Raw genomic sequence first — 113,120 nt, forward strand, 5'->3', positions numbered from 1 at the left:
GGCAGGCAGTGCTCTGCTGGCTTGGTGGATTTCTGTGGCTGCAAAAAGCTCTGAGATAAAGGCATTGTGTAAAAATGAAATTAATTTCTTTACATCAGTATCTGCCATCGAGGACGTTGGAAAATTCACATACTGTGCCCTTTCCTATGGCAGATAAATCTGAAGAACTCTCTCAAACTGAAATGTCAAAGGAGATTTTTTGGAAATGCTGATGAAATTGAGAGCAAGAGATTGCCAGAATGAGGCAGGATTTCCCTAAGGGCTCTGGAGGAATCGCAGCATGGAGCTATGAAGCTACCAACAGGGCCAGGTGCCCTTCTGCTGAGATGAGCGCTGGTATCATACAAATGGGAGCCAGCAAGTGTGACTGCGATTTTTACAAAAGCTTAGAGCCAGGAGACTATATAGAAGTCCAGCTTCTGTATAGAGCAATTTACTTGCTTGAAGCTCTGATAAAGAATAGAACAGGGAGATTTGGAAAATGATATACTGGAAGCCAGTCAGATTTTCAAAGGAGGAATTTATGGCTTGCAAATCTATTAACATTCTTCTTGAGGCTGTAACCAGCTAATAGTGTATTTGAATTCCCCAAACCCATGGTAACCTCCTTTCCAGCCCTGGTTTCCAAATCTTTCCATAAGAAATGCACACAAACCTCCTTTTACGCATTGATAATGTAGTTTCCTTAAGAGCTTTTGTTGATTTTTTTTCAGATCGGGAGGAAGGTTACCATGGAGTTACCTATGGATGGGCAAGCAGACAATCCCATGCATTTGGAAAAGAGGATGAAGAGTAAAGTGTCAGTGCTTGCGCATCATGCATAATGTCTAAAGGTAATTTAAAAACACACACGCACACAAAACTAATGAAGCGCTGCAGAAGGGTAGCATGATGTTGAGCGAGTGGATGACAAAATGGCAAGGTGGCATTCAAGGAAAAGTGCCACAGGCTTGCAGGGAGAGCAGGGCAGGCACAGCGGTGGCCCCGGAACGGGCTGGTGCTCGGAGAAGGAGCCCCCGCCGCTGCAGACGGGTGCCCGGGCAGGCTGGCTCCGCACCCAGCAGAGGCGGAAAGGGCACCCGAACTGCTCAGAAGGGGAGAGGGAACAGCGGAGGTTGGAGGTGACAGCCGGCTGGAGCGGGGACACCCAGCAGGAGGGACCGGAGAGATGCGTCGGCTGGGGTCGGAGCTGGCGGGGGGCCGTGAGGAGGTGGGTGACGGGCTCGTCCGGCGGGTCCTGCTCCTCCGGTACCCACCGAAGGTAACAGTCCAGGGGCAAGGGGCGTAAGATCCGCCGGGTGCCCAGGCGGGGCAGGCGGAGGCGGGCGGACCCCGTAGCCCAGCAAAAGGGGGACTGCGGGGTCCGCCCCCCGGTGCCCCGCCCCGCAGAGCCGCCCGCCCTCGCCCCGCAGAGCCGCGCACAGCGCCCGCCGCCGTCGGCCGGCCGGGGGACACCGGGAGCAGCGGGCCGGGCCGGCATGGCGGGGGCGGGCGCTGCGGGACGGACGCAGCAGCAGCAGCAGCAGCAGCAGCGGCGGCGGGCCCTGGCTGAGCGCTGAGGGCGGCGGCGGCAGCGGCGGGCCATGGGGGCGGCGGCGGGGGGCTGCGGGTACCCTGCCCTGCCCGCCCGCCGCGCCGCGCCGCCCGCCGCGCCTCCAGCCTGAGGCTCCGGGTGGGAAGCGGCGGCGGCGGAACCCAGGTGAGCGCTTGTCCCGCGGGTCGAGGGCTGCTGCTGGGGTGCTGCGGGCACGGCGGCGGGGAGACCCGTCGGTCTTGTGCTCCGTCTGGGGTGCTGCCGGTTGGCGGGAGTTAGCTGGCTTCCCCCGGGGATGCGCCGGCTGATTGCGAGGAGGCAGGAGGCCCGCCGTCTCCTCCCCAGCACCTTCTAAACACCCCTAATGCCAAGCGGGTCCGTGTTTCTCATGGTGTGTCGAGAGGGATGCCCGGCTCCCCGGGCTCTGGGTGCCCAGAAGCTGTCGGTAGCTGGAGGCACTGGAGCAGGATTCTGCCTCGTCCTTCTGCAAGAGCCTTGGCCACAGGGTCAGCTGGAGACATGCGTGTGGCTTTCTGCAGGCACCAGGGCAGTGATAGGATGTCCCCCTCCCAGCCATCCTGCTGCCCCATCTCCCTGTCGCAGCCTCAGTGGCTCCTGGACCATGGATCTACAGGAGGTGCATGGTGCACGGAAGGAGGAATCTGGTTTGAAGGGCTTGCATGGTCTGAATCGGATCAGTGCTGCTGAGCACCACTCTCACCTGAGATGGCTTTTGCCATGCCAGGGCCCCTGGGCAATGCAAGACTGCACAGAGAAGGTGGGGTGCAGGGCAGGGAGCTCCGCCGCTGCCCCCCAGGTCACCTTGGCATGCCCCTGGGTGGAGATGTTCTCAGCGTTAGTTCGGTATCGTGGCAGTTGCTGTGACGGATTGTGGCTGGTTGAGCTGCAAGAGCAGAGATTAATGCACTTGGCTCCTAGCTGAGGCTTGTTTGGGTTTTTTTCCTCATTTCCCTGTTCTAGAGCAATTTGGATGGGATGAGTTTTTCTCCTTGTCGGCAGCAGGACTGGTAGAGAGACGTGGCTTGCTTTCGGGGAAGAGCAATTTGGAAACATTCACATCTCTCTCTTCTCTCATGACAACCGGAAAGCTGTGTGCCACCTTCTACCTTTTCGTGCCTCAGTTTCCCCCATGTCTGCAAGGGAAGGGTGGAGGAGAGAAAAGCTGATTTACACCAGGGTGGGCTGGAATGTGCATTCTTGTGAGGAAGAGACTCCCCTGCACAAGGCTGCCTCGAGGGTAAGAGCAGTTCTTAACCAGGCCCAAGGGAGGCTGAGCCTGTGGCCCGTCTGGGTGGAGGCCGGTGCTAGGGGCAGGGGAGAGCTAGTGCTGCCTCTCTTTTGGGTGCTTCCCTTTCCTTAGCAGCCCTCCATACTCATCCATGCCCCTGCATGAGCTGCTGGCAACTGTGTCGCCCTGCAGCGAGGAGTTCACACAGCACATGAGCAGCAAACAAAACATTTTTTCCTTTTTCTTTTTTCTTTTTTTGTAATATTTTTTTTTAAGAAGGGACTGCTCCAACATTCTCCATCACTGCCACCCAGACAGCGCTCTCTCTGTGCCTTTGAGCGCCAGCGTGCGGCTGAGCCTGCAGCCTCTGGCTGCGCGCTGAGGACCTGCTGCCGCGCTCACCCCCCCACAATGCTGAACTTTCCCTTGCATTTGCTGACATGCCGTCTGCCTCCTTCCAGCACTGCTATCACCACCTAGCCGCCAGAGCAGCAGGAACGAGCCAGTGCTTGTGTCTGTAAACAGCTGCCGGCTGGAGCTGGGGTGCAATGGTGCAGGGCTGCAGTGGGGAGTGGGCTCCGGGGGCCATGCTGGGGTGGGGAGTGGGCTCTGGGGGCTGCATGCATCGAGGAGCACCTGGTGCTTGGTGCAGGCATCGGCCAAGAGCAGCTCAGCTCCTTGGGCTGTGCGATGCTGCTGCAGGAGCCCAGGGGTAAAACAGCCCCGCAGGGCACGCTGCTGTGGGTCCATCTCCATGAGCGTGGCTGCTCTCCTGGTTTGGCATTTCAATGTGCTGGCTGCCTGCTTGATTGGCATGGCAACAGCCACCATTGTGTTGCAGCACTGCTTCGAAGCCCCAACTTCAGCATCATTGCAGGCGATTGCTGCAGGTGCCACCTTTGAGGAGGGCAGGGGGTGCTGCTGGCTGGGTGCTCCAGTGCGGGTAGCACCAAGCCGCTGGCACCCCGTGGTTGGAACGTGTCTGGCTCTTCCCAGAGCTTCAGCACAGCTGGTGCCACGGGCTGTCCCTGCAGCAGCCCCAGCTGCTGTGGCTCGTCCCGGTGTGACGTCCCCGATCCTGTCCCAGGGGCCGATGCTGCTGGCTGCCAGCAGCTGACTCGGCTCGTCAAGAGGCTTCCCCAGTGCAGGGGGATCGGGATCTCTTGTTAAGGAAGCGCCTGTGGAGTAGATGCAAAACCACATCCTCTTTGTACAGTGGTGGATGGGGGGAGCACACTGGGGATGAAACCTAAACGGGCTCAGGCTTTGTCCCTCTCTGTAAGCCAAGGAACAGGGTGCTGGAGACAAGGCTGGGGAAGGGGAGAAGTGCCACCCAACGAGTTAGGGTGGACAGGGACCCCAAGCTTCCTGAGGCAGGAGGGTGGCCTGATGCTCGCACAGGTGTGCATGTGGCAAACTTTGGAGCTCATTTCTGTCTTGAAGTAAGCTACTTCGAGCTTCGAACTGAAGCCTAAAAGCATAAATCCCAGTCTAGCACAGGAGAAGCCCCCAAGTGTGAAGCGGTTGGGAGATAAGGCACTGTTTGCACCAGCCGCCTTCGTGTTTTGCCTCACCGCCTGAGCTCGTGGGAGCCAACCTGCGTATTGGGGGCGAGCGGGAAGATAGGCTCTAGGACTTGCCAGCGGGTCTGCAGAGCTGGGATTTTGCCTCCAGTTGCAGCCCTGAGATACCAGGAAGATGCTTTCATGGTTTGCTTGGTGGCTCCTCCCTGGCACTGAAGGACAAAGCTTCAAGTCCTCAGCTATGCCTTAGCATCGGTCCTTCCCTGCTCCCGCTGAAGTCAGCAGCGAGCTTCTGTCCCGATCGTACCCATGAGTTCAGTGTTATTTGCCAGGGCAGCTCCAGCCCACAGGCACCACGCTTCTGTAGTGAAGAAAGCATTTACATAATGATCAAGTCGGCTGCTGCCTTGAGGAGCCTCCAGCCTGCCTGGAAGAAGGCTCAGATCATCTGGGGGTCTTCCACCGAATGAGCCCCCCACCTTCTCTGGGGCCTGGCGCAGCAGGACTGCTCTCGTCTCTTCCACCATAGGGCAGAAAGCAGCCCCCATCTCCTGAGGCTGGGATGCTTTTCGATGCCCCTGTTCCCTACCAGGGCTCAGCCATGGCATCGCTGAGTGATGTCTCGGAGCCAGCGATGGGAGGAGGGAGACGAGCTGAAGTAATGGAGCCTTTTGCTCCCTGACAGTGCAGGGCTTGTTTGGACATGCTCCTTCCCCTCCAGCACCCATCCGCAGCACTGGTGCTGTTGGCTTGCTCCAGCTTTGAAAGTGGGGGACAGTGATACAGATTCACATCAGCCAGGGAGGAACACTTGGGAACGTGGAAGGAGATGTGGCGCCATCCACCCTTCAGTCCTGCAGCTCGGGAAGGTGGTGGCCTCGGGCCCCGAAAGCTGGGAGATACCACTGGGTTGTTGAAGGACACATCTTTTTCCAGTTGATCCAGCCTACCTAAAATAGGGTCTTTTTTCTTCTGTGACTCCTGCTGGGAATCTCTTCAGTGGAGGGTTGGAAGTGGGTTGGGGAAGGCCCTACATGCACCACAGCAGAGACTTCTGCAGCCAGGACAAAGACATGGTGGCCAGGAGCCACCTTTGAGGACTTGGCAGCCAACAAGCCCCTTCAACCCACTGGAAGTAATGACTGAAACACCAAGGCTGGGTCTGGGATGTAGAGGAGCCTCAAATCTGGCATAGCCACAGCTGGACTCAGAAAACACAATATCCAGTTTTAATTTGTGCACGGCACAGCGAGTGCTCGCACAGGTTCACGGGTGGGTGTTCTTTCCCCCAAGGGTGCATGGATCCTCAGCTGTGCAAAAATCACTGTGTCTCCGCCTTATGGTCCCAGCTGGGTTTAGAAAGACCTAAGGCTTTGGTCTCAGGTCATGGAGGTGTTTGGTGGTAGAGCAGCACCCCACTTAGACGACAGATCCCTGCACAGCCTTGTGATGTTGTAATCTAGAGACAAACAGCCCCATCTATCCCTGGCCCAATCCACCCCCGCCTGCACAGCCTGAGCACGCAGGATGGATACCAGGACTGATGTTGGGAACACTTCTGAGCTCCCTCGCCATTCTCTTGTGCTTTTAAATTAATCAGGAGCTGGCCTCAGCAGCCAGTCAATAGTGAGATTTATCTCTTAAATAGCATTATTGATTGCCTAGGAAGCCTGGTTTTGTATTGATAGATACGTACACATGCAGACAAGCCCCGTGCCAGGTCCTGGTGGTGAAAGGCACAGTGCAACGTGCAGAGATGGCTGGTTGCAGGTGGGGACATGCATGTGTCCACGTGAGGGAGAGCATCGGAGAGCAAGGTGAGGCACCCCAGGGTCTTTGGGTACGAACCCTTTCACATCTGTCCAGCATTATTGTGCTCCCTTGACCATTCTTGAGCTTTTGCCACTTTTTTCCTAATACATAACATTGTGATGCAAACCTCTGCCAGCTTGCATTACCTCTTCATTTGCAGGTAGGATGCTGTATCTTTCCTTAGGAGAAGACATGCAGGTGTCTGCCCATGAATTGCCTGGTTTCCTTAAACGTCACTGACCCTGTGGGGATTCTTTACATGGGAGACTTGGGATAGGTGTGCAAAACAAAGTCTGCTGTAGCATGGCCCAGAGGCGCTGGTTGGAGAGGAGAATGGATGAGATGGGCCGGACCCATCCTGCCAGGGAGGGTTTTTCTTTGTGCACTCCCGGGGCCGGCGGTGCAGGCTGCGAGCCGACGCGTGCGGGAAGCGCGGTGGGACCTGGCTCAGCTCCGAGCAGGTGGAGCTGTGGGAGTGTGACAGGGGAGACGCTCGCTGCCGTGTCTGCTCGGGGAAAGGCAACGTGCGCTGCCGCTCGCCAGCCGTCTCCCTCCAGGTAACGGGGAGCGGGTGGAGAAGGGTTCCCGTGGGCTGGGGGGGCTTCGCCAGCTTCATCTCCTCGGGGCTCAGGGTGGCTCTTGTCCCATGGAGGTGGCAGAGTGTTGTGCTTTGGCACTCTGCTCAGGGTCCCCATTGCCTGGGTGCCTGCACCACACACACCTCTGTAGCATGGGCAGCATGGTGTGCAGGCAGCCCCTAATGCCGGGGGGAGCAGGTGCTGGTGGCACCGTAGGAGAAGGGTCGGGGACTGGGGCTGAGTGTTGACCCAAGCTCTTGTCCTTTTAGTTTTGAGGCAGTGCCGCTCGACTCCCCTGAAGCAGTGCCGTGTGCTGGAACCTGGCTGCTCTGTCCTCCAGGGTCGTGGAGCACAGCCAAGGTGCAGTGATGCTCGTGAGAGGAATTGCAAAAGCTCTTCCCAGGTTTGCCGTAGCAAAGTTCAGGCTGTGGCTGTTTTGCATTGGTGCTGCAGAGCCCCGCTCCCCAGCCGTGCCCGGGGCTGGGAGCCCTGCGGCTGCCGCGGCAGCCAACCTCGCTCACCACGCCACGGGCGCTAACTCACGCTCGCTCCGTGAGGCACGACAGAGCGTGGCCCTGTGTCCCGTACCTTGTATCCAGCCTCGCTTTGGACCGTGCTGCCTGATGCTCTGCTGTCATCTGGGATTAGTTAAGGCTGAGGAAAGCGTCAGCTGTGTTGGCACAAGCAGCCGAAATGGCACAGATGATCTGTAGGGTCAGGGCTTGGAAGACTCATGTGTGTGTGTCACTGTTCAGCTAATCAATGGGCTTGGAAAGTTCTTGGGTGCTGTCATGCCTATGTGTACGTGCATATATATGTGTGTATATGTATATATATATATATATATATATATATGGAGTGCTATAGCATCTTGCTACTGTTTGGACCCCGTAAGTGTTTTTCTAGACAATGCCTGCCCACACCGAGCGCCCGGTCGCCTGATCTTAGCAAGCCAATCTATGCAGGGATCTCGGGAAAGAACAGTTGGGGTTTTATGAAGCTGGCATAATTTACAGCTAAAATAGCACACCAGAAATATGTCCAAGACAATCTCCTTTGTAATCTTGTTTTCCTTTAAGCCTCCAGGGTAGTGATGGGGGGAGTAAGCAAAGCAAACTGCAAATGGACTTCATTACCCATGCCGGGGAGAGTTGCGTGATGTTCGGTACCAAATGACCTCAGTTTGTGGAGGTTAAAGCTGGCTGTGGTGTCCCCCAGTTTGAAGGAGTGTCCCCTGCCTGTTCTGGGGGCCTTGGCTGCAAATCCTTTTGCAGATGGATGTGTGGTGTGCTCAGGACCATCCACACTGTGCAGCCATCCCAGTGCCTGCTCCCGCAGCTGGGCAGAAAGAATGATGCTGATGCACCAGTGACCATTGTGTTTGTATTGGCCTGGTCTGCTCACCGGGAAGAGCAATGAAATTATCTCACTGCTGCTGCCTTTACGGGCTGCGTTTCTCTTTAGTTTTCAAAACACATATTGTCCCAGATCTTCTGCCAATAGCAGGGAGTGAACTGATAATGCAGCTGCTATTAATAAAGCAGCGTTGTTACATATTCATATCAATCAGACTTCTAATTCCACATTTATTTTTTTTAAAAAATAAAGACTGTTCCACCAAGGCGATGCAGGAAGGTGTCAGGTGGGATGGTGTTGGAGATGCATTTCACCAACGTTGGCAGAACCTGCTCCCCTCACATTTCTTCTCTTGGGGAGTCCCACGCTGACCTGGCCCCAGGGTCCTTGCCCACCTCCCCCTTCCTTCTCCCCGGCAGTGCCAAGGTAAAAGGTGGGATCCCAAAGGTGGTTGCGGGATCCCCAAAGCACTGTCATCATGGGGAAATGGGAGTGGTGCGAGACAGGAGAGCATTGAATTCAGGCAGGTGGGTTGGCGGGAATGGCTCAGTGCTCTTCTCCATTTTATACAGAAAATTTCACATATTATGTAAATCAAAAAGCAAAGTATGGAAAATCTGGGTATAAATCTGGGATGTATATATGTTTGTACAGCCATTAGAGAGGAAAGTATACCACAGAATCCTAGCCAATGGATAAATGTACTTATGCTGCCATTCCTGCAATAAAATATGCTTTTTGTCATTGCTACAGTATAAAAAAAAAGTACTGTCTCCAAAACTGTAGCAGCATTTTATGGTGAGCCATAAATTGGAAGAGATAACTAATTATTCATAAAGTATTACGAAGGTGTCGGTAAATGACTTCACCATTAAAGCTGCACTGAGACTTGCCCGTGAAGCAAAACCCTCTTTCTCACTTTGTAATGATTGAATTTGACGTCCAGATTTGGCCAAATACATCTTGCGATGCTGAGCACGTTTTCCATGCACATTGGTCTGGAAACTCTGGTCTAGCCGGGAACATTTTGAAACGCAGCTCTGGGCTCTCCGAGTCCTCTGACGAGCCCCGTGGTCCTGGCTCCATCATCCCTGGTGCTTTCGGAGCTGCTCCCACCTCATCTCTGCTTCCTCAGGCTCCCAGCACATGCCAGGGGAAGGAGCACGGTTGTTTGGGCGGGAAGCGCGCTGGCATCGAGCCCTCCTGACAGCAGCTTTCGGTCACTGCAGCAAACAGTTTCCAAGCAACTCAGAAGCTGCTGGTCTAAAAGGACTCTTGGTAGAAGCATGTAATATTAGCTGGAGTTATTAAAAGGAGCAACGCTAAAAAGGGTGCGGGAAGGGCAGCCGATGTGTTGGAGCCAATATCCTTCTGCCATCACTCATATCTTAAGTGCTTTAATAAATCTGTGGGCATGTCTCAGCTGAAATGCCCGTAGAGCCCGGCAAGGCTGCAGCAGCTCTGGTTCCCAGCCTGCTGGTACGAGTGCTGGGGACAGGGCACTGCTGTCCCGCCAGCTCTTCAGCTGGGCGCTGGGACAGATGCAGACAATGCAAAAGTTGTGGTCCCTGACCCAAAGAACTTGTGTCTCAGGCTTCCATCCAGATTTGGGACCTTTTCTGAGCAGGTGTGTTCCCCAGTGTCACCCAGCTATGGCATAGCCTACCGTGAGTGCTCTGCTCAGCTGGGAACGGGTGGGAGATGGCCACAGGTGGGTCAGAAGGGTCCGTCTCACTGTGCAAATATCCAGCCTTGATCCATGCCCTGCTGTGTGTTTCCTCTCTGGAGGCTTAACTGCTTCTTTCAGGTCGTTATTTCCCTGCCCTGCCTCTTTATTTCCACTGTTGTGGTATTAATGCTGTCACGGGGGATCTGCAAAGTGCCTGCACTGTTTTGCTCCGGTTATACATAGCAGGAGACATCTGGCTTTTCTCACCTTGTCCACAAATCTAACTTTCTGTCTCTCCTAAGGTAGTGTGAGCTCAAGACAGCGGGGAGAGAAGGAGCCAGTGTTTTTTTGTTGACCAAAAGCAAATCCAACACGTATGTTGTTGTGAGCAGACACTGGCACTGCAGGAGCACTGAGAGGCCAAGTATGGCTTTCTGTGGTGGAGGAGACCTGCCCAAGGGCAAGACAGGGTTGGGAAGGGGCTGAGCACCCAGGCAGGGGCTTGCAGAGCAGCTGAGGGTGAGATCCATCTCTCCCTGGTCATGAGAAGAAACTCCTGGATTCTGGAAATATCATTGGGGCACTCAAATCCAGAGATGGATTTGAAGAGGCAGCTGCTGACATAGTCCAAGCCGGCAAAGTCCTGGTCCTCAGGCAGGCATTTCTCCCTGGAAATAGAAGAGGCTCAGCTGACTTTGCAGCTCTTCCCGATGCTGGTTTGGGTTGGGCTCTGTCCTGCTGCCTGAGCCCCTGGGACAGCCACCTGCACCAAGGCAGCAGCTGGACAAGCCACATAACTCCTGGGCAAATGACGCCACCAGTCTACATGTTGCACCACATGTGTGTGCGATGGCTGCACCAGGCTGCTCGCGAACAGGTTGTGCTGGAAAGGTGCCCAAAGAGGGGCTGCAACAAGAGGAGGGATGGAAGGGTCTTCCTGCAGGTCTGGGAGCATGAAGGGTCCCGTGTGCCGGGACAGCTGGGCCATCTGGAGCAGCTGAGCAGGGCACTATCTGTCTGCTGTGGTCCAACATCTCCTCCAGTGCACCAGGGCAGGCGGGGAACCAAATTTTGCAAAGTCCATAAAGTGCCCTGGGGCACTGGAGGAGACGCTTCACTATCTCTGTCCAGGCAGTGCTGGCAGTGGGAGGGGGTCAATGGTGCTGCCCTTGGAGACACTCGCTCTGGGGACTTGCTCCTGCCACTGGCTGCGGGGAGGGAATGCTGGGCTGCCGGACCAGCCTGTCAGTGCCTGCGTTCCTACCATAAATCTGTCTGGCATCGATGCGTGGGGATGATGCAAAGAGAATTCCTGCTGACTTATGGCTTCTCTGCTCCACGGGGATAGGAAATAGCATAACACGGCTGGCTCTGCTGGCATTTACTGCATCATGAGTTGTCCTTCCTCCCCGTGCAACGTCAGTGGGACTCGGCAAGTGACTATGGCCAGGCAGGTGAGTGTAGGCAGGGCAAGGACTGGTGTGCTGGGAGCTCAAACCCACGTGAGGGTCTGGTGGCTCCAGTGATGCTGTGAGAAGCGGTTGTTCCCACTCAGGGATGCTGTGTGGCCATGGCACAGCAGTGTCGTATCAGCTGTCCCTGTTAGACCCACCTTGCACCAGAGAAAATGTGGTGGCCAGGCGTGAAATGGTGCCACCGCTGCTATGCTGCCCGATGGCCCTTATCTCATGTGCATCACTCTCCATCCTTCCAAATCAGCGCTTGCTTGCAAGGCTGGAATGGTTGTCAGGCCATGGCAGAGAATGGCACCACGCTTGTGGCCCGCTCTGCTCTCAGCAGCGGTGCTCACCCTTGTGCCTCTGGCAATGGCTGTGTAGCCCACTGGAGGGCTTGAGCTTGCAAAACTGACCCACCATGGCAGTGGATGAAGCTGGAAGAAACCCAGAGCAGAGGAGCAGGGCCAGGGCTGTGCAGCGGCAGGCGGCACGCTCAGCCCGCTCCTCTCGAGTCGGTAACATCAGGCTTTGGGAACACCATTGCCTCTGTGCCGGGACCATGTGCCGAGGCAGGACAGTCCCTGCCTGTTGAATCAAGACTCACATTTGTCCCCTTAGCCCTCTCCTAACCTGCCTTCTGCCTGCCATGGTGGCTGCTGCTGTCCCAGCCCATCTCAGATAGCCCACAAAGGTGGTTTTTTTCCCCAGCCTTGCTCTTGTTGCCGCTCTCGACGCTTCTGCTCCACATGAAGCCAACTCCAGCATGTCTGACCCATCACGTCACAGCAGCAAATGCCGGGTGCCTGGGAGCGCTCGGGGGGGATGGGAGGCAGTGGGGTGCCCCACTCTGTGCCCAGCTTGGCGCACGCTGACAGCAGCACCTCCACCTCTTCTCTGTCTCCACACACTGGGGCTCAGTGGCCAAGTACTTTCTCCTTCTTTGCCTCGGTTTCCTCATTCTTCCAAGGGGAGCGATAGTAATGGCTCTGAAGGGCTTTGGGAGGAAGCACCAAGTGCCATCTCTGTCCCTGGCATGGCAGTCCAGGGGCTGCGGTGGCCTCCTAAAGCCCCTCTGCCCAAGGAGGCCCCTCTGCGCACCTCGGTGCTTTGAAGAGATGTGATGCAGCTCTTGGCTAAACAAATTTTTGTTCTCTGTGGCTCTTTCCGATTCAGCAAGGAGGGAGCATCATTTTGGTAACCAAGGTATTTGCATAATCTCTATTTTGTGGTAATTGCTCCCTTTCAGAAGAGGTGCTTATCATCCCATCGGGTTTTGGGCAGCTTGTGCTGTCTTTGAGGCCAGGTGTGGAGGTGGTCCCTAAAAGGGGGTGGCTGGGCTGCTACCCTGTGGCTCGGGGGATGTCTCCCCCAGGGCGAGGAGGCTCAGGGGAGCCTTTTGCACACAGGTTTCTGCACCATCAGTGATCTCTTGCTGCAAGTCCCTTCTTCCCCATGTGCCTCAGTTTCCACTTATCCCCAGAGCCTCTGAGCTGGTGGGGAGGATTTTCTTATGCCATGTGCCTCCGCACAGGGGGACACGGGGTCTCCATCTCTGCAGGAGCTGCCTTCCCAGGGCTGCTCCCTCTCTCCCTGATGCTGTAGCGTAGAAAAGTAGCTGCTGAGAAATGCTTCGTGGTGCTTCAACAGCTGCTGGAGCTGCAGAGCGTGGTGGAGGCATGGGGCTGTGACCCAGCTGTGACAGATGCCACTCCGTGGGGACACCCTGGCTTTCTGCCCTGTGCCACCATAGCACAGGCTGCAGGGGGCCTGGGGGGGTGAGCGGTGGCCGGTGCCACGTGCCCACGTGCCGCCCTCGCCTGCCCAGCAGCGTGACTCACTCCCCGAGTGCCAACTCCCACACGGCAGCGTTTCCAAGAGACCGAGGAGGTGTCTCTGAATGGCGACAGCCAAACGGGGAGCCCGAGTCCTCGTCCCTGGGGCCTGGGTAGGGTGTGTGTGTCTGTCCCTGCCACCAAGGGGAGCCAGAAAGCACCCAGCTGGGGGGCAGGACCCCCATGCCAGGGGTAGCAAACTGGGCAGCCTGCATTGGAGTGGAAAGCAGCAGCAAAGCTTGGTCTTGCCCAGCAAAGGTTGGGAAGGCCATGAGGAGGTGGCTGCTTGCCGGCTGAGGGAAGGCAATGCCCGGCTCCCGGGACCCAGCTGTCCCCAGCCCTGGAGAAGCAGAGGCAGCCAGCCAGCTCTCTGCAGGCTTGCAGGCTGGCTCTTGGGTGTGCTGGCCATTAAACGTGGGCAAGCAGAGCCTGTTCTGTCTTGAATTATTTCCGTGCCTTGCTCTCACAAAGCCCATGTGTGCTGCCTGCAGGTCCTGGATGCCTGTGGGTCAGAGACCGAGAGCAATGCAGAAACCAGCCTGGCCAGCGGTGCAGAAGTTAAACCATCCCTGTGCTCTCTGACTGCAAAAGAAAAAACAGCACATCCTTTTCCAGGCGCCCGGGCGGCGTTGGTGCTGCCTGACCTGACTGCTAAGCAGGGGCTGAGGTTTCTCGCAGCTCCGATCTCGGTGCCGAGCCGCGCTGTCTCCCCATCCGCGCTGCGTCTGTCCCTGCTCCCCTGCGCGGGGCTCTGCCCTGCTAACTCAGCTCCTCTGTTGCCTGCTCTACCCTCCAGGCCTTGCTTCTGCCATCAGCCAGATAGCTGAGGCTGCTCCTGCCCCAACACCAATCGTCTCCCTGGTTGTATTAAGACTCAGTTTATCGGTATAAAATCTCATGTCATTTGTCTTCCTAAAGGCTGGAAGGTAATTCTGCAATCAATGTCCCTCCTCCAGTGCTGGCCTCTCCTCTCTCCCTCCTAGTTCGATATCCTCTTGAGGTTTAATCCCCCAGGAGTTTACCTTGTCTTTGCAGTCCCCAAGGAAGTGCCAGTCTCTCTGGGAAGACCTTGATTCCTGTTCCCATGAGCAGGATGCCCAGTTAACAGCCCTTCGCGGCTCCTCTCCTGTTGTCCGGCCGCAGAGGCTGGCTGTGTGGGAGCTCTGCTGTGGTGGGGTGCACAACCTGGCAGCTCTCACCTGACCCTAATGCCCCCCATCCCCAGGCAGTCAAACCCAGCGCTGGGTGAGCCTGCGGCACTGAGGTGCTGCAGCAGACCCCACTGCAGATCGCCCCCTGAATCCTTCCAGGGGGAGGCGAGTGATCCCTCTGGCACGCGGTAAGGCTTCAAAGCACTTTGCACCCAACGCCTTGCCTCAGAGACCACATGAACCCCACAGATCCCATGAAGGTTTTTCTCCACAGCCCCATGGAATAAAGCTCAGTGCCATCCCAGGAGCAGAGCTGGGGACACGGGGCAGGGGGAGGCTGCACTGGGAGCACCTCCCAGGATGGGGGTTCCCACTGGCAAAATATGCTTTCTTCAGCTTAGACAGAGGACTTTTTGAAGTGGTTTGGTGCTCGGTTGTTTTTTGTGCTTTTCTTTTTTATTTGTCTTCCCTTTAATGGGAATTGTATTCTGTTTGTGGAGCAGCTGGTGATTCTCCTTCTGGCTGCTGACACATCTCCTCCAAGCAGCTCTCATGAGACTCTTCACTGTCTGTACAGAAAACTTGAGCAGAAGAACCTTAGGTCTGCTTCTGCTGTAACTCTACTGATCAGAGAGATGTTTCTGAGAAGGTGTTAGATACCTGGTCCTGCCTGGGGTGGGACACAGGGAAGGGACCTTGCGAGCAGCATCCCCACCCTGTTAGCTGCGGTCATCAACCTGGGCTCTGTACGATCGCAGCCAACGCACAGCATGTGCCTCACTGATGTTTAACAGGGATAAAGCACATTTTTGGTTTTGTTTTAAAGTGCTTTCCTCGGTCAAAATCCTCTAGTCCCATTGGGGACCCAGGCCTGAGCTGGGAGAGAAAAGGGAGTTTTCCCTGGAGACCGGGGGCCATCCTGGAGCTGTGGGTTCCTCCAGGGACAGAGAAGGACCTTGTGGCTGTGGGAGAGAAGCTGGATGCTCTGGTCTCAGCTCCCATCGCTTGGGTCTGTAAGAGGAAAGTGCCAGGGTTTGCTTTGTCTCAGCCCTTCGGAGATCTCTTTGCGTCAATGCCTTCCCTTGCTGCCAGTTCACACAGGATGAGATCCAAGTTAGGCAGTCTCCACTAACACTGATACTAATAACTTGCCTGTGTTTACCTGCCCCTGGCAATATTCTTGCAAATGAGGTGTCAGCAGGGATGCTGGCACATGCGAGCTGCTGCGTGTGTGTTTTACAGGACCGATAAAGCAAGGCTGTGGCGTGCGGTCAGGAGGAATCATTCTGGCATCCAGTCGGAGAGCCAGTGGCATGTGGGGAAGGTCTGTCTCCCAGGCCAATTTGAGATGACAGTGTCTGATCACTTGCACCTTCACCTGGTGCTTGTTCAACAGATGGTCCTTGTGGCAATAGCTTGAATTTCGTGTGTGCTAACCACAGTTCTGCAGCCTCCTCTGCTGAGAAGGTGGCAGTTTGTTACCCCAGCTTCAGCACGGGCTGCTTCCCCAGGAGTCGCTGTGCTTGGCGTGAGGAGCAAAGGCCAGAGATGATACCCGTGGGTCTCCCAGTCTCTGTGTGCTTTGGCCGTGGAGCCCTGCTCCTGTCTGTCCATCGAGGAGCTGGGACAGATGAGTCTCTGCTTTCCCAGTCTTGCACAGGGTGTAAGCGATGCCCCCACCACAGCTCCAACGATACTGGGAAACACCTCTCAGTCCATAACTGTGTCTGCCTTGGTGGCCCTCAGCGATATTTGGGAGCTGTCACTAGACCCTGAGCCTCTTATAGCCTGTAGCCTCCAAAATACTTCAACCACTATGTCTGCAGTATCAGGACTGGTGGGGCTGTAAGAAGGTGACCAATGACTTCAGAACATCTCATCTCTGTGCTGGTACCACCTGTCATTACCAAAAGCGCTGCTTTGTAACCCATCCCCAATGGGAAAATGGGCCAACAGGGAGCCGTGCCTCCGGATCTGCTCCTCCTTCCTCTGCCGTGGGCTTTCCATCTATCATGCTTCACTTTGTAGGGCTATTACGGAAAACATTCCCCTCCCGTGAGGCTTGGCCACTGCTGCAGTCATCACTGAACCCAGGACTGGAGCTGAACCCCCAACCTATGTCTTCCTTCTCCTTGCCCCAGGAGCCCCCCAGAACTCCCAGCTGAATGTCCACCCTGTCCCCAGGACAGAGCCTGTAGCTCTCATCTCCCTGTGACACTGAGCTGCTGGCAGCCAGGAGGTATTAAGGACCAACTAGCTCATCTGCTGAGCGTGTTTGATCGTTGTTGTTAACATTTTATTACCATTTTTATAGGCTAGCAGAAGGATTTTAATCTGGACAGTGAAGTAGGAAATGGGAGAAGCTGTGCCCGGAGCTCAACAAGGAGGTGGTGGGGGCTGGTTGCTCCTTGTCCGTGTCTCTGGGAGGTGATTTTGATGCTCTCAGCCAAATTAGGAGTGTCAGGGAGAGGCGTTCCTGGCCCAGCCTTGTGGCACTGCAGACCTTTCGTTATCTACAGCCCAGCTGGTGCCCAAACAGCCAGTGATGCTTAACCCTGGCCTCACAGCTGCCCAGAGCCAGTCGCTGCCTCCAAGCATAGATCTGAGCCAGCAGAGGAAGGGGCAGCGAGCTCCCAGGGCCAAGCTCCAGCTCTCCCTCCTGCTTCTTGTGACTCAGGACAGCCAAAGTCATCTGATGTGTTCCCGCCAGTGGCTACGAATTGTCATTCACCAAAAGTGCCAAGGTGACAGCTGTGGAGACCACAGGCAGTGGTTTCGCTTGCAGATGAGGAGAAGTGTAGATCCTGGCTCTGCAATGCTCTCTGGATGGTACCGCAGCTGGTGGTCATGGGCATGGTGATTTTGGGAACTGCCTCTCACAGAATCACAGAATGGCTGGGGTTGGAAGGGACCTCTGGAGAACACCTGGTCCAACCCCCTGCAATGAGCAGGAACGTCTTCAACCAGATCAGGTTGCTCAGAAGGGATGAAGGGGCCAGGTGACAAAAGCGGTGGCCGGCAGCTCTTGGCTAGGGGGCTGCCCAGAGAAGTAGTGGGGGGAGGCAGCGGTCCCACGTGCTGGGGTCTCCGGGTGCTGCGGCACAGCAGGGGAGGTGTGCGGTGCAGGTTGCAGGACGCCGGGAGGTAACGTGTTGCAGCTAATGCTGTGTGACAGTTTGACAGGTCCTCCCGGGACAGCCGGAGCTGACATGCCATCTTCAGAGCTGTCACTCTTTGGATTCTGCACTACAGCATTTAGCATAAACAAGCAGCGTGGGGAACTTTTCCCCCCAGTGTTTAAGGAGTGAGAAGGGCTGTGGTTTTATTTGCATGTCTTCAGGAAGATGCTCAGCCCTGCGTTAATCAGCACTGGGCTGTGTCCTCCAGAGATGAAGCTGGCTGGGGGGTGGGTGGGGAGGAGGGGGGTCTAACATTCCCCTGGTCCAAGTAGGTGATGCCGACCACCTCCTGAGGGCTCTGTCAGGAGGCAAGCACAGCCGTGCCCTACACCAGGGCTCACCACAGCCCCAGTGCAGGGTTTTGGACCCGCCTGGACGCAGCAGACAGTGCTCATGGTGCCCTGGGGAGCGGGTGGGGGTATCATCGGCTCCTTGGGGCTGGGGTGGCCCTGCCAGGTTCAGGGAGCTGCTTTAGGAAGGAAGAGGCTGGAGGTGCTCATGTGGGACTCACCCAGAGAAGGTGCTTGAGCAGCTCCTGCCCAGCCCCACAGTTAACCCTGGAGGTGGGTTTGGAGTTTCACCTGTAAAACACAGGAGCAGAAGGACATGTTGCTGCCTTCTCCAGCCCCCTGAACCTGACCCAGGACGTGAGCAGCATCCTGTATGGACCACTGTCCCCCTGGCACGAGCTCTGGGGCATAAGATGCCATCATGGACCACCCCAGGGGAATGCCTGTGGTCCCCTGCCTTCCATTTCTTTGCTCCACTGACTGCTTGTGATGCTTTCCAAGAGCAGTGAGGCTCCCAGTGCTCACATCCTTTCACTCTCAGAGAGAAACAAACTGGGAACACGCACGGTGAAGCAGAATTACCGGTGTGTCTGGAGAGGCAGGGAGCTGGAACAAGGCAGGCTCTGACAGCTGCTTTCAGGTCTGCGAGAGACCAAGCAAAGATGTCAGCTACACGCAGCTCGTCCTGCAGAGCATCAGCCCCCATTTTTGCCCAGCTGCCTTTCGGCACGCACAGCCTGTCCACGCCTCAGGAGCTGCCTGGCTCTATCTGTCCTGGCTGTGAAATGCGTTCGGGGTGGGTGCTGGGGTGGCAGCCATGGGATGCTCCCTCGTGGGACAGTGGCTGAGCAACAGGGATGTGCCAGTCCCGGCAGTGGGGCTGTGAACAGCATGTGTTTCCAAGCTGAGTCACGCTGAGGATTGTGTTTTGTTCCTTGTTAAGAGCCCAGATATGATATTCACTCCGCAGAAATCAGCTCATCATCTACCTCTCTCCACCTGTCTGTCTGTCTGTCTGTCTGTCCATCCCTCCCAGCTCCTTCATGTGGCAGCAAAGTAGCGTCTGTAGGTAAAAAAAAAAAATCTCTGGAAGATTTGGGTTGCCGGGCAGGGCTGTAGGGTCAGGAAAGCAAAATCTGGTGTTTGCTATGCAGAGCACGGAGCCGGCGTGCTGGGCAAGCAGGTACTTACTCAGCTGCAGCTGCCAGGTCTGGCTTTGCACTGGGGTGGGGGCTTGCATCCATGGGAGGGGGGAAATGATGCTACCAGGGCCAGAAGGGGATGGTGGACGAGCAGGGGAGATCAAGACATGCTGAGCTTCTGGGACTCAGTGGGACTCGGTGTCCCCCATGCTGGCCAGACAGGCGGTTGGAGCTGCGGGGGGCACAGGGTACCCACGCTGCTCTGTCCCCCCTCGCCGAGTTGTCTTTGCTCAGCTGCTCTATGCCTAGGTTATTTCAGCTTTGATTCAGCTCCGAAATTGCCTTGGCTGAAACTCTGTCTCTATTGTTTTCAGTCTGCAGAAGCATCATTGAATGTGTCAAAAAGATAAATTGGAGAAAAGGAGAGGAGAAAACAAAAAGAGGCCAGCAGTGCGGTTGGTGGGAGAGCCGTGCCGGCTGTGCTCTCCCAGAGGCAGCTCCTCGCGCTGCTGCGCGGCTCCCCACCCCGCAGCCCTGTCCCCTTCTCTGCAGGGCTGGGACACTCTTCCAGACACCCCCTTCCCTTCTGCCGGAGGGGCTTTCCCTTCGGCAAAGCTTATTTAGGCTTATTTTAGTGTCTGTCCTGCCCTGGCTGGGGCTGAGACGCCGAGTCCAGCCTGGTGGGTGATGAGCTAAAGCCTGTGCAGATGAGCCAGAAGCACCATGGCAGGGCTCTAGAGAAAAGAGGTAGGAGGGAGCAAGACAAACCCAAGCAGGACTGACAGCAGGAGGGGTTGTGGGCTCCGAGCAGACCTGTGTGCATCTCCAGGGGTTGGTGGGCTTGTGCATGTTTCAGGCTCATCAAAACACCTGGTCTGGGGTCCATGGAGCTGGGGAGGGTGTGTGCAGCGCAGACCCAGTCTGCATGGGCTGGCTTGGGCTCCAGCCCAGGCTCTGTAAGGAATTCAGGGGTCCCCTGTCCCAGCTGTTCAAAGAGGTTTCAGGCTTCTGCATCCCTGGCAGGATCAGGCCTGAGGGATGAGGTGTGAGGATTATCTGTCCATTTTGGCTTATCAGTGGGTGCTGGAAGACTGTCCAAGGGTTCCTGGAGCCTGCACTGGGGATGCGGCATTGAGTAGCTCAGGTCAGGCTGCTGTCGTGATGTCTTCAGCACTGTTACTGCCATCAAGTTCCTCTAGGACACAGCTACCAGGGGAACCCCTGCCCCGACAGCTCCTTCAGTGCCAGGCAGAGATCAATTGTGCTCCCAGGGGGATCGGTAGGTTAAATCCTGCCAAGGCACCAGGGACCCCTGGTTTGGCTCCCAGGAAAGTTGCTTACGGTGAGTTACGGGAGGTTGAAGAGGTGGAGGTTACTGCTGCTCGGGGCAAATGAATAGCCTATTAAATAAAATGTCAGCCAGAAACAGATGAGAATGGGCACTGCTTTTTTAGTTTGCACTTTACAAAATGAATTTCCTTGTGTGCGTTTGATTTGCATATTCAAAATAGGCTGTAGCAGAGGGTCTCTCCTTCTGAACCTGCTGACACCAAGGGCTAAATTGTGTAAATTCTGTTATCCAAACGCTCTTTTAAATGACTGGAATGATCTAACGACAAAATCCATTGCCAGAGGAGATGGGTTTTCAGAGCCTAAGCCGTTTGTTTCTGGAAACTACATCAACTCATGTGTGAGAAGTGAAGCTGAGAAATTGCCTGCAAGTGCCAAGCTGGGTCCCATGCCAGGGCAGGTGAAACCGTTCCCTGTCCCAGGTGCCTTTCACACCTGAAATGGGGAAGATTGATCCGTGTGAAAACTTCAAGAGGCAAATACTGAGTGGATCTCATTAAATAAGGCTGGTTTCAAATAAAAACTGATTTGCATGGGATGATCAAGCTAATTGCTACAGCAGGAACTGGGAAAATCATCAGATTCTTATGCAGTAGGAGTGCCGAGGTCTGCTGCTGTGACACTCGGTGTGTAGATGCGTGCCAGTACTGTGATGCCTTCAGCGGCAGCCACACCAGCATCTCCATCGGGAGCTGTGCTCAGGACGTGGCTGACATGCTGGCTCTGTTTGAGATGGTCACTGCTCGCCTGTCAACAGCAGCCTGAGCTGTGGCTCCCTCTCATCTGACAGAGGAGGCAAACTCATGACATGGATAATTTATAAATCTTTTAGTCTGGTTTAGAAACTTCCCGGGGTGCTCCTCTGTGATACCGATGCTTTCCAAACACCGTGGTGCCTGTGGAATGCAATGGCCCCGCGGTGCAGTGCCTGCCGGCACGAGCAGAGCCAAACCACCAGCAGCAGGGGACACCCACACAGCACGTGCATAATGAGCATCTCTTGCTGGTAATTTGGTCCCATCTGGTACACTGGGGACTGAAAGGCTGCGCTGGCACCTGTGCTGCTTCTGCCACAGCCAGGCAAGTGCCACTTTGGGTGCTGCCTGGGAGCCCTGGCAGAGCACGGGGGCCGTGTGGGCAGCCTGGTGGGTGACCAGCAGGGATTCGTGCCGTGGGCAGGTGGCGGCTCTTGGGTGGCATTTGGCCTGGTGTAAGGGAGGTCCCTTGGGTGTTCCCACCACCCCTACCTGTGTCCCACATGGGACTGTGTGCACATGCATCCCACAGGGACGCCAGATGCCTGTGTCCCATGGGGTACCATATGTGTGCACATCCCATGGGAGACCATGCATGCTGGCATCCCACAGGGATCCCAGGTGCCAGCATCATGCTGGGGACCACGTGTCCCTGCATCCCGTGAGATGCCTGCATCCCACAGGGCAGCGTGCCTGTGTGCAATCCACGGGAGCCCTGGGGCACGCGTGTCAGGTCGTGCCGCTGCAGGAGCAGCTCCATGTCCCCGTGCCCGCACTGTTTCCCCGGTCGAGCACCTTCAGGTGACTTGTGGGTGGGGAGGCGTGTGGCTGGTGAGACACGCGCGTCTTCTGTCGACAAACAGAGAGACACCGTCTCCCGAGGCTGCTGGTTTGGTGCAACGTTTGTACACACATGTGTAGAAAACAGAGTATGTGTGGGTGACTGTGCCTCTAAATATAGGCCTGGCTACCTGGGGAGCGCTGCACTCGCAAGCCCACTCGCTGCAGCTCGCCGAGTCCCCCCTCGCCCTGCACCCGGCAGCGCGCTGGCACGGGCAGCGGAGCTCAGAGCAGGTTACAGAGGGATTATAAAGAAGTATAAATTAAGCATCTCAGATAGAAATGCTGGCAGCCCCAGGCTGAAAGCATTGTGCTCAAAGGCTCCCCATTCTCCTTTGTTGTTATCTCTTTTTAATGGTTTTTGCCTTTATCCGGCATCAGCTCAAGAGCTTTACTGAGCTTCAGAGCATGGAAAGGGCTCCCAGAAAAGGCAGGGGTGGAGGGAGACCCAGTGATGCTGTGTTTGTCACCTCCCGTAAGCAGTTTCCTCTATAGCTCTGGTCATGGCTGGTGACTGGACCACACTGGGAGGTGCTGGGTGAGTTCATTGGGTTAGACCCACACTCCCTCTCCACCCTGGGGACTGTCACACAGCTGTCTGGGCTGGGGTTGTTGCTGTCACTTCTATGGTCCTGCCTCCTCCATTGGCACCTCTCCCCCAGGCCCCTGCTCTGCTCTGGGATGGAGACAGCAGTCCTGAAAACCTCCAGCAAGTCATCAGCTGAGCAAATTGCTCTCTGTAAATCCAGACTGAAAGTCCTGGGGTTTGTGAGGGCCCAAAGGAAAGTACTTGATTGGATTTTCAAGCCTCTTTCTGTGGTGCCGGGAGTGAGGGGCTGACAGCCTCCCTGAATCTTCCTCGTGGCCGCATGGGAGAGGATGCAGACTGTGCCCTCTCGTAATGGGATGTAAAGGATCTGTAACTCTCCTCATTTATTTAACTCCCTTCTGGACTTTGTATGCAGCAATAAATTTCTTCTCCTGCAAATCTTTCAGAGCAAGGCGGCTACATGATCCCTCTCCTGGCGGCTGGGCAGCCGTGCTCCTGCTGCCTTGCTGATGGAGAGGAGCTGCCGTGCAGCAGCTACAGCCTGTCCCCAAGGAGCACAAGGCTCTGGGGACACACTGTGTGCATTTGGGCTCTCGCAGGAAAGGCTCCGTTTGGGTTCAAGCTACCCATGCCAGCGTGAGAGGGGTGGGAGCACCAGGGGCTGGCGCCAATTGCCATGTGTAAGCCCCCTCCTCCCCATGGGGCTGAGAGTTTTTGTCTCCAGTACCACCAGAAAGCAAAGTTAATACAACACAAGGGTGTCCGGGGTTAAAATCAGGGAACGCAGGAGCTGAGTGGTTCAATCAGCAGCAGTAACTGAGCAGCAGAGGCTGTGCTGGGGAACTGGTGTCACTCCAAGCCCCCATCACGCAGCTGAAGTGTCACGCAAACAAGCGAGAAGAGTGCTGTGATTTTTGTTCCATCACTCCTTATCTGTGATTAATCCTCTTATGTGTTCATCTCATTTTAGCCCGGTGTTGACTGTCTGTTTACTGTATTCCTATAGTCCTCACAGAAATAAAAATCCCTCCGAGTCCGTAACGTCTTCCCCAGCCCTGGCTGGGCGAGGGGGCTCCTGCCTGCTGACACCACTGGAGCACCGCGGAGGGCAGGACCAAGGTAACGTGCCTGTAGCCACCGCAGCAGATGGTAGCAGAGGAGGGGCTGCAAACCAGTTTCTCCCAGGCCCTAAATTAGTGCCACTTGGGCATCCCTGAAGGGAAAGAAAAATACCCTAAAAAAATTTGTCCCATGGTGTGGCTTTGCAGCCCATGCTCAGGGCACATGCTCAACACACTAGAGAGGAGACAGGCTTTCCTCTCGCCATCCCCCTGTTATTGCGTGCAGATTTGTTAGAGCCCTGCGAGGGAAGCCCTGCCTGTCCTGAGTCCCTCTCCTCTGCTGGGGCTCTGCAGCTCAGCTCGGTTTTGCCAGCAGCAGCTCCCCTGCCTGCTGCTGGCTGAGGCAGCAGCACGAGCCTTCAGGGCTTGACCCTCTTGCTACAGGATTTTTGCTTTGATCCTCTGCTCAGCGAGGTGCTTCTCCAGCTGGGGAGAACAAAATTCCTTTAAACAGCCAAAAATCATAGGGAAAATTGGAGGGGAGAATCGTGGGAGCCTCCAGGTAAAAACAGTTCACATTTATAGGAGAACAGTGTCCATAGCAGCAGGGAAAGCTGCACAAATGAGGCAGCCGGCCGTCTTTGAGGGGCATTCAGACAGGTTGCACAGCACCCTGGCCTGTCCCTAATTCATATGGGCATGGCCAGGCTGTGTGTGCAGATACCCTGGAGATCTTCATCAGGGGCCTGGAGCACAAGTGTGATGGGAGCAGCTGAGGGAACTGGGGCTGTTCAGCCCGGAGAACAGGAGGCTGAGGGGAGACCTTATCACTGTCTACAACTGCCTGAAGAAGGCTGGAGCATGGAGGGTGTTGGTCTCTTCTCTCAAGTAGCAAGTGACAGAACAAGAGGAAATGGCCTCAAGTTGCACCAGGAGAGCTTTAGATTGGTTATTAGGAAAAAATTATTCACGGAAAGGGCTGTCAGGCATTGGAACAGGCTGCTCAGTGGAGTCACCATTCGTGGACAGGTTTAAAAGGCATTTAGACGAGGTTCTCAGGGACATGGTTTAGTGCTAGAGATAATCAGGTTATGGTTGGACTCGATGATCCTAAGGGTCTTTTCCAACCGAAACGATTCTGTGATTCTATCTCACGCTCGGCGTCCTTCACTCCGCAGGTACCCGATGCCCGGCGGCACCGCTGCCCAGCGCCTGCCCGGGGGCGCTGCCGACTCCTGAGCGCAGCCAGCGGCGCGCTGGGGCTCGTGCGAGCCGCGTCCCGCTCTGCCACGCTCACACGCGCCTCGGGGAGCCCACGCCGGTGGCCTGACACGTGCAGGTGGGTACGCACCCCATCGCTGTGCCCGAAAGGTGGGCTCAGGTCCTCTCTCCTGCTGCATATTGAGGGAGAAGGCTCATCCCCATCAGGTTCTTATCAGTGTAAATTCTCCCAGGTTTTGGCAAGCTATAGCATGGGAATTGTGGAGGCCTCTGGCTTTTAGCTGGAAATTGCTTTTCAAACACAGTTGAATTTACAGGCTCCCCAGCATCCGGTGGCAGTGAGCTCCAGGAATTAATTGGCTTTTGGGTAGCAAAGCCCTGCCTTTTCCATGTGTTAAACCTCCTTCCACTGATGCCCTCCAGTTTTCACATGGTGCCAGCTCCCTGCCCCATATCAAGCTGGGGCCCCATCATGGTCCCTCTTCCTCTTCTCCTTTCCAGGCTGGAGAGTCCAAGTCTTAGATGGGGAAGACAATGTTTGTGTTTGCATGTGGGAAGTGCAATCCAGGCTGGGCTTCAGATTCTTGGCGGTGCTTCTGGCCATGTCTCACAGGACTTGTTTCAGGACAAGTATCTCTCTGCACAGAGGCTGTTTCATCTGTTGACCTGAGTGTGTCTGAAGGTTGGGGTGCAGGATGATGGTTAGTTATGCTTACACTGTATTTTATGTTAATAAGCAGTAATACTTAGGGAATGGACCCTCTCACCCTCCAAGATGCAGCTCTGAGTGCCAGGTTGGGCCGGCGCCACCCCCAGTGCGGGGCTGAGCCCCTCTCCATCTCTCTCTGCCAACCCCTGGGGTATCACAGGTCCTGGGATTTCCACCTGGCCTGTATCCCTCCCTGCCCGTCTGCCTGTTTATCTCTAGCTGAGATGCCAGGACCATTTAAAAACCTTCAGGCTGAGCAGCAGAGAGCCGCGGCTGCTGCCCGGAGCCAGGCTGCGGCTGCTGCTTCATTATTTACAGCTGCCTTTAGCCGCTCGCTGGCTTCTCCAGCACCTCAGCTCTGGCTGTGCTGGGGGACTCTGCTCGCCATCTGTTTGTTCCTGTGCTGAAAGCCCAGAGTATTTTTGTCCTCCAACAGTTGCCATCTGGCACCCGACCTCTGTACCGGCAGCGTACCTGGTGTACCCGCCAGCTCAGGACAGACCCAGCGCCAACGGTAAAGATAACCCTTGCTGACCCTCTTGAAGAGCTCTACTGATTTTAAATTGCTTCCTAATATTGACAGCGAATCTGAGCTGGAGCACAGGGGGTGAAGTCCTGAGCCATATGGCAGAGCTGTACACAGGCTGCAGTTCTCCAGGCTGAGTCCATGAAGGACTTTGGCTGTGAAGGCCTGGGTCATTCTGCTGCCTTTAATGCTGGTCTCAGCCAGGCTGGCACCCCTCAATCCAGCCCTCCTCACTCAGCCAGCCGTTAACTGCTGCCAAAGCCATTGCCAGGCCATCAAACACCATCTCCGTGTGCTGTGTGCTTCTGAGCAGCTTGGCGGTGGTCTGGAAGCACAGCATCTGTTTGTCTTTGCCGGGGATGACCGACATGTTAATGTGGTCCAAACGGCACCTTCCAAGGTGACCAGATGCTTGCTGGGTGCACATGTACAGGGCTGATGGAGCAGAGATGCATGTTTGCGGTGGGTCCCGTGCTGGCCAGCCCTGCCTGCTCTGCTCTTGTCCCCACCGTTGGTCCCTCATGCCCTGGCAGCCCTGCAGGCTCTGTCTGAGATGGAGACCGGTGTGTGAGGCTGAAGCTGCCATATGCTCCCCATAAAAACACTTCTTGGCCCATTCCCCAGCGTTTCCTGCCACTGCCACACGTGCTCAGGATCCCACACGCCTCACAAGCCGTTAACCAACTGCAGCCTGGCAGATGGAGGAGCTGGGCTCGGTTTTGCAGCAGGAGGGACAGGAATCCACAGGCTCTGTTTGTTCTCGGGATGTTCACGGCAGCAGGAGAATGCGGAGAAGAGCTGGCACCCATCACTGCAGCACCATCTGTGCAAAATGCACCCCTACAAAAGGCTCAAGACCCTTCCATAACCATTCCCAGTCCTGGGGCTCAGCTGTAAACCTTTAGCTGCAGAAAGTGTTTTCACCTGGTGCCATCCTGTTTAAAGGTGGTTGGTAATAGTGTGAATGTCCTGGGTAGGTAGAGACCATTGCTCCTCTCAGGTGGGTGGTACTGGTTTGTTCTGGTGGCTTTTTGCACTAGCAGAGGTGGCCAGTCAGCACTAAAAGCGAAGGGAGAAAACCAGTCCTCAGAGGGAGCAGAGATTTATTGTGATAGGAAATTAAAACTGTACATGTCAGTTTTGGGAGTAACTCTTGCTCTGCCTTTATCTGTCTGTGGGGGAATGAGGGCTCTGGATTCAGCTCTGCTCTGTAGCACAGGGGCCTGAAGGTGCTCAGGAAGCCAAAAGCACATTCCTTGGTGGCATATCATGGCAGGGAGTGACCAGGCGGAGCTGATGTCTCTCTTATCTTGGGTGGCAGAGCATGACTGTATTGGTGTCGGAGCTCTGAGCACAGAAGATAAGTGCCCAAGCCCCAGGAGAAGGAATATCTTCATATTGTGTCGGTCAAGACACCGTAAAGAGCTGGGTGAGGAGCAGACATCCTCCCACGCAGGAGCTCATCCATGGTGGGCTCCTGCTGCTCACAGGTGACATGATGCAGCCTCTCAGGCTGGGGGTGGTAGCACACAGGGACACAGGCAGAGTGGGGACACAGGCATGAACAGCCCTCTGGTTGCTGCAGTGGGATGGTGTGGGCACTGAGCTGGGATGGTCCTGGGTTTGGCTGCTGCTGATGGGGCAGAGCTGCTGAGCTCCAGGTGTTGTTTTATAGCCCCACTTCCCTGCTGCCAGAGCAAGGCCAAGAGATTTGCAGCCCAGCACACTTCTCTGCCCAGGAATTAGAAGAAGAAACACAAAATCCAGGCTTCAGGGGAGCGATGGCTCCTGGGGTACAGCCAAGCTGTAATTAGCAGTGTTAGGGAAAACATTACCTGCTGCTGGTTTTCTCCGACCTCTTGCTCTGGTCCAGGGCAAGCACATGTGGTGCCCCAAGCCCAGCGTGGGAGATCTGCCACGAGCAGGATGTTCAGAGCTGCAGCCCTGGGGAGGTCATGTCATACCTGCTGCTGAGCACATCACTGCTTCTCCGGGAATGGATGAGTCCCGCTTACGAGGATACTGGTTCTCTTTTATTTAATTTCCTGGGAATGCTTCTTGAGCATCCGAGTCTTATCAGGAGAGGAGAACCTTAAGAACCTGGTAAAGGAGTTCTATTGTCAGTATCCACCTCTTCCTTGTAACGCTGGACGGTGGTCTGCTCGTGGCTGAAATGAGGTGTGCTTTCTTTTTCTTTTGTCCATTTAAGCTGCAAAGATTTCCGTGCTATGCTTTCCTGATGGTAATTTAGCAGCATGAGAGGCTGCTGTTCTTGGGTGGTTATCAGAGGGTTGTGGCTTGGCCATAGACTCATGGAGAGGTGTAGGGGTGAGACCCACTCCCAGATTGCATACAAAAGGACAGATCTGGGGGTCACAACAGCATTAACTGGGCAACTGTAGTCCAGGACTCATCATCCATTTGACTGCGACTTGGTGAGCAAACCCCTGCCTCCGTTTCCCTGGAGCAATTGTGCTGAGCTCAATCACATCTCTGAAGCATCCCAGAGCTTTAAGCCATGCAGTTCATCCTCACATTCACGTGCTGCAGGTGCTTGTTGGATAGAGGGACTGGAGTTGCTGTGGGCAGCAAGGGGGGGGGCCAAAAAGTGGGGAGGGTCTCCCCTGGAAAGCCAACAGCTCAGTGGCTCTGCTGTCTCTTGGCAGCCAGCTCCATCTCTGCAAACAGTAGGCGTTCTCCCCAGGCACACCAGGCGTGTAGAGACACAGCGCTACATTCAGTCCCCTTTTCAGCCACAGGCAATGGCTGTGGATAATGTTCATGTGAGAAAATTGGGTTGAATTGTGTGATTTTTGTTGTCGCTGTTGTTCTTTTAAATGCTCATGGGAGTAGCAGAGCAGCTAATGAGGCGGCGTGTAGCCAGTCGCAGGGGAGACGGTCTCGCCTGCGCTTCCCTGCAGCTGCGCTCTCCTGGCGATGGAGCCGGTGCTGCACCCCACCAGGACCGCTGACGTGTGTGGGACCCCCCTGTCCCCCAGGGGATGCCTTCACCCTTCTGCTTCTCAGCAGTTCCCTTCCCCAGGTCTTGTTTTGCTTCTCCAGCCATGTGCTGCTGAATGAGGGAGGGGAAAGCCACGGGTAGCCACAGGGATGGGGCAGGGTGGACCTGGCAGTGGTGGCATCCCATCCTAACAGAGCGCAGGTCACCCACAGCCAGCCCTGCATCCCTGTTGCTGAACGGAGGCGTCCAGTGCTCAGAGTCCTCCTGATTCCTGTAGGAGACAAGGCAGCGAGGGCAGGGCCAGACCCTGCACCCTTGGAGGATGTCAGGATGGGTCACCTGCGGATCAGGGCTGGCTTTCCTGGCAGCAAGGTGCTCAAACCCAAAGCTGCACGTGTGCTGGTGAGGAGCTGCAAGAAGCTCCTGTCCTCTTTCAGCCCCATGTGCCATCCCTCTTCGCTCTGCAGCGGTGACAACATGCGGCGCGGGGAGCGGGCGGGGGGTGTCAGAAATGCAGACAGAGCGCATTAGACCGATGATGCATCAAATCCTTAACTGATAAGAGACGGGCAATTGATGTGTTGCCAAAAAGTTGGGAAGGATCTCTTTTAAGCAGGCTAAATAGTCTGGACAGGAACAGGCAATGAGCAGCACAGAAACAACAGCACGTTCATTTCTTTGGTGTTTTTTTTCTGTTTGTGGCCATGCACGTTGCCATCTGTCCGTGCTGCACTCTGACGCCATCCCAATGGTGCTGGGCGTGCTCCCCGGCTGGCAGCCCTGCCGAGCAGCCCGCAGCCATGGCTGGTGTCGCTCTGGGGTGACCAGGGCAGGTTTGACATGACCTTGCCCTGGGGTGGGACTTCCCGCCTCTGGCTGTCACTGCTTTGAAGAGTCCCGTGGCCAGCAGTGGAGACTCAGCTGTAGTGCCAGCAGCCATGGCCAGGCCTGCCTTAATCCCAGGTTTTAGACCAGCTGAACTTGTTTCCACTTATCTCTGATATTGTGCAATGTATTACATGACATGAAAAAGCCAACCCTTGAGTTTCCTCTTGAACCTCTGCAGAGAGATGGCTCTCCAGCCATGCCAGGGCTGCCATCTCCTCTGAACCTCGTGGCAGTGGCATCCCTTGGGTAATGGCCAGAGACACACCACCTGGACTTTATCTCGCCCAGGTCTCCCATCTAATTGAGGTGCTGGGAGAGAATGGCACGATTTACCTATGGGGGCTATCTCTCTGAGCTTCTGGGGCTCTGGCAAGGACAGGCACTGAGCAGCACCACTCTGCAAGGGAGGATGGTTTGGGGCTGTGGGTGTCCCAGCAGCGATGCAGGTGGAGTGGGGCTGCCCTCCAGGCCACAGAATTACAGAATAGTTGGGGTTGGAAGGGACTTCTAAAGATCATCCAGTCCAACCCACCTACAGGTTCACCCAGAGCAGATCACACAGGAATGTGTCCAGGCAGGTTTTGGGTATCTCCAGAGAAGGAGACTCCACCACCTCTCTGGCAGCCTGTTCCAGTGCTCTGGCACCCTCAGAGTAAAGAAGTTTCTCATATTCAGAGAATATGTTTCAATCTGTACCCATTGCCCCTCATCCTATCATTGGGCACCACTGAAAAGAGTCTGGTCCATCCTCTTGACGCCCACCCTCGAGATATTTATAAGCACATCTAAGATCCCCATGGGAGGCATAAGGTCACAGAGGGCTTAGGGCAAGCGGGGAGGGCTGCCGTGGTGGGTGCATCACAGCCTGCCCCTCCGCTCCGCAGCGCAGCCATGTGATGCCGGAGGAGCGCAGCGGCGATGATATGGAATGTGGGCAGCTGCCTTCGGACACGCTCCGACAGGTGACGGTCCAGCGCCACCCCTGCTACGGATTCGGCTTCGTGGCCGGCAGTGAGAGGCCAGTGGTGGTGCGCTCGGTGGCAGCAGGTAGGGCAGGTGGTGGGGGGTCCCTGGACACGACCACAGGGTGCCAGGAAGCACAGCGGCACCTTCCCCTGGTGGGACCCATCCCTGGGCTCCTGTCCTCTCCTGTCCCCTCCGGTGGGTCTGCAGGGCACCCTCCACAGCCACATACACAGGCAAGCACTTTGGGGGTGCTCGGGACCCTCCTGCTTCCCCTCCACTCCACAGACCTGAGGTGCCTGGGCTGGCCCTGACCCTCTGTCCTGGCAGGTGGCCCCTCTGAGGATAAACTCCTGCCAGGAGACCAGATCTTGGCCATCAATGATGAGGATGTGAGTGAAGCCCCCAGAGAGAGATTCATCGAGCTCATCAGGTGAGGACAACACTCGTCCCTCATCACCTCTTGGGGGCAGGGGGGTCATGCCAGGCTCCCCTATGCCCCAATGAGAGCCTTTTGGTGTTGATGAAGATCCCTCAGGCTCCACTGTCACCAGTGGTCACTGGTGGTATGGTGAAGCCTCAACCTGAGCAGGAGTGCCTTGGAGCAAGTGCCATACCTGTTCCTGGCTGGCCAAGGGGTGGGCAGCACTGGGAGAGCACCCACAGCTATATTACCAACCACCCCAAGGAGGCCACCAAGGTCCCAGCCACCATCAGGCTGGGGAGGGTGGGGTGCACTCTCTCAATAGCCAAACGCAAACGCACGTGTTGAGGTGCACCACCATGCAGTCCTGTCCACCTGAATTTCTCCTTTCTGTCACAGGAAGGCCAAGGACTTCATCATCCTCACCGTCCTACACACCCACCAGGTGAGACCAGCGGGGCCATGGCCACCCCTGCAGGAACCAGGATGAGGGTTAAGAGCACTTTGGGAGACTGAGGTGTGGCCCTGGGGGACCACTCAGGCAGCTCAACTGAGGTGGTGCTGGTGTCCCACCACCCCAAGGCTCTTCCAAGCTGTTGAGAGCTGCCACAGCCCTGCAGGGTCAGTGTGGGCACACAGCCATCTCCATGTCCTTGTCACAACCTTCACACAGGAGGGAGGAAGGGAGGAAAAATATCCCCAGACCCTACGGTTTGCTGAGGGTGTGTCTGATTAAACGCCCCATCATGCCAGAGGTGGCAGAGAGGGACATGCTGTTGCTGTCCTGGGACGCTTGGCTAGGGAGTCCCTGGGGGGATGGAGTGCCAGGAGTGCCCCAACCAGCGCAGCTGGAGGTGGTGCTGGCACCAGGGGTTGACGGTGCACTGGGGCTTGGTGACGGTGCACTAAGTCTTGGCACCTGTGGCACTGGAGCAGACTGAACCGTCAATGCCAGGCACAGCATCATTTCTGCTTTACTGAACCTTTTGATGTTGGTGAAGGAGATAAGTGTGAGAGCTCCCCTGTGCTCCCCTCCTCTCTGGGAAGGAGGTGCCACCACCTAGCACTGCTCTATCACACTTAGGGTGTTGCTGTGACTTCAGGAGCTGCTGCTCATCATTCTGGCCGTGCCTTCAACACTGTATAACCACAACAAAGTGGACTCACTTTCCAACACCCCATTTCATGGTTTGCTGCCCGCTCCCCATCATCCTGCTGGCTTTGGAGAAGCTTTCTCTGGGCCCTGTGTCTGGCTTTCCCTGTGCCATGGCTGCGGGGGCAGGCAGGTGATTTACCCAGTGCTCTCTTTCCAGTCTCCCAAATCTGCTTTCATCAGCGCAGCCAAGAAGGCGAAGCTCAGGTCCAACCCAGTGAAGGTCCGATTTTCAGAGCAGGTGACAGTCGGCGAGACGGACCCAGTAAGTCCTGCCCTGCCTTCCTCTGTGATTCACCCCCTTGAGGCATCCCCGGGGCTGTGGGGTGGGAGGTGACCAGGGGCTGAAGGGCTCCTCTACCCTGATTTGGGGTCCACAGTGGGGAGCAGCCCCCTGGCCCAGAGCACCCCATAAGGCAGATGCCCCTGGGTCAGTGCTGGGGGGACATGCCATGGTCCTCCCATGTCCTTCTGTGTGGATGGGGCCCCAGAAACTGTCCTTGGAGACTGATCCCACCCGAGTCCCGTGGGTACCCAAGGTTGACACCCAGGCAGTGCCAGTGCCTGCCCTAAGGAAGGGCTGTGGGCTCCAAGCCGGTGCCAAAGACTTCTCAGGAGCACCTGTGCATGGGGCAGGGTGACCAGAGCACTGCTGTGTGGCAGTGGAAGCTGTTTTGCTGCAGTAACTTTCCAGCCCAGTGCTATTATCTCTTAATTCCAGAAAGGTTTTATTAAGCAGCGTTAAAAAAAAAAAAAAAAAAAAAGTAAAATAAGGCCTATAAAGTGCTTTTAGCAAATTCTATTTTTAAGCAAAATCAATTAAGTAATTATCTGATCGAAACGCTTCTTGCTAAATAAAATCAGCCTTCACCCAACTTCTTGCATGGGGCATGTGAAGGTTGAGGTGAGCTTGGGTTATGGGTTAGGAAAGGGGCATCGGCTCTGAGCCACCCCGGCCATGGCGTCCCCTCTGGAACACCCGCTGGGCAGCAGGACAGGCTGCCAGGCACGGGCACGGCTCTGGGACGTGCTGGATGGAGTGGGATGTTCCGTTCCAGCTGCTGGGGGCTGGGGAGGTGAATCTGTCAGGAGCTCTGAACCGCTCCATCTCTGCGCTTCTCGATGGCTCAGCAGAAACGCTGGATTTTCAGGGGAGATATTCCTCTTAGCGTATAAGCCCTGAGAGGTGGAAGATACCGTAACTGCTCCATCACTGACACTCATTCTCTCTCTCCACCCTCCCTCCGTCTCTCCGTGCCCCTCATCCTCCTCGCTTCCCCTGTTGCTGGCCCCATGTGCCAGGACATGTTGAAGAAAGAAGCTCTCCTCCTCATTCCCAATGTGCTGAAGGTTTTCCTGGAGAACGGGCAGATCAAATCCTTCACGTTCGACGGCCGAACCACTGTGAAGGTGAGCCCCTCCGCAACCCCCACGGCACCATGACGGTTCTCGCCTCCCACCTACCCGCTCCATTTTTCCTTGTCTCCTGCTTCCTTGCACAAACGCCGCAGCAGCACTGGCTGGCTGCAAACTGCCACCGCATGATGGATATCCCCTTTGCCTTCCCGCGACACACTTTGCAGCTGGTAGGGGTGGGTTTTTGCCGTCTTTCTCCCACTCTGAACTTTTCTCCTTGCCGTGAGCCTGACCTCCAGGCAGAATGGATGCTCCTGCCAGGGGCCAGCTCCCTGCAGCCCCCTCTGAACACCGCAGTGTTACCCAGGTGCTAGGGGTCTGGCTGCCCGTCCCCTCCTGCTGGGAGGTCACTTCACCCGGTCACTTCAACCCACGGCCCCTCTCAGTGCTGTGAGGCCTCATCCTGTGCTGGTGCCAGAGGAGTGGGGTCTCAGGGGGTGCCAGCTCCCACCCTGGGAGGGAGCCAGTGCGTCTCACCCAAGCCTGTCCATGGCATTTGCAGGACGTGATGGTGACGTTGCAGGACCGCCTGTCCCTGAGGCACATCGAGCACTTTGCCCTCGTCCTGGAGTATTCCAGCCCGGAGCAGAGCCACCGGTTCCTGCTGCTCCAGGACAAGCAGCCGCTGGCCCACGTAAGCTGCTGGGTGCGGGAGGGCACTGGGATGGCCACCGCCAGTGGCTGGGGCACAAGGAGGCTCTTCTGCCACCAGTGTGGGGCTGGGCTGGGGTTGTGCCGTGGTGTGGCGTGGCCTCTCCTTGCTTCTGGCATGGTCTCCAGGTTCAGGGGTGCAAAGGGTGGCCAAAGAGGGAGATGAGCAGGGTTGTACCCATCCCTCCCTGACAGCACTGTGAAGATGCTCTGTGCTCCAGCCTGGGCAGCTGCAGGCAGCGTTCCCAAACATCCTTGGCCTTTCCTGGAGAGCCAGGGAGCTGGCCCTGTGTGGAAACAGGGATAAAACAGGGATCGTAGAGGAAGCATTAGCCTTGGTGGCATAAACCCCTGCAGCACCAGGCAAAGCTGAGGAAGGCTGGGCTGTTCCCAGGATGAAAGGATCGGGTGGTGTATGGAGGAGAGAAATCAAATCCCAGCCCAGGGGAGAAAAGAGGGGGTCTCCTGCCCTGCAGGCAATCATATGCAGCTCCTGGGCTCACTGCTCCCCTCTGGTCCTGCCATAGGTTGTGCAGAGGACACACTACCATGGCATGAGATGCCTCTTTCGTGTGAGCTTCTTCCCCAAGGACCCAGTGGAGCTGCTGCGCCGGGATCCCGCAGCGTTCGAGTACCTGTACATCCAGGTAGGGGACTCACCCCTAGGAACTGGGAGCTGATGGTGTTCATGGCCCACAATGGGCCCCCCATGCTGGGCCCTGTGGACGCACACCTCAGTGGGGGCCCTGTTCCCGTGGCTGCCTGAGGACACCTCTCCTCCCTTCTGCAGAGCCGCAACGATGTGATCAGAGAGCGCTTTGGCACGGACCCCAAGCCAGAGATGCTGCTGGGACTGGCTGCCCTCCACATCTACATCACTGTCTCAGCCACCCGCCCCAGCCAGAAGGTCTCCCTCAAGAACGTGGAGTGAGTCATCCCTCTCCCCATGCTGCTGTGCTGTCCTCCTCTGTGTCCCCTCCCTGCGCTCCTGCTCACAGCCCCTGCGTAACTGGGCTGCTCCCAGTACTGTTTCAGGATGCTGAGCATGAGATGCCCTGGGACCTCCCTTGGAGCTGGCTGGTGGCTCATGGGTTTGGCAGCAGTGACACACAGCCCCTGGCCCTGCTACAGGGCTGTGCAAGACCCCTGCACACGACATCCAGACACTTGCGGAGCCTTGCCAGGGCTGGCGAGGATATTTGCTGCAAGCCCAGGATCATTTCCATGGGAACCCGGGCTGATTTTCCTCCTGGCATCCAAGGCGAGAAGGCGGCACTGTGGCTGTGTAATCTCAGCCCGTCCCCAAGCCGCGCAGCTCTGGGTCAGCCCTCCTGCGGCTCTTAAATCCATACGGAGTCCATCTGTGCAGGCTGGCCTTGCCAGAAGGGTGGAGATGGCACCCCAGGAGGACCCCAAAAGAAGTTTGGTGGTTTGCCCAGCATCCTTTAACCTTACACGAAGGCAAGCGGCAGCTGGGCTCAGCTGCAGAGCCAGGCACTGTTGCGTTCCCCAGCCCGGTGCTGGTGGCTGTGACACCAACGGGGGTCCCATCCCCTTGGGGACCCAGGCTGGGGGCTGCCGCTGCTCCTGCTGTGCCACCAAGGCGGTGCTGGTGCGGCTCTGGCTCCCTCTGATGGCAAGAGGACACTCCCGGGCAGCATCCCTGGTTTCTGGTCCTCTCCTCCCATCGGCGGGGCCTCTGGCCTGGGGCTCAGACAGGCTTCCCCCCTCCCCGTAGGAAGGAATGGGGCCTGGAGCCCTTCCTGCCCCCGTCGCTCCTGCAGCTCGTCAAAGAGAAGAGCCTTCGGAAATCCCTCTCGCTGCAGCTCAAAGCCCACCAGAACCAGCCCGGCGGCACCAAGGTGAGCCCAACCTGCACAGCCACAGCTCAGGGCTGGTGGGGTGGCAGCGTGCTCCCTGCCCCGGCTGTCCTGTCGTCCCCAGCTGCTCAGGGAGTCCTGTTACTGATGCTTAAGTCCCCTTGGATGGGAGATAAATCCCGGAGTGACAGCCAGGCAGCTGCTCTCTCTCCTGAATCCACTTCTGAGAGCTGATCTGGATTTTGGGGACTGCAGTGATGATCAGTGGGGTGAGATCAGCCGAGAGCCAGCTCTTGGCTTGGCTGAAGCGGCACACATCAGTTAAGCCTGTGTTTATCATTATCTCTGCTTCTGGGCTTGGAAAGCTCTGGAGGAGGCTGCTGAGCAATCAGAGCTCCCCAAGGCCAGGGGGAGGTTTATATATCCCCTGGAGGGTTAAACATCTCTGGGGGGATTATGCATCCTCTGGTAGGGTTATACATCAAGCAGATGGGTTTCTCTGTCTGTACATCTGCTTTGAGTCACCTCCTAGCATCTGCCCAGGACAGCAGAGGAGCAGAGATGCCCTCCATTCCATGTCAAGCCCCCGGGCTCACTGCCAGCACAGCCCATGCTCCAAGCTGCTCGCCAACACACTGCATACCCTTACTTGGGAGCTCCCGAGTTTGTGCCGTCCTCTGGTGTTTATCCCCCGTTGTGCTGGTGGTGATCACCCATGTGATGTATTTTGTCAGGTCTCCACGGCCCAGGCAAAGCTGCAATACCTGAGGATCCTGAACGAGCTGCCCACCTTTGCTGGGGTCCTCTTCAACACAGTGGGACTGGTACAGTAATTCAGGGTGGGCTGGGAGGTGCTTGGTGGTGGTCCTGAGCATGTGCTGGAGCGGGAGAGCCAAGGGAGATGTGGCTCCCACAGAAATGACTTCCCTCAGTCTCCTGTTCTGCCCTGCTGGGGTCCAAGCTCACCCAGAAAAGCCTTCAGAGCCTCTGCTGACAGTGGGTCCAATCTGCTCTGCAGGGCTAGGCTTGCTTGGTTCTTGACAGCCTTTTGGGCAAGGAAGCGATCTGTTCAATGAAGTAGGAGTAGTTTCAGACATGTGCTTATAGCTGAGTCCTGCCCTGGCAGCGTCCTGCCATCCTTCTCAGAGGAAGGTCACCATTGGCAAAGGCCACCGCTTTCCCTGTTTGTCCACACAGAATAGCCCGTCTGGCCTTACCATCTCCATCAGCAGTGGTCCAGCTCAACCACTGCTTGGCAGCTCTCGGGAAGCTGCCACTGTCACGGTCTGCTCCTACCTCATCTGCATCAGAAGAGGCATCTCTACCCCTCACCCAAGCCACCTCACTTTCTCCATGGCAGGAGGAAAACCACCAAGCCAAACAGGAGAACAGTGAAGCCACTAAGGCTCCCCACTCCCTGGCTCACCTCCCTGTCCCTCTTGCTCTACTCTCCCATCCAGGGATCTCCATGCAAGTGTCACGTCTCTGCCACCCTTCCCTGTACCCCCACCCAAGGTCTCAGCACTCCCCTGATTCCCTAACTCACTCTGGTGTGGGTGCTCTGCTTTTTTTTTCATCTCTGACCCCAAAGCAATGACTCTGAGCCAGGAGTTGAACCATGTGTAACTGGTGAAAAGTATTCCCTTATTCTCTTCTGCACTGGTCTGCCCAGCTCCTCTTCCCCTCCAAATCTGGCTGGAAGCATCGGTGATGGGCAGACCAGAGCAAGAAAGATCTCGATTTTCAGTCAAGGGTTTAGTGTGTCTTCTTTTCTAAAATGCATTCACTTCCTCTTCTGCTACCTCCTCTCAGAGGCAATGTCAGATCAGAGAGATTTGTAACATGCTCTTACTTCTCTGTACTGACACTAACAGGCTTGAATATTTCATGTGGACAGTCAGTTCAGAGCTTTATTTTAAATAGACTTTGCAGCCTGCACACCGTTCCCAGCTCTGCAGAGAGGCTCAGGGAGGGGGGCTCATGGCACCAGCTTCACCTGCTGCTCTGCAAAACTCATCTGGGACCTGGTGGAGACTTGGCTCCATGGAGAGAGCCAGGTACAGCCCCAGGGTGCTTTTATTCACCTCTCTCCATGTGTTCGTGCTACCAGGATGAGAAGCAGCCGGCCACCACACTTCTGGTGGGACCCCGGCACGGCATCAGCCACGTCATCGACCTGAAGACCAACCTCACCACGGTGCTGTCAGAGTTCAGCAAGGTCAGCAAGATCCAGCTGTTCAGGGAGAACCAGGGGGTGGCCCGGGTGGAGACGAGCATCCTGGATGCCAAGGTAGGCACTGAGGACAGGGGCTGCTGTGGAAGCTGTGGATGAGGGTTCAGTGCTTGCCTTTAAGGGGTTCAGGACACAAGTTTGCGTGTTGGAGCATCTGCTTGGAGACTTCCAGGGATTCAAAAGCCCCTTTCACATTGCGGTCACAGGGCACCTGGTCTGTGGTGTCTCCCCTGCCTGTCTGGGTCCTTGTACCATGGAGGCAGGGACTGACACCAAGGGTGCGTGGTGGCATTCTGGCCATGGCCCAAACACCTGCTCAACAGTTGGAGCAGGGTCCTTGGGGCAGATGGGGGTGACACAGGAGGCAGGACAGTGCCTCTGCTTGGGGCTGGAGAGGAGCAGTCTGTGGCCACACCTGGGATGGATGCAGGTACCGGTGGGGTTTTGTGCATTAGCAGCACTTGTGGAACTTGTCAAGGCATGCAGGATGGTGGAATGAACTGAAAATGACGGGACGAGGAGCGCCAGGCTCAGAGTGAGAGAAGAGATCGCTGAGCATCCCTGGGCATGAGTGTCACTGGCTCCAGTAACACACCCCCCGGGTGTCTTGCCAGCTGCCACTGTTATTCTCCCCTTCAGCCCACGGAGCAGTGTTACCACTCCTTGGCGTACGTGCCCTTCTGGGCCCTGTGCTTTTACCATCCTGCCATCCCCTGCTAGTTGTTGCGTGGTACAATGCTAGTTCTGGCAGTGGATCCCCATGGTCTGGCCCCACCACCCCACCTCACCCCTCGCAGTCTCCTGTCTCTCTTGTGTCCCAAACCCTTCAGAAGCACTGTCAGTGATACAGTAAGAGGTTTACTGACTTCTTTAATGTCTGGTCCAGCAGCCACAAGATCCTAAGGAGATCTTCCGCTGGGCTTTGCTCAGGTTTTTAATAAGCTAGGACATGTCTCTGTCAGAGTCACTGGCAGATAGCTGTGTGCCTGCCCCATGGCATCCTCAGTTTCACTGCCTCCCCATGCCCAGCTCTTCCCTGCCCCACGGGGAAGGACAGAGCTGAGAGGCCGCAAATCTGACAGATAAATGCCAAGCCTCATCCTCTCCTCCCACCTTGAATTCAACAGACCAGAGTTAGGATTGAGTTTGGGCTAAATTAGACAGGAGCTGTGCTTGGCACAGGCTGCCTCATGCCATGAGATCCGGCACAGTGGATCTGTGACCACTGTGGGCCACAGAAATGCTGCAGAAGATACAGGGTGTATCTGCACAAGCCCTCTGAGCCTTTGGCTGTAGCTTAGTTTTGCTGACCCCACATTCATCCCCTTTCCCCTGAGGCTGATAAAGTTGAGCTGCTTTGCTGGCTGCCTCCACATTTCCTCATCTCCTGCAAGGTATCTAAGCCTCAGCCCTCTCTGCAGCCCTTTCCTTGTGCTATTTCAGCCGTAGCTTCGCAGATGTAATCATGGTGGATTTGTTTAGGATTCTCCTGCTGCCTCCCCTCCTGGTGGATTTTAGCACTTCCTCCCACCAGGCTCATTAATTCCCCCACGTCTGTTTTCCTGCTGCCTCTGTGCCTGGTCCAGTAGCTCTGCTGAACTGCAGTTACACCCCAGTAGCCCCTGCCAGAGCCACCCTGTTGCCTCCAACAGCCTCAGCAGTGAAGCCCTTTTCTTGCATTTGTAATTCAGTGGTTATTAGGTCATCTGTAATATCCCCTCTTCTGCATCTCACTGAGGTCAGTTGTTGCCCAGGTGAAGTTCTGCTATCCTGCTGTGCCTGTCCCTACCCTTCAAAACCCTCAAACCTCCCCTCCTGCAGCTGGGGCAGGTGGAAGCCCTCCCTGCCCAGCCCCTCTGGCTGCCTAGAGACCCACCAGGTCTCTTCCTTGCTGCTTACAGAGCCGGTATAACCAAGGGTTGTTGTCCGCACCATGAGCGCGTGGTTCTCTTGGTGCCCACGCCCCTTTGGGTATGTGTGTATAAATCACAATATTAATGGATTAATAATAGGCTGGTTAGAACCCCATGACTGACTGCTCATTGCTCACTGCGGGCGCTCAGAGCGTGTTCTTGCTGCCACATTGCTCCGTGGCCATCTCACCGGTTGCAAGCACCACGCAGGGGGATGTGCAGCATCAGGTCTGCTCCCCACGACCCCGCTCGGCCCTGGCAGCACATCGAGCTCACAGTGGGGTGCACAGGCCCCTCTGGTGCCGCGTCCCTGTCCCTGGCACAGGGAGAGCAGCCGTCCCCCTGATGCGTGGCTGAGACTGGCCACAGGAGTGGCAGATTGGCTGGAGGCTGAGGGGGTCCTGATGTCCAGCTGCTATAAATTAGGTGGCAATTCTCATGAGGCTTCTCCACAGCTCCTGCAGTGCAGCTCCCCCACAGCCCTGCTCTGCAGCAGTAGTTAGCTCCCTGACGCCACCAGCCCTTTCCTGCTGGAGGAGCAGACTTTCTGCTGCGCTCCCTCTATCCAGCCTCCCAGTTGCTGGAGAAAAGGCAGCTCACATACAGTGTCCTGTGAGCACATACGCGTGCATGGCAGCTTTATCTCCCTGAGAAATTCCAGACAGCTGCCTACAGCCACCAAAAGCCCCTCTGCCTGCCTGGAGCAGAGTGAGCATCCCATTTGTGAATCTCAGCAGGCTCAGCAGCACCCTGCCAGTGCGGAGGCTGCTGGTATCTGTCTTCATTTAACCGTTATCCAAAGGGCTGGGTTTTAAAGCCAGAATGTCTGCTCCAAAATGAGGCATATGCTAATCTTTCTCAGGACAGCGATGGATGAGGCAGGCTAAGAAAAGCAGGCAAAAAGATCATTACCTCGCAGTGCTAATCTGCTCCCTGCAATTATTCTATTGCACTGAACGTGTCGCTGGCTACAGCCCTGGGTTGCAAATAAATCTGCTTCCGCTGTTGAGTCATAAACCATTAGAGGGTTGTGCTTGAAGTAGTGTCCTGACTGCTCTGGAGACCTGCGTTCAATCTATATCTCCCCCAAAGCCTGTTGGAGACCTGCAGATCACAGAGCAGATGGGGGTGTCCCCCTGGGGCCATTGCAGCGTGATGCCCAGTGTGGGATGCTGGTGCTGGGGCAGCTCCGGTGCATTCCCCAGGTAACAGCGGGGATGCGGATGAGCCACCCTGAACGGGTGAGGTGTTGCCAGCCCATCGCAGCTGCTCGCTGGGTTACTGTGGTAACGTCAGATGTTCGGTGACGGTTCAGGGATTTGTGCAGAAAAGCCATTTTGAATTTCTAAGCGCCAGGTTTATTGATGTCGTGTAGTTGATCCTAACGGTTAAAACGAGGGGGTCAGGTCATGGAGCAGCCATCAGCCGGGAGGTCTGCACACCCCAACCACACCAGGCAGTGCCGCCCAAACGTCCTTATCCGCTGCTCGCCTGCAACCGCAGCCCAGACGAACCTGCCAGGAAGGAGCTGGGGAAGATTTTCAGGTAACAAGCAGACTTGAGGAGATTGTAAACAATTTGCCTTTAGTTCAGGAGGAAGAAAAGCAGTGTTTGTCTTATAAATTGTTCACTGGGTGTTTAGTCTGTTTGTTTTGGAGTTTTTCCATCCTGGGCTTCAGTTTCTGTGCAAAACAGTGCGTTTTGGATACAGACCCAGGGCTGGTGCCTCTGCTTTGCTTTCTTTAGCTCTTTGCCACTGTGAGGGTGGCAAGTGGGGGGCAAATGCTGGCAGGACCCCTTGTAGAGGAGCTGCACAACCTCAGTGCAGAGGAACAAAAGCCTCCAGGCCACTGCTCCTGGGTCAAAGAAGGATTTTTGTTCCATGCAGTGTCCGAGCGAGCTGCTGGGAGGAGAGGAGCAGGTTTTGCCTTGACAGCGATGGAGTGAGCGGGTCAGGTTTGCTTGGAAATACTGAGAAGGTTCACAGCATGGAGCTGGGGGCGGGACGGTGCTTCCTCAGCTGCGCTGCACCGGTGCAAACATTTTGCAGGATCGTGTGATCATTCCCACCTGGAAAAGTCCTTTCTTTGCTGAGGTTGTCACTTCTCCACTCTTCCTCCTGCACTCCAGGCTTCTTGGTGTTTGAGCATTGATTCTGGAGCTCATAGATTTGCGGGGGACAGGGTGGTGGTGCATGGTGTCTCCTGTGATCTTGATGCATTAAATGCAGATTGTCTCGGTGGTCTGGGGGCTGCAGCCTTGCATCTCCTGGGGGCTTCCCCCTCCAGCTGCCCAGTGGTGCTGGGATCAGCATTTGAGTGTGGCCAGTGCCCCTGAGCCAGCTCAGATTTGGGCTTCCAGGCATGCATCTCCCCTCCTCCCCAGCGCGGGGCTGCAGAGTCCTCTTCTACCTCCCAGCATCCCCGGAAGGGCCGTGTCAGCATCTCCTGCCCCACAGCCGGGGCTGCTCCCCAGATCAGAGCAGCTCCTGATGTCCAGCTCCACCGGGTTGCACCCCAGGCTATGCAGCTCCACAGCTACTGCAGAAGGAAGGGGTTTTTTTTCTTTAACCAAAATGCCTTTCCAAATGCTTTTCTGATTTACGCAACTGCATGCCACTGGACTTTTTATTATTAACGGTGTTGACACTGGCAAAAAAAATCTCCCGAAGCCTTCTGAATGGGAATGAAAAAGGAATGCTCGAGGGGCAGCAGGACCGCCTGAGCCCGGACAAGTGTCTGCAATGTAACAGGATCTGTCCCAGGCTGCGCCTCGTCCCCACGCTGGGCTGCAGGGCAGGAGCCCGCGGCAGCTGGCCCCTCACCAAGCACAATTCAATCAAAGGCATCAGAGTAATTGACTTCATGTCTCCCAGTGGGGCCTGCAGCCAGCTGGCACTTTAGCCGAGATCAAGACTCGACAGAGGAAAACAAAGGAGGAAAAATTAATTCAGAAAGGTCCCCGGCTGCTGCTGTGCCTGGAATCTGGCTATCGATGTCAGCATCCCCGGGCGCCGATGTGCTTCCAGCTTGCCGTGGAAATAAAAAGCTGCCGTGCACGGCTGGGGTGCAGCCTGCTCCTCTGCCCGGGAAGGAGCCAGGTCCTGCCCGATGGCCACCTCTCCATCTCACTGGCTTCCCGAGCCCCGCGGGACAGGGACGCGCGGTGGATGCTGGGGCTGGTGCCATACGTGTGTTTGCCAAGCTGTAAGCTGAAAATGGTGGACAGCCCCATCAAACTGCGAGGCTGGCATTGCTGCCACTCATGCAAGCAATGACTGACGACCATCGGATTTCTTCTATGCAAGGAGCAAGGCTTTGGAGTGACGATGGACCTGAAGGCTGTGGCTCCCTAAGCTGAAGTCATCTTTATTTGCATTAAGCCATTCTGAAACTGTCATCTCACAGTAGAGAGAGAGGGATCAAGATTTCCCTTGGCTCAGCACCTAGGACGCAGTTTCCCCCTTGCAGAGCCTTTCTAGTGGGATGTAAAGCAAAGCAGGTACCAGCATGTGGTGCTAGCTCTGGTGTCACCCATAGTGCTGCCCACGGGCACCCAAGACAGGAGCCAGCCAGAAACATGAGACAGACAACATATGGAGAGGATGAGTTTCCAAGCCTGCAGAGCCAAATTTGTTTTGCTTATTTAAAAAAAAATTGAAGCAGAACTTGGGCATCCTGCGCTGTGGACCTGAGCGCAGCCTGATGGTGCTGCAACCTTGGGATTCCTAAGAACTTGCTCCAACAAATAGGAAACGTGGAGGATGCCAAAAGCACCAGCAGGCTCTGGTTATTAGAAATCCCGCAGGGAAGAGCACAAGCCGTTTGAATAGGTGTGAGAGGGGAGACAGAAGTTGGCCAGGGTTGCAGCCGCAGTGTGATGGGAAGGTGTTGGCTGGACCTGTCTGTGCCTCTCCCAGAACACAGCAGCACCACGGCAATGGAGATGAGGAGACACCTCCATGTCTGCAGCCGCAGTGTGATGGGAAGGTGTTGGCTGGACCTGTCTGTGCCTCTCCCAGAACACAGCAGCACCACGGCAATGGAGATGAGGAGACACCTCCATGTCTGCAGCCGCAGTGTGATGGGAAGGTGTTGGCTGGACCTGTCTGTGCCTCTCCCAGAACGCAGCAGCACCATGGCAATGGAGATGAGGAGACGCCTCCATGTCTGCAGCCGCAGTGTGATGGGAAGGTGTTGGCTGGACCTGTCTGTGCCTCTCCCAGGACACAGCAGCACCACGGCAATGGAGATGAGGAGACACCTCCATGTCTGCAGCCGCAGTGTGATGGGAAGGTGTTGGCTGGACCTGTCTGTGCCTCTCCCAGAACGCAGCAGCACCATGGCAATGGAGATGAGGAGACGCCTCCATGTCTGCAGCCGCAGTGTGATGGGAAGGTGTTGGCTGGACCTGTCTGTGCCTTTCCCAGGACACAGCAGCACCACGGCAATGGAGATGAGGAGACACCTCCATGTCTGCAGCCGCAGTGTGATGGGAAGGTGTTGGCTGGACCTGTTTGTGCCTCTCCCAGAACGCAGCAGCACCATGGCAATGGAGATGAGGAGACGCCTCCATGTCTGCAGCCGTAGTGTGATGGGAAGGTGTTGGCTGGACCTGTCTGTGCCTTTCCCAGGACACAGCAGCACCACGGCAATGGAGATGAGGAGACACCTCCATGTCTCAGATCCTCAGGACGGAGGTGCCGCTGCAGAAAGCTGAAGGGCTGCTGCTAACAAAGGCAGGAGGTTTATTGATCAACAAATGGGAAATAATGATCCTAATCACAAGCAGCCTGGTATTGATAGAGCTGAGTTAATAATGCTTAAAGGGAGGGAAAGAAAGGTCAGTGTATGCGTGAAAAATTGACTGCTGTCTCATTAGGCCTGGAAGCCTATATTATTAAATACAAGCTTAGCAGTGCACCTCAAGTAAACCAGGGAACATAAATTATGTAAATTCATTTCCCACCTTTCTGCTGTACTACATTAAAGGAAGCAGGGTAAGACTCAAAGTACATGATAAAGGAGGGAGATTAAAAGGAAATGCATATAAGCTTAAGGGTTATAGCATGCATAGATCAGATCATAATTTAAATATAAGGACTCTTAAGATCCTGCAGCATAACCATGGCTATAAAATTCCTTCCAGACTTTCCTCCATGAAGCCTTCACCTTTGTCTGAACAAGAGAATATTCTCCAGAAGGACATCAAGGTTTGATTTAAAGGCAGGGCATAATAGAAAAGGCACTATATCCTTAATAAGCTAATGGAAATCTCTTATATTCAGTATAAATGTATTTTGGTTTACCTTCCAGAGAGATTGGTTGCCAAGCAGGAAACTTTTAAGTGAAAAAATGTTGTTTTTCTCATTAGGACTAGAAAATCTAGAAAACCAGTATGAGTGAAAGATCCAAACATCAATAATTTCAGGCTGGTATTATGCATTAGATGTAGAACAAGCATTCTCTTTAAAATTTGCTTCTTTTCATGTTGGCATATTAGAGGTCAGAGATGAACCTTTACCTGTGCATCCCACTGGGAATCTGATGTTTGGCATTGTTAGAGCAGTGGGATTATCCCAGTAAGTTTGTTTCTGTGTAGAACCAGTGAGGTGTGAGTCCCTGCAGCTGCTGCAGCGAGAACTTGCGGGTGAGGTGGAGGAAGAGGATGGGCTGGTTGGCATGAGATGTGGTGAGGGGATCACCTGGAAGGTCACTCAGTAACTTGTTTTCCATCGGTGATTAACACCACGTCCTGATTAACAGCTGGGAAAGAGAGACCAATGGGGTGGGCAGTAGGTCTTAGAGGAATGACACCGGTTTTGCTCCTACTGCATCCTTCCGCGCCTTCCAGCTGCTCGCAGAAGTCTCTCTGCTCTGGCGCACTGCCAGGTTTAGAAGAAAGAAGATTCACACTCTTTCAGGTTGCTGCCTTTTTGTCAACTCTGGCTGAGGTTGAGCAGCGAGTTAAAAATTGGCAGAGGGAGGTCGGGACGTTGCATGAGCCCCAGCCCCTTGGGGCCCATGCCGGTACTGACCACGGGCACAAGCACTCGCTGCTCCTTGCAGGAGGTTCCCAAAGCAAAGGAGGTCAGTCCTGCTTGCTGCAAGACGTGGGTATCGCAAGGAAGCCCAAAGCACAGATTACGGTCCTGTGTTGTTGTTACTTAGAGCAGCTCCCTGCAATGCTGCCCTGAATTTACTACCTAGACCCCTTAGTAACGTTATTTGACTTTCTTAACAGCTGCATGAAAAATTTCCAATGTTTGCTCAGCTCACCTGTGCCTGGTGGCCTCCACGAGATCTCATTTGCTTTGCCTGCGTGGAACAGGGTGACCAGCACTGCTGATGTCTAAAAATAACATCTCCCTTAGCTGCCATCCCTGACACCTCCTCTTTGTAGCCTGGTTTCCCAAGGAAACAAGACTGCTGCAATTGTGTTGCCTCGTTGCCTCTTGACCCCACAAATCAGTTTCAGGTCTGTTGGCCACGTTCAGGGAGATGTGGCAGCAGGGTGGAAGCCTCGAAGCTGCCCCTGAAGTGATTTAATCCCTAGTAACAATATTTGAATGCTCGACAATTAGAGGAGAACTCTCACACCACTTGCTTGCCAGGATATGAGAGTAATTGTTCCTGAGACTCCTCACTAAGCCATGATGCTCTTTTTGAGGGTTAAGTGTTATGGTTAAGCCCAGAATGCCACACACTGGCTGCTGGAAGCCATTCTGGATGCTGGGCTTGCTTGGAGACCTGGCAGGGAGCTTGTGGCATCTTGGTGTGTTCCATGTGTTTTATCTGTAGGCAAGAAACACCAGTCAGGGTGGTTGTGTCTCGGTGCTGTCTGCCTTCAGGAGGATTGATCCAGGGGCTGCTTCTTGCCAGCAAGAACCTACAGTCCCATTTCTGGGAGCATCCTGAAGCAGAGGTATCTGAGCAAAGATGGAAAGAGGGCCAGTGCTGGTACCCAGCTGGGGGCACTGGGACTGCACCATGGACTGAACGACAAGCGCTGACAGGGAGGCAGAGACAGCCCATGACTCTGTGTCACCCAGCCATGGTGTCCCCAAGAGTTAAGTGGTTACACGGTGGAAACTATTTCCCCTGGTTTTCCTTTTGAAAGGGAATTCTCAGCCTGCCTTGGCCTCTTCATTTAATCTCCTGCTAACGGACACTCATCAGCCATTGCCTCCCTCCCCTTGGCGTTTTCTCCCTTTCTTGTTGCTAGCACGCAAACCCTCGCTGCTGCATAGCAGAGGGGGGAAAATGCACAAATGTCTCTGTATTCAACAGATGGCTTGAAAAACCCAAGAAGGCTTAGCCCTATGTAGAAGGCACTTGTTTTAAGGATGCTTCGTATGGCAGAACTGGAACACACAATTTCCTTTCATCACCTTTTCATCATCCTTTCCATCACTTATGTCAAGACTGGAGCTGGGTGTCACCCCCCTCACCTGAGATGACACGTTCCTGCCTCCTTCGGGCTACGTGGAGAATCTCTTCTCTCCTTTCTTTCTACATTGATACTTTCCCTTTGATCTCTGTCATCTCAGGTTTATTTTCTATGATGCAAAAAGAGCCTTGTCAAGCAGGCAGGGGCAGGGCCTCTCAGCAAAGCATGTTTGCTTGTCCGGTTATTTCTTTTCCTGCACAGCATCCAAGGAAGGAATTTCTTTACCATGGCCCCGGGAGGAATCAGCCCCTGCCAGGGGCTGGTGTGTTTTGGGCATCACACGTGGCTCTGCCAAGGGCTGATGGCTTCACACCCAGATTTATTGCATTGTACGCTCCAGAGTGGGCTGTGCTGTAAGGCTGGGTCTTCCTTTGCCAGAGCTGGCTTGGTGGCTTAAAAAAGCAAGTGTTGAGCAGAGCACAGAACTGGCCAGTGGGTACCAGGAACCTCCTGTGGTTATAAAACAAGAAAACCAAAATAGCTGCAATGCTTTTCACACTGCGTAGGCTTAAAGTGATTTTTAAAACAGGCTTCATTTGCCCTGGATATGGTAAACAAGTTCGTCTGAGTCCCACAGCACTGTGAGCGTGCAAGATCCTGAGTGTGGCAAGACAGGCAGCCTGAGCAACAGCAGCGGTTAAACATCCCTCTGTTGCCTCAGATAAGCCCTGTACCTGGGTGCAAAGGTCCTTGAGGTGCCTGTGCTTTGTGCAAGGGGTGGATGAGGGCTAGAGCTGCAATGCAATAACTTTATTGAAGGCACAGTCAATTTTTTCTCCATCTCACGGGTCTGGCCTTGAGCGGTGCTGACACCAAGCTGTGCTGACGCAGGCTCAGAGTGGTGGCTGGGGGAGCCCATAATGGGTTTTTGCCCCTTCTGCATCTTGCTGGAAGCAGATGTCTTAGTTTATGGGAGGACGATGTGGTGCCTACAATGAAACAGGGGTTGTGGCAGCAGGAGCCAGTTGCATGGGGGGGCACTGCCACGCACAGCCCAGGCCCTGCAGGGCTCCCCCTCCTTCACCATCCTTGGAGGACCCGGTGAGCAGGAACTGCAGCTGCAACAAGGCGCTTTCTTGTGCAGAACGAGTTTGTTGGGTGACCTGGAACAAGGACATGCACCTGGCTGGCTTTTCCTGTGTGGGTGCTAAAAATGCCAGCCAGCTCACCAGTTACACCAGTGCAATGGCCCAGCACAACCCCTTTGGAGCCCTGGTCCTGAGCCGCCTGGCCCTCACCTGCTTTGCCTCTCTTGCCTTCCAGCCGCTGGTGCTGCTGATGGAGTGGCCTGAAGCCACCAACTTCGCCTGCCTGATTGCAGGCTACTGCCGGCTCCTGGTGGACTCCAAGAAGATGATATTCTCCAGAGCCCCCAGCCAGCCGCCCCCGCCTCAGATTATCAAGGCAGGTACGTTTCAGCCTCTGCTTTCTGTGTGAGACCCTCCCCAACCTCCCTCTTGCTCCTCCTCCCTCCACCTAGAGCTCTGCAGCATTACTGGCATCTCCCCTCTGCAGAACCAGCAGACCCCTCTATAACCAGGAAAGAGGGAGCAGGGAGACAAGTCCTCATTTTGGATAAGCTCTGTCTTGCAGTGTCAGCTTGTGCCCTAAACACTCACTGCAAGCGTTCTGGCAGCTCCTCGAGCAGATTCAGGAGGTGCCATTTGCAAAGACCTGTAGTGCTGCCAGCTGAACGCTGGGTCCTCACAGAACAGCCTGTGCGTTGCTGCAGGGATGCAGCACACGCTCCTTGGCCGGCATCCTAGCTCCAGAGAGCAACATGAGTGTATGGACTCAGACAGAGACCGCACTCCTGCTGCCTGCAGACACTGCTGCCTTCATCCACGGGGTATGGATTGCATGGGCAGCTCTGCAAGCAGAGCTGCCCCGCTGATTTCTTAAATCAGGAAGAAAACTTTGGTGTCCTGGCTGTTCAGGTGCCCAGCCAGATGCAGGGAGCAGATCTGGGCATTCAGGAGATCAGAACAGCTAAACGTGGGTTCTGTCCCACCAGGCACCGGTACCCTGTGCCTTGAGGATGGGTTGCAGGTGTCAGTCACCCTCAAAATGATGGCTGATTCTCAAGAGTGATTTCAAACAAGAGCCAGCCATGAGCTACATTTGGTTGTTCCATGCGGGTGTTCACATCGAGTACATTTTGTATGCGGAAATATAGGATCAGTGGCTGGAGATGGGCAAGATACCAACCCAGCTGACTCTGGAAGTTGGCCCCTAGACCTCTCGCATGACACTGCAGCTCCAGAGAGCTGTGACAAGTTTTCAGTTTAGCTGGCAGAGTGTCAAAACAGCCTCCTCAAGATGGGACTAGCTGGGAGGAGTGCCGAGAACTCACAGGGCCATTGGGAGGGGACTCGGTGCCTCTGAGGTCTAAGGAAGGTACCTGGACACGGACTTAGCACATGTGGGAGGACAGATTCACAAGAGGCATCAGGAAGGCATCTGCAGAGACCTGGAAGGTGATGTTGGTGTAAGTATACGTGCATGGTTTCCTTTCATTTCTTCACCTTACTGACAACTGTCACTGTGCTCTCTGTTCTGGGTGCCCTACAGAAACACGTTTAGCCACATTTGGCTATAAGTGGAGGGTGTTTCTAGCTTAACTGGCTATCATCAGAGTGGTCCTTCCCTGAGTCAGGTCACCCTGAGATGGGCTACAGGGACACATGGGGCACAGGGCTGTGGGGAATCAGAAGAATGAGATACGAAGCAGAGAGCATCCCAGAACATCCCCAGGGGCTCAAAGGGATGCTGACGGTGCCCACAGTTACTGGACATTCAGGGGCATCTCAGCATGTGTGAGTGGTGCTTTTCCACACTCTAGCAACAGTGATAATAGTGAGGATTTTTCCTTGGAGAAATTTTGCTTTGTGACCACAGTCCAAACCAACGCCAAAAGGGGCAGAAGATCTCACCCTTTTCTTGACAGTCTCTTGAAACCAATGTCACTCTGCAGGGGGGTGGAGGGAGTGTGAGGAGAAGTCATGGTGTGGGCAGGACAGTGATGGAGCAATGGATCCATGGTCTTCGTGTGAAAGAGCGAGCCCCGTCTCGATGGCCTGGTCTGTCTTTAGTGCTGCAATGAAAATCTGACCAGTGGAGCAGAAGAGTTTCCCTGCAGACCCAGTACACTCAGCCCAGCTGCTCAGGCATCCTTCAGAAGCAGTGAATTTAGAGTGTATTGAGAAAACAAAGACTGCTCACAGTTCTGGTCTCGCTAGGGCTGCAGGCTGAGCTGTCAGGAGCCGAGAGGATCACAGGGAGCAGGGACTGCTGATCATTAGCACATCTCTGCAGGAACGATAAGAAAGCCTCACTGGGATGAATCAAGTTAGCCCAGGCTTTGACTTTCCGGGCTGCAGGCAGGCTGTGCCAGGATCTTGTAGAAAGCAGAATCAAACCCTGGCCCATGCTTTTTGCCTAGATGAGAAGGACATCCATCTTCCCCAAGGCCCATTAAGACCTCCTGCTGAACAGCAGACATGTTTAGAACTGCACGCTCTGCCCGGGTGCTGTCAGTTAGATCCATCTTTCCACATTTCCCTGCAGAGCCATATGCCAGATCCTTGCCCCGCTCCCACCAGCAACCATCACCAGCCAAGGAGCTCCATGCTCTTGGTTGTGCTCTTGGCTCTTTGTCAGGACCTTCTCTCTCAGAGCAACCAGCAGCTGGGTTATGGATTTGAGAGTTTTGGCCACATTCAGCAACAGACCGTGGCTCAGCACGGGCAGCCAGCAAGGCTGTCTGAGCAGGGCATGACCCATCAGAGCTGTCTGGCTTTGGGAAGCTTCTGCTTTGGTCCATGCTGCCCCACCAGAGCCCAGCACTGAACACACGTCCCCAGCCATGGGAGCCTTGTGTTCCCTCACACAGTTGTCATTTCTGAGTACCAGCGTGTCCATAAATGAGAGGGAGATTGTTTTGATTGGGATTCTAGCATTGCAGGTGATGAGCAGTATAACACAAATGTGTGTTTGGGGAGACAAATTGTCCAATTTGTGGAGCTAATGAATTTAATTAGAAATTATTTGATTTAATTTATACTCAGTAAGATGGAGCCTGGATCCCCCTGGCAGCCATTCTCAGCACAGCTGCACAATTCAACCTGTAATGCAGACAGATGCCCCTCCTGAGGGCTGGACCACTGGCCAGAACTTCAAGCAATATTCCAGCCGCTTGCCTGGCACAAGGGAGCAATGGGAGGTTGTTGCAGCGAAGTGCTTAACAGCGCAGGGCTCTTTCAGGGCTAGCCTGATAACATAGCTGTCAGACAGACAGAAAGAAGACATTTTCCCAGGTAACTGAGGTGTATGGAGTCCAGCCCGGATTGGGGCTGTGGGTTGGACTAGATAACCTTTAAAGATACCTTCCAACCTGAACTATTCTACGATCTGCATGTGCAGGACATTTCTTCCCACACTCATTACTGGCAGACAGGCCCAGCGGGTTGCAAATGGTTTTTCAAAAGACAACTGTGCCACAGGGAACACGTGTGTCCCCCTGCAGTCTGAGGGCTCGAGGACAGAGAGCACATGGATGCTTCTCCAGGGTGAGCAGGAGCCTCCCCGTGCTGTCTTTCCTTCTCCCACGTGCTGCTGCTAATGTGCATGTTGTGGTTTTGGTTCAGATTACATCAACGCACACAACCTGCACCGGCCTGCCGCGGGAAAGAAAGAGAGCGGGTTGGTGGGTGGCTCTGCCGCCGGCGCCAGAGCAGACGGGCCTCCAGCTGCCAGGGCTTCGGACTCGGAGCTCATCAGCTTTTGCTATCTGCACATGCGAGAGCAGAAGAAGGAAAGAGAGAGCAAGACGGATATCAATGAAAACCTGATTTTTTTGGAGGAAAGTCGTCCCAGGACCAAATCCGACCCCACTTCGAAAAGCTCTGGCCAAGGCTACAACGGGGCAGGGAACGAGTACGACCCGGATGGCCTTGACCGAGACAGGCATGCGAGCAGGGCCAGGGCGCACACCATAGACACCCACCTGCGCAGCGACACCTGGCACTTCTACTGCGAGTCCTGCCAAGCCAAAATCAAGAGTCGGCTGGCCTCGTGCAAGGGCGGCAAGCCCGGCAGCACCCGGGACAATATGGTGGACTTGATGTCGCTTCCCCCTCCTGGGAGCGATGAGGAAGAAGACGAGACAACATCCCTGCTCCCCGCCATCGCCGCCCCCCCTCCCGGCTTCCGAGACAACAGCTCGGACGAGGACGACCCCAAGCGCCGGGCGAACGCCCAGAGCCAGGAGCAGGGCCGGCACCTCTGTGGCATCCTGTACGATGAGATCCCTGTCACGCTGATAGACAACGTGCAACCGCGGACTGTCCGAGACCATGCCCAAGAGCTGGACGATGCCCTGGTGTCTACCCTGCAGGCGCTGGAAGCTCTGGCTGCTTCAGAAGATTGTCCACATCCCCCACCACAGCAGACTGCAGGTATTTCGGTGGCTGTGACTTTCTTTCTTCCCTGTAGCCTTTCTTTCCTATGGTACATGCTTCCCTTTAGTCTCCTTTTCCCATCCTGTATGTGATTGTGGAGCAGCTGCTGGTTAAAACTAAGCATCAGTTCCTCCCTGCTGTGACCCCACTCAGCTGGCACTTTTGGCTCTCAGTCTCTGCAGCTTTCCACCCAGGTTTTGCAGCGTGTGAGCCCTTCCCAGGGCAAACCTGCTGCCAGATTGGTGTCTCTGGGACCAGCGTGCTGGCAGCACAGTCCTTTGTCCCTCTCCCCGCGTTGGTTGCCCTACTCACTATGGCAGAGTAGCTGCTCCCTCATTTTCCTTCTTGCTCCAGACCAGTCCCCATAGCTCTGCTGTCACTAACACTGGAAAGCTTCCCAGGACCTTTTCCTGGGCCAAGAGCTCTTGCTGAATTGAACTAGCAAGCCAGCTCAGTGCTAAGAAGTGATCTCTCTTAAAACATTAACAACTCTTAGTTGCAGCAACACACTAAAGTTTCTCTGATGGGATGCTGTGTCCTTCACTCCTGGGACCCTCTTGCTGCATGGTTTCCCCTCTCCTCCACGTAGCAGTGTGGTGTGAGTGTTGTCGTGGGGTTTACTTTGTGTCCCTCCTCAGGTCTTATTGTCCTGGCTGCCATCACCCCCGAGTCATCCTTGGATTCTGGCCATGAAACCAACTCTTCAGAGCTAACTGATGTCTCGGAGATGGTCTCTGCTATGAAGCAGCATCAGAATGCAGCCTACTTCCTCGCTCAACATATCAACAAAGAAAATCTCCTGGCCAGAAAGGACTTGCCTTTCCGAATCCAGAGCTGTGCTGCCCAGGCTGTGCTCACCTCACCCTGCTCCCTTGGCCGCCAGGAGCCGAGCCCTTCACTGAAGCCAGCTTTCCCTCACCAAAGCCGCAACCTTACCAACTGCAAGAGCAAACAGGAGCAGCAGCAGCATGCTGAGCGGAGCTACACCTTGGCTGTCCAGCCAGTGCTGACCCCCCAGCTTCCTGAGCAGAACAGGGGGGCTCCCGTGCCAGGCTCTGAATGCAAAGGCCACACAAAAGCTGCCTTTGAGGTATCTTTGCACGCCACAGCAGCCCTGAACAGGGAGCAGGCACAGGATCTACAAGAGAAGATCCCCAAAGAGGTCCAACCAAGCTCCAAGCTTGTCCTGGATCAAAAAAGTGGTGAAACTCCAGCTATCATTTCAGCTGCTCTGCAGCAAGTGGCAAATGCAAAAGGCTCAGCTCCCCAAGTGGTCGCAGCCTCGAAAGAAGACAAGAACACGAATGGTACCAGCAGCTGTACGACAGCCAGCAGCAAGCCTTTGAAACTTAAAGGAGGTCCACAGACTGGAGAGACATTATGCAACTGTCAGCAGCAGCAGCAACTCTCCCCACAGCAACACTGTGAAGTTTCTCCAAGTCCTAAGGAAGCTCATGGCAGTAAGGCTGAAGCTTTCCATCTCACCTCAGCAGGTGAGGAAATGACACCTGGTAAGACTTTTGCCTCTAAAAGCTACCAGCAGAAAGTGAGTAAAGATGCTCCAGGAAAAGCCGCAAGTGGAGAGCCAAGTCAGAAGGCAGGTGGGGAAGCCACAACCCTTTTTCAGAAACACACAGCTCCTTCAAACCAAGGACAGAAAATGCAACAGGAATGTTCATCCAAAAATTTAAAAGCTGAGAGCAGCAATCCGCACTCTCCATCACCTGGTAGCACTTTCAGGACCACCAGTGAGGAACCCAAAGGGCCAATCCAGCTGGTGCCCAGATCTGAGAGCCTGCAGATCAGCACTGTGCCTTCCAAAAAAGCAGAAAAAGTCCTGGAGGTGACTCAACAAGATGCTGATGCCCCAGCTAAACCCAAAGCTCCGAAGGCTCCCTTCAGGTTGAGGAACCTGTTCTCCGCAACTTTTCCGACCCGGCTGAAGAAGGAGACAGACGAGCGGCAGGCCCAGCTGCAGAAGGTGAAGCAGTATGAGCTGGAATTCCTTGAAGAGCTGCTCAAGCCAAAGAGCAAAGGTGACCTCCCACCACAGGAGTATCTGCACCCCCCTGCCCCTGGGCGCTGCAGCTGCCAGCTCAGGAGCAGTCCTGTGCAAACAGTCCCAGGGATGTCCAGGGAGCAACGCCGCAGCTGCGACTGCAAGAGGATTTGCAGGGGGGTGAGGCCACCCCCCAACCAGTTGGCCGTGCCAGAACTGGAGAGGCGAGGGAGGGATAAAGCTACCGATGAGCAGAAGCTGGCAGAAGCCATGAGGTTGACGAGCATGAGCAGCCCTTCCAAAGGCAAGCGGATACGATCCACAAGTTTAGAGTCCAGAGACTACCGGTCAGATCCAGAGAACGGCGTGTCCTGTTTGACAACGTGCACTTCCCAGGGGGAGTGCATGGGTGCTCCGCACTACAGGAAGCTCTTGCGTCGCTACAGTGTCAGTGAAATAGATAAGACTGATAGGACATCCCTGTCCTCTGATTTCTACCAGAACATCTATACAGCCAAGCAGAAAGGCCCCCAGAAAGAGCCTGAGCCCAGCATCCTTTGTCCTGTTCTGAAGAGCAAAATCCAGGAAGCCTCTGGAATGGCTGATCCCTCCTACGTCCAAATAGCACAGGAGAAAAAGAACCAGAAGGGTTCAGCAGTGTTCTCTGTCCAGGAGGAGATGTATCCAAGTCCTGCTGAGCTGCAGGATGAAGACATGGAGGATGAGAAGTGCTGCTCCATCCGGTACTGCTTCTACTACAGGAAATGCGACGTTGCAGATGATGGGAGTGAGAAGGATGAACTGTCCTATTCCATCCCCATGCAGATACTCCCGGGAATGAAGCTGGACAATCAGATGGTCCCAGTCATGAGCAGGACTCTTCAGGTCCTAGATGCAACAGCCTGCAGCAGTCCCAGTGACAGTCAGACCCAGGAAATAGATTTAAGGACCTCCACTTTTGAGGGGAGCTTGGCAAAGATCAACACCCTTCGAGGCCATGCCTACAGCTTTCCCAATGGGTTTCTGCAAGTGCAGCTGGACACCAATGAGCTCCTGACCATCTTGAGACAGTGCGTGGTGAGCCCTGACGTCCAGGACTGCAAACCCTACATCTCCCAGCTGGCCGAGTACAAGAAAGAGCTCGCCCTCAAGTTCAAGGAGTTTCGGGCATCCTGCCGCCGCGTGGCAGCTGTCGACAAGAGTCCTACCCACATGCTCTCTGCCATCACAAGCAGCTTCCAGGTGCTAAGCAGTCTCATCGAGACATTTGTGAGGCTGGTGTACGTCGTGCGCTCGGAGTCCCAGCGCCAAGAGCTGCTCACAAAGGTGGAGGAAGTGGTGAGAAACTACACCTTCCTCCTGAAGGCTGCGGAGGAGTCCACAGCCAGAACGCTGAGCCACCAGCAGACGGTGGAGCAGCTCGCCCGCCAGTCAGCCACGGTTGCCACTGTCATGAGCACGCTCACACGCTCCCTCAAGACGTTGATCAATAAGTAAGCCAGCGACAAAAACCAACAAGCCAGTGTGTTCTGGGCCGTGTGCTAGTGGTTCTCAAATCGCATAGGTCTGGTGAGGATGCGTCTCCACAGGCCCACATCTACGGGGGTCTGCGGTAGCCAAGATGCTCTTTTATCTCTGCAGAATGGATGGTTGTGTTGGTGGTGTTTCTCAAGAGTAAATTCATGCCCTGTTGCAAGCTGTGCCACCAGCTTGTCAGGGGTCTCGAGCAGTTGCTCTGCTTGCTCTCCCATGCTGGCTTGTCGGTGATGGTACTTGAGGGGGCACAGTCACCCCGTCCCCACGCTCGTTTGGTTTTCTGTGGTTCTGAGCCTCACTTGTGCAAAGATCTGTGTCACGGTGTGTGGTGGGCCAGTGAGTTAGCACGAAAAGAGCTGAGATCTCCTAGCTTCACTTGGGCAGTTTGGAGCTAAACCAGTGTCTTGCCACGTAAACAGCAGTTCTGCCTCCAGGGTCTTCCTGGCCCGCAAATGCAGAAGGGATCTCTGGGGTGCAAGTCCCTGCTGCTACGCTGGGGCTTGGGAAGTAGTTCTAGCGTGGACAGGATCCTACAAGCCTGGGGCAGTGCTAGGTCACCCCAGCAAGCTCTGCTCTCACAGCTTAGGCACCAGTGCCCTAGTCCTGAGCACAGCTACTGCCCATGCAAAAGGCGAGGGCTTAATGCGTGTGAGCAGGAAGGATGCAGGGAATGATAGGCCTGTCTGGCCTCAGTGCCAGGGAAGGTTATGGAGCACATAATTTTGAGTGCTATCACACAGCATGTGCAGGACAACCAGGTGATCTGGCCCAGTGAGCATGGGTTTATGAAAGGCAGGTCCTGCTTGACCAACCTGATCTCATTCTATGACCAAGTGACCCACTTAGGAAAGGCTGTGGATATTGTCTACCTGGACTTTAGTAAAGCCTTTGACACCATGTCCCACAGCATTCTCCTGGAGAAGTTGGCAGCTCATGGCTTGGATGGGTGCACTCTTGGATGGGTGCACTCTTGGATGGGTGCACTCTTGGATGGGTGCACTCTTGGATGGGTGCACTCTTGGATGGGTGCACTCTTGGATGGGTGCACTCTTGGATGGGTGCACTCTTGGATGGGTGCACTCTTCACTGGGTAAAGAACTGGCTGGAGGGCCGAGCCCAAAGAGTTGTGGTGAACAGAGCCAAATCCAGTTGGTGATCAGTCATGGGTGGTGTACCCCAGGTCTCAGTATTGGGGCCAGTTCTGTTTAATCTCTTTATCGATGATCTGGACAAGGGGATCGAGTGCACCCTCAGTAAGTTTGCAGATGACACCAAGTTCAGCAGGAGTGTTGATCTGCTGGAGGGTAGGAAGGCCATACAGAGGGATCTGGACTGGCTGGATCAATGGGCTGAGGCTAATTGTATGAGGTTCAACAAGGCCAAGTGCTGGGTCCTACCCTTGGGTCACAACAACCCCAGGCAGCGCTACAAGCTCGGGGAAGAGCGGCTGGAAAGCTGCCTGGTGATAAAAGACCTGGGGGTGCTGGTTGACAGCAGCTGAACACAAGCCAGCATGTACCCAGTTGGCCAAAAAGGCCAATGTCATCCTGGCTTGTATCAAGAACAGTGTGGCCAGGAGGACCAGGGCAGTGATCATGTCCCTGTACTGGGCACTGGTGAAGCTGCACCTCGAACTCGGCGTTCAGTTTTGGGCCTCTCATGACAAGACGGACATTGATGTGCTGGAGAGAGTTCAGAGAAGGGCAATGAAGCTGATGGGGGGCCTGGAGCACGAGTCTCATGAGGAGCAGCTGAGGAACCTGGGGCTGCTTAGCCTGGAGAACAGGAGATAAGGAGATAAGAAGAACCTCTTCTCCCAAGTAGCAAGTAATAGGACAAGAGGAAATGGCCTCAAGTTGCGCCAGGGGAGGTTTAGATTGGATATTAGGAAAAAATTCTTTACAGAAAGGGTTGTTGGGCATTGGAACAGGCTGCCCAGGGCAGTGGTGGAGTCACCATCCCTGGAGGTGTTTAAAAGACATGTACATGTGGTGCTTTGGGACATGGTTTAGAGGTGGACTTGACAGTGCCAAGTTAAGGGTTGGACTTGATGATCTTAAGGGTCTTTTCCAACCTAAATGATTCTTTGATTCTATTGTATGATTCTATGTTCCACTTCCTTTGCTGGATGGCTGTGTCCACGCTAGAGAGCCTGCAAGAATGCAGATTGATCTTTGACCACTGTAAGACAGAAGCGGGGCTAGCAGCTGAGAGGAGACCTCTTCCACACCATTCTCCAGAGGTCAGGTGCGTGCCTCCAAGGCTCAGCCCAAACCCTCTCCTGTTTCCTTTCACCATGCCCATTAGAGACAAACCCCAGATCAGCTTTGTCGGTGAGCCATGGCTCGCCCCCGAGCAGGCAGCGCTACTGCCATGGGCCACAGGAGCTGCCCTCCTCGACAGGGCGTTGGGCTTCTCTTCCTCTCTCCACCCCACTGACTGCCATAGAAGCATTATTTAGTACTGTGTGATGGTTATTTATTTGGAGTTGGGGTTTTTGGATTGGTTTTTTTTTTCCACTTCCAGGAGAAAGGTAAAATGCTTCCCTTTGCACCACAAGGTTCCCCTCCTCCTTCCAGTCCAGCTTCTAGACCTGATCAATCAGACCACCTTAATTGGTGCTTCACTGCACTCACCCACCCTCCAAAACAGAGCGCGGAGCAGAATGCAAGGTTGCACATTGCATCGCCCTCACCCTGCCACCCACTGCCCTTCCCACACGCGTGGGGAGAGCGGATCTGGCGAGGGTCCCTGCGCCTGTCCCCATCGCACCCTCCGCCGGCTGGAATGGGAGATCATGGCATCGGCCTCACAGTGCCAGGAGCGACACCAGTTGGCAAACCCAGCCAGCTTGCCCCAGCGCTTGGGGACGATCAGGGATCTCCGTATGATTAATCGCTTCCCACCTCTTCTTATTTTTTTATAAATGCACACATCCAACATCTCTCGTTCTTCCACAGGAGCTATGGAAATGCACAATGTGCTTTTAACATGCGCGTCCTCTGCCGAGTGCAATAACCTCCCCTGGCCCGTGGCTTTGGGCCCCTTTGGCCATCGCTGTCGGCACGGCAGAGGGGATCCTGCTGTGGGGACAGCCTCCTGCTTTCAAGAACCATGTAGCAAATAGACAGTGGACGAGCCAATTCGGATTTCAGTCCAGGGTGGGCAAAGCCTGTTAGAATGCTGAAGGCTGACAGGGAGCCTTTTCTTTTCCCCGTGAATTATCTATTACAAAACTCTGAGTTTCTTCGAGCTCCCTGTTATGCCTGGATCATTCCTCCCTAAATCTCTCAGCCTAATACAGAGGAAATTTTTTTTATTGCTTGTATATAGTATATATAAAGAAAAATATATATATAAATTATATATGTACACAAATTTATGTCTTGTTTTACAAACAAGAAAGATTAAATATATTAATCTTACTATCCAATCTAGCATTTGTGTCTTTTTTTAAAGAACTTTGTGGAAATGTGACTGTTTGTAGCTATACAAAACACTGCTCGTAAGCAAAACCCCCTATTTTTGTTGCTATAGAAATACATGTGTCTCCATACTGGAAGGGCACAGCTTAAGGACTCCACAACGTCTCCAGACTCCACAGCAGTTAAGTGCCAGGCTATGAAGGAAGCCATGAAACAGCAAAAATGCAGGTTTGAAATGAACTGTTTGACTTGGCACCGTTTTGTGGTGTTAATGGGTGTTTTGGCTTAATTCCCCTCAGGGAGGGGGACGCGGCACTGACCCCATCACCGCTGGCGCTGGGCACTGCAGCTGTGCTGGGAAAGCTGGACCTCCTGGTGCCCCAAAGCAGGGGAGAGCCAGGACGTGCTTTAACCCCGCTCTGTTCACCGTCTCCTGGCCAATGCCTTTCAGCTGAGCACCCACCGACCAGCTCCAGCGCGTTTTCGGACACACCGCAGCCTCTGCCTGGCACTGGGAAGAGGTGACAGTGCAGGACCTGCCAGCGGGGGCCTGATGCTTCTGCTGCCCTGCGGGACTGCTCTGGTGTGTCTGCAGGACGAAAGCCCAGCATAACTCTAATACCAGACCCAGGGAGAAATCTGAGCAAGGTGAACGGTTTCCTAGCTACAGGTGATGTTTCCCATATCCGTTCCCTCTGGGGACACGTTTTGCCTGGCACGATGAATTGCTCTCTGCTTATCAGGGAGGAAGGCAGCGATGTGTGCCCTCTATGTGCCCCAAAGCCTCCAGGAACTGTAAAAGCCAAGTCTGATAAAGATCCAACACAAAAAACTTAGCAACTGGGTCATTCTCTGTACGGGGGCTGAATGTGTTGTCTAAAGCAAAGGCGGCAGCAGTGGAGACTCACACACGTTCTCTGTGCCTCCAGGCTCGTTATTTTAATCTGCATCACACCATTTCCCATGCTGAACTAACTAACGATGCTTGACATCGACTGAGACAAAACACACCTATTTATAAAGCTGGGCATGGATCAAAAAAAAACCAGAAAAGCCAAGAGGAGGAAAGTGTCACTGCTGCAGCCGCCAACAGGCCCATGCTCTGTCTGTTCTGCAACTCTTAGGTTTTTTCTTTCCTTCCTTAGGAGGCAAACTATCCAGAAGAAAGAAAATGTTACATATGGAGTTCACTTAATGCACTATGAACACGCTGCTTCTTACTGACACCACATCTATTGAAATGCTGGGTTCAGACCAGGAGTTTTACTGAGGTTTAATTTTCCCTCCTGTTCACTGACACCCCCAGGTGGAGCCGGTGCAGCGCCAGGGAGCTGAGCTGCAGCACAGCAGCTCCATCTTTCTTAGCCTGCTGGCACCCATACTAAAGCCTCATGACTTCAGGGAACTGATCTAATCTTGATTTAGACTCCCGTAACTTCTCTGCAACCTGCAAAAAGTGAACAGGATTGTCCTAAGGTAAACAGACTGAGCTTAGGGAGTCTCAGGAAAGAAATGTAACAGTAGACTCTCGTCCTGACAAAGATCAACAGGGAAATGATTCTTGTAGTGCTCTATGTAGAATATCTTGAGAGTTATATGTAATCAGATCCCAGTTATGTGTAGAAGTCATTTGTCTCCACTTAGAATATTATAAATTTGAGTGATGAGTTTACTCCTTAAGTTCCGAACTTGCCAGCTGCTCTTCCAGGCTTGATGTCTTCTTAGTGACACTGATGCATCTTCCTTCATTCCTCACCTGTAGAATAAACTCTACAACTTGAGATGAGTTATAAAATGTTTATTCTGGTGCCAGGGTGCAAGGGGATCGCTCCCAAAGCTTGCACACCGTTTTGCCCAAAGCTTTTGTTTTATGCCAGTTATTTCATACATATTTACACCATTTCTTAGAATGGGAGGTAATATTACAATTAGTTCCCTGAAATAATTTTAATATCCCCATATACTTGCTGGTGGTCATCTGTTGGGGTCTTTGGGCTGAAGTAGTAGTCTTCCTCTTGGTTAAATTTCATAAACCCTTGCTCTTTGGCCTGAAAACAGTTTGATATGTGAGTCCATGTCATGCTTTTTCGCTTGGTTTGCCTCATGCCAGGATGTGGTTCAAAGCAGGGATAGGTGGTCTTCTTTAAGTCCCTCTTTAAGCCCCCATTTCTGTTAGTTAAGCTGATCACATTGCATACATTCTTAACCGCGAGCAAGTTACACAATACATTGCTGTCTACACAGTAAATTTCTACTAAACTGTCTATCACTTCCAGGTGATTGACATCTCAATGATCCTTGCAGAGGCCATCAGGAAGACTCATAATGGGGAATCTGTCTCCTACCTATTCAGCCATGTCCCTTCAGAACAACAGATGCCAGCTGCTGCTTGTATGGCTTTTTTTTCTTAAAACCAAAAGTTGTTCAGTTTGTTGTAAAGTTCAGTAGAAGACTCTGCTTGTTCCAGTGCAGTTCTCCACAGCTCCTCCTGCTTGAGTCAGGCTTGCTGGCTCTGGTCCCAACACTGGGAGGCTGGCGGGGGGAAGCTCATCTCTGTAACACTCCAGCTCCACCAGCAACCCTGTGCATTGGGGCTCAGCAGTAGCAGTGACTCAATTTTGCCCATCTGTGGAGAGCGGGACTGATACGGCCACTATTTCTGAGGGGGTGGAGGGGAGAGAGTTTGTCTGTGGGCAGGGTTAGAAGATCTAACTTAGGGTGCATGCATACCCTAAATTGTTTGGGAAGTAGAGCTCCCGAGGCCATGTTGATTTGGACCTACAGCAGACTGTGGGCGCGAGGAGTCTCTAAAGGCCTTGTCGACTTCCTCACCCTCATCTGGTGGCCTGTAATAGACACCCACAGCAGTATCACCCCTGCCAACCCGCCCCTTAATTCTCACCTGCAGACTCTTCCCTCACTCCTCATCCATGCATGGACAGTACTTTAGTACTATTGTAGTTGCTCTCTCACGTAAAGAGCAACTCCACCACCTCGCCTGGCTGGCCTGTCTTTCCTGAGAAGGACATAGCCATCCATGACCACATTCCAGCCATGTGTGCTGTCCCACCATGTCTCTGTAATTGCCACCAATCATAATCTCCTGACCGAACACAGGTTTCCAACTCCTCCTGCTTGTTCCCCATGCTGCACACATTGGTGTACAGATATTTCAGAGAGCGAGCTGAGCACACTGATTTCACCCTAGGGGTATGGGAGGCCTCCCAGCCTTCACCAATACTAGAGTGCTGCCCCACTGGTGCAAGCCCAGGTTCAACCCCATTCCCCTCGAAATCTAGTTTAAAGCTCTCCAAATGAGCCTTGCTAATTCCTGTTGCAGCATCCTTTTGCCCCTGTGAGATAAACCTTTCCCATGTATTACTGTATGGACTGGGGTCTTATAAAACCAGCCGTTATCAAAGAACCCAAAGCCCTGCCTGTAGCCATGTCCCTTCAGAACAACAGATGCCAGCTGCTGCTTGTATGGCTTTTTTTTCTTAAAACCAGAAGTTGTTCAGTTTGTTGTGAAGTTCAGTAGAAGACTCTGCTTGTTCCAGTGCAGTTCTCCACAGCTCCGCCTGCTTGAGTCAGGCTTGCTGGCTCTGGTCCCAACACTGGGAGGCTGGCGGGGGGAAGCTCATCTCTGTAACACTCCAGCTCCACCAGCAACCCTGTGCATTGGGGCTCAGCAGTAGCAGTGACTCAATTTTGCCCATCTGTGGAGAGCGGGACTGATACGGCCACTATTTGCAGAGCGGGTCTGGCCAGGGTCCCTGCACCTGTCCCCATCGCACCCTCCTCTGGCTGGAAAGGGAGATCATGGCATCAGCCTCACAGTGCCAGGAGCGACATCGGTTGGCAAACCCAGCCAGCTTGCCCCAGCGCTTGGGGCTGATCAGAGATCTCCATACAATGAATCGCTTCCCACCTCTTCTTACTTTTTTATAAATGCACGCATCCAACATCTCTCGTTCTTCCACAGGAGCTATTGGGCTCTGTGGGATACGGGGGCCAGGGCGCACACCATAGACACCCACCTGCGCAGCGACACCTGGCACTTCTACTGCGAGTCCTGCCAAGCCAAAATCAAGAGCCGGCTGGCCTCGTGCAAGGGCGGCAAGCCCAGCAGCACCCGGGACAATATGGTGGACTTGATGTCGCTTCCCCCTCCTGGGAGCGATGAGGAAGAAGACGAGACAACATCCCTGCTCCCCGCCATGGCCGCCCCCCCTCCCGGCTTCCGAGACAACAGCTCGGACGAGGACGACCCCAAGCGCCGGGCGAACGCCCAGAGCCAGGAGCAGGGCCGGCACCTCTGTGGCATCCTGTACGACGAGATCCCTGTCACGCTGATGGACAACGTGTAAAATGCTTCTTACTGACACCACATCTGTTGAAATGCTGTAGCTGCTCAATTCAGACCTACGGTTTTACTGACGTTTAATTTTCCCTCCTGTTCACTGACACCCCCAGGTGTAGCCGGTGCAGCGCCAGGGAGCTGAGCTGCAGCACAGCAGCTTCATCTTTCTTAGCCTGCTGGCACCCATACTAAAGCCTCATGACTTCAGGGAAGTGATCTAATCTTGATTTAGGCTCCCGCAACCTCCCTGCAACCTGCAAAAAGTGAAGAGGATTGTCCTAAGCTAAACAAACTGAGCTTAGGGAGTCTCAGGAAAGAAAAGTAAGGCGGCGGCGGACGCACCGCGGCATGCTGCAGTAACCCCCCCGCGCCGCAGCCCAGGGCGACGTGGGACAGTCCCGCCGGCCAGCGCTGTGCGCGGACGCCCTGACCAATCGCAGACTAGATGGCCAGAAGACGACCAATCGCAAAACTCCGCCAGGGCCGTTGTTTAGGCGGCCGGCGGGACAAGGAGTAGAGCTCCGAGCCACGCCCAGCAGCGACACGGGGTCAGGCGGGGCCCCGCCCCTGGCCGGCCAGAGCCAATGGGAAGCGCACAGGATCTAATGCCCCCCAGAACCTAAAAGTATTATTGACAGCTGTCAGTTTGAGCAGCAATTTCAGAGTCGATGGTTAGTACCATCTAGTGGTCAATCAGCATCCAGTCAGAAAGGAATTATTTCTTCACAGGACACTGTTATTATTTGTACAGTGGTGGCAACAGGTGCTCCAGGATGGCAAAGGTGTGAAGGGAGGAGCTGTGCTGGTACATACCCAAGAAGGATGACGAAGCCCTGCCTTTATTATTGCTGTGCTCGTCTTTTAGGTGCTGATCCTGTGGCCTTGCTGTTGGGCACTTGCAAATACTCCTGCAGGAAATGATCCAGGTAAAATGTTCCAGTTCATATTTTTGAATCACAGATTTTTTTCAAAAATCGGCACCTCGGCTGCACAGCACAGAGAATTAAAAGTAATTTTTTTTTTCCCAAATCTATCTATTTGCAGGTGTGTATGCATGAAGATAAATCAATGTTTCTCCTTTCCCTCCCACCAGAGCAAAGTGCCTGAGCGTGGCAGGTTGTGTTCACCCGCCTTTTCACACCCTCTCAAAGCAGCACCAGCAGTAACTGCCCTTCTCATATTGCCCCCAGATTTCTGCTGTGGTGTTAGAGCTGGTGCAGGTTTCCTCCAGGGCCTTCACAGCTCCCAGGAGCACCGCTCAGCCGCAATATGCATTCATGCCATTGCACTCCCATAGTCTGCTCCCTCCCTTCATCTTCTCCAAACGATGTCCACTCCCAAGGAGTCCTCAGCAGGGTTCCATCAGTGAGAAGCAATAGAAAGGGGATGGAAATTTGGCTATCGCTTGTCCCTCTAATATACATGAGAAAAACAGAAGACCTGGCTTTCAGGAGTTAAACGATCAAAAAGCAGGAGCTGGAAAACTAGCAGACCTCAAGCAGCAATCCCAAGATAGGTTTGGATCAAACTGCTTATGTCTCTGTGGACTTTGCTGGTCATTGTCAGCTGGAGACAACAACCGGGCACTCTGGTTTAAAGCACTTTGAACTCTAATCCCTGTGGCGAAGCGGCCACATTCTCCTGTCAGGATTTCCATCCTCTCCAAGGTCCTGGCAACACTACACAGGAATCACAGCAGCTCCAGATACAACAGCGGGGTGAGCTGAATAGCTGGGACCCACTGCTGCTTTCATCACACCCAAGGGAGCTGACAGTCAAAACGAAATGAGTAATGTCTCAATTTTATCCTCATTTAAAGCACGGTGTCTGGATTCCTGTGTAAAACATCCTAACAAATTCCTTGCGTAGGCAGACACAGTAGAGCTGGCTGGGACACCCATGGCTTTAACTGCACGCGAGAGAAGTCTGTCAGGGAAGACAGGTATCTCGGCTTATTTACATCACCCAAATTTATTTAGTGTGCCTTTAAACAGTCCATACACATGATAGGAAACTTTTCCAAAGGTTTTTGTGTCAGGCTATGTAATTCCATGTGGAGCATGAGCAGACAAGGAACATGCCCATGTCTCATTCCACTGCACCAGCTGAGCTGCTGCCCCTTGCTGTCACCCACCCCCCAGTTAGAGGGTGAACAGGGAGGGGGTTTTCTGCAGCTGGGCTATAAAATTGAAAAGCAAACGTGCTGTGTTCAAAGTGGCAGAAATCTCAGGGCTGCGTCTCTGAGGTTTGTTGCACATGCCAAGGGCAGGGGACAGGGATGAAAAGGCTGGGGATGTGCAATGGGTCAACAAACACGGTCCAGGACACTTTATAACGCTCCACTCAATCCCACCTTTGAAAAGCACCTTGGAAACAGTCCTGAATCTAAGGAATATCCACCTCTTGCTAAAGGAACAGGACTCCATCCTCATAATTTTAACCAGGGTCCTTAGAAAGGCACATGAGAAATGCGAGTAGAAAGATCAGGAACACAAAGGGACTGGTGAGGATCCTTTAAAGAGTTTTTCATTGCTAAATCCATAGTTTCTAGTGGAATCTTGAAAATACTATCTATTTCCCAAAGTTTTTTTCCTTTTCCTGACAAATGGTGTGCTTTTTCCTAGCGGATGTTGTCTTGCAGCTACATTCTGCGTAACTCTGGCAGTGTTTACAGTGCTACAGGTGAGCTTCATTCCAAAATACAACCAACCCAATGGGCCACGGGGGATACCTGTGATACAGTGACCTCCTCTGTGAAGGTAACAAGAGGGGGTTCTTGTCAACTCAGTAAAAATTCAAACCGAGAGGGTTCTTTCTGCATCTGAGGGACTTTGAATAGCAGAGAAGAGGATTTATATAAAAATAATCCCTGCAAAACGATGATAGAGGCAGAGAAGCGGGCAGCAAGCGAGCAACCAGAACTGCTCCCAGAGTGGTGGTTGTTTTTTCTGCTCCCAGACAGAAAAGCCTCCAGTCCCTGAAGTGTTCAGTGAGAGCCAGGGGAGGGGAGTGAAATCCAGAGGGTCCTAATGATGGAGATGCCTCCACTTCTTGGCCTCCCACCCCTCTTAGGCCTTAAATTTTTCACAGCCTCTACTTTCCTTTTAGCCTCCCAACCCCTTTTTGGACTCCACTTTTTTTCCCAGCTTCTGCTCTTCTTTCAGCTACCAAGACAAAGGGCTGGGCCTTCTGTTGTTGCTATCAAGTGCCATTCATTAACAGAACCGGCTGCAGTCACCAGGCGACAGAAAGAATTAAAAAAACAACCCTCAGCCACAGGCTTTCTGCATGAAAATGTGTCCTTGATTAAGTGGCTGGTGGTAATTGAGTGGCAATTGTATGCAGGAATGTGCCAAGAGAGGGACAAGGGCTACTTGTCTTGATTGACATCACTATAAAATTTGACAGCGTTAATTTGCTGCTTAAAACTTCCTGGAATATATATTCTCAAGTTATTTCTGATTAAATGCCTCTCCATAGAATCAGGTAAATAAAAATGGGGTTTTGCCATTCATGTGCTTTCAGGTTCTCCTTAGTTGGACAGCTTCCAAAACATGAGGGAACACAGCAGCTCAGGCTATGAGCCGGTTCATTCTGCTACCAAAAGCCAACTCATGCTTGCCAGCATTGTAAACCACAGGAAAAGTAAATACAGTTCTGTAGATTGGATGTAGATAATTCAATTTATTATATTTTGCTTTCAGAGTGAAGCAAGCCAACTGGAATTAGGCGCTTTAATTCTGAATAAGGGTGTCCACACAAGAGTGGAGATACTCCAGTGCAGTTCCACATCCAAACTTCACTTAGGCCATGATCATTTTCCTGAGCACCCTTTGACAGACAGCCTGACTCACAGGCCAGTGGGTTTCAACTACACAATCTCTCCCTTCACCCCATTTAGGCCAAGAACCAGATAAACATCTCCCTCTCCAAAGCTTGTTCTCCTTGTCCCTTCTTCTTCAGGTAATGGCAACACAAACTGCCAATAGACAAGGTATGGCTGAGGAACCTCATGCACAAGCTTTGGGGCCTTGTTTACCTAAGACTTCGGTGCATTAAGAGCTTCTCCTCAATCAAATCTGTGAGATTACCTGGTTCTAAGAGCTTTGCTAGCAATGGTGATAATCATTATGGCAGGTGGACTTTTGTCCTCATAACCCAAGTGCTGTGTGACCTCCAAAGCCATTGTGGTATTCAAAGGGCTCAAGGGCAGCGGGGACTTTTCTTAGAGGGCACTTGTGGCCATTTAATGCTGCTGGCAGCAGCACAAGGCAGCGAATGAGCAGAGCTGGAGAGACCTGGGGTGGCCTCAGCACCCAGCCCCTGGCTCTGTTTGCCTTTGAGGAAAACAAGACGTCATCACAGGAAAGGTTGCTAGTCCCCAGTTTACAGGATTAAGGTTTTAATTTCATCTTTTGCAGGTTTTTCACTCCTGCAAATCCCACCTCTGTGATCCCAGGGGGAAACTGATAGACGTGCTACTTCAAAAGCCCCAAGTAGAGGAAACTCAGAGCTCGTCAATGAGAGGCATATTTTGCATGTTTTAATACACCTGCTGCTGCTTTTAGCCTCAAGTTCCCAGTGCCTGGTTCACAAATAAACTGAGAAGGAGACAAGGCCATTGGGGCACAGGAGACATTCGTTCTGTATTCAAGACCAGGGGAAAAAATGGAATTTATACCAATAATGAAGCAAATGGTTCAAAACCAGAAACTAATATTTTGGGGACTGGAAAGAAGTTATTTATCATCCAAATTATTCAAACTGCAATAGCAGCAACAAATCTTCTGTAGTCTGTATTTTGCAGGAAAGAGAGGCCTTGAAGTTATTTTTAGACTACATAGCTTTATCACTGAAAAATATGTACAGTCAAGTAAAATGAGTAGGAATGACATGACTGCATGCAAATTTTGAAGAAGCTGTTTGTGTCTTATTTTGTATATTTGAAAACATTTGAACAATGTTTACTTTTGCAAAAGCTAAATTAATCTACATAATGCAATCACATGCAGGCTGAAAGTTCACAGGAGACTAATTACAGAATTAGGTACAAAACCACAATTATAAAAGTAAAAAATCCCCTCAGAAATTAAATTAAACAGCCTGTTAAAATAGTACCCACACAGGTTTTAAAAATGATCCAGAAGACAGAAAAAACACCTCTGCATTTGCAGGTCAGAGTATCCGCCACAATTACAATTTCTTTAATCTTATAACACGGCCAAAGGCCATTTCCAACAGAAAAATAAATAGCAGAAAGCATTGTTGTAAATTCTGAGGACAAGTGCAGAAAATGTTGATTACCATCATGGTTTTTTCTCATTGAGTTTGCAGTGAGACCAGTCACACCGGCTGTATATATGAGAAGTGGATGCCTCTTCACACATAAAGCGTGCTACCATCATTTTTTAAATAGGATCCATTCATGATTCAGCCAAAGGAAAAGAGACCGAGCACCCTTGGAGAAAAGGGCAAAGAAAATAAATTATTAGTATTTTTGTAGACTGGACGTTTGCAAGACAAAAAGCAAAAGGTTTGTCTTCTAGTGAAGAAGGTAAGTGCTATCCTTCAAAAGTTAAAAACTTGTTCCAATTTGATAATGTTGACACAATTCCAGCCAACCTCTGAAGCTCAGAGCTGGGGAAGGGTCCCAACCGCGGGGCTGGCCAGGCAGCACAGCTCTTAGGTCCCCAATGTCCTTGACACTGCCCAGCCTCCCCCAGGAGGTGCCTGGGCTTCTGTTTGTGCTGAAAAAGCTACAATTTCTCTTAATGAATCATAGAATCACAGAATCGTCTTGGTTGGAAGGGACCCTTAAGATCGAATCCAACCATAACCCAACTCTGGCCCCAATCCATATCCCTAAGAGCTTCATCTGTGCCTCTTATAAACCCCTCCAGGGATGGTGACTCCACCACCTCCCTGGGCAGTCTGCTCCAATGCCCAACAGCCCTTTCTGGGACGAAGTATTTCCAAATATCCAATCTAAAGCTCCCCTGGTGCAACTCGAGGCCATTTTCTCCCGTGTCGCTACTCAGGAGAAGTGACCAACACCCTCTATGCTACAACCTCCTGTCAGGTAGCTGTAGACAGCTGCGCAAATCACAGGTTGGTGGGTGCTCAGCCAAGCGTGGCTGTGGCTCCGCAGCCCGTCACTCCATAGCCGGGGCTTTGCGTGGGGGCAGCTCCAACGGGCAGCGAACCGGGGGCGCGGCACGGCCTGTGGCTGCGATGCTGGGGCAGCCCGAGCCACCCGCGGCGATGTCACCGGCAGCGTCCCGCGGGGAGGCGGCGGCACAGCCCGGCCCGGGGGCCCAGCGCCGGGGGAGGCGACGCTCGCACAGCGCGACACGGCGGTGCGGCAGCCGGGCAGGGGACACCGGCACAGCACGGCAGGGGGGATCCCGCGTGACGCCGTGGGGGACACCGCATGACGCCGCGGCCCCGCGGCCCGGCGAGGTGACGCGCGCTCGGCGCACGCCCCGGCACTCGGCGGCAAGAGGCAGCGGCGGAGGCACAGCGGCATGCTGAGGTAACCCCTCCCCGCCGCCGCGGGGATCCTCACCCGCCGGGACGGGGGACGCGGGCACGGCACCTGCGGCGGGAACGGGGCCGTTTTCTCCCCCCGCTGACCGGGCTCTCCCTGGGCCCCCCCTGAGGAAGAGGGGCCATCATGGCCGCCGGGGAGGTTTGGGGGGGGGGGGTCGCCTGCCAATCACGCACAACGAACCCCGTCATCCCCCCCGCAGCCCAGGGCGACGTGGGACAGTCCCGTCGGTCAGCTCTAGGCGCGGACGTTCTGACCAATCGCAGACTAGATGGCCAGAAGACGACCAATCGCAAACGCCCACCGGGGGCCGTTGTTTAGGCGGCCGGCGGGACAGGGGGTAGAGCTTGGAGCCACGCCCAGCTACGACGCGTTGTCAGGCGGGGCCCCGCCTCTGGCCGGCCAGAGCCAATGGGAAGCGTACAGGGGTGTGTCTGTGGGCGCAAGGAGTCTATAAAGAGCCGCGCGGCTGGCGGGAAGGGTAAGATGGCGGGGTAGGCGTGAGTCGCTGTGGTGTGTGCTCCACTGTGCCGCGTCCCCGCGCAGGAGGCGGTTTCGTCCCCCTGCGGCAGCCGGCTTCGGTACGAGGTGGGGCGCGGAGGAGAGCGTCGCTGCTACGCCCGCCAACATGCCAAATATTAAGATCTTCAGCGGGAGCTCGCACCCGGACCTGTCGCAGAAGATCGCCGATCGCCTCGGCCTGGAGCTGGGAAAGGTGGTCACGAAAAAATTCAGCAACCAGGAGACGTGGTGAGGCGGGGGCGGGTCCGCACTACAGCTCCCGGCGGGCCGCGGGGCGCCGTGGCGCTGGGGTCCCAACAGCCGCCGCGCGGGGGCTGCTGGGATTTGTAGTGCGGCGCGGTGGGGTCGGGCCTGGCGCGGGGGCTCGGGCGGCCCAGGCCCTGCGGCTGGGCCCGGCCCCGGGGGAGCGGCGGATCGGCGGGGTCCACGCTCGGAGGCCTCGGCAGAGCGCTTTTGCTTCGACCCTGCTGGGCCAGGGACCTGCAGCGCATCCCGTCCTTCCCCTGCAGGTAGCCCCTGGGCAGGGCCGGGTCTCCCGTGGGCGTCCTTCAGCCAAGGGGCCGCTGTGCGGGACCGCTATGCGGGGCCGCCGTGCAGCGCCACTGTCTCGGGTTGAGCAGCTCCCTTCCCGGAGCTCCGATCTGCGGGGCAGCGTGGTGGTCACGTCGGTGGGCGCCGAGCCGGGGTTTACCGAGTTCTGAAACAACCGGCCCGGCAGAGCGCGACATTCCGGGGAGGGGGGAGCCCTGGCGGGGTGGGCTGTCCCGGGGAGCGGCTGTGGAGCTCCGGAGCGCTCCCGGTGAGCCATGTGCTGGGCTGTGCGGCCCCGGCGGTGCCTCTAGCGGCCTCCGCCGAGAAGCACCCGTCGCCCATGCGGGCTGTGCCACGGGCCTTGTCAAGGTTTTCCCTGTATCTTGGTGGGGGTGCAGCCCTCCTACACGTGGAGGGAAGGATTCGTGTCACCCGACCGCAGTGACGAGAGGCTGGAGCAGCAGAATTCACCAGCCAGACCTTGCCGCTGCCACTCCAAAAGCTTAGAGCTGATGGGAATAATTCATCTCCTGGGGTTTGACCCTTGTTAATCAGCCTTTTCCTTGCTTAGGCTGGACCGCAATGACTTGAGGCTTGACAGTTTTGTGCTTAGGGTGTAGCTGGTGCCTTTAAACTACCCTGGACAACATCAAAGTCTTAAAGGTCTACATAAAATGATTCAGGAAGGATCAGAGGCTGACATGCAGCCCATGATGTAGTTGCACTCTGTGTTCCACCAGCCTCTGAAACTGAAGATTTGTCTTATTTTCTGTCTCTATGCTTTATAAGTCTTGCTGGTGTCCTGCTTGAAGAAGCTAAAGGAGAGGCTAGAAATGATTCAGAATTCTTATAGCCTGGTTTAGAGAAGAACACTAGGCATGTGTCCACCACACAGCATAATGTCGAAAACCTTGAATGATTGCTCCAACCCCTCCGTTCTTCTGTGACAGTAATTTTTTCTAGGATAATCCAGGATGTGCATGTGATATAGAATGTTATGTTTCTGTTGCACGGGTATTGCTTGTAACTGAAACTTCAGGGGTAGTGCAAAGAGTTGTAGAGGAGAGTTTTAAAAAGAGTGTTTGGTTTACAGCCATTTCCATTGCGCTGTTCTCACTGATCTTTATGAACTGCTATTATTTGTCCAGTTGGCTTGCTAGCAGGTTCTTAGGTCAGCAGGTAATGTGACTTTATACCCAACAGGTGTTTACCCTTATAAATTGATAGCACATGCTTCTCAGAAAAATATTAACAGAATATTTCATTGATAATTTAGTTCAGTTAATGTCTTGAATCACCTTAATTTTAGACTGTTAATAAGTGCAGTTGGAGTTTACACTTATATGTTAACTACTGTGAATTCAGACACCTGGCAGAAGGTTCTCATGCTGGGTGAGATTCTTTGTGAGAGATTGGTGTATGCTGTCGGTGTGCAATAAAGATGACAGCAGTTTGCTGATGGATATTGAGCAGTAAGACTGTAAGTGTGAGCAGTCATCAAAACCATGTTGAAGAAGAGGGGAGGAAGGCCAGAGAATGAACAATTAAAATGGGAAATCTACCCTCAGGTGCTCTGTAAATGAAATCATGAGTAGTGCGTTGGATGATGGTCTCCTTGCTCCTAGAACTTAATGTAGCAGCAGTCTGCAGAGCGAGTGAGCAAGAAGAAAAATTGTGGAACAACTGTGTCCTTGGTAGACTGATTTCTGATGACTTCCAAATCTGGCAGCCTTCTCTAAATTGAAGTGTTGGAAGTCCTTAGTAGTTAATCCATTCCTACGAAAGTCCTTGTGCAGTATTGCTCTGTATGAAACCTGAAAGCCAAGGCTGCTGCTTTCTTTCCAACTCTGGTGCAGGTGTCTCGATACAGGCGCTGAAGCTGGTGGTTTGCTGCTGGCAAACAGGACCTTTGGCTTCCATTCAGTCCGTTCATCAGCAGGGATTAGTGTGCATTACATCCAGGAGGAAATTAACCCCAAAAGCTTTTCTGAACTGAAATGCTGGAGGGCTTCTCTATTAAAGCCAGTGAAGAGCTGTTCTGACTCTAAATGTAATAATCATCTGCAGCGTAGCTCCTGGTAGGAGTTGAGCTTGGCTTTCTCTGCTGACTGGCCATCATCCTTGCTTGCTTTGTACCCTGGTTTCAGCTGAGGTGGTTGTGCTTCTGGTTCAGGGGAATGAGGCCAGTTCTGGGGTGTTTACATGCTCAGCTTGTGCTGAGATGGAGTGTGCAGGCTGGGAGCTTTTAGCCTTGCTGACTGACCATTAAATTTGATCCAGTGAGCAATGTAAAATAGTTACTGAGCAAATAAGCAACAATGTTCCTGCCTAGCACCCTTGATTATATGACACTGTCACCCACAGACCCTTGGGAATGTGATCCCTTGGTTGCTCTGCAGGCACATGTAATGGCCGTGTTTTGATTTGGATACAAGTCTCCTTTCCCCATCTGTTCTAGTGTGGAAATAGGTGAGAGTGTACGTGGAGAGGATGTCTACATTGTGCAGAGTGGCTGTGGGGAGATCAATGACAATCTGATGGAGCTGCTCATCATGATAAACGCCTGTAAGATTGCCTCAGCCAGCAGAGTCACTGCTGTCATACCCTGCTTCCCTTATGCTCGGCAGGACAAAAAGGACAAGGTAAGGGATGTGGGAAAGGTTTCTGCTGGGAAGATGAATGCATGATGAAAGTAATGGCTGCTGAACAGGGATTAGATGAATGCATAGAAGAGGAGGTGTATTTTAATTTCTTTAGACCTCAGAGCATGGGACTGCAAATTCATATTTCCATAAAGATCTAGCTCTTCTTGAAAATACACCAAGCTGTAATCACCAGCTGATGAAATGATGCAATGCTAACGAGTACTCCTTTTAGTAACTGCTTGTAAATCATTGCCTAGAAGTGGAAGACTGACATCTTGATGAAGGAGTTGACCTTGTTTTAAACACTGTTTTTTCCTGTACTAGAGTCGAGCTCCAATCTCTGCGAAACTGGTCGCAAACATGCTGTCTGTGGCAGGTGCAGATCATATAATCACCATGGACCTGCATGCATCTCAGATTCAGGTAGGAGCTAAAATTGGGGCAGTACTTACCTGTTCCAGCCTGAGCCTCTTTACTGCCTTGCACGCTGTCCAGCAATCTGCTTTTCTTTAGGCAGAGCAGTGATCAGGACTTGGAAACCAGGGACTGGTGGGGACTTTTGGAATCAGTCAGAAGAGGATGGGGAGATGGGTAACTGGTTCAGCTGTAAATTATAGCTGCTCTTGATCAGACTAAGCATAATGAGTACTGTGTAAATTAATGTTGGGCTAGTAAATGATTCATGCAACTTTGTTGCCACACGGTGATGCTGTATTCTTAACTGGTACTTTGAGGGATTTGCGATGGACAGTGGCTTTATCGAGAGTGTTCCTAAATGCTGAGTAGAGCTTTCTGATGTTTACAGAGTTGTCAGGGAGAAGTGAGCAGTGCTGTGTTGGACACAGTGGCTGGTGACACTGCTGCCCTGAGGTTCTCTGCCTCCAGGTGTGCAGGCACAGCTGCTTGTGAAGGTTCAGCTGAGCACGGCAGGGTCTGAGAGCTTGCTGCTGACAAGATGGGCAATCCCACTTATACCCATCCAGTGCTGCTCTTCTGCATAAGCTGGCTTTGGTTCTCTTCCAAGCTGCTGGTGAATTGAAAATTATTCATGGGTTTTGCTGGCTTAGTGAACAGCATAGTCTCACAGAGCATTTGAAATCTTGACTGGAGCTGGGTGAGAGAAGTGCCAAGAGCATATACCAGGGAGAAGAGGGACAGCAAGCTGTTAAATTGCCAGTTGTGTCTTTGAGCAAGTGCTCTAAGACCAAGCAACCAACTTGGTGCAACTGAGAGGTGTGTGGCAGAAGAGAGAACATCTTATTGTATTGCTGCAAACACTTAAACGCAGAGGGGTGCGATACCTCCTTCCTGGTGAAGTAGGTAGGCTGGCTGTCATTTTAACAGTTGAAAATGCAGCTATTCATGCTTCATTATAGTTTCTTCCAGTATAACTTCCCCAGAAATACTTTTTCTCAGATGGAAAATATCAATGCGGGCACAGCTGAGACTTTGGGAAAGATCACAAAATAAGAGCAGAGCCGAAGGAGATATCCCTCTTAAGAGGCTTGGAGTTGTGATGTATGCCATAGGGTTGATGCTTCACCAGCAGCAGTGGCGAGATTCAATGGAATAATTTAGTTTGTCTATACGCTTCCAACATCTGGCCTTTTTCAGCCTGGTTCTTGTAGCTGCAGGGTTGCTGAGCACAGAAGGAATGACGCTGAGAAAATCTGTTGCCCCTGTACCTTGAAACACTTTTCTAGAGTTGCTGGGCTCACTCTCCTGCCTGTCACTCCCTGTGGAGGATTAACTTCTGGCTTCTAGTGACCTTTGAGGTTTACCCGGAGGAGTCGTCTGGGTCTGTGTAAAATAGTGGAACCGGCTGCATTAGTCTGAAAGCAAATATTACTCAAGCCTTTTTCTCAGTGATTTCCTGTAGATGGAAACGGTGCAGGTAATGAGCTTTGAAGATTGGTTTTTGTAAACAGGCGGCTTGCTGCTCTGAAAATGAGCATGTTTGATGCTAGTTTTCTATACTCCCCTAGGATAGAACTAGTTACATATTGTGAAGGTGTCAGATGTAAAGTGTTATTTATGCTCCTAAACTATTTCTGGCTCTGAAGACTTCTTACATTACTGTTCTGTATATCCCAAAGGCTGCTGCCTTGCATTAGTGGAAGTAGAAGGGAAAGCTGTGGAAAGGCAGTGGCTGCATGCCCGATCATGTAGAAAGCTTCTTCCAACTGTTTTTGGAATGTGACCTTCAGCTACATATGTTCCTGTTGTCTTCCTTGCAGGGTTTTTTTGATATCCCTGTTGATAACTTGTATGCTGAGCCTGCAGTTCTTAAATGGATCAAAGAGAACATTGTGGAGTGGAAAAACTGCACCATTGTTTCACCAGATGCTGGTGGAGCCAAGAGGTAAGCTGTCAGACAGCTGCATCCAGGTGCTGCTTCTGTATCTGCTTGAATTCCTGAGAGCGCTTGTGACTTCATTCTGAAGATACGTGTTCCCTCTGCCAGCCTTTCTTCTGTAAGACAGTCTGTGGCATCTACTGAAGAGTGGTCAGATGTTCTTCCTAGGGAATGTTTAGAAGGTTTCTTGGGCTACATGAAAGGTTAAATAGCTTCAAGAATCACAGCTCCATAGATAGCAATTCCACAATTACTACTTCCCTTGGACTAAAGCAGTTTTTTGTAGAATAGTAATTTTGCAGGTTGAAGGAGAGAATTGTGTGGCTCATACCCTTATGCCAAGACAGGGTTATGGCTGCTGCTTAATTATACATTTTTATCCAGGCTGGGTTTTTTGCAGTATTAAGCTTAGTCTATTGAGGAATTTTCTTGTTATCCTTGATTTGAATATCTAGCCTGGAACTTAAGCCTGCTGCTACTCCTCCTCCCTGAGAGGAGGTTCCTTTGGTTCCTTTCCAAAAAGCAGTGGCATCTGTTACATTTCTACTTGGATAGTCTGACAATCTCCCATCTTTCTGCAAATAAACATGCCAGTTTGGGCAATTCAGGATATTCTCTGGTGTTCATGGGGAGAACCTGTTCCTTGATGCTTCTGTGTAAGGGCTATGTGTGAACAGCAAAGGCACACAGATGTGTTCTTTAATCCAGGGCTGTCACACCAAAATGTTGGTGTTTGCTGACCTCCTCCATATACTTTTGCAACAGATACCTTAAAACATGCTAACAACCAAGGGATAATACCACAGTAGAATGCTGATTGGCTTCCTGTAGCTTTGTTGTGACCCTTGTTTTGGACAAGACCTTTTGTATATTAATCTATTTCTGTAGCTTGTTGCGTAATACACTGTATGAATGCCAAATCAGACAGCTATAATCTGACTACTGAGAAAAAACCTCTTCAAAAGCCACTTAAACTGAAATGTGTGGATCTTAGCTGGTGCAATATTTTATGGAGATACTGCAGAACTAAATACTTCAGTCAACAGTTTCGTTTAACAGTCTTGTGTTGGACTCCCAGGGTGATGAGTTGGATGTACTGGAGCTAGGAGTCTACTCATCTTTTGTTCCTGCTCACTCTGAATGCTTTTAAACTCTTCACATATTGATACTGATGAATAGTAAAGTTTAGGTCCCTCTAGTAAGGTTGTTCTGTGGTCTCTTTAACCAAAGTAAATGTGAGGTGGTGGACTCGCATTTCTTGGATGTGCACTCCTGGCACTGTCCTCGTGCTGGTACTTGCATACGTGACAATTGAATGCCTGTATGAGTGCGAGTAGATCCCTGTTGTAGCACAGCTTTAGTCTTTCTAGTGTAGCATTATAAAGATGACAACTTCCCAGGCATTCTGATCACTTCAGGTTTGCCAGACTTGCTGGTTAAGGTTTGTTTTGAGTTTCAAATGCAAATTAATTTACAGTGGTCAGGATGAAAGATTGTTTTATCTTAATCTAGTTGCTGTCATTGCGAGATTAGATCAGAGATTGCAGTTTAACTGCTTGAAGGGAAACTAAGGTGGCAGAGCATCTTCTATTAATTGCTTGGAAGCAGTAACAGATGTGGTGACAGCTTCTTTTACTCCAGTGGCAGTTTGTGCTTAATGGTTTTAACAAAGATTTAACTGAAGCTGTTGTGTGGAGTTAAGCATTGTTTGGAATCTGTTCCTTCCTCAGAGTGACCTCCATTGCTGATCGATTGAATGTAGACTTCGCCCTCATTCACAAGGAGCGCAAGAAAGCCAACGAGGTGGATCGCATGGTGCTGGTGGGCGATGTGAAAGACAGAGTGGCCATTCTGGTGGATGATATGGCAGACACGTGTGGTACCATCTGTCACGCTGCAGACAAGTGAGTAGGGTTGATTGATACTTTCCTAAATCAGAAACCTGGTGTTAACAAGTATTGAGTTAATTGGATTATTTGCATGTCAGGTTTCACGAAGTAACATACAGTTTCTTGATTATCTATCTCATGTCATACAGAGTAAGTAAAAAGCCTAGCTAAAGTTCTCACAGTGGTGGGAACAGCTAGAAGATTGTAGTGTCTTTTCTTTATTTGAAAAATGCTTGTGTTGAAAGTATGGCTTCCACTGTACTGTCGCTGACTATGCAAGGTAGAACTCAGTGCTATCTGGTCCATCACCTTAATGTCATATAGCTGAATTTCTATTAGGAATGAGCTTTCCAAGCTTTGACATATTTCAAGTTTTCTACATTAGAAAAAACAGCATATGCAACATTCAGTATTAAGTATCTGCTACCTTGTGTTGGCAAAAATCACAGAAGGTGGTTTTCATGATCTAATCTAAAAGTCCCAGAGCTAAGAAGGATTTTATTTTTCAATGTATACTTTGTCTGTGGTGGATTTTGTGGTACTTGTTAAATTGTTTTCATCCCCCAAATCAGTAATGGGCTAGAAGGGGGAATCAAAGGTAGGCTGTCCCCTAAGCATGTGGTGTTGTCTTCTTCCATGCTTACCATGTGCCCTGCACTAATGTCAGTTTAATACTTGTGAAGAATTTTTAATCCTTCTCCTTTTCCCCACCTTGTAGGCTTGTGTCAGCTGGAGCCACCAAAGTTTATGCCATCTTAACTCACGGGATCTTTTCTGGGCCAGCGATCTCTCGGATCAACAACGCCTGTTTTGAGGCAGTTGTTGTCACAAACACAATACCGCAGGAGGACAAGATGAAGCAGTGCCCTAAAATCCAGGTGAGCATCTCCTTTCTGTTCTGTCACTGCTGGGGGTGCTAGCACTTGTCTGTCCTCCTGTTGGTGGGGAAAACCCCATAATACTGTCTAGTGCTTGCGGCAGTTTCATTGCTACTGGAATCAGTGGCCGTGTTGACTAGTTCTCTTGTTCCTATTGCTGCAGGATAACAGACCTCTTACAGTGATAAAATGCAGCTTCTAATCCAGTTCATCTTAAACAGTTCATTTAGGTAAACTTATTTCACGGCTTGTTTTACCAATATCAGATCACTGATCTAATGGTGCCATGGTGTAAGCAAGCAGTTGTGTCTGTGCAGTTTGGAGGAGGGATAAGCTGATCCATGTAATACTGTAATACATGGCACTGTAATACTGAAGCAGAAGCAGATAGGAACTTCTGAAGCTGGTAATGCCACCTTTAGCTGTGCATCTGTCACCTAATGGGCAGCACTTCAAGCAGTGTGTCCCTTTCGTGAAGCATAATAGGGCTGGCCGGGGGAAGGTGAGTGCTTTGTTTCTGGTCAGCACAGCAGTACAGGTGAGCTGAAGAGGAGTTGCAGTCTTGTCCCATGGATGTCTTGCTGGTTTGACTACAAGTCATTGACACAGCTCCACAGTACAACGTTCAGATATTTGCCAAAGATAAACAAAAATACTTTGCCATCTAGATGAAAGCTAAAAGCTGGAAGTTGCAAATTTACCTGAGTATTTGGGCATGATAGGTCCATCAGAAGCTTCAGGTACTGCTACAGCATATGCATGGACAAGGACATCCTAAATTCTGGCCTCACAGTGCGGGTGTATGGAGCACAGGCATTTGGAGAAGCTCTGGAAAGTGAGTGACACCATGAAGACTCAGCTTGCACTGTCTTTTAAGTGTAACAGGTTCCCCAGTACTGGGGTTCTGGTGAAAAGAAAGCTCAGCTGGTTGAAGCTGCAGTGAATTTTCAGCTGCTTTTGGAAGTAAGTTCGGAGCTGATTGCAAACTGCTATTGGATTGTTTTAATAATAGCTTCTGGATTATATTCCTGCAACTGAGCACATCTACAAGATGTCATATGCTTCAACTTTTTATAAGCTCCACACTACAGTTTCATGCAGGCAAAATGTTAAGCAGGTAATCACTATGTAAATAGCTGTAGCCAAAGATTGCTGGTGAGTAGTTTTTCAGGCTCTCACTTATCACCTCACTCTTCTGTGCCACCATCTGATGTTCAGTGTTGAGAAATACAGAACTAAAGGGTTTGTCATGAGCCTCATACTCTGTCTGTTCTGCAACTCTGAAGTTTTTTCTTACCCTCCTTAGGAGGCAAACTATCCAGAAGAAAGAAAATGTTACATATGGAGTTCACTTAATGCGCTATGAACACGCTGCTTCTTACTCACACCACATCTATTGAAATGCTGTAGCTACTCAATTCAGACCTGGAGTTTTACTGAAGTTTAATTCTCCCAGGTGGAGCTGGTGCAGCGCCAGGGAGCTGAGCTGCAGCACAGCAGCTTCATCTTTCTTAGCCTGCTGGCACCCATACTAAAGCCTCACGACTTCAGGGAAGTGATCTAATCTTGATTTAGACTCCCGTAACTTCTCTGCAGCCTACAAAAAGTGAATAGGATTGTCCTAAGGTAAACAGACTGAGCTTAGGGAGTCTCAGGAAAGAAGAGTGGCAGACTTGTCCTGACAAAGATTAACAGGGAAATAATTCTTGTAATGCTCTATGTAGAATATCTTGAGAATTATATGTAATTATATCCCAGTTCTCTGTAGAAGTCATTTGTCTCCATCTGGAATATTATAAATTTGGGTGATGAGTTTACTCCTTAAGTTCTGAACTTGCCAGCTGCTCTTCCAGGCGTGATGTCTTCTTAGTGACACTGATGCATCTTTCTTCCCTTCCAGGTGATTGACATCTCCATGATCCTTGCGGAGGCCATCAGGAGGACTCATAATGGGGAATCTGTCTCCTACTTATTCAGCCATGTCCCTTTATAACAGCAAATGCCAGCTGCTGCTTGTATGGCTTTTTTTTCTTAAAACCAAAAGTTGTTCAGTTTGTTGTGAAGTTCAGTAGAAGACTCTGCTTGTTCCAGTGCAGTTCTCCACAGCTCCTCCTGCTTGAGTCAGGCTTGCTGGCTCTGGTCCCAACACTGGGAGGCTGGCGGGGGGAAGCTCATCTCTGTAACACTCCAGCTCCACCAGCAACCCTGTGCATTGGGGCTCAGCAGTAGCAGTGACTCAATTTTACCCATCTGTGGAGAGCGGGACTGATACGGCCACTATTTCTGAGGGGGTGGAGGGGAGAGAGTTTGTCTGTGGGCAGGGTTAGAAGATCTAACTTAGGGTGCATGCATACCCTAAATTGTTTGGGAAGTAGAGCTCCCTAGGCCATGTTGATCTGGATCTACAGCAAAAGCCTGAGAGCCTGCTGGCTGTCCTACCACTCCAAGCCTGACAAGCCTGTGAAGAGCAATGGGGAAGCCTTGACTCTAGTGAAGCCCTGGCAGGCACCTGGGAGGTAGTTCTGCTACAGCTTCCTCCCGTGAAAATAGGTTACTGTAGCTTTCAAACTTGAACTCTGCTTAATTATTAATGAAATCAAATGCCCATTAGTGTGTTAGACAGCAAAGCAAAGGTGAGAGCATAGTCTGTGCAGTACTGCCTTTCTGTGGGAACTTGGTGGTGAAGGTGCATCCTGGACAAGCGTTGTTTTCCCTCTTACATAGAGGACCCACAGTGGTTGTGTGCTTTAGTTTTTAGTATAGGCTAAAACCAGTTTCTCAATTTCACAGCTTACTGTTACCCTTGCTAGCAATTAGAGGACTACTGTCATGTACTATAGCTGCACCTTGACTTGCTGTGCAAATCCTTGATCTTTTTTTTACCAATACACTAGTAAACTGAGCCTCTTGTATCGTCTAGTAGCTTGGTTGTTGCATCTAGCACATGCCTGCTCAGATGCTGGGGTGACCTAATACACAACTGCTTTGTGTCCAGCTGTCTTAGCCTCTCCTTGCCTGCAATCCTGTTGGCCTGTAAGTTACTGACACATTCTGGTTGCTTGTCCTGCCTGCCTTGCTTTGAAAGTGTGGCTCCTTGCAAAAGAACTTAAACCAGGGAGCACAGGAGGCTGCGGGACTACAAAACCTGTCTGCTGCTGCTAATGAGTGCTTATGGCGATGGGTTGAAGAGGCTGGTGATACGTAGTACTGGGAAAACTATAGATCTAACACCAACCTGACAGGCAGCAAAGTGCCTGAAAGAAAAATACCAAAACTAGAGCTGGCTGAGGCTCCTGGATGTAATAAGTATCATCTGAAACTTGAATACTTGGTATCTGTACCAGACAATCGTAAACTGTTAAGTCTCTCCTGGACTATTACTGCGTTATAGACCAAGCTGTTTTATGCTTTGGTGTTTATAAGCACTCCTCTTTTGGTTTTAAGCTGGAGAAAGGGGAAAAGGGAAAAGGAGGAACTTGAAATGGCTTGCTAGAGTAACTAGCATGCGTTTGAGATGCTGGGGTGTAAGTGGAACTAACTGAAAGACTTGGTTAAGATCTAGCTAAGTACTTTTTCAGTTGTGCCTTTTACTGAAGACTTCTCTCCCTTCCTACAACTCCTGTCCTGTGGCAACATTAACAGTTCTATTACAGTTTAGCGGGTTTTTTTTTGTATAAGAATTGGTGTTTGTCTGGAAAGTGTGCGTTTCTTGCTGCTTTGCTTCGCATCCTGCACTGAGCTCTACCCAGAGTCCAATTCCTGCCTCCTGCACCGGAGCCCCCAGTGCCCCAAGAGCCCAGAGCTGGGACATGGGAGCAGCGCTGGGAGGATTTTCAGCAGCATTTGTGTTTAAACTTAAGACCTGATGAAGGAATTAAACTTTTATTTAAAAACATGGTCTCTGCTTATAAATGCTTCTAAAAAACCTTACAAAGGTGATGGGCATCTTCTGAATTGGGTCACTTGCAAGATAAATCATGGAGTAATTTGGAGTAATCATGGAGTTATTTGGAAGGGACCTTGGGAGGTCATCTAGTTTACCCCTCTTGGAGTGGGGCTGACTGGGAGGTTTGGCATGGAAGAAGCAGCTTGGGACCAAGGCTTAATTGTTAAACTGTACTACCACCTGTATCTTGTGCTGTTCAGTTATGTATCTGAGCAGATCTGTTCATGTAATGTCCAGGTAGGGGAAAACCTGAATAGTTTAGCAAGTACAGATGGAGAATAAGTTCTTGCACAAAGCTAATGATGAGAGGCAGCAGGATTATGTCCTGAGAAGCACTTGTTCTAGCTAAACCTGATCCTTTCTCATTGCATACTGTAGATGGGGAAAGTATAAATTAAGTCAGAAGGATGAGGTGGCAGGTCCAGAGAAAGATCTTTGGCCTTGCAGTAGACTTCCAGACCTAGATTGAACATTACCTCAGGAAACATGACCATGGCCTCAGGTAGACTTATGCTGTCATTCACCTGTCATTGCAGTACTGGTCAATGAATAGGTGAACTGGTTTGGGTTGAGGTGTTTCTTCCCCCCAGATAGCTGGGGGTGAAGTAGACGACTGCACCTTCCTTAGAGAAGAAACAGAATGAGCTTTACAGCCATATGTTTGTACAAAGGTGACCATTGCTCTTGATGTGTATATACTGTTGTTGTAGTTATTAAGTAAAACCTGGGGGTTGGAGTGGGGGAAGGGCACAGACTTAAACTGCTGCATGACAGCACTGTGGCTCTGAAAAGGATGTGCTTGTGCTGTTTTGAGCTACCTGCTGCGGTGGAGGTGACTGATTCTCCAGCCTGTCCTGGAGAGCACGCAGGGTGCTCTGGAGGTGAACTGTGTGCTGTCTTAGGCTTTCTTCACAGCTGCTGAAGAAATACCATAGAAAGCAGGAAAAATCCCAGGTGGGTAACTTGCTAAGCTGTTACTGGAGTGTGGCTGCAGAGATGCAGGTGCTGATCCTGCTGCTAGTAGCTGCTTTCTGTCTATCTGTGGCCTGCTATAAAAGCATCAGCGGAAGAGAACACATCAACAGAGCTGCATCTTAGCCCAGCTCACCTGCCCTGGTAGCTGAAGCTAACAAGCAGGAATGCCTTAAGCCACTGTGAAAGCTGGGCTTAACCATTTGTGCCTTGCAGGCATCAGGACTTGTCTGCTGTTCGCAGCAAGATGAGACACACCTCAAGCTGCTGTCAGCAGCAGCTCCCTCCTGCTGTTTCTCCCTTTCCTTACTAGTGTACAGATGATTTTTCAGCTCCTGGAGTCAGTCTTTCTGTGATACAGAGAAAGCAGGAGCTTGCCTTGCTGCTCTTGGGCAATGGGAAAGTCCTGAGGGTTAACAGAAAGCCCTTCTCTGAACTGCAGGGAGCAGCAAAATCCACAGGAGGAATGAGCCCTTTCTAAGACACAACAGGCCTGAGCGTCCTCGCTGCCTTCCTGGGGCTCCCTGCTCCTGCCTGGGTGGAAAGAAAGGGTTGTGGCAGGAGGCTGTGGTTAAAAATGAGCAGGAAGAATTAAACTGTGGCCGTGTGGAGTGCGGGGACTGGCTCACAGCTGAGCGGTGGTGGCTGGAGGGGGCTCAGGCCCTGGGTGGCCCTGCTGGTGCCCTGCCTGTCCCTGCAGGCAAGAGGCTGAAAAATCCCCTTGATCAGATAGAGAAAACCTGCTTCATCCTTCCTGTAGAACAGAATAAAGCGTTCCTGGAAATGGCCATCGGCGAGGCTGCGTCTGGGCCCTGACTGCCTTGTTCTGTGGAAGATTTAAAACTCATCTAAAATGGCTGGCAGTGGTTCTTCTCTATTTAGGGTCAGGTTTTGCTTTCACCCTGTCTGTTGAAGCCTCAGGGTTGTTGTTTTCTCTTTTTTTTTTTTTGGTATAAATTATTGAAAGCAGAAATACCAAGATACATGAGAAAGAAGCAGGTTGTGCAGTTACAGGAGGCTTTGAAAATTTGTCAGGGGGTGTGGAGGGGGGGAAGCTCTTCTTTGTGCAAGATGGGTGTTTCACGTTCCCCAGCAGCAGCCCCATGCCTTGCCTGCTGGAAGTGCAGAGGGTTGGCTGTAAAGCTGCTCTGGCCACGGCTGCTCGGGGCAGCTCCCCTTCCCCTGCCGGCGTGGCCACCGCAGCAGCTTCGTGCTCAGACAAAGACCCCCGGGGTTTGCAACGCGCTGCGGCAATGAGGAGATAAAATGCGGCACGGGGGCTGCGCCTTGGCTGGGGTGGGTGCAGCCGGGGCTGGTGAGGGGCTGTGAACAGGGTCCTCTCACAAACGCTGCAGCAGAGCGCGTGGTATCCGCAAAGGAGAAGCTGCGGGGAACAGGCAGGGAAAGAGGGGGAAGCTGGGGGGAAGGTGGGCACAGCTGGAGTGTGAACGCACGGCAAAACACTTGTCTGACTATTTTGCAGAAAGGCAAAAAGCGTTTCCTGCTTTCATTTTGAAACTGGGTGGGATTTTTGCTTCCTTTTGACTGTGTGAGAAAAACGAGCCCTCTCTCAGGTGGGAGAGGGCTTTGTGCTGCAGGGTGGGCTGCAGCGCTGGTTCTGAAGGCAGCCCTGCCTGGGCTTGCTGCTCTGGGCTGTGGCAACCTCCAAACCTGGCTGTGCCGAGGGGCAGCAGCACCGAAGCAAAGCTGCTTGGGGAGCAGCCTGGCCTGGGGCTTTGCCTGCAGCCGCCTCCTCAGGCTGTTTTCCATCCAGGCTTCTCTCACGGTAGCAACTGCATCTTAGGGCCTGGCCTTAGATCTTGGCCTTTGCCTTTTCTGCATACACCAGCCATCGGCATTTCTTTAATTTGGAGCGCATTTGCTAGCTGGAGGGGAAAGGTTCACATGTCCTCAGGGCTTGCTGCAATGGGCCAGCTCCAGCCAAGACCTGCTGTCTCTGGAGAGCACCAGTCCCCCTGTCCAAAGACGGTGGTCTTCTAGCTAAAAAAAACACAAAGCAAGTATTTCCTCCACTTTGCTGGGGATCTTCTCTGCAAAACCTCTGATAAGGCTGGAGAGAAACCCAGCGGCTGGCGGGCTGGGAGGAGGCGGGTGTGAGAGCTGCCGGAGCGCAGCTGCTACCCTGGAACTCTGCTGCACGTTCCTGCTCGCCACGATGCCGGATCTCTGCAGAGGGGTTTTGGCAAGTCTGACACGGGCGTCAGGATGCTTTTTGGTTTTTTCCCATCTCCTCGTTCCCTTCAGCACCTTACAGGGCCCTACTGCAAAGCCTCCCATGCATCCTGGCGCTCCAACCCCTCTCCATCCTGGTGGCCTGCGTGCAGGTGTCCCCTGGGCCACCGCTACCCTTCCCAGCTGAGAACGAGCAGGCTGCTTGCACTTACACTCAGCTTTTTCCCCAAAAAGGTATTTTTTTCCACATGCACACCAGCCCATCTGGTCTGTGCTGGCTGCCCCCCAGACTTTATATACCTGGGCCTTGCTACAGCCAAGCGAGAGCGTGGTCAGCTTCTTGCCCACCCACACTGCTGCTTTAGTGACCAGATCCCCCAGAAAGTGCCATGACCCGACTAGTGCAGCCACAAGTTGAGCGTGGCGGCAAAGCTGTGAAAATACCGGGCTATTTTTATCCCGAGAGCTTCCTTTGTTCAACAAGTTCCTCTTTGGCAGGGCGGGTGTGTTGCTGGGCACATGTGCGGGTCACCTGCTTCTGGGGAGGGTTTGGGGCTGGGACAGTGGCCCCGGGGTCACCCACTCCCACGGGGACCACCTGGCTGCCCCTCACAGCTGGCCATGCCGAGGGGGTGTATCTGGGTGCGTGTGCTCCTGCGGTGCCTGTGTGTGCACACGAGATGTGTGTGCAGGCGCAGGGTGTGTGCAACGCATGGGGTATGTATTGGAGAGTACATGGGGTGGCTGTGGGTGTGCACAGGGCTGCCGGGGGGAGGTTGTGTGTGCACAGAGTGCGTGTGCAGGGGCAGCACGAGTGGTGTCTGTGCTCCCTATAACGGGTAACGCACGCACACACTCTCATGCACACACACACAGCCATTCACACACATTCACACGCGCGCACACACACTCTCATACGCACCCCGCGGCCCCGCCCACCGCCGCGGGGCATCTCGGGAGTGGCAGTTCTCCCGAGGGCCGCGCTGCCGCGGCAGCCAGCGGGCGGACTACATTTCCCAGCAGGCTCAGCGGGTGGCGGGCAGCCAATAGGCGCTCGGGCTGGGCGGTGCCGGGGTATATAAGGCACCGCCCCACGCTGGGCGCTCCATCCTCACCTGGCAGCGGAGCGGGACGCGACAGCGGCGCCACGTACCGGGTACGGCACCGGCTCTGCCGCCGCGGGGCTGCTGGGTGTGCTGGGGAGGGGGATGCACGCAGGGTGGTGCGAGGAGGGGCGCCCATGGGTGGGGGCTGCGGGCGCGGGGGGTCCCGGTGCGAGCGGGCTGCGGGGAACGCGGCTGGCAGGGGCGGGGGAGGTTGCCCCGGTGGATGCGGCCGCCGGCGGGGCTCCCCAGGTGGTTGAGAGGCCGCCCGGAGCCGGGGAGCGGTGCGGGGCCCGGGGCGGTGGCGCGCCCCGCCCTGCGCTATTGTCCGCGGCGGGTGCTGGGAGGGGGGTCGGGCGGGGGCTGCTTTTGTCTGCCCATCACCGGGGACCTCGGGTGACCTCGAGGGTGGGGGGGGCCGGGTTTTGCAGGCAAAATGTGTGACAAGCCAGACCTCTCGGAGGTGGAGAAATTTGACAAGAAGAAGCTGAAGAAAACCAACACGGAGGAGAAGAACACGCTGCCCTCCAAGGAGAGTGAGTACAGCGCTGGGGGTGGAGGAGCCGGGTGGGACCCCGGTGCCTGGCCGTGTGGGGAGCGGGTGTCCAAGGGTGCTGATCTCACCGCCGAGGAATCCAGTGAAGAGGTGGAAAACCGCTGACTGAGAGATGAGGGGTTGGGGTATGGCACCCGGGGCAATGGGTGTGAACACCTGTAGGGCTGTTGCCTCAGGGCTTGCCTTACCTGAGGAGAGGTGAAGGGAGGTGCCCACCTTCCCATCACCTGTGTGTGTCTCATCACCCTCTGACTTGAAGAGTTTTGCCCACCCTGCTTGGGGACAAACCATTGAACTGGGCGCCAGGGCCTCAGTGATTGCTCTGCAGCCTTCTCCAGTGGGTGTTTCCACAAATAAAGCACCCGATACTAATGGACCTCTCTTCTTTTGCAGCTATTGAGCAGGAGAAGGAGTGTGTGAAGTCTTCCTAGAGGAAGATGACCTGGCAGGAAGAGCTACCACTTGATTTTTTTTTTTTCTTTGAATTAAGTCATATTTTTTAAAAAATTACATCATGTACATGTATAGAAAACAGCTGCATCACCTAACCCACCGTCTCACCTTGCTGGCAGCTTTGGCGGGTGGGGGGAACAAAATGTGGCCCTCTCAGTCCATCAGTAGCCTGACTTAACCCCGTCTCTGCCGCTCAGCCAACTCCCGTTGACACCACTGGTCTTGCGTTAACGCGGTGGGGAGATGAGCAAGGGTGGTGGAGGCTCCTGGGGACAGGACCCTTCTGCCTGAGGGGGTGGGAATCCTTGCTGGCCTGGCCTGTGGCCTGGCTCTGTCTTACATACCCTTCACTCATGGTGTTCTGTACCCTCACTCACAGTTTTTGTCTTTTCTGGTCTTCCTTGGGGGAAAAATAAGTTTATTATAAAATAAAAAAAGTAATGACCTACCATGGCTTGTGGCTTCTTCCCTGGCAAAGGTTCAGGCTGCAGTGTGGCTCTCCCCAGGGGGTGGGAAGGTGGCTGGCTGGTGTTGCTCAAAGGGCTTTATGGGATGGTTCCCTGCAGGGCAAGTCTAGCCTGGTGTTTGTGTGGGACTTGGTTCCTGGTGACCTGGAGGAGACCAGAGCTGGAAGCATTGTTGGTGTGGGGCTGGGGGCTCAACTGGCTGACGTGTTCCCCCAGCAATCCCACCACCATAGTGGTTTCTTGGTGCATCTTTAAGTAGAGGCTGACCTGGGCCTTCCTGCCCACCTGAAGGCTTCAAAGAGGTAGATGTCCCCTGCCTAGAACACCACTTGTGTAGCTGGGCCGGCTCCTCACCTTCACGGCTGGAGGTTCCTGTGCTTGCTGTGTGAATGCTGGCCTGGGTCCTGCTGGCGCTGCGGCCAGGTTGGCTCTGTTCTCCCAGTTCTCAGAGCAGAGTCCTCCACTCGCTGCCTGGTACGGTCCTCTTTGCCTTCAGCCAACCCCTGCCCTTGGCTGCCTGAGGTTTTTACAGCCTTGTAAGGATGGATTAATGCAATAGAGCATTTGGATGCCTCCAGCACAGTGTGGACAAGGTGAACCGGGGTCTGACAGTGCACCCAGGTCTATGCTGAGGCTTCCTGGGTGCTGCCGGGATTTCCTCACCTCCACCCAGCCTGCGGGGTCGCTGAACAGGCTGCTTGTGGAGGAGGTGGAGGCAGAGTTGCCAACTAACAGTTTTGGCCCGTGTCCCTAGTGAGCCTGGTCAGCTGGAGGGGAACACGGGGCTGCTGTGCCTGTCTGGACACGGTGCCTATCTGCCCAGCACCGCCACCCACGCTGCCTACCAAGGGCTGCAAATAACATTGCTTGTGTAGTTGCAACTGCCTGCACCTCTTAAAAAGCAGGATCGAAAGAGCTGAAGGTAAGAGGTTGGTGTTCATATAATGCGCTGTGAGGGCAGCGTGACGAGTTTTCCACGGGGTGAGGAGTGATGCTGAGGCCCAGCTGGGGCTGCTGCTCCACTGGGCTGAGCACTGGGAAGCTCAGCACCCTGAAGTCCCCAGGGCAGCAGCCCATCCTGGTCACAGGAATCCTTTTCCCAGTGCCAGGGTAGCAGCTGAGCCACCCAACTGGCCCCAGGGCCACTCATCGCCCCAGCAGGGCTTGTCCTTTCTCCGTGGTGGTTTCTCTTGCCGGGCAGGGGTGGGCTCTGTCCTGTGCTGGGGAAGGAAAAGGAAGCCTCTTCAGACCCTTCTGTGAAAGCAGAAGGTAGAAAAGGTCACACAAGTAAGAGCTGGGCTCAGGAGCAGCAGGCAGGGCTTGCAGACCTCTAAAAGCTGAGCACCTTCTTGCTGCTTCAGCGTTTTCCCTTCCTGCAGAGATGTTTGCAGTCCCTTGGCCACTTTGATGCACCCAGGCTGGGAGTTGGGTCAAACCCAGAGGTAAAGTCTGAGCCCTTTCCTTGTCCCCAAAAGCCAGAGCGTGAGCTGAACCAAGTGAAGCTTTTGCAATGGAAACACAAAGTGGCAGAGCTGATCCCTTCTCCTCAGTGGGGATTTTGGGGACAGGGAGGTCTCGGTGGCTGCTCCCTACACTGCCCCAGTGCCTCTCCCTCCTGCACGCTCTTACTCATGCTGCAAAGGGCTGCTCTGCGGGCATGGAAAACCACCAGTCGACTTATCTCTCCGTGAGTCACTCAGACTTCTGCAAGGTCACGGCGGGAGTTTCTCGTCCCCGCTGCGCTCACAAAAACCTCCCCCTCTCCCTACGTTGCACACATGGGCAACAGAGAATTTGCCCAGGGGTGCTGAGCATCCCTGGTGCCTGCTGACTGCCCAGCCCCTTCCTGTGGGGCCGACTGGTTGGCCAGCCAGGGTGAGGGCTGCAGCTCTGCTGCGGTTGCCCCAAATGACAGGGTTGCTGGTGCCAGGAGCGAGCGACACTCCAGCATCCACCCCAGGCCTGTGGAACTGGCCCATGAGACCACCTGGCTGCATCCCGGGGAGCTGCAGGGTGAGGACAGGGGTGCTGGTGTAGCTGGGTGGCCATCCTGGGGATGCAGCGATGCAGGTTTAGACATGGGGTTAAGCGTTGGCACAGCCGGGTCTCTGCCTCAAGGAAGCCACTACAGGGCTGGCACATTGGGTTGGCAGCTCCCCAGCCCTAGCAAACCCATCTTGGTGGGTGATGTGGCTGATGTGGCTGCGTCCACCCAAAGTGAGGGCAGCCCAGGAACTCCACGCACACCCTTGCCAGAATGTTGCACAGGGAAGTACCGGACACGTTGCCCAAACCCTCTGTCCTCAGGTCTGAGGATAAAGAGAATGCTGATTTGCAACCCAGTGCTCAAAACGCCCCTGTTGCCAGACAATTAGCCAGTAAGGGGAGAACCATTACAGAAAAGCCCTTTATATCAACAGTTTCCCTCCCTCCCTGCCCTGGACCTTCCCTATTTCACCCCAGCACGCATGAGCACAGGGCTGCCAGCGGTGTGGGAGGCCAGCATGCCTGCCAAGCTGATGTCCCCTGGAAACACGGTGGCTTCGGCAGCATAGGCTACCCCAGCAGCCACCCAGGCGTGGAGGATGCTGCCCCAGGAGCTGGACCTTCCTGGCAGGGCTCGATGCCACCTTCCCTCACCGAGAACCAGGTAAGTTATATATGTCAGCTCCTCCTGGTGAAATCTGTATCTCTGCCTGGCCAGGGACCGTCCCGCTACTCCCAGGGCCGTTTCCTCCCATCGATGATGGGGCGGTGAGCTGTGGCAGACGCTGGGGAGGAGGGAGGAGGAGGCTGAGTCATGGCAGAAGGAATTTGGGCAAATACCTGGTGATCAGCAGCACAGGGTGAATTCAGATCAGGGCTTGCGGTTGGGAAGGTTTTCTGCCCCCACTGCTGCTCCATCGCGTCTGACTCAATCAGGAGGGGATTTGGCCCCATGTATGCTTGTGTGGAGGATCATAATCGCACTTCTTGCAGGAGGTGCTTGAGTCAGCCCGTGCATGGCCCAGCTCTGGGCACCCCAGTGTCCCCCTGCTGCCTGCCAGGCTGCAGCACCCTCCGTGCAGCCCACAGCGCCGTGCTGGTTTGCAGCATGGATTGCCAAGAGCAAGAGAGGCTTCTGCACACCAGCAGCCGGGATTTCCCTTGGCTGCTCTCCATCTAGCAGTCCCTGGAGCTTGGCAGAAAGCGGTGAAAGCCAAGAGGTGGTGGTGACCAGCGCCTGGGGCAACTCCTGGGTTTGGATGGCAGAAAATCGCCAGCCCCAGCCAGAACCATGGTCGGTCGAAGCAAACACCTCCTTGGAAGGTGTGGGTTTGTCATCAGAGCAAATGGGGTAAGGCGAAGTCAAGCTGAGCAGCCGGGCAGATACTCCACTCCCTGCACCCCGGGGGAAAACGTGTCACCAACTCAGTGTCACCGGGATCAGCCTTTCCTGGCCAGAGCATCCCTGCTCGGGTGGACACACTGCTGAACACAGAGCCCAAACACCTGGTGCCAGAGAGGGGGCTGTTGGAAAGTAAGATGTGAGAAAGCAAGATGTGCAGTTCTAGCCACCTGGATGATAAAGAAAGATCAATACTAACATGACCATTTGGATGGTCGAAGACATAATACTTAATAAAATATAAAGGGCCTTGGACAGGTTACTTTGAAGTACGTTTCTCATAATTGTAAAAAAATTATAGCCCAGACTCGTGAGAATGGTATCTCGGGCCGGATAACCGTCCCCAAGTGCATGGGATGTGTGAATGTCCTTGGGTCTGGTCTGTGAATGAGTGGAAAAACAAGTGAGACAAATATCACATGAGTTTAGTGTGTTCTTAATAACAATCAGTGGAAAAGTACCTTTTTGTAAACATCTTAGCCCAGGCCCGTATCTGTAAATCCTATAAATTGTCAATGGTGAATAAAGCAAGCAGCCTAAGCCTAGGCCTAAGTCAGTTCTCTGCTAGGCCAGGCTCTGAGCTCCTTCCTGAACAAGACCTCTGCCTCTGTGTGTATTTCTGTCTGTGTCCCGGTATGCGTCGTCTCTAATCGCCGCAGGGGACAGAAGGGACGAGCTGCCAGGGAAAACCTCTGCTGGGAGTTGTTGGGGAGGATACGTGTGTCTGTGGGTGCACAGAGGTAGTTCTGTGTTTGCTTGTAAAAGGGGAAAGCAGAAGAGACTGAGCGGTAATGGGGAAACGAAAGTGTCGTGCAAGCTTGCAACCACGGTGCTTTGGGAACAGAGCTGATGGGAGGCCGCCGTGCATGTGAGAGCGTGTGCGATGTGGCACTGAAGGTCAGACTGTCCCCAGGGGATCCCCAGTGACCCAGGAGGAGGATTAACAAGCAAGCTGTCCCCACCGGGTGGCAGGGAGCAGCCCTGCGCTGGGGTTCCTCATGCCTATGGGGCAGGAACGCCACTGTCCCTGAGCAGCGGGTGCAAAAGCCCCAGCGCAGCGAGCCAGGCGCCCCTGGACACCTGGACACCCACACCAGTAAACTCACCTGCGGGCTGCCACACCGCACACCCCGACTCCTTCCCCAGCAGCAGAGGTTATTGCTGCTCTGGAAATAATGTCCTGCAGGTCAGGTTTACCAGCAGGAGCTTACTCATCCCCCGCCAGCCAGGGCTCAGCCCTAGTAATTAACAATAAACCAGGAACGCTCAGAGCTTCCTCCTTTCTCCTCCAGAGCCTCAGCGAGGACCGAGCTCCTACCAGCACCCAGGTATACATAAAGCTGGGGAGTGATGCACGGAGCCACCCTGCAGCATTCCCCACATTTGCTCAGGTTGTTGTCAGCGTGGGGTGCAGGTGGGAGCAGCTTTGCCGCCCGTCTTTGCCAAGAGCCACGCGTGATGCTGGTGCCTGGGGCGCTGAGCCCTTTGGCAGCTCGCTGCCCGATTCCTGAGAGCAGCCAGAATTAAACGCTCGTTTCTGGCCCCCCGAGCTGCATTCTGCAGATTCTCGCAGGCCTACGGGGCTGTGCCGGGGGCTGCAGGAGCACGTGCTCCCGTGGGGGACGCGGCCCCGGTGTCGTGCGGCAGCGCCAGCACTTGTGCCTGAGCGGGGCAGCTGATGGAGGAGAGGAATGCTTTATTTTAGGAAGCAGCTGGCTCACACAGAAGACATTGTTCATCATCTTTCTTCCCCCTGGTGCTTTATTACAAAGGATTATGGCATGAAAAGCCATTTTGTTCCCCTGCTCCCAGTGCATAGCCCGCACGCTGTGATTTATTACTCTCCATGGGCAGCAGCTGGGGTTTGGCGCCCTGGGGAGCTGGGGAGAGACAAGGTAAGGGCTCAGACCCACAGCAGTGATGGCAGCAGGGATGTATTCAGGCACCAAGACACGGCATGGCTGGCCGGGGCTTGCCACAGGTGCCCAGAAATGCTATTAACTGCATGTGTGCCTGCATGATGTGAAGAAACCTTGAGGGCTGGAAAAACAAAATCAAAGCCTTTCTGTGGTGGGTGTCACCCGTGAAATGATGTCACTTCGCTTCACCTGGACAAGGCAGAGGTCAATGTCTTCTCCCCAGGGACACTGTCCCCAAGCCCAGGTGCTCCAAACCTGCCTGGATGAGTCTGTGGGGAACAGGAGCCAGGCTGGGTGCAGAGAGCGTGGTGCAGGGTACGAGCCGGGCACGAGGGGCGCAGTACAGGACACGAGCTGTGGGACAGCACAGGAATATGTCTTTTTGCTGCTTCCCCCAAAATCACCTGTGGGCAGGGCGGAGGCACCTCGGAAGCAGCAGCAGCAGGAGCGGCTTCCCTGCAGTGCTTTGCCCAGGCGCTTTCCTTGCCGAGAGGCAGCTGGAATGCCATGAGCCTTTCTGTCCTCCTCCTCTGTCCCTGGTGCCCTTGCTGTGAGTCTCCGAGCAGAGCCTGCTGCAGCGGGGGCGAAGATCCCCCCGGGAAGGCCACGAGCCGGCGCCTGCCAGCCGCCTACGTGGCTTTCCAGGAACCAGCAGCAGATAAGTGTTGCAACAGATGCCTCCTGCTGTCTCAAAAAACCCCTACCCACATCAGGGCAAAATGACGGCTGGTTGCTTCCTCCTATGGTGCTACCTGCTCTGCCAGCCTGTCACCCAACACATCCCTGATAACCGGGCAAGGGGCTCCAGGGACAAGCTGGGGATGGGTGAGGGTGAAGGCTGTGGCGGTGGCACGCAGCTCAGCCGCTGCCAGCCCTGGGGCTGCGGGGGAGCTGGGACAAGCCCCCGCTTGCAGTGTTCTGTCTCAGAGACACAGCTCAGCAGCCCGAGCACGTTCCTCTCTGCGCTGCCTCTCCCACGGCACTCCCAGCTCAGCAGGGAGGAACCTCATGGGGCTGCAAGGCAATTTGCCTCCTATCAAGTTTTCCTCTTGTTCCTGACAGACTTCCTCAGGAGAGGGCTCAGGACACCTCCCCGCTGCACGGCCGCACAAGCCGTGCCAGGTTGTGCAGCCACGCTCTATCACTGCACCAGGGTGGCAGAGCCATGGGGCAGCGGCTGTGATGCTCTTTGCAACCCATCAGGCCACAGTTACTCTCCTCAGAGGTCTCCTTTCACTTATAAAATACATTTTTCCCCAAGATACTGTACTTAGTCTGGCTGAGATGGCGTTAATTACCGCCTAGTAGCTCTAATAGCGCTGTGCCGTGTGTTAGTGGCTGAACAGTGTTGATAACACACCAGGGTTTTGGCTTCTGCTGAGCAGCATCAAGGTTCTCCAACATTTCCCACTCATTGGTAGGCTGGGAGTGGGCAAGATCTTGGGAGGAGACAGAGCCAGGACAGCTGATGCAAACTGACCAAAGGGATATTCCATACCATACAACATCTGCTCAGCAATAATGGCTAAGAGAAAGGAGGAGGGGAGGGGGCATTCGTTATGATGACGTTTGTCTTCATGAGCAACTGCTATGCCTACTGAAGCCCTGCTTCCTGGGAAGTGGCTGGACATCACCTGCTGGTGGGAAACAGAATAAATCGTTTGTTTTCCTTTGCTTCTGCGCACGGCCTTTGCTTTTGCTTTGTTAAACTGCCTTTATCTTGGTCCACGAGTTCTTCTCCATCTTATTTTCTCCCACCCCATCCTGCTGAGGCAGTGATTGAGTAGCTTGGTGGGCACCTGCTGTCTGGCCAAGGTCAGCCCACAGCAGATGCCAAACAGGTTGTCACCCCACTCAGTAAGGCAGCCAAGCAGTACAGCTGCCAGCAGCCAAACCTGCCCAGGCACATCCCTGCTCAGACAGGCAGGTGACACCCCAACAGCTCTCAACAGCTCTCAGTGGCTCAGCCCGGGGGAACATGGGGGCCCCTTGACCACTGGCACCGTCAGTTGGGTCCACTGGCCCTGTGGTGTCCTTGGCCACACTGCAGGGACATGCTGAGCTCTGCAAGCAGCATCCCCAGAGGCTTTGGAGTTGGCCAGCCCTACTTGGGGTGCTCCAGGGCGTCAGGGCACAGCAGGGTGCTGCTGCAGAGCACCGTGCCCCTCTTGTCCTAGCAGGATGTGTCTTGGTGGCTCTGTCTCACTCAGAAGGTCTCTCGCCCCTCCTGGTCTTGGTATTCTTATGTGCTAAATTAGATCTCTAATAAATAAGTAATGACAAATAATGGGATTAGGCAGCTGCCAGGCAAAGGGAGGTGGCCGGGGGAGGCATGCTGTGCTCGGAGGCTCTGGCGGTGCGTGGCCCTGGTGGGGCTGGTGCGGGGACCCAGGGCGGTACAGGGTGAGCCCCAGCCATGGTGTGGGCTGGGTCTGCCGCCTGTACCAGTAGAACCCTGTGCTTCTGTCCCTGGTGCGGGCACATACATCGATGGCTCAAATACCTGCCCAAGGAGCATCGTCATATTCCCCAGGCTCCCCTGCCACCCACTCCTCACCCCTCTATGCTTCTCTGTTCTCCGTCTCTTCCAACAGATCACTGAGGCTGGTATTACTGTAATCCCTGTTTTAATTTAAATCCTTGTCCCTTCTCATGTTTTTCTGGCAGGGAGGAGAGAGTTGATACACTTTTGTGTCACCCCCTCAGCACTGGGGCTAGTGTTGGGTTCAGACAGCCAAAAAGACCTGGTGTCCATGCGGGGGGTCCCTGCTCTTTCCCCCGCAGGGAAGGTGCCTGGGGCATCTTGCAGCTTCCAGCGAGAGGTGTCCCCAAGTTTTGGAGCTGTTTTGGAGCTGTCTCTGGGAGGGCAACAGGCACTGGTGGGAAGAAGAGCTGACAATGCCTGGGTGGGGGGCAAGGTGGCTCCTGATCCCCAAAACCATCTGCAGCCACCCAGGATTGTGCCCTCCCTTCCCTCTCTCCTCTCCATCTGCCCTAGGCTGGCGTGACCTCACCACTATTTTTCCTTTCAACCATCTGAAATATTTTTATTTGCTGTTTTTCTCCAGAAACCTCTTTCAAGACATCCTCCCTCCTGGTCCCACAGGGGATGGTGGGGGGGAACCGCACTCCTTCAGGCAGCTGCCCGCCATTTGCCGCCCTCAGCACTAAACGGGGGATCGGGGAGAAGCCATTTGTGGTATTTGTTAGTTTATCTCTGCATGTCCTGTTTGCGGAGCAGCTGGGCTCCCGCAGACAGGGTGAGGGACAGGCGTGGGGGTGACATGTGGGGCTGGGGACAGCCACCGCTGCTGGCTGCCATGACACTGTGTAGGGGACTGCGTTCTGCGGGAATTAAATGGCCTTTTGTGGTGATGGTGCTGTGCCCTCTGCTGTGAGTGGCACCCCCGGCATGGGGGTCCCGCTGTGCCCACCCTCCCGACAGTGGGGTGGCAGCAGGGAGGTGGCGTGGGGACAGCGGGGAATGCAGTGACAAAAGTGAGGTACTAGAGATTTAGGTATTGAGGTACTAGAGAGAGTGCAGAGGAGGGTGATGAAGCTGGTGGGGGGTCTGAAGCACAAGTGTGATGGGAGCGGTTCAGGGGACTGGGTCTGTTCAGCCTGGAGAACAGGAGATTTTACGCTGTCTACAACTGCTTGAAAGGAGGTTGGAGCATGGAGGGTGTTGGTCTCTTCTCCCCAGTAGCAAGTGACAAGACAAGAGGAAATGGCCTCAAGTTGCACCAGGAGAGCTTTAGATTGGATATTAGGAAACAACTATTCACGGAAAGGGCTGTCAGGCATTGGAACAGGCTGCCCAGGGCAGTGGTGGAGTCACCATCCCTGGAGGGCTTTAAAGGCGTTTAGTCGAGGTTCTCAGGGACATGGTTTAGTGGTGGAGTTGGTCAGGTTACGGTTGGAGGGTCTCTTCCAGCCGAAACGATTCTGTGACTGCGAAAGTGGGACAGGAGGGGACTGTGAGGGCACGGCGGCGCCAGGCGGGGCGATAAGCGGCTGGCAGGAGGGGGCAGTGAGGGGTGACAGGCGGCTGGCAGGAGGGGGCAGTGAGAGGTGACAAGCGGCTGGCAGGAGGGGGCAGTGAGAGGTGACAAGCGGCTGTGAGGAGGCGGCAGAGCCCACACAGCCGCGGCAGCTGGGGCGGCGCCCGCCCGCTCCCGCAGGGGGCGGTGGGGCGGGGCGGGGCGGGGCCTCGCGCGGCCGCCGCAGCCAGGGCGCGTGCGCTGCGCCGGCGCGGGCCGAGGCGGCACCTGCGGGCAGGTGGGCGGCGGCGCGGAGCGAGGTAAGGGCGGGAGGGCGGTAAGGGCGGGCGGACCCGGCGCCGCGTCCCCCGGCCCAGCCACCCACACATCCTCTCTTGGGGCTGGCGGGCCGCCTCTTGTTTCTGGTACCCGCTGCGGGAGGCCCCGCGCATCCCTCCGGCCTTGGGTGTCGGGGAGAGCTGGGCCGAGCGTGCGGCTCCCACCGCGCCTGCGGGAGGGGCTTCGGTGCTGCTGCCAGGCCGGGGTGCCCTCCGGAAGAGCTCGCGAAGGGCTGGTCGGTGGAGGCAGGTTGCGAACAGTGTTGGTGCTGTGGATGTCATGGCTGTGTCGTGTTTTGTCAGTCGCCTGCTGGCCTGCCGGGCTCTGGAGCAGCCTGGCACAAACCATTAGTCATTTTTAAACTGTCCGCAAGTCGCTTGCTGACAAACCATTTCCAAATGGAAACTCTCGTCAGGACTGATGGTGCGTGTTGGGGGGGCAGGGACCGCCTGAAACCCCCCTCAGCGAGGCTTTGGGAAAGGAAAGGAGGGTTGGAGGAGGGTTGGAGGAGGGTTTCCCAGAGCCATCAGCCCAAGGGACTTACACTGCAGTTCCTGTTTGTCTCTTGTAACGTTTGGATTTTACTCTTTGTTTTAGAGCCACTGGGTTGCGCAGATGCTTCTCAGATGTGGTGGAGTCACCATCCCTGGAGGGGTTTAAAAGACATTTAGATGAGGTTCTTAGGGACATGGTTTAATGCTAGAGTTAGGTTATGGCTGGAGGTGATGATCCTGGGGGTCTCTTCCAACTGTCTCCAGGCACATCAAGTTGGCTCAGCCCTGCTTGATTTGGGGTGTTTCTGTGCAGGGGAAGTGAAATTGGTGAGCCTTTAGTTAGCTTCTGTACTTTCCACAGAAACTAACGTGAAGCGGAAGTTTCTGATTTTAGCTTTGTGGTGAGCACTGTTGAAAGAGCTGAGAAAAAGAGCAGGAACTAAGTCAAACGGGATCCCCCGCAGGTAGTGCAGCAGGTGTTTTTTTGGCCTGGAAGGAGTAGGAGTGCTGAATGCTCTTGGTTTGGGTTGGATGGAGGTTGGTCTGGTGGTGTCATCACTCCATGCCCACACCCTTCCTAGGGATGTAGGTTGCAGGTGTAAACAAGCCAGATCCTGCCTCTTTTCATACCAGGCTCTTGCCAGCTGGCTCACTCTTCCGGTTGGCAGATTCAGGCATGTTGTCAATCCTCAGATCAGATCCCAGAGTGTGTGGGTAGGCAGGCCAAGCAGATCAAAGCTATCGACATCCCCTGGATTGAGGGGAGTCATGGGTTACACAGCCTGTGTGCTCATGCCAGAGCTCCTTCGATTTATTCTTTTCTTAGTTTGGGTTTAGCATCCATAATGTACTGGCTCTGCCCTGGTCAGAAATGGGCTGTGTTCCATTTTACTTAGGGCAAGGGAAATTCTCTCCTCAGCACCTTGTCCTTTCCTGTTTTGTTCCAAATGTCAGTACTGCACTTTCAGCTTCCTAGAGCTCTGCTGTTGTTCTTCCAGCCTGGGTCAGCATGATAAATTGAAAAGCAGTGCATTGAGTGCAGCTCTGGCAACCTTGCTGACTGATGTTTGTTTTTTAGTGACTGTTATGCTGGAGGAAGGTGTTTCCTGGACAGTCCTGGAGGCAGAAGCACTAATTTCTAGAGCAGGTACGGTACAAACAGCAGCCAAACCTCTTACTCCATGTCAGGCCTTTAGATTTGCTTACGGAATGTCTCTCTCTAATAAGAGAGATTATCACCTACATACCAAATTTGTTCAGAAATGGGAATGAAAATACCAGATTCTGTTCTTCTGTGTGCAACTTTCTGCAGAATCCATGAGTCAATTAGCTGTTTTGTACTATTTCTGAACCCTACAGATTGCCTTGGTACTGCACCTGTCCTGTCCTGCTGCAATGAGTGGGAAGTCCCTGCTCTTAAAGGTCATTCTCCTTGGGGATGGTGGAGTTGGGAAGAGTTCCCTCATGAACCGGTACGTCACCAACAAGTTTGACTCGCAGGCTTTTCACACGATTGGTGTGGAGTTCTTAAACCGGGACCTGGAGGTGGATGGACGTTTCGTGACCCTCCAGATTTGGGACACTGCGGGACAGGAGAGATTCAAGAGCCTGCGAACACCCTTTTACAGGGGAGCGGACTGCTGCCTGCTGACCTTCAGCGTGGATGACCGGCAGAGCTTTGAGAACCTCAGTAACTGGCAGAAGGAGTTCATCCATTATGCTGACGTGAAGGACCCTGAACACTTCCCATTCGTAGTCCTGGGCAACAAGATTGACAAACTCGAGAGACAAGTGAGCACGGAGGAGGCCCAGGCCTGGTGTATTGAAAACGGTAACTATCCATACCTGGAGACTAGTGCCAAGGATGACACCAATGTGGCCGTGGCCTTTGAGGAAGCTGTGCGACAGGTGCTGGCAGTGGAGGAGCAGCTGGAGCACTGCATGCTGGGCCACACCATTGACCTGCACTCCAGCTCCAAATCGGGGTCTTCCTGTTGTTAAGTGTGGCTTCTGCTTTGGGAATGTCGCTCGAACTGGCAGCTGGATCGGAACAAGCATGGGCAGCTCTGGGGCTCTCTGAGGAGTGACCACGAGGACAATAGGAGCCTGCTCACCTGGGGAATTGCAGCTCCACCATCTGAATTCTGGCTGGAGTTTTTGGGCACAGAGCATGTACCTGCAGGAGGGAGCTGTTAAAAGAGCATGTGAGCGTAGTCCTGCTTCCATCTCTGCCTGTTTTAGCAGGTTTAAAGGACTGGGTTAAAGTCCTTTAAATTCTCTAAAGACAGTAGTGATCTAACCTGTACCAAGAACTGCCCGCAGAACGAAGCTGAGAGTGCTCTAGACGTTCTTTGAAGTATTTTAGTCCTGAACTCAAAAAAAATACTAGGCCCACTAAACTCATGACCTTACTGCCAAAGGAAAGTCTGCCCAGCATACTGGACAAAACCTGTTGTAGAGACTCTAGCCCATGCAACTGTGAGAATGCTAAATACCTGAATGGCTGAGATGTTTGTATCTGTTGTTTAGGATAAGTGCACGGTCCCCTGAGACTGAGTGGTGCTGAGAATTGTTAGAGCTCTGACCTGAAGCAACATATGAAGGAGGGACGGACCACTATTTGAATGTGGCAGCGTCACTCCTCTGTATCTGCCTATCTCTGGTCTGGTTTTCTAACTTCATCTTGTATGAGTGTTACTATGTGGAGGGACTGTCTGCTTCTAGTTTAATATGTTTCCTTGTCTCTTGTGGAGGCTCAACACCGAATCTCACTCCTCATACTTTGAAGCCCTGAATGGAAACTATTATGTGGACACTTCCTGGGCCCTGTCAAAGGGTTTAGGGTTACTCAGGATTTCAGGAGATCTGGAGCATGAAGCTTCAGCTTGTTTCTGTCACAAGTAATTGCCGTGTCCAGACGATGTCCTCCGGCAGACGGGATGGTAGGTTGGTGGGATGTCTCCCAGGTGTGCATGTGGCTAGGGGATTCACGTGTGGTCAGCTGTTAAATCCACTCAGTTCGCAAGGCTGGTGAGCGCTGGGCTTCATTAGCTGGTGGATCAGTGTCTTCAGTTGCTTTAGCAGTGACATTCCCATCTGAATGCTGCAAGATAGAACCATTCCCATTATTCCCTGTTGTGTCAGGTGCAGTGCTGCTGAGCATAGTTGGCTCATGCCATTGTCCTGGTCCTTACTGCCTGATGGGGAATCTGGTACATTTTACCTGTAATTCACATGACAGGTTTTGCAGGCCTTCGTTAATGGTGGCTGTGCTCAGTCCACTGGGGAGAGAGCCCCACTGGTTCCACCTCTGCTCAAAGTGGCTGAAAAATGGTATTGAAGGGGGCAGGGAACCTTCCAGAAAAAGACACGAGGCTTTGCTGATCCCAGCCCCCTGCTAGGTGTTGGTCCCAAGCTATCTGTGTAGCAAAGAGAAGAGTGCTTGCTCACTGCTGTCTTTACCATTATAACCTCATGTCCTGCAACCTCCCATGCAAGCGTTTGTCCAAAACGATGACTTTGCCCATCAGCACGCAGGAGCCTGCCGTGGAGAAAGCTTCCCTGAGTGTGTATCTGCTAGCTGCTGCATGCCATTCCCACTGTGATGGGCTACTGGATAGTCAATTCTGTAGCTCAAAATGAGCAGCCTCACGCTGTGCTGTAGAGCAGGGTGCTCTCTGCCCTCGTCCTGGCTGGCAGCAGCTGATCCCCATTGCTGAGCAGGCTCTGAGCACGCAGGGAGTCTCCTGGGGGACCTCAGGGTGACCCTGTCCTCTGCAGGGCAGCTGTGTGTGGAAGGGACTGAAGCTTTAATGCAAAGTGCTTTAGAGGGGTCTGATTTTCAAACAGGGCTGAGGACTCGTATTTGCAGGGATAGATAGGGAGTGCTCGCAGTCTCTGGAAAACCAGGTCCCTTGAGGTGTAAGAGAAAGCTCTGCCTCTGTAGGTGCAACAGATTTTTACAGGATATTATTGTTACTGTTTATCAATGTCTGACCTCTCCAGGCCTCTAGATTTTTCTTCAGTTTAATATTGTTTGATATTTCAAGATCCCAGATGCTGTGAGCTGTGTTCTGATTTACATCTCCAAACAGACAAGTTTCCCTGGACCCAGTTTGTGCAGGAGCCCAGAGTCACAACAGGCCCAGGCCCTTGTGAGCTGCCCAGCCCTGTCAGAGGGCGGTGAAACTGCTGCTTGCCCAGCGTGGATCTCATGGGACCTGTGTGTGAACTGGTGCGTCCTGTGGGGGAGGGCAGAGGCTGAACAAGCCACCGTGTAGGAGTCAGGGATGCAGCACACTGTTCACGGTACCCCAGGTGTGTGTTGATGCTGATAGCTGAAGCTCGGTGTCATTGTGCACAGGCTGTGCAGACAGTGTATATTGCCAGAGGGTGTTACAGAGCATCTTTCATTCCTAACAGACATTGGCTCATTGACTTTTTTTAAGAAAAACCTATTTTGCTAGGCTTATGTGTTTCAAAAATCCATTAACAAAGTATAGTATAATATATTTAAATTGTTTAATTTATTTTAAGTGATACGCACAATTTCCAAAGGAGCCAGGATTTTCAACTCTTTGTTGCAAAGTTCCTTGCGAACAGCCATCCCTTACTTGTGTCCACTCATGCTGCTGCGGTTGTTGCTATTGCTACAGAACTGGAATTGTAAAACCAAGATTCTACCTTTGTTTAAGCAAATAAAACATGGATGTATTCACCTGAATTCAGGAAACAGCTCTGTCTTTCTTGATTTATCACAGTTCAAATCTGCTCCTGTTCTCCTGAGGGATGTGGAACTGGGTTGGTTACAGCATCTGGCAGAGAGAAGTCACTGAGGGATCAAAGAGGTTGGTCATCCCTGAATGTACCTAGCTAGATGAGTAGTTGAAGGAATATAACTTTAACCTGCTCACTGGATTCTGCTGGTAATTGTCTTTTCAAGAATGTATCAGAAAACACTTTCATAACAGAAATATTCCACATTGCTTCCCTCTGTCACTACATTTTAATTTCCAGCCTGGGCTCTCAGCAGCAAGCCAGCCGCTTTCCTTTGATTTCTTCCTGCAGCCTTGGAACGGGTCCCTCGAGCTCCAGGGGGTTGTAAGCAGGCGTGATTTCCACGGGATGCTGAGACAGAAACTGGCATATGGGGAATCTTCTCTTCCGCTGTCCTGCCAGCATGGCTGCTTATTTTGGGAGACTTTCTCTGGGTTTGTAGAGTCCGTGCCTGCTGTTTCTGTTGGCAGAACCTTTTAGTTTATTTTTCTCCCACGTCTGCTTGCCTATCCACACTTCCAGAAGCAGTGTAGGGTTTCAAGTCCTTGGAAATTTTGCATTTTAAATGTGAGCTGGAGTATCTGGGGTCCTCCAGCATCTTATTTCAGCCAAACACAGCTGAAATCCAGCAGCCAACATGACCTGGTGGGAGATGGTCCCAGCCTTAGAGGAGTCACAGACATTGGGTGAGGCTGTCTCATGTCAGTGAGGGTCTGTCTGTCTAAAACCATCAGAACCACTGACTCCTCTGGTGTGAGATGTTCGTAAGAAAATGCGGGGCAGAAGCGGTAGTGAGGCTGTTCCCTCATTCCCTGATTTGCTGCCGCAAGCAATAGCGGAGGGCTTGGTGGGTTTTGTCATGGGTTGTGGAGCGGATGAATCCCTGGAGGGCAAAGAAGTGTCTCCAAAGGAAAGCAGTGAGCTGTTTCTGTGTGAAACAAATGCTGCAGCATATCCCTGTGTGCTTGCAGACGAGGAGGAGCGGTGGGGAGTCTCCTGGTCCCATCCATCCCTCTCTTCCTCAGCCCTCTTGAGGATTTTGCTACTCTGGGTCAGTTGGTGCAGATGTAAGGCTGTGCAGCTGTTTGGTGGGCTGAGGATACTGAAATCTCTGGAACAGCTGAGGACCCCTATGTGGATGCAGGTGCCCTGGGATTGTGCTCTGGGTGACTGAGGCTGCTCGTGCACTGTGTGTTTCCTGAGTGCAACTCCTCTCTGGCTCCTCACAGCAGTACAGCTGTAAGGAAGTTTATGGGAATGCAATCTCTGGGGACCACACGTTCTTGCACGTGTTTGGGGATGAGCAAAAATATAGAGAGAATCTAAAAATGCCATTTCATGAGCCTCCGAACCCCAGTTCAGGCTGTAGTTCTTAATAGGGAGTCCGTTGCAGCTCTGGTGCCAGGGTCACTGGCACGCTCTGCTCTGGGGGAAGGAGCAGTCCCTGCTCTGCTGAGGTGGGATGCAGTGGCAGCTCCAACAGCAGCTGCCCAAAGGCCTCAGGGAATCAGATTCCTGAGACTGGGGCCTAGGACAACCTGTGAAGTCAATGAAATGATGGGTTCCCTGCTGAGGTGCTTGCTTGGGCAAAAGCAATTGCAGATGGAAGGAGACACCTCTTGATCCTAGTGCTTGCATGGCTAGTGGAGCAGCTCTTTCTTGGTGGCTTCAAGAGGTCTTTTAGGGACCCTGTGCAGATGCAGCACTCCTGTCTTCATAGGCAGCCAAGTACAGCATCTGCCTGTGGTATTGTCAATCTTAGTCCTTTCCATTGCCATTGTCAGTCCTTTCCGTGAGGACTTCCCACTTGCTATTACTTCCTTGTCCCTGAGCATCTCCCTAGCAGAGCCAAACAGTACAGAGAAATGGAGAGAAACCAGCTGGGTGCCTGAGAGGCGGTAGGTGAGACCTTTCCCTGGGACAGTGGGCGGCAGTGCCATGCCATGACCCTCCAGGCAGGGCTGCTCGCCAGCTATGGCCCCTGCCAGGGCATCCCTTGCCACTCGCAGCCCTTTCCCTGCCCTAACTGGAGCCAGGACAGGGCTGGGGGAGCTGTGTGAGGAGCTGCAGGAGCGTGCCCTGCCATGGAGGGCTCAGCCAGGGCAGCCCTTGGGCTTGTCTGCAGCACGGCCTCCCTTCTCTGAGCCTTCTTGCTCATCCTGCACAGCCTTTCCCTGGGGCTGAGCCCCATCCCTTGCTAAGAGAGCAAGGCAGGGGACTGCGCCTGCCTGTATGGCTTCAGAAGAATTTGCTATGTAGTTAGGGGCTTGCAAACAGGCTTTGAATGGCAGCATCTGGATGTTTTAGGGGAGTTTTTACTTGCCATTCCCTTGCTGGGTTGTGCAGGACTGAGCCCAGTGTAAATTGAGGCACCGGAGCAACGCTCTGGGCAGCTGCTGCTGCGGCGGCCGCGGGGGGGAGCCGGAGGAGCGGGAATGGGGGGAACCGGAGGAGGAGGGAATGGGGGGAGCCGGAGGAGCGGAGGAACCAGGCCCATCTGGCCAGGGCAGGCGGCCCCGGGAGAATCGTCGGGGGGCTGCACCCTTGGAAACCACATCAGTGGAGCAGACCCTTGGCCATCCCTACACGAACAGCCTTGAGTGCCGCCATTCCCTCTCCTTTGCCTGCGCTTGGGAGGTTTGTGTCTTTGCTGTCCCAAGGGCTGGCTGGCTCAGTGTCGCTTGCTAGCAGCGGCACAGAGCTGTTCCCTGGAGTGGCAGGGCATGGGATGCAGGAGTCGCTTTGGCTGCCGGCTAGCAAGGCAGTCCATGGGACCTGCTCCAGGGTCCCTTCCTCTGGTCCAGCCTTTGTGAGACCAAACTGCAGCCACATTTCAGCTGCTAGACCAGGGGGTTGATTGCAGTGGCTCCGCTCCTTGGAGGTCTCCTGATGGGCCAGTTTACAGAGGGGTGTTTTGGCACAAGAGAGGGTTTATTCCCTGTGTTTTCTCAGCCAGATCCTGGAGGGCACTCTGTGCCCAGCAAAGGAGCTGTGAGCACAGGTCCTATGTCCCCAAGTGGGGTGGCAGCAGGACACAGCCAAGGGCACACCCAACATGTGTCCTTCAGCCCTTGGACTTGCCCAGCACACTGGCCATGCTGGCCACTTTCACATGCTACCTCGTGCTGCTGTCCCCAACCCTCACCCCGGCCGGGGGGCACCAGTTGCTGCCAGGGGAAAGAGATGGTGTTTTGTTCCCCAGCTCACTCTGGCCCAGTGGCTGATCGTGCACACACAAGGCCCTTTCAGCATGGGGAGAGGAGGGTGGTGGCATCTGGGAATGCAAGGAACAAAAGGTCCTATTGATGCTGCCTGCAGCCCCACGGGTTTCTGTGAGCTGGGGCAAGGCTGGGGTGCAGGCACAGCTGTGCACTGAGCTGGGGCAGCAGCAATGCATGAGCTAAACCTCCCCTGGATGGGCTGCATGGGAAACTTTGCTGCCTACCTGGGCAAGACTGGAGCAGGGGAGAGATGGGAGAGTGGGATTTGGGCTGGAGTCTCATTTGAGGAAGAGCAGCGAGGGTCCTGGGCACAGGTAGACAACAGCCTACCAGCTCTCAGCCCACCTTGCTGCTCACAGGCACCCAACCGTGCCTGCAATCTGCCTCTTGGGCAGATCTGCTGCAAACAGGAGCGGTGCTGGTGTTTGAGGGTGGTACCGGGCACATCCCTCCGCGGCCTCACTCCCTGGAGGTTCCTGAGCGCAGCTCATGGAGGGAATTTCCAAGAGAAGCAGCATTTGAATCATTAATTTTTGAGTAGCTGCTGTGGAAAAGTGCATCTAAGGGCAGCATTCATGTGATCGGGGGCAGAAAGACACCAGCCATTGACCTCCACACGCACCAGCCCTGTGCAAACTGGTAATGACCCTGTGGCAAAAGGCACGCAGCCACCCACGCAGCGTGTGGACAGGACATGGAGTGCCCTGGGATAGTCAAGTCCGCCCTCGCGCCTAAACAAGACCGTCTTATTTCACACAGGGCTCTCTGCAAGTGCAACAAGCACATACCCTGCATGGCTCTGGATGTGCTTTTACTGCATGCATTGCCTGGTGCAAGCTGGAGAGCTTTGCTCAAGATGTGCTGATCAGTTTTGCTGTGGTCGTGCTGAAGGTGCTACATGAGGAGCCATGGCAGAGGTTGTCACCGTGCAGGCTGAGCATTAAAGGGCAGCAGCACATCACCAAAACCAAGCAAGCAGCTCCTGCAAGGTCCCAGCTTTGCTCTGGGTGGCTGGAGGAGAAATAGAGGTTTTTAAGGGCTGGGAGCAAAGATTTTGAAGTCAGGATTATGAAGCTGGTGGCTGGGGTGGGAAGGAGGGGTGGGCAGAGTCCTGTGGGGATGCTGGCCCATGCATGGGGCTGGCAAGAGCTGCTCTTCTGGGACCTTCTCCTCTGCAGCCTTCTCTTCCCTGCTGTTTTTTGGCTGGGTCGGGGGCAGAGGTGGGAAAGCCAGCACAACAAATGGACAGACAGAGTGTATCTTCAGAATGTTCTTAATTTTAATTTATTTTCTTTAATTTTTATAAAATACATCTTGTAAGATAAGTCTCTAAAAACTTGCTCCTTTTTATTGCTTGTTAACGAGTTGAAATTCTAGATCAGAAATGAAGGAAACACTTTCAGTCGATTAACTCTCTTTTTGCGTGTGTGTGTGTGCGCACACGTGTGTGCGTGTGTGTGTGTGTTTGGGGTCTGGGGACGAGGGTGGGAAGGAGGATCTGGTTATTTGTTGTTAAATGTATACCAAAAAAAAAACCCCAGCAAACCCCCAAGAGAGATCGCATCGATGTGGATTCCCAGCTCTTGGCCGGTTTCTCCCCACCCTGCCGTCCCTCCTGGCATCTCCCACCTCCCCAGCCCATGTGCGTTGGTAGCCTGGCCAACCGATTTCAGCACTTCTGGTGGCAAGGATCCTTTGAACGCTCTGCTCAGCAGATCTGCTCCTTTATCCTTGCCCCTGCTGAAACTGGCACTTAACAAAAAATATACAATAATAATACAGACAAAAGAAAAATAAAATCCATGCAAGATGGAGCTACAGTCTGCCACTGAAAGTAGTTTCTCCAATAAATAAACACTAGGATTAGCATTAAGGAGAGACAGGGAAGAGCAAAACAAAATACCAGTTGGCGGGGAGGACTGTAAGCAGCATTTTGGCTGGTGTGGCTGGACCCACGCTACCCAGCCAAAGGCCCATGGAGAGCAATTGTGGAGGAGAGAGGTCATCTCTACCAAACGCCTTGCCCTGCTGCCCCCTCCATGGGAAAAGACTGAACTGGCACCAGAAAGGATCTGGTTTGCAGAGACAGGCTGTGTTTCTGCCCTGTGACCCCCAAACCACCACCTTTCCCTCCCTCCCTCCTCAGCTCCTTCATGGGTTCCAGCTGGAAGCGCGATGCTGCCAGTCCCTCCGGCCCCAGCAGACACAAGACAGTTATCCTGACTTGCAGGAAACGCTGGGAAAAAAAACCTGAGGGGAAGAGAGAGGGACAGAAGGAGGGAAAGGTAACGTTTGACACGGGTGAGAAACAAATCAAGCTCTCCACCACGGCGGAGGTTAGAGAAGCAGACGTCACCCCGGAGAAGAGCACCATTGTGAAGGGATGAGAGCGTGCAGCGAGCGCGGCGCTGGCAGGGCAGGACGGGCGGGTGGTCCAGAGGCTCATCCCCTGCCCACGGGGGTGGCTCTGGCTTTACGCTCCCAGGGCATGGCACAGAGGTGCCTCCTCTTGGCCAAACCTATCTGCTTCCTGGAGGGTAAAGCCAAGAGTCCCCCTTGTCTACAGAGACACCAAACTCCTTTAGGCTTTAATAGGGCCAGCTGGGTTAGGGCTTTATCAGCATTGGGGTCAGCACTCTCTTCTCCGCAATGGGAAGATCCTTGCCCTGAACTCCCTTTGCCTCGGCTGTAGCAGGCAATTTGGGGTAAATTTGTTTTTCTTTGCTAAAGGGAAAAAAAAAAATCCTTCTCTTATTCTCCATCCATGGGTGGTGACAGCAGACAGCTCCAGGAGAGTCTCTAGCAATGGTACCAGGACTGGGCCAACTTCCTTTTCTCTCTAGGTAGCCTCTTGCTACTCATGGAGCAACCTACATGGATTTCCTCCTCCCAGAAGCATGAAGGCCTTTGCTCATCCCTAGGCAACATCGGGACACTGGAGTAGTCCCTCCTCTTCTCTGGCTGGTTTTGATGGGCTTGGCCCTAGAGCGAACCAGTTATGGATGAGCAGAGAGAGAAAAGTGCATGAAGAGGTGTCCATTGGTGGGAAGCTCTCCTTCCTGGTCACGCTCAGCACGATGGATGCGAGGGAGGAAGAGGAGGGGAGTCAGCAGCGAAGGCAGAGTTAACGCAGGAGACCTGGTGTCGGGTGGCTGCAGTGTTAAAGCCTCGGGGTTAGAGAAAAGAAGGGCGTTTGGTCTGGCTGGGCTCCACCACGCGTCCTAGAACTTGGTGCCTCGGCCCATCAGCTTGAGGACAGCAAAGTTGTAGGTGGCGGCGATGATGAAGGTGAGCTGTGGGTGGGAAGAGAGTGAGTGAGAGGGGAAGGTGGAGAAACAAGGGTCCCATGGGCAAGGAGGGCAAGCAGGGTGGGTCTCCTCGCTGGGGTATTGCCGAGGTGGCATCTCCCAGCCCAACAGTTGCCCCACAGAGACCCATAGCCCCACTGCACTGGCGGGACACTGCAGTGTCTCATTGCTGGTGTAAAGGAAGAGGAGAGCTGGGGAAAGGCAGAGGACTCAGTGCATGGGAAGCAGGACCTCTCCCTGATGATCTTCTGAAGCCTCTTCAGATCCCCTACAGCAACCACCTCTACCTTCTTATGGCCTGAATTCACTATCTGCACTTATGCACCAGAAAAAGACACGAGCACAGGCTCTGTCATGTCCATGCCCACCACCTCTGCTGTCCTCTGCCCCCACATCCTCGCCAAGCAGGGAAGACCGGCTGGGCACGGGGACATTGACTCACCAGTGAGACCAGCGTGGCAGCTGCCCCCACGAAGGCCGCAATGAAGAGGTGGAAAGTCATCTGGAACTGCAAGGCAAGAGTGGGGTGAGCTCCCGGGGTCCCACGTGCCAGCTGGGGACGCCAGTGCTGAGGCCACCCATGGAAGGGAGCACACGTGGGGTGATGGGAGGTGCTCACCTCACTGGTCTTACAGATGGAGAGCAGGTTGGAGCCGCACACTTTGCCAGGGAAAGCGTTCCAGGGCAGGACACCTGGTGAGACGTGAGGAGCCAGCTGAGCCAGGCACATCTCACCAGCTTGTTCAAGCCCCCACAGCCACATGTGTCACACACATACGGGTTTTTTAGGGCTCTTCAGCACTTGCCCTGCTTTATCCCAGCCTTATCCACCTGGACCTTCTCCTGTGTCCCCTCACCTCCACCCTGAGCCCTGCCTCCTGGGCAGCAAACCCGGCACTCACCGTACATCCTGGCGTCTGCACACAGGGTGCCAATGCTGGCCGAGGTCTTGCTGGGGTTGGCAATGGACTGGCAGGTGGTCCAAGTGTTGAAGTAGATATAGACAGGCACTGCAGAGCAGGCGAAGACTAGGAGCCAGACGATGGTCAGGACGTAGGTAATGCCCACAAACTGCAAGGGGCAGGACAAGCCGGGGCAGAGCCACGATTACTGAGCAGCCAGGGAACATGGACAGGGGAGCGTGAAGGTCCCCAGGCAGGAGGGGGTGTTGGGCAGGCAGGGGACTGAGATGCTCCTGCATCTGGCTCTGCACCACCCGCCAAACCCAGCGTGACCCCACGCGGCCAGCACGGAGTGGCAGCACGAGCTGGGTGACCTGCACCAGCCCCGCGTGTGCGGGTGGCTATGCCTGTGTGGAGGTGACTGGCAGTGGCAGCAGGGTGGCTGCCACGTCCTCTGTGACGGGGAAAACCCACAGCCAAGCAGGGTTTGATCTCTGCAGGAGAGCAGTTGAAAAACCCACCTTGGTGTGCAAATGCTCATCTCCTGCCCTCCCTTCATGGTGCCACCCCAACCGGCGCTCGAGGAAACCGCAGCCGTCCCCTTCCACTCCCCCAGGCCACGGGGTCCCCTCACCAGCACTTTGTCATGGTCCCCAAGCACAGTGGAGAGCACAACCCCCGGGGCACCATGGGCACCAGGTGCCAGAGAGTCTTGGGCTGCCAGCGCCACAGGGATGCTCATGGCTCTCCGTGCCAATGCTTAAACATGAAGCAGTTTCATCAAATTTGGGCTGGTTTGGTCCCCAGGGACCATGGCAGGCCTGGGGGAGGGCAGCCAGGCTGCGCTTCCCTTTGGGATACCCCGAAACCCGGCCGGCCGCAGTCTCCTGCCTTTCGGCCACGCCAAGCGTGGCGAACCCGCTGTGGGCGCGCGAAGGGGTGCCAAACCCCGGTTAAGATCACCTTGTCAGGATGTCCTAGCCACTTTCCCAAACACTGACACACCCGCTGCAACGAGTGAGCTCGCTGGGGGCCTCGCGCTCCCCTCCCTTTCGGGCCCCCAGTTACCGTTGCGCTGAGGCCCCTGCCGCAGATGGTGGTCTTGTAGTCCCCGAAGATTTGCCGGACGGCACCGGTGGTGTAGAAGCCTTCGGCCAGCAGCAGGGCTCCATAGAGGAAGAAGAAGGAGGCTGTGCCATAGATGACGTACTGAAAAGCGTGGATGCTGCCAGGGAGATGAGCAGGCAGGGATGCTCAGGCAGCGGGGCAGCGTCAGGGAGCTCAGCCCTGCACGCAGCAT

The 113,120-nt window shown here is 53.7% G+C and overlaps 5 protein-coding genes and 1 long non-coding RNA gene across 11 annotated transcripts in view; 4 read left to right on the forward strand and 2 right to left on the reverse strand.

The window, feature by feature from the left end:
* Positions 1-1,453: 1,453 nt before the first annotated feature.
* On the forward strand, positions 1,454-60,083 carry FRMPD3 (FERM and PDZ domain containing 3). 2 transcript variants are annotated; one of them, XM_065846810.2, is made up of 17 exons: positions 1,454-1,699; positions 23,274-23,386; positions 24,507-24,667; positions 30,519-30,681; positions 30,928-31,030; positions 31,421-31,466; positions 32,335-32,439; positions 33,477-33,584; positions 34,093-34,224; positions 34,769-34,888; positions 35,032-35,168; positions 35,980-36,103; positions 36,796-36,885; positions 38,172-38,351; positions 48,920-49,064; positions 52,303-53,112; positions 53,754-60,083. In XM_065846810.2, exons 4-17 carry the CDS (start codon positions 30,531-30,533, stop codon positions 56,609-56,611), a joined length of 5,109 nt encoding a protein of 1,702 aa, XP_065702882.1. In that variant the 5' UTR covers positions 1,454-1,699; positions 23,274-23,386; positions 24,507-24,667; positions 30,519-30,530; the 3' UTR covers positions 56,612-60,083. The 2 variants fall into 2 exon arrangements, with proteins under 2 accessions (XP_065702882.1, XP_065702883.1); XM_065846811.2 differs by having other exon boundaries at positions 30,524-30,681.
* A 9,260-nt stretch (positions 60,084-69,343) lies between these two features.
* On the reverse strand, positions 69,344-71,241 carry LOC139828860 (uncharacterized). The gene is made up of 2 exons (XR_011740910.1): positions 71,001-71,241; positions 69,344-69,893 (listed from the first exon to the last, which is right to left on the reverse strand). It is a non-coding gene; the product is annotated as an uncharacterized lncRNA (long non-coding RNA).
* On the forward strand, positions 70,831-83,696 carry PRPS1 (phosphoribosyl pyrophosphate synthetase 1). Of its 2 annotated transcripts, XM_065846200.2 has the most exons (8): positions 70,831-70,967; positions 71,529-71,732; positions 74,494-74,677; positions 75,005-75,103; positions 76,918-77,042; positions 78,767-78,940; positions 79,644-79,803; positions 81,704-83,696. In XM_065846200.2, exons 1-8 carry the CDS (start codon positions 70,960-70,962, stop codon positions 81,794-81,796), a joined length of 1,047 nt encoding a protein of 348 aa, XP_065702272.1. In that variant the 5' UTR covers positions 70,831-70,959; the 3' UTR covers positions 81,797-83,696. The 2 variants fall into 2 exon arrangements, with proteins under 2 accessions (XP_065702272.1, XP_065702273.1); XM_065846201.2 differs by lacking the exons at positions 70,831-70,967; positions 71,529-71,732 and adding an exon at positions 71,874-72,013.
* Positions 83,697-87,963: 4,267 nt separating this feature from the next.
* On the forward strand, positions 87,964-89,475 carry LOC136106235 (thymosin beta-15A homolog). The gene is made up of 3 exons (XM_065846474.2): positions 87,964-88,070; positions 88,449-88,553; positions 88,967-89,475. Exons 2-3 carry the CDS (start codon positions 88,454-88,456, stop codon positions 89,002-89,004), a joined length of 138 nt encoding a protein of 45 aa, XP_065702546.1. The 5' UTR covers positions 87,964-88,070; positions 88,449-88,453; the 3' UTR covers positions 89,005-89,475.
* A 9,547-nt stretch (positions 89,476-99,022) lies between these two features.
* On the forward strand, positions 99,023-104,336 carry RAB9B (RAB9B, member RAS oncogene family). Of its 3 annotated transcripts, none has more exons than XM_065846888.2 (3): positions 99,023-99,100; positions 100,692-100,760; positions 100,973-104,336. In XM_065846888.2, exon 3 carries the CDS (start codon positions 101,009-101,011, stop codon positions 101,612-101,614), a length of 606 nt encoding a protein of 201 aa, XP_065702960.1. In that variant the 5' UTR covers positions 99,023-99,100; positions 100,692-100,760; positions 100,973-101,008; the 3' UTR covers positions 101,615-104,336. The 3 variants fall into 3 exon arrangements, with proteins under 3 accessions (XP_065702960.1, XP_071669690.1, XP_065702961.1); XM_065846889.2 differs by having other exon boundaries at positions 99,058-99,078; XM_071813589.1 differs by lacking the exon at positions 100,692-100,760 and having other exon boundaries at positions 99,032-99,100.
* Positions 104,337-108,928: 4,592 nt separating this feature from the next.
* The window catches only part of PLP1 (proteolipid protein 1), a 7,199-nt gene continuing 3,007 nt past the window's right edge, over positions 108,929-113,120 (reverse strand). Inside the window, exons 3-7 of one of the 2 annotated variants that reach the window (XM_065846502.2) lie at positions 112,889-113,045; positions 111,821-111,989; positions 111,538-111,611; positions 111,361-111,426; positions 108,929-110,903 (exon numbers count right to left, since the gene is read on the reverse strand). In XM_065846502.2, the coding sequence (XP_065702574.1) occupies positions 110,832-110,903; positions 111,361-111,426; positions 111,538-111,611; positions 111,821-111,989; positions 112,889-113,045 (538 nt within the window). In that variant the 3' untranslated portion in view covers positions 108,929-110,831. Of the gene's footprint in view, positions 110,904-111,360; positions 111,427-111,537; positions 111,612-111,820; positions 111,990-112,783; positions 113,046-113,120 lie in introns of both variants that reach the window. The other variant, XM_065846501.2, reaches the window with a different exon arrangement.

This window comes from Patagioenas fasciata, chromosome 11, assembly GCF_037038585.1.
Source record: "Patagioenas fasciata isolate bPatFas1 chromosome 11, bPatFas1.hap1, whole genome shotgun sequence".
In the NCBI taxonomy this organism is placed as follows: Eukaryota; Metazoa; Chordata; class Aves; order Columbiformes; family Columbidae; genus Patagioenas; species Patagioenas fasciata.

Coding starts and splice junctions, on each gene's coding strand:
- RAB9B (XM_065846888.2), top strand. CDS start 101,009: ATGAGTGGGAAGTCCCTGCTCTTAAAGGTCATTCTCCTTGGGGATGGT.
- FRMPD3 (XM_065846810.2), top strand. CDS start 30,531: ATGCCGGAGGAGCGCAGCGGCGATGATATGGAATGTGGGCAGCTGCCT. Junction 30,682..30,927: donor GGTGCGCTCGGTGGCAGCAG/GTAGGGCAGGTG, acceptor CTGTCCTGGCAG/GTGGCCCCTCTGAGGATAAA. Junction 36,886..38,171: donor TCTTCAACACAGTGGGACTG/GTACAGTAATTC, acceptor TCGTGCTACCAG/GATGAGAAGCAGCCGGCCAC.
- LOC136106235 (XM_065846474.2), top strand. CDS start 88,454: ATGTGTGACAAGCCAGACCTCTCGGAGGTGGAGAAATTTGACAAGAAG. Junction 88,554..88,966: donor CACGCTGCCCTCCAAGGAGA/GTGAGTACAGCG, acceptor CTTCTTTTGCAG/CTATTGAGCAGGAGAAGGAG.
- PRPS1 (XM_065846200.2), top strand. Junction 71,733..74,493: donor TTCAGCAACCAGGAGACGTG/GTGAGGCGGGGG, acceptor CATCTGTTCTAG/TGTGGAAATAGGTGAGAGTG. Junction 74,678..75,004: donor GGCAGGACAAAAAGGACAAG/GTAAGGGATGTG, acceptor TTCCTGTACTAG/AGTCGAGCTCCAATCTCTGC.